Source organism: Mytilus trossulus, chromosome 1 (genome assembly GCF_036588685.1).
Source record: "Mytilus trossulus isolate FHL-02 chromosome 1, PNRI_Mtr1.1.1.hap1, whole genome shotgun sequence".
Classification (NCBI taxonomy): domain Eukaryota; kingdom Metazoa; phylum Mollusca; class Bivalvia; order Mytilida; family Mytilidae; genus Mytilus; species Mytilus trossulus.
Genome location: NC_086373.1, coordinates 40,344,465 through 40,488,643, shown reverse-complemented (window position 1 = coordinate 40,488,643; position 144,179 = coordinate 40,344,465). Strand labels below are relative to the sequence as shown.

General features: G+C 32.5%; 3 protein-coding genes across 8 annotated transcripts; 1 reads left to right on the top strand and 2 right to left on the bottom strand.

The window, feature by feature from the left end:
- The first annotated feature begins 41,789 nt into the window (after positions 1-41,789).
- LOC134724502 (SRSF protein kinase 3-like) lies at positions 41,790-84,629 on the top strand. 5 transcript variants are annotated; one of them, XM_063587576.1, is made up of 15 exons: positions 41,790-41,964; positions 42,054-42,126; positions 57,443-57,543; positions 63,530-63,638; positions 67,206-67,293; positions 70,487-70,574; positions 71,942-72,048; positions 72,679-72,841; positions 73,375-73,517; positions 76,448-76,778; positions 77,770-78,150; positions 79,271-79,362; positions 79,863-79,970; positions 80,936-81,098; positions 81,716-84,629. In XM_063587576.1, the coding sequence occupies exons 1-15, from the start codon at positions 41,940-41,942 to the stop codon at positions 81,901-81,903; spliced, it is 2,160 nt and encodes a 719-aa protein (XP_063443646.1). In that variant the 5' UTR covers positions 41,790-41,939; the 3' UTR covers positions 81,904-84,629. The 5 variants fall into 5 exon arrangements, with proteins under 5 accessions (XP_063443646.1, XP_063443661.1, XP_063443655.1 ...); XM_063587591.1 differs by lacking the exons at positions 41,790-41,964; positions 42,054-42,126 and adding an exon at positions 50,685-50,704; XM_063587585.1 differs by lacking the exons at positions 41,790-41,964; positions 42,054-42,126 and adding an exon at positions 54,709-54,905.
- Positions 84,630-89,376: 4,747 nt separating this feature from the next.
- LOC134707830 (uncharacterized) lies at positions 89,377-93,639 on the bottom strand. Its single transcript, XM_063567907.1, has 5 exons — positions 93,533-93,639; positions 92,238-92,534; positions 91,339-91,778; positions 90,358-90,443; positions 89,377-89,563 (listed from the first exon to the last, which is right to left on the bottom strand). The coding sequence occupies exons 2-5, from the start codon at positions 92,518-92,520 to the stop codon at positions 89,392-89,394; spliced, it is 981 nt and encodes a 326-aa protein (XP_063423977.1). The 5' UTR covers positions 92,521-92,534; positions 93,533-93,639; the 3' UTR covers positions 89,377-89,391.
- A 4,952-nt stretch (positions 93,640-98,591) lies between these two features.
- LOC134724490 (uncharacterized) lies at positions 98,592-127,718 on the bottom strand. 2 transcript variants are annotated; one of them, XM_063587547.1, is made up of 12 exons: positions 127,543-127,718; positions 120,356-120,630; positions 115,711-115,944; positions 114,798-115,131; positions 112,429-112,604; positions 110,840-111,319; positions 110,171-110,430; positions 109,250-109,475; positions 108,654-108,788; positions 107,293-107,428; positions 104,430-104,668; positions 98,592-101,373 (listed from the first exon to the last, which is right to left on the bottom strand). In XM_063587547.1, the coding sequence occupies exons 1-12, from the start codon at positions 127,607-127,609 to the stop codon at positions 101,161-101,163; spliced, it is 2,775 nt and encodes a 924-aa protein (XP_063443617.1). In that variant the 5' UTR covers positions 127,610-127,718; the 3' UTR covers positions 98,592-101,160. The 2 variants fall into 2 exon arrangements, with proteins under 2 accessions (XP_063443617.1, XP_063443611.1); XM_063587541.1 differs by having other exon boundaries at positions 98,593-101,373; positions 104,424-104,668; positions 127,543-127,710.
- Between the last annotated feature and the right edge of the window lie 16,461 nt (positions 127,719-144,179).

Genomic DNA, 144,179 nt, shown 5'->3' with positions numbered 1-144,179 from the left:
ATCTCAAAAAGTAAAATCACAAAAATACTTAACTCTGAGGAAAATTCAAAACGGAAAGTCCCTGATCCTACTAGTCGAATGACAAAATAAAAAGCATCAACAACTACAGCCGAATGGATAACAACTATCATATTTCTGGCTTGGTACAGGCATTTTCTTATGTAATATGGTGGATTAAACCTAGTTTTAAAACTAGCCATACCTCTTAATTGTATATGACAGTCGCATCAAATTCCATTATATTGACAACGATGTGTGAACAAAACAAACAGACATAAAAGGTACAAATGTCACAAATAGGGGTACAGCAGTCAAAATTGTTAAACAATCTTGATCCTATAAAAACAAACAAATATGAAACAAAGAAGCACAAAAAGGTATATAGAAAAGGCATATTGGCAAAATTGAAAGACAAGAGAGCCTGCACGTCAGCCTCACTAGTACAGGAGGCATCGGATTTATAAAAATTTTAACTGCCTCTGAAAAAGAAGTGACATAATATTTGCCTCACAGCCGGCTAGGTTCGGAGCTGTCGGTTGGTACAAGGCTTCGCTTTCTGAACTATATCTGAATTATATACAGTAAATGCTGCAGCATGTATACAAACCAACTGCATGATTACCTACATGACCAATCTGCACTTTACAAACATGCATGTAATACACATTACCTCTTATCAAATGTGTTTATTGTTATATCGTTTCTCCAACAGCAGCTGAGATATTTAAACTTAAAAACAGATGTATCAGACTTATTTATATTTTTCTTCCGCAGTTTTTGTTTTTGTGTCACAGGCACTCGTCTCAGAAAAAAATTTCCTATATACCTTTATATAACATGTTGTATAAAGGAATATAGGAAAAAATATCCTGAGACGAGTGCCTGTGCTTTGTATCAAGGTAACAATGATTAATGTTAAAACACCTAACGTCATCTACTTTAGTTAAGATTAATGACTGTTGGTTGCCTAACGTTCAGGGCAAGTATTTAATATATATACAGGAGGAGAAAAAAATAGCAATAAATGGGTAGGTTTTGTAATAGAGGCCAAACAAACGCCCCACGTCGGTGAGGGTTTTACAGCCGGTCGGAAAATCAAAGTTACCATATTCCTATTTACCAATCATACTATGAGCACTTCAGCTAAGAGATGATGAAAATAAAATGCAAAAATGGATACAAAGGTGAAAACCAAAATTCATGTTAGAATCTCTGGATTCAATGGATTGAATAAATAGAGACATGTAAACTCCTAGGTTCTATGTTTATTTCAAAATGTGTATTTATTCGTGTAAATATACTAGGTAAAAAGAAACATTTTAAAGTAGTTTTCTTGCTTACTATGAATATTTGAGCTTAATATTTGCATATCGTACTAGTACGTGAATGTTTGCCAATATTGGTAGTACATTTTAAAAATCTATTACTGAAAAAAAAAGAAAACAAGAATATTCCAAAAATATAGTAGTATGAGGCATTTAACTTTTCAGATATAAGACAATAAAAATATAAAGGAAAATCAGAGAAAATAAGTAAGGACAACAGCTTACTTAGACACAACATAAAAAAAACTCGATGCATCAGCAGCGTATTTTAGGCTTAGCTTGATCCGGAACGCTATAAAATAACAAAATGAAATAAAGTGGTGCATAAATACTTAAGTGCTCCTTGACCCCAAAAAAAACCAAACCATCTAAGGTAATCTTCGTCTGAAGAAATTGGAATCTAGGTTTTAAACAATTTACAATTTATCAACTAAAAGTTTTCATTATTTAGGTGGTACCCCAACACTTTCACTAACATTAATATGGGTCGTTTAATTTTCATAAAATTTTGACAAAGTATTTACTTTGACCCTCTAACAAAAATATAAAAAATTCAAATATTTTGAACCAACCATTTTATCAGAAAAAATTACACTGGTTATATAGCAGTTTGACAAACACCAATTGTGATCATTGAGAAGCTTAATAATCCCTTTACAACACAACGTAATTAAAACGTTTAGCTGATTTTACAGAGTTATATAAAGGTCATCGTACTGCCTTCAACAATGAGCAAAGCCCCTTAGTGCGTATATGTTTTCCATATTTACGAATGAAACTTTACAATTTAGTTAATAAGAAATATTCACGGAAAGTTGTCACTTAAACCAATCCAATTATTTGATTGGTTGATATCGAAGTTTGAGTAGTCGTGCTCTAGAGATTATTACGTAACGGTAAGGCAAGCAAAAGACCATTTATCAAAGTTCAATGGCAAATATTTAATTCACATTCAGAGAGAGCCTAAATTAATGTATCCACTAGCTATTGCAAAACTGGATGGAGGACGGGAATTTCGATTCCAAGTGGTATGAACATGGGCGAACGTGCCTTTCCAAATGGTCACTGGCCACATATGCAACTACAAACGAGTTTTTGACAGAGTTCTTTAACGTGTAAAGTGCCTGCATGTCAGCATGTCAGTCTCTCCCCACAGTACCGGGTTTAATGTCCATATTCTGATCGGACGTGGCTGTGTATTTCCGCATCCCACACAGTAAACGTACGCCCTTAATTGTATCATGGTTTTTACAGCCTGTAGAAATAGTAGAGGAATTATTACTATATTACTGTTGAATGACTATGGTGCATGTGACCGTTTAGATATGTAGTAAAACTGATTAAAAATGAAAAGAATCAAAGGGAGGATAACAGGATGATGTCGGATTGCTGTGTTATTGTCGAATTCCTACAAGTCTTATTTTCATTTTAACAACTATTGCCATTTGACCTTTTGTTTACACTATTCTGGCACACAGACAATCGTAACGACAGGTATTTGGCAGAAGTTGTGCAATTCACAAAACATACTTCAGCAAACATGCACTGACAGTTCAAGAGAGTGACCTCCAGCCTTTTCTATATGCCTCAAATATCATATTGGGTAAAGCTATGTTCTTATGCAACCCAAAAAATTGACTTGGGACAGAAATTGGGTCCTCTAGAATTTTCCATCCTCATGATTTAAAGGGAAATCAGTTCATTTGGCTGTTAAGGGTGCATATATACGCAGCCGCATCCTTTTGAAATATGAATGTTTGGCGATCTGTTGTAAGGAAAGTATATGCCATAAACGAACAGACCATTTTTTTTTTTTGACAATCCTCAATCATATGATCACGATCGACTCACTATATGCTTCGCAGCAGAACCTTTTTTCCTAATTGTTCAAAATGTTCTTTTCCTGTGTGTCATATTTGAAACTAGACTTTAAACAAACGTCTGTATCACTCAATCAGTCTGTATTATTTTTGAATACATTTGATGAGAAATTATTGTAATGATGAATTACATAACACCACGCAAAAAACCTAAAATGGAAGTAGTTTAAAAAGTAAACACCATTTACATTTTAAAATGTTCTGTATAATAGAAAGTCCCGTTGGTGAACTTTTAGCACTATATACAATATATAAGCACATGTTTACGTATCAACAACAGAATCGATTCTACGCAATCCCCCCAAATCAAATAGAGTAAATTTTGGCATCAAAACAAATGACTTGTTTTCATTGACCTGCTTTCTAACGGAACCTAGTCACACATGCATAAATGCATTATACGAGTGAAGGTTACTATATTAGTTGTTTATATAACATCCGAGTCTTAATTCATTAAGCTTAATATTACTAGGCTGACCTTTATATTTTGTCTGTCTCAATGGCAGATTTCTGGCATGAGGTTATACAAATTGTGTTACTGATGTTTTCAGTATAATAAAAAAATTGAAAGTTATTGAATTATACCTTCAGCATTCATATTTCATATAGTTAAAACAAGCAATCTGTGTCGATTTCAGTTTAATAGTTTGATGATAGTCGTATAATGTCCAGTTGCAAATATTTCATGCATTTTCAGGAAGAGAATAAAGGTAAATTAAATACAAAAGGAAGATCCTGTTAAAGAGGCAGTCTGGGTGAAGATCGGGGATATTTAGCCTTTCACTTGGAACATGAGACTATGGAAGATAAGTTTGTAATGTTTGCCTTGCAACATGCCATCATTCAAGGACATAAAGATTTGTTGCATTGGTTCTTAACGAACAGAAAGCGTGGCTGTCTATAATCGAGGCATCTGACGTGGCTGAGTACTTGTATATCCCACAACGCCGACCGGAATACCCACTTTTGGAAGGGGATTTTTTCAGCCGGCCAGAAGACAATGGAAGCAGACCTGTAGTGATCATATTTCGATTCACCGTTAACCTTGGGGATTATAATATTTTGAAATGCGTCTAATTCAACCAGAATTTGTTATTAGACTGAAATTTCAGCAAAATATTTGCTTAGTTCTAATATCATGTGAACATTTTTTTTATTTATATTAAGTTGTAGTATTTGACTATTTTTGTGGGACCTAAAAATGACCCTGAAATCTCCCGAAATGGTATATTATTTATATCATATTGATGACATCATAAGTCTGCTAAAAACTGGTTCAAAGGTTATTTAAATCTTTGGAAAAGAATACATTGACAATTTTCTTGCGACTACAAAATTTCATGCAAATAGAATTAAATGGGGAATGTGTCCATGCATACTTGCATATCGTATAAAGTTATAAAGGGACACTCTCACAGTGATATTATACAGATCTCGTTGTAATTAAAACATCTCCATGTTAGCTGCAAATTGTATCCGGCACTCATAATCAATGTTGAAATTAAAGTGCAATATACTTATTGTACAATTATTTCAACTTGAGAACAGGTCTTTTGTGATTAACCAAATAAAAGCCAAACCGTTTTAAAAATGAAGCAATCAGCGATATAGTGGAGAAGAACTACATGGATTTTAGTAAATGTGTCTCAACATAGGCACACTACTTATAGAAGCAAAAACTACCGAATGGATATTCAGACGCAAGTCGAAAACATACAGACAACGCCATGTTAAAAAAGACAAAGACAAAACAGCAGATCACAAAACACAACACAGAAAAAGACAGAGCAACAAGAACCAATACATGGTGATCTCAGGTGCTCTGGGAGGATATGCAGATCCCGCTTCAAATGTGGCACCCGTAAAATCAAAACCGTTGTTACAGATGCGGAATTAGGTCATTACATTATAAATGGATGATGGTGCCGAGAATACGTCAATGATACATTCAAAATAACTTAACAATTACAGACATGCATTTCGAGGTGATCACAAATCATTGAAAAAAGACATTAAGCACCATGCGTCAAATTCTTAATTATCCAACTTTATATGTATATATATCAATTTATGAAACCATTTTCTAGTAACTATTATACTAAAGATCATTAACGCAAAATTGTGCAAGAAACAAAAATAACTCTTTAGAAACATTAAATCAAAAAACTCATTAAAGACAGCGGGCTTATAATTTGGTACATTTTACTTCAAAAACGTGTTTTGTCGGAAAAGACTAATCAAGACAATAAAAAGGCCAAATCAGTTTTGACACTTTGCCTCCTTTGGTTCTTATCTTAAATTTTGAACCTTACCAAAATTGACCCATCATAAACCTTGAACTACGGATATTCCGAAAGGTGTTGCTCATAATGCAGGGTATGCTACTATTTCTAAACGAGCTCATACCACTGTCTACTTAAGAATGAACTCATTTTACCAAAATATCTATTTTGTCAGTTGCTCAAGCTGTTTGCTAATCAGATGCATAGTTACTTCAGCAATAGTACAAATCAAATAAACATTATGAGAATTACATGTGTAAGAAAAAATAATTACCATTGATATGCAAGGCATTATCTTTATTAATACAAATGTTTTAGTGCCCTCAGATATTTGATTGAAACCAGAATCATATGTCGATATCCTAAAAATAACAAACATCATATCTAATCATATACCTAAACGATAATCATCCACAAAACAGACAGGTACCAATTATCAAGGTTGTCTGTTGATTCTGTTTAATGAAAAGGAATGACCTTAAACTCTGAAACAAAACCTGCAGCTATTCTATTAGTTAAAACATCATTAAAACCACTTTTTTACTATTTTGAATCTTACAAGCAAACAATAGAAATATATTTTTTCAATTTGATTGAGTAATAGTTGTCAGTTTAAAAAATGGCCAGTGACAAATATTTCATGCATAGAAATGCTTCCTAACAGATTGAAGGATGATTGTGAAAAGTTTTGATTAGAAACGGAAATGTGCCGCAGAACAGACAACCTACGGACCTCTTAAAGAGTTTTGCAAGGATTTTAAACAAACAGATTGTGTCATCGAGTAAAAAATCTCAGTGTCGACCGGCCGACAATAATAAGCATGGGTCGATCAGCCGGATATGAGACGCCGTAATCAGTTACGAAGTTGAAAAGCATTTATACCTAAAAGTTCTAGCCATTTGTATCAAAACTAACTGAGCCTAGGCCACAATTGACATGGGGTTTAAAAACTTACATGATTAAAAATGTTTCTAAGACCACAATTTACAGAAAATAATTGCATCCATAATTGTTCATGTTAGCACGAAGTACTAACTGCTGTTTTTGGTGGTACCCATTGGAACATCGACCAAATTGTTGTTAAAAATCGTCAAAGGATTCGAAGCTTATAATTTATGACGCCAAAAATGAGACTATCGAAACAACCCGAATTGATGACGAAATTGTAGAGCATTGAAAATCGAAAGTTTACAAACACTATTAGACTAATGCAATCTTTGCCTGGAGTTGAAAAACTGTTGGGTAAAGAATGATTAATAATGGCTTTGCGTTAAAAGAAAGAAAAAAAGTGTCTTGTATATTATAGAATGTTTTCCAAATTAAGGTGCAATAAGAAAATACTGCTGAGATGATGCTTACTGATGATTGTTATATATCAGTTTGCACAACGTTTAAGAAAATAGAAATTGAATTTATTTTATAAGATGTAAATTTATGAATGGTAATTTGGAACAATTTGCAACAAATAAGTTAAACCCTGGGAAAGATAGTTAATTAGCTGTTGAATGAAGCTAATTACACGCCTCTTAGGAATGGGTTAAAATAATAATCTTCTTTATGAGTTGCAGACACACCTACACCTTGTATATAGGATTGCCAATCATTGTTGATGTTTACCATTGACCATGAAAATGCTTTCAACACTGTGAACAGTGCATGTAAGTGAGAATATAACGTTCTCCTTCGATGTATGTATACATGTAATTTCTTTGTTATTTACAGGACATAAACTAAATGTGCGCATTGAAACTTTCCAAAGTAAATATAAGTAGTTGTTGTACAAAATGTGCGCATTGATACTTTACAAAGTAAATACAAGTAGTTGTTGTACAAAATGTGCGCATTGATACTTTACAAAGTAAATACAAGTAGTTGTTGTACAAAATGTGCGCATTGATACTTTACAAAGTAAATACAAGTAGTTGTTGTTTGTCCCGAGTCAGGAGCCTGTTATTGAATGGTTGTCGTTTGTTGCTGTGTTACTTATTTGTTTCTCGTTTATTATTTTGTACACAAATTGCCCCAAAAGCACTGCACAGCATATATGCAAACAAACTACTCACAGAAACAATAGTTTTAAGAGATATTCGGAAGTAATTTGGATAGGACATGCACAAATAGTGCTAAATAAATTGTCCCTGGAATTGTGTGGGCTCAGCATATACACAATCATCCTGAACATACATAAAATGTTTGTCACTGGACGTTAAGCAATTAATGATTGCGAATGTAACAAATCTTCACAAAAGTTCAAGTGACACAGAAATTAACAACTACTAGTCACCGTTCGGCCTTCACCAATGAACAAAACCCATACCGCATAGTCAGCTATAAAAGCCCCAAAGTGACAACTGTAAAACAATACGAATTAACGAGAAAACTAACAGCCTAGTTAATGTACAAAAAAATGAAACAAAAACAAATATCTAACTCAACACTCTCTTGGTGAAAAAGATACCGCCCCAAAGTTGCTTTAGATTGTGCCAGATTGTTTGCTTAAGTATAGCATTATCACTGATAAAAATGGCAGGTTTCAGATGAAATGACTGACAGATATGATTTAAAATTGTTATATACACGATAAAGCTCCATTACTCAGATGTAATTACATGATATATCAAAGTATATATTAAAGATTACATATAAATTAAGTCAAGCAAGTCGTAAAGTTGCCAGATAAGTATATGAAAATAATTGTATTACAAAAATATAGAGAATGGTGTGAAAACTCTTCTATTTAAAGTTCGATAACATCTAATAACACAAGTATAGCTGCCGCAAAATGTTACAACATCTGTCAAACTGGGACGAAACAGACCGTTAAAAGCTTATAATTTTAAAACATTTTTTTGAAAGATTGTCTGACTTTGATATCATGCAGTCAAATACGTACAATGCAAGGGTATTGGATACAATACCGGTATCGTAGAATATATGTGGCTTTAAGTAACGGCTTAACCTCAGGACAACCACAAATTAAACATTGTAATTATAAAGTTGTGGGTTTAAGTCCAGAGGTTAATTCTTGTGTTTCGTGCCTAGAGAACATGCATAATTGAGACTCCTTTTGCACTCTTTAGGGGTCCATAGTTGAATTTGTAACACAATTTTCGTTTCAATTATGCATGAAACATTTGCCACTGGAAGTTATTAGACAAGCGTGAATTAATCCATTATATGTAGTAGTAGAAAAAATTGAGAATGGAAATGGGGAAGTGTCAAAGAGACAACAACCCGACCATAGAACAGACAACAGCAGAAGGTCACCAACAGGTCTTCAATGCAGCGAGAAACTCCTGCACCCGGAGGCCATTGTACACGAAACACATAAAACAAAATCAATTCGTTGCATTAACAGTGTCCATATTCTGCACTATTATTGCCCTAAAGAAATATATCAATGCCAAGAAATACTCAGTATATTTAACCATACGAGTCAAGACGTTTCTTATCTTGTCATTTAGTCATCTTTTTACTTGCATAACATCACCGAGTTTCATCTTGCATATCAAAGTTATATGGTTAAACATATATATGTTAAATTAAAAGGAATTCAGGAACAAACATATATCAAATCGAAGTTTTCTGTACAAAAATACTGGTATGTTAAATTGAAACGAATTTAGGGACGTGTGCTTTAAAACTTATTTAAAGAACTAATAACCTATTTCTATACAGGTCGAATAAAGGCTTTAACTGTCAGGACTGTAATCTTGCCACAGTGGCGGATCCAGAAATTTTCAAAAGTGGGGGCTCACAGACTGCATAAGAGGGGACCGCTCCGGTCATGCTTCAGTGATTCTCTATATATAATCAACAGAAAATTTCCCTGAAAAGCCCCCCCCCCCCTCTCCTTTAAATCCGCCTCTGCTTAGTAAAGGTTACGAAGGAGTAGCTTTGAGTTTCAACTTATCACCATTGAATATAAATGATAATTAGTCTTGAGTCAAAGGTTAAGGTCATAATAACATATCATATATATCGCCAAAAGCAATACTCGAAGGTAAAAATATCACAAGAATAATAAGCATTTTTGTTTTTGACCTTTCGACCTCCAATTGATATTTATATAATGGATATTGCATAATTAATATATCGAAAAGGAAACAAATCATATTTTAGAATACGAGTTTCCTAAATATACAACAACAGGCCCTTTGCTCCTTTTTTTCGCGGTATTTTTACAGTTTCGCGACCATGATTTTTCGGTCACAGAAACTCCAAAATATTTGACCTTGAAAAGGGTAACATATCTAAAAAGACACTTTCCAAAGAAAATGGTGATGTTAATATTTTAAACAGTTAACCTTCGATTTTTCTGACACGAAAGTGTTTCGTTTATTTGTTATTATTGCTAACGTCTGGCATATCTGGTATTTCAACCCATGCAAAAACCAATCTTGTTCTCTGATATTTTACATTTAAATTGACTTCACGTTTCATTTTTACGCAATCAGTAAAACAGATGAAACCTGTATACACTTCGAAAACCTACATTATAAATGAAATTCAAAATCAACCTGTTTACACTTCGAGTGCACGATTATATCACACACCCCTCCCCCTTTCCCAGTTTTGGTTGTGTTCATGTTGATCCGTCTTTAAAAAAGTGTATTTGTAGTTTTATATGTCTTTCCGTCGTTTTATCATGATTTCTCCATGTGTATTTCCCGTCCATTGTTTTCTTTTCAATTTGTATAATACTGTACACAACTCTTCCCTCAAATAACATAAAACAGCACACAACTAATCACTCAAATAATATAATACAGCACACAGCACGACGCCCAAATAACATAATACAGCACACAACTCATCGCTCAAATAACATAATACAGCACACAACTCTTCCCTCAAATAACATAATACAGCACACAACTCATCGCTCAAATGCCATAATTCAGCATACACTCGTCGCTCAAATAACATAATACAGCACACAACTCATCACTCAAATAACAGAATACAGCACACATTCAACTTATTGCGCAGATGACATAATACAGCACACAACTCATCGCTCAAATAACATAATACAGCACACAACTCATCGCTCAAATAACATAATACAGCACACAACTAATCTCTCAAATAACAGAAACAGCACACAATTCTACACTCAAATGACATAATAAAGCACACAGCTCGTCGCTCAAATAACATAATACAGCATACAACTCGTCGCTCAAATAACATAATACAGCACACAACTCATCACTCAAATAACAGAATACAGCACACATTCAACTTATCGCGCAAATGACATAATACAGCATACAACTCTTCGCTCAAATAACAGAATACAGCACACAATCAACTGATCGCTCAAATGACATAATACAGCACACAACTCATCGCTTAAATAACAGAATACAGCACACGTTCAACTAATCGCTCAAATGACATAATACAGTACACAACTCATCGCTCAAATATCAGAATACAGCACACATTCAACTAATCGCTCAAATGACATAAACCAGAACACAACTTATCCCTCAAATAACAGAATACATCACACACTCAACTAATCGCTTGAATGACATAATACAGCACACAACTCATCGCTCAATTTCAGAATACAGCACATAACTCATCGCTCAATTTCAGAATACAGCACACATTCAACTAATCGCTCAAATGACATAAACCAGAACACAACTCATCGCTCAAATAACAGAATACATCACACATTCAACTAATCGCTCAAATGACATAATACAGTACACAACTCGTTGCTCAAATAACAGAATTCAGCACACATTGAACTACTCGCTCAAACGACATGATATAGCACACAATCAATCTCTCAAATGACATAATACAGCTTACAACTGATCGCCCAAATGAAAAAATACAGCACACAACTCATCGCTCAAATAACAGAATACAGCACACATTCAACTCATCGCTAAAATGACATAATACTGCATACAATTCATCACTCAAATGACATAATACAGCACACAACTCATCACTCAAATAACAGAATACAGCACACAACTAATCGCTCAAATGACATAATACAGCACACAACTCATCGCTCAAATAGCACAATACAGCACACAATCAACTAATCGCTCAAATTATTAAATACAGCACACAACGCATCACTCAAATTACAGAATACAGCACACATTCAACTAATCGCTTAAATGACATAATACAGCATACAACTCTTCGCTCAAATAACAGAATACAGCACACAATCAACTAATCTCTCAAATGACATAATACAGCACACAACTCATCGCTCAAATAACAGAATACAGCACACATTCAACTAATCGCTCAAATGACATAATACAGTACACAACTCATCGCTAAAATAACAGAATACAGCACACATTCAACTAATCGCTCAAATGACATAATACAGTACACAACTCGTCGCTCAAATAACAGAATACAGCACACATATAACTAATCGCTCAAATGGCATAATATAGCACACAATCAATCTCTCAAATGACATAATACAGCACACAACTCATCTCTCAAATGACATAATACAGCACACAACTCATCGCTCAAATGATATAATACAGCAAACAACTCATCGCTCAAATGATATAATACAGCACACAACTCATCGCTCAAATGACATAATACAGCACACAACTCATCGTTCAAATGACATAATACAGCACACAACTCATTGCTCAAATGACATAATACAGCACACATTCAACTAATCACTCAAATTACATAATACCGCACACAATTTATCGCTCAAATAACAGAAAACAGCACACATTGAACTCCTTGCTCAAATGACATAATACCGCACACAACTCATCGCTCAAATAACAAAATACAGCACACAGTTCATCGTTTGAATGACTTAATACAGTACACAATTCTTCGCTCAAATAGCTGAATACAGCACACATTCAACTGATCGCTCACGTGACATAATACATCACACAACTCATCGCTCAAATGACTAAATACAGCAAGCACACAAATCGTCGCTCAAATAACAGAAATTTACATCACCGAAAAACATAATGATAAATTTTTATTTAAAAAACAATAAAAAAAATGTTTACTGTATCTTTAATATTGCATTGTTAGTCCAAAGATAAGTAGGTGGTAGATAGTAAATTTCCGCTAAAGTACCGTACAGTATACTGTATATATTTTTATGGGAAAGTCAAGTAGCTGCCAACTTTGACAGTTTGAAACAGCTTTTTCCCCAAATCTTTATTAAGATCTGAACTATAATTGGAACTTATTATCATTTAATTACTTTATTATGTTATGCATGTTCAGGAATATTGCTTTACAAACTAAATACAATGTACTAAGAAACGGAATTCACAAAAGAACACCTTATCAGTTAAATCAAAAGATTGAAAGTTTTATTTTTGGAAAATAACTAGCTGCTTTTATGTTCAAAGGGGAAATCATTTTTACAATGTTATCATGACGCAGTCTGATTATCGAAGAATCTATTATAGAATATTTATATAGATTTGCACACTAGTATATGATTGCACTAGATTGATCTTTTCGAGGAGTCATGTCAAAATATCAGATTGATTTTAATGTTTGATATATCAGACGATTCCACCTCCTCAGTAACTACAAGTTAAGTTTTAACATGTGTCATTTGCTAGCGAGGCGAAAGGGATGGTATACATATCGAAATAACCTTAAAACACGATCTCAATACTAATATTCTATAAACCAGGTTTAACCCACCATATTTCTTAAAAGGTCCTGTACCAAGTCAGGAATATGACAGTTGTTATCCGGGCAAATAGTTCGTTTCTATGTTTGTTGTGTCTGGTGTTCCGTTGTTATCTCCAATAGTTGATGTGTTTTGCTCGGTTTAAGTTTGTAACCCGAATGTGTTTTATCTCAATCGATATGTGACTTTTGAACAGCGCTATACTACCGTTGCCTTTATTCAAATTAAATAATTATTTTTTGCATAAATAATTGTTTTCCACGCTATGTTCTACTTATAAAAGGAACTTTGTTCACATCATTATAATATCGTTATTGCATATTTCTTTTGGTTATTCTTTGCTGCTAAATCTAAATGACATTAGGTATTTTTATATTCAGGAACAATATTGCATCTTCGCAATCCTAGTCAATTAATATCCATGCCAGTTGTAATAAATCTGTATAATTTATCCTATATTTAGAATTGAAGATGACGGAGCAGAAAAACTGTCGACAATAGAGTATAATGAGATTGTAAGGATAGATATAATGCATGTATCAAACTATTTTCGGGAATCATCTCGAAGAAACCAAGAGGTCGTAAAAACCATGGCAAAACAGATAGTGATGGAAACTGCTGCAATTAACGAAAACTTATGATTAATTGAGCAACACAAACCCAAACAAAAATTAAAATGGAACGCATGTGCTTAGGGAGGGCAAACAGTTCCTGTTTCAGTACTGACACCCGTCATGTTGCGCATGACAAAATTGCTGCACATGAAAAATAAAAAGTTGGTGACAGATCGTTTTCGATATTGTTATCAACCAGGAAAGGAGGACGTACTATGCAATAAATGGCAACCATATTTGGTTTTTACACTTATTTCTTATGTCGTGTTGTAATACAAATTGCCAATATTACAGTACTGTACGGTTAGGGTTTTGTTCATTGTTGGAGGCTGTATTGTGATATATAGTCACTTCTCGTTTTTTTAATATTAAGATTATACCGTTGGTTTTCCCGTTTGAATGGTTTTACACGAGTAATTTTGGGGCCCTTTATAGCTTGTTGTTCGGTGTGAGCAATGGCTCCGTGTAGAAGGCCGTACATTGACCTATAATGGTTTAAATTGTTATTTGGATGGAGAATTGTCTCATTGGCACTCACATCACATCTTCCTTTATCTACTTAGTACTTATATGCACTTATTTGGACTCTGGTGGATTATTGTCTTATTTGCAATCATACCACATCTCTTTTATCTAATACAAGTGTTATTGTCAACCGCCCAAAAAGCAGAAAACAGCTCAAGAAAACCAAAAGGTGAACTATTGTCACGCCACCTTCCTTCGTCTATGAAAGTTATTTTGCCAATTAGACTGTTAAAGGAAGCGTTCATCATTGATGATTGACCGAACGTCGGTTGCGTAACGTCCAGTGGCAAATATTTCATACATTTTTGAATGGTCAGGACGATATCTCATTTATGATTTTTTCATCAACTTACACTAATAACATTAAGTTTCTGTACAACTTTAAACCATATGGCATAATATGAGCTGGTATAAAAGTCGTGCTGCAGCACAATTAGACTTTTGTCTATACATCATAATTATATATAACTAGCAATTTGGTCCACAAATAGACGATATGTCTAATTACCGACAGTGAACGTTGCATTATTTGTAGATACAGAAATGATACATAGTCTAACAAAGAACTGCAAGACATTAATCATATGTTAATAATACAACCGTAAAATAATATCATTGTCATCTCTCCAGGTACGTCGTAGAGAAAACAATTAGATATCGATTATACATAAGCAATCAGTTTTCAAATCGTTTGATGTATTGACATTGACGAAAATCACCTTGCAGAAATTAATTATTTTGATCGTGATGATCAGGTTTTGATAGCATCTTGCTGCGAAATTCAGGGCGTTTTGCAATAAAGAAGATAATTTCACAGGTAGCAAATAAATAGATTTTCTACTACGCTGTCGCTATAAAGTTGCAGACAATAAGATTTATATCTATTTAATCATTATTCGAATTAAATGTAAGATATTCCTCTGAAAAGAGAAATTTTTCACAATGGCATTTGGAACATGAAGGAAAAGATCAATCTACAATATTCTAATGAAAACCTTCCATGTACATGATGTGATTTTAAATTTTTATTTCTAAAAGTTTATTACACTTTAATCATTGCATATATGTTTGTTGTTTAATAACTGTGTTCAATTGTGTAAACACATGTATGTATATGTTCATTTGATGAAAGTCCAATGTCTGGATTTTAATTCAATAAAATTACTTACTTACTTACTTACTTACTTACTTACTTACTTACTAATATATGTTATCAAGGTTACGTTGCGAAACAATTTCAGCAAATTTAGCTGATAACCCATATTACCATGAATAAAAAAAGTTTTCAGCTTTCTGAAAATTAACTTTTTATTATATTTTTTATACATTTTATAATTAAACATCTGTATACATATATCGTGAAAACTCACCCACTAGACATCTTAATTGTGATGAAATTAAGATGAAATATAGAGTTGTGAACATGTATATTAGCTTCAAAGGGGTATATCTTTTTGTCTGAGTCAGATTTGTTTTCTATCTTTTAAACGATATATGTAAATTATTTTTTTTTTCTTCAGAATTTAACACTACAAGGTATGTGGAAAAAAATTATTCAGAATATTTTTTGTGATCTACTTGACCACAATATTTATTTTTTATCATGAACATATTATCTTTTAGAAGAAGAAAAAACAATACCTCCCCCTCCCCCTTTCTGAAGTAAAAAAAGTGTTCAAAACAAACTTTAAAGTACTTACGTTACGTTGTTGATCAAGGGAATTGGCAAACTGATAGCTGTAGGAAGAGTTGACACAACAGAACACGGATAAAATAAATATAAATATCCATGCCATCATAAGTTCATTCCCTTGGATACTTAATAATTCCAAAAAGTTACATAATGTTTTAAACTTTTTTGTGATTTTTGTATTTGCAGCGATCACGTATAATCCAATCGCTTTGTGTGATGATGCATTTTCCAACACATGTTTTCAATAATTTTGTATTTTTGCACAGTCACAAGACTTGCTTACTTAATCCCATTACTATAAATTTAGATTTTTTTTTTAACAATTCCTTTGTAATTATATTCTAGAAAGCTGCAAATCACATTATATATTACTAGGCGTCAAGTTAAAAAATCAAGACTTTTCTGTCAGGTCCATATGTATAAAACATTTAGTATTTAAATCAACCAATCAAATACATGCTTTAAAATCCATCATTATCAAGATTTTACGGTTCCATTGAAGCTGTCTTTGCACAATCATCACGATATACTTCAAATGAACCTCTGTCAACACACGTGTCGATAACTAAATACAAATGCATAAACTTGGCCACTGATTACAATCAGTAGTTCCGACTCATACTATCACAGAGGAAGTTACGAAGCATACTTGTAACGTATTTAGTTACTCACAGTACTTCACAATTACAGGAAATGCTTGATGAGAAAACGAAAAGAAAGTTTTGATATATTTATTGTGTGTAGATGTTAATAAGAGGAAACAACATCTTCTCAAGTTTAAATTATGTAATTTTACGGACTGAGAATTTTTACATCTTGACAAAATTTCATTTGCTAGATTTTAATTATCATTATTTCTCATGAGAAAACGTTGCTTGTTTTATTACCCTAAATTAATAGTTATCAAAAGTACCAGTAGTCGATTTCACAAAATAACTTACGACTAAGATTGATCGTAAGTATACTAATTATAATTTAGTACGCCAGACGCGCGTTTCGTCTACATAAGACTCATCAGTGACGCTCATATCAAAATATTTATAAAGCCAAACAAGTAAAAAGTTGAAGCGCATTGAGGATCCAAATTTCCAAAAAGTTGTGCCAAATACGTCTAAGGTAATCTATGTAATCCTTAGTTTCTCGTAAAATTCAAAGTTTTGTAAACAGGAAAATTATAAAAATGACCACATTAGGGAGCTACCATTTGATTTTTATGGGGGGGGGGGGGAGGATAAACTAGTAAAAAAAAAGGCAGGACCGAATAGAGTAAAAAATAAAAAGGCAGGACAGAGATTACAACTAAAAAAAAAGCAGGACAAAATTTTTCATCTTAGCCCCCCCCCCTAAAAATCTAATGGTAGCTCCCTTGTTGATATTCCTTTCAACACGGCTGGTGATACCCTCGGGGACGAAAAACTTTCAGTAAAAATTTGTTCGTTACTGAAGCTATTGCTTTTGAAAATAATTGAAATTGAAATGGTTAAGCTTCTTGGTTTATGTGTACGATAAATTCGAACTCTTGATCGATAAATAGACACAAACGATTGAAAATTGTTATTAATGAGAAGCGAAAGATCACAAAGGGTTATTCAAACTTAATAAGTAAATCAAAACTAAACTGACAATGGCAAAACAGAAAAAGATCAAATTAAAGACAAACAACAGTACACAAAACGCAACATAGAAAACTAAAAACAGGGCAACACGAGCCCCTACTAAGACCGGGGTTATATAATATTATACTTTTAAGTAAAATGTATTATATCAAAAGCATTAACCACTACTGTCACATTCAATCCAATATGTAAATGTAGAGTAGCTTGCATATTTTGTTTTCTAATATTTTGTTTATATTCAAAATGGATTAAGGAGAAACTACCGATGCACAGTGTTTGGTTGTTTTTTTTTGTTGTTTTTTTTTAGTTCAAGTTTATAAGGAGGGGGTATGAATATGAACTGAACATTTTTTTCTAACAACTTCTTACTATATATAACGTCGATATCCAGTGGCTACTGTCCTGTTTCTTTGTCTATCTAATTGTGTATGCAACCAATTTTGACGATAATGTAATAACTGTTTATTTTACTTTGTTTTGTTTGTAACGTTGTTGTAGTGTTGTGATTTCTCAGTGAAACATACGGTACCACATGCTTCTTTTTCTTCGTATATATTCTATTTCAAAGTGTCAAGGAAGTGATTGTCAATGGACATTGATGCAAAGACCATATCAATTTTTACAGGGATTATTAGCACAGGCACTTGTCGCTGAAAACATTTCTAACTAACCTTAGTATATTTAAGAATTGAATGCTTCTTCAGTTTTGTAATTTCATTGGCGTGTAAAAACCTTGACTGAAGTATATTTTGTATGAGGCGCGGGAGCGCTTCATTTAAAAAATGTGTGCACGGTGAACGCTTTTACAACCCAAATGAAATAACAAAAAGGACCAGTCAATACTTAAAATTAAAAAAAAAATATCCTAGAATTATGAAAAGTTTTTCTTACATTTACCTGTGCACTTTATTGTGGGACCTCGTACATTTCATTGTGTAATGAATGTTAATTTCAGAAGGATGCGAGATTGCTGTTAACCAATCAAAATAACGTATCGTTTAATGAAACATGCATGCAATGTAATTATTGAGGTATAAAGGAATATTTTTGGGGTTAATTGGGAAAAAAAATCAGTGACAAGTGCTTTTGAGTCATAGTCTCTTCCGGTGCTACAAAAAGAGATGAATTTTAGAATGAAATGGGAATTGTGGCAAAGGTATAACAACCCAACCAACGAGCAGAAGGCAACCAATTGTTCACACAGTCTTCAACACAGCGAGAAAACACCCGCATCAGTTGCTTCCTTTAAAAATGTGTATATGTATAGTCATGTACGGTTGGGATTTGAACGTTAACTAGTGTTGCGGGAGTGACACGATCATAGTACCTTAAACTTTTCTTTCAACAATTCTTCTGTCAAGGCACATAAGTGACCGGCTTTTGAAATTTACTCTACCAAGCTGATGTTTGACGTTTTTGACTATACCGAGCTGAATACTGTAGTGTTCAAAAATTACTGTACCGGGCTGAATATGCTTGACGTGTTTAAAAATTACTATACCGAGCTCAATACTGTCGTGTTCAAAAATTACTCTACCGAGCTGAATATACTTGACGTGTTTACAAATTACTCTACTGAGCTGATGTTTGACGTGTGTGTAATTTACTCTACCAAGCTGATGTTAGGAGTGTTTAAAATGTACCTCTACCGAGCTTATCTTCGGAGTTATTAAAATTTACTCTACCGAGCTGATGTTCGGAGTGTTTAAAATTTACTCGATCGAGCTGATGTACTTATGACGTGTTTTAAATTAACTCGATCGAGCTGATGTTTGACGTGTTTAAAATTTACTCTATCGCGCTAATGTTAGGAGTGTTTAAAATTTACCTCTACCGAGCTTATCCTCGGAGTGATTAAAATTTACTCTACCGAGCTGATGTTCGGAGGCAGAGGCGGATTAAGGGGGGCCCAGGGGGCCCGGGCCCCCCGTTTTTGGGGGGAAATTTGGTTGCTTTTATAGGGAATCACTAAAGCGTGACCAGAACGGGCCCCCTCTTAGGTCAGTCAGTGGGCCCCCCACTTATGAAAATTTATGGGTCCGCCACTGGGAGTGTTTGAAATTTACTCGATCGAGCTGATGTTTGATATGTTTAAAATTTAATATTCGATTTTATTCAAAAAGGTAAATAGACGACCGTTTTTATCATTGCATATTTAAAGAGATCATTGAAATCGCTTCTCTTCTCATTGCAACCATACCTAACGGTCTATATAATTTCTGAGTTTAAGATCTATCATCTTAACTTCTGTTTAATCCTTTGAATCAGTAAATACCTCTAGAAATCATTTGTTTTATCTGAAAATACAAATTAACAAATTTCTTATCAATCTTGAACCAAATCTCATCTGGCAGAAAGCCGTAAATCAAACTGAATCAAAGAAAAGATACCGCGTTATTTTTATGAGATAAAAGTGAAGGCAATAATCCCATTTCATTTGAATTACACACATCATAAAGTACGCTGACCCTTTTGTTTATTTTATATGCAGAGCAATCCTTCTTTACTTATATTAAATATCAAACGAAAACAGAGTCCGTGTTTGTTTTAAATTCTTATCTGATGCTGTGTTTGTCGAAAAATATAAGGTTCTCAATTCAAGAAAAAAGTAGCATGCACTTAATACATGCGGTTTTCAAATTGTACTTTCTGTATCTTTGAGTACATGAAACTTTCTTATTTCAATATTTCATACCTGTTTGAACCATGCACGACATTCAATTATACAAATTTTATGAAATTTTTCCAAGATTTTGGATTTATATACTTAGACTTTTTAAGATTTTGTCTTGTCAACTTATTGCTTTTGTTTTTCAATAATTTTGGTTCGAATTGAATTTGGTTGGAACAGAATATATAATATACCAGAATGTATACTAGCCCCATCCATTACAGACAAGGAAAGAACCAAGAATGCATTGATAAGCTGGATGATGAGATTTTTCTTTAGGTTTACAAGATTCGTTTTCTAAAATATTTTCATATCATTTCAGTTTTAATGATTTATTTTACAACATTATGATAAAAACACTTCATATAATTTCTTATGAATATCTATCACAATAATGAGACATGTGAAAATGGATCAAGTCACGATATTTGCTTTTTTCTTTTTTTCAGATTCTTAAAGGTTTTTGAAGACAAAATATATTCTAATTGAAATCTAATCGAACGTAAAATATGGACAACTAAGATTCCTATGCTTAGATTTCAGAAAAAATATACGAGTTATAAGGTCTTAGATTTTTCTATAAAATGATTATACATATTAGAGTGTTGATGGAGTCGTATACTTTTCGTCTCAACCTGAAATTTATCGATGCTTTCAAGTTTATTTTTTGTTCATAATGAAAAATGTACATAATCCTCGACTTAAAATATAAATTGCAGTTGTTTTTTTACATTAATTTATCATTGGTCTACTAAGGGACCGTCTAAATCATTTTACATGCATAGCTCAGAGACATATGTTTATATATGTCTCTGCATGGCTTGAATAGGAAATTGTTGCAAATGTTAAGCTCTTAGTGGTGCACATGATATTTCAGCAAAGAATTGTTGATCTCCTTTTTTTTAGCTCACCTGTCCCAAAGGGCCAAGTGAGCTTTTCTCATCACTTGGCGTCCGTCGTCGTTAACTTTTACAAAAATATTCTGCTCTGAAACAACTGGACCAAATTAAACCAAACTTGGCCACAATCATCATTTGGGTATCTAGTTTTAAAAATGTGTCTGATGACCCAGCCATCCAACCAAGATGGCGGGCATGGCTAAAAATAGAACATAGGGGTAAAATGCAGTTTTTGGCTTAAAACTCAAAAACCGAAGCGTTTAGAGCAATCTGAATTGGGTTAAAATTGTTTATCAGGTCAAGATCTATCTGCCCCGAAATTTTCAGATGAATCGAACAACCCGTTGTTGGATTGCTGTCCCTGAATGGGTAATTTTAATTGTATTTATGTATGCCGACATACGACAAAATTATTTTTATGTCTACCTGTGCGAATTTCAAACGCGCTATTTTACACCAGTAATGAAAACCTTCTATCATTTATGGGTAGACTTTACATAGATAAATTCAGCCGTATTTGACGTGAAACTGTTCTTATGTATCCCGTCATACTTTGAACCACACCATTATTTTATTTATTATTATTACTTTTACTGTTAAGTCTGTTTTTGTTATATCAACTTTACGTAAGTCTTCATTTATGTATGCCGTCATACGACAAAATTATTTTTATGTCTACCTGTGCGAATTTCAAACGCGCATTTTTAAACCAGTAATGAAACCTTCTATCATTATGGGTAGACTTTACATAGATAAATTCAGCCGTATAAGAAAAGCAAAATGAGAATGTTAAATTAATGTATGCCTTTTTGTGCTTCTTTGTTACATTTGTTGTTTATGTAGAGATATTAAGATGATAACACAATATTGACTGTTGTACCCCTATTTTTGACATTTTTACTCTTTGAGTATGTTTGTTTTGTTCATGCATCGTTGACAATTTAATGGAATTTGATGCGACTGTCATATAAGTGAGAGGTTTAGCTAGCTATAAAACCAGGTTCAATCCACCATTTTCTACATTAGAAAATGCCTGTACCAAGTCAGGAATATGACAGTTGTTACCCATTCGTTTGATGTGTTTGGACTTTTGATTTTGCCTTTTGATTTTTTGATTTTCCTTTTTGAATTTTCCTCGGAGTTCGGTATTTTTGTGTTTTTACTTTTTTTTTAAGGAAATTTTGCTGTTTTTGGTTATTGTCTTGAATATTATTATAGATAGAGATAAACTGTAAACAGCAATAATGTTCAGCAAAGTAAGATTTACAAATAAGTCAACATGATCGAAATGGTCAATTGACCCCCTAAGCAGTTATTATCCTTTATAGTCAATTTTCAACAATTTTAATAAAATTTGTAAATTTTTACTAACATTTTCCACTGAAACTACTGGGCCAAGTTCATTATAGATAGAGATAATTGTAAGCAGCAAGAATGTTCAGTTAAGTAAGATGTACAAACACATCACCATCACCAAAAAACAATTTTGTCATGAATCCATCTGCTTCCTTTGTTTAATATTCACATAGACCAAGCTTTGCGACACAGGCTCTTTAGAGCCTCTAGTTTAAAAAAAAACATCATTGTTCTGGACAGTGGTTATCATGTTTTAGTGGATTCGGTGTTAAAACAATGCCGTAATTCACCAATCATAATTTCATGCACTACAGATATTGGAATGAATAATAAAAAGATTACAAAGAGTTCTTTGAATATCTGCAGGTGTGTAAGACTAGAATTCCAAACATTCTGAAGAGTAGGTTTGTCAGTTTTGATACTGTTGAATAGGAACAAATGATGCACGTAACGACAGTTTTATTGGTTAATTGGTGCACGTGATATTAATAGTTAATGTTGTAAGAGTGTAATAGCTTATAAGTGTCAAACATCGGATTTACGAGATATAAACAACATGCTTCACGAACGTATGATACACGTGTAAAGATGCTTCGGCCAATAAACAATGATCGTAAACAAATTCTTGGGACTTACCTATGTTCACCCCGTACACGTTAACATTCTTTTGATGTATTTCGTAACGGGGTATAAACTTAAGGGTATGACAAGGGCACATGTATGTTACTGCCCCTTGAAGGCATAAGGTATTGTCACACTCTTAGTGAACGTATTCGTATATGACAAAACATATATCGAGTCAATAATTGTGAATATATCAAACGATTCAATAATTATATTGTCTAACAGGGAACTTATAAAAAAGAAGATGTGGTATGATTGCCAATGAGACAATTATCCACAAAAGACCAAAACATTAACAACTATAGGTCAGCGTACGGTCTTCAACAATGAACAAAGCCCATACCGCATAGTCAGCTATAAAAGGCCCCGATAGGACAATGTAGAACAATTCAAACGAGAAAAACTTGTTTTACTAAGCTGTTTTTTTAGAGATTCGTTGTTTTATGTACAAAAAGTAAAATCACAAAAATACCAAACTCCGAGGAAAATACAAATCGGAAAGACCCCAATCAGACGCCAAAAACCAAAAGAAAGCTCAAACACAGCATCGAATTGATTCTTCTGTCAGATGCTTGAGTTCACTTGTCACAGGCATATTCTCAAGTAGAAAATTGCGGACCCAACCTGAAGCTACAGCCAGTCAAACCTCTCACTTATATGACATTGTTTTGAGAACGATGTGTGAACAAAACAAACATACATGGTTGTCTTGCTTTTGTATTTACATTCTCTCATAGATCAAAATCATTCATTCAGTGTATGGTCACTTGTTTGTGTTAATATATCTTTTTTTGAGTTAAGCCATTTCAATTGATATTTTATAGTCTATTTTTCTATTTGTTGTTGTTACGCTTTTGATTCAGGTAAGGGTGAAGGTTAGTATCTACATTAAAACTTTTCAACCCGCTGCCTTAGTTTGCACCTATCCCAATTCAGTAACCTGATGTTCAGAGATTTTCGTTTGTTGATATGATTTATTAATGTTTCTCGTTTCTCCTTTTTATATATACAGATAAGACTGTTGGTTTTCGTGTTTGAATTGTTTGACTAGTTTTTTGGGGGCCTTTTATAGCTTGCTGTTCAATGTGAGCTAATGCACAGTTCTAAAGACCGTACTTTGACCTATAATTGTTTACTTTTACAAATTGTGACTTGGATGGAGAGTTGTCTTATTGGCACTCATACCACATCTTCTTATATCTATATGATAGGAAAAATTTCCAAGATAGCAGTCAACACTGTGTTATAATCTAAATCACAATGAAAACAAACAAAGAAACACAAAAAGGCATATAGACAAAGCCAATTAGAAAAAATAAAGACAGGAATATAAAAATACAATAGCACAATGACGGGATGAATACAGAGCCACATCAAATGAACATAACCAAAAACATTATATTAAACTTTACAATATAAATAAATATCTTTAACCAATGAATTCAAATAGCAAAATCTATGCAATTAACAAATGTATACTTTTTAAGCTTCGTGTAAATTATTTAAGAATAGAATACATTCAATATGAAATTTGGAGTTTTACCAAGGGAGCTAATAATTGAATAATAACACTGTCTGCCACACAGCATTTCTGGGACTCTCCCTCTGGCACCTTTCCTCCCTCTTTTATAGCTGACTATGTGGGGGCTTTTATAATTATCGGGGAAATTATGATGACGTATAATTGTTAATTTCTTTGTCATTTAGTCTCTTGCCAATCATAATACATATTCTTTTAAATATAGCGATGTCGTTATTATGACATAGCTTTGTCGTCAAAAGTCGTTATTACGATATGATATGTCGAAATTACGACACAGCGATTTCGTTAAACGACATGTTATGTCGAAATTACGACATAGCGATGTCATAATAACGACATGTAATGTCGAAATTACGACATGCTATGTCGTTACAACGACATAAAAAAAAATTTTTGAATGGCCCTTATCGGCTTCCGTAGAATTGGTAAAGCATTCAGATGGTTAACTTAGAACTTATGTTACATTTAAATCAGTTTTTGGAAGATAAAACTTTCTTTCCATTATAACCGGAATTTTAAACAGACACAAAGCTTAACAAAGCTCAGAATTTCATCACACTACTTAAGAATTGAGTCCGCGGAAGGTACTCTACTTGTACTCGTTGTTACTCCGGAGATGTGGAGGATGAATAACGCAAGAGATAAACTGATATGGCTTATGAACACAGAAGATAAGTCAATTCTCACTGCTGCATGTGAATTTATTTCGAAAAATTGTTTATAATGTGGCTTTCTTGTCTGCTTGAGACACGATGAGCACTGAGTAAATAATAGAGTATCGCCCCTTGGTGTCTGTTGCAGTAGGGAAACAACACTATTCTCATTACCTGTTTACTGCGGTATATGTTATTTGCTGTGAATACACATGAACCTTTTTTTTTAATATTTATGGTTGTATTTCTGCATCAGATACGAGGAGGATTGTTAGAGCTTTTAATCTCACAATCCTAGAGCATCGTTCCTTGGTGTCTGTTGCAGCTAAACAATCATTTATATCTATACATTTCCAGCAAAATATTTTAAAATCAAGTGAGAAAAAAAAAAAATTTAAAAAAGTTTGCAATATCTCTGGAGTAGTAACTCTTAAATACTTTTTTTATTTAACATATAATAGCCTGTATGACTTTATTTCAATAGTTAAAGTTTATATGTTGAATATCTGGAAGTACCTATCAGCCACGTTTGTCTATTCTCCAAGACCCAACACATCGTGTTTCTGCAGTACAGAATAGGACAAACTCTATAACATTACGTGGCTCATATGAAGGGTGAGTGCTTCATCAGGGGTCCTGACCCAATCCTTCATATTGTACTAAGCTTTGACTACCGATCTTGTCAGTATTTCTTTTAAGTTCCGATGTCTACTATACGCCACCATTGGTGGTTTTGGAAATAGCTCCCTACATTTCGCATTAATGCGAACTAGTTTTTTATAATGTTTTCGTAAAGCTTCATTTATATTTCCCAACGAGAAGTGATATTTAGTTACAAATACTAGTGGTATCTGCTTGTCAGATTCTTGTTTAAAGCGGAGTAACTCTGTTCGTTTGATATTGAGAGCCGATTCACAGTTACGAAGTATTTCAAGGTCCTTATTATCGGCTTATATCCCCTTTGCTTAAGATGGCCTTTGAATTTACAAAGAGTATCTTTTAAATTTTGCTTGTTGCTGTTGTTACGGTGGTGGCGAATAGCTTCCCCTTTTATAAATCCGGAGAAGACTGTTGGGTTATGCATAGACGTCCTATCTAAATATTGAAACGTATTAGTAGGTTTGGTGTAGCTCTAAAATATCAAGGATACCGGTGTTCCTGAATCTCAACCCTTTATGTACGACTGTGTCGAGAAAGATAATTTCTTCGTTTGAAATCTCAAACGTAAACTTTAATAAAGGGTGATGATCATTTGCTATTTTAAAAAAGCTCCTCAACTTCTTCTCGTGATGAATGAGCTATTATAAACGCATCATCTCTATACCTTCCGTAAAATAAGATCTTATTTTTTTACTTATATTTTTCACTTATTTCATTGATAACTTCGAATGCTCTAATATCAATATCACAAATCTGGGCTGCATTTACTTCCCATACTAGCGCCTATTTTCTGTACAAAGTATCGGTCATTAAATTCAAAATAATTGTTTTTCAACACTGTGGCTACTAACGATTTAATTGTTGCACAGCTAGGTAATTTTATCGGATAATCTTCTTTTACTGCACTGTTATAAGCCCGTCCAACAGAATGAATGAGTTCATTGAACTCCATGTTTGTATACATGCTGGTGCAGTCAAAAGAAACTAAGAGGCAATCCCGATCAGGCCTTAAATTTTCTATTTTATTTATGAAATCCCCACTATCTCTAATGTAACTGTTCTGTCTTTTAACTATAGGTATCAAAAAGTAATCAATAAATTTGCTAACCCTTTCGGTGACAGAGTTACATTGAGAAATAATCGGTCTGCATGGGGGTAATTCACTAACTGTCATCGTTTGTCGTGTAAAATACTGTGTGTTGTATCAATTATATATGGTATGTGTATATGTTCCCCTGCATGGGGACCTAATTTGAAAAATAAAACTTATCTTATCTTATCTTATAATACTTTATAAGTATGTCTCCACTTTAAAATGCGATTTTTCCAAAACATTACCATAAAATTTGAATAAAATTTGAAACAATGTAAACGAAAAATACCATGGCTTGATTAATTAAAATGTAATCATTGAAAAAAAAACGTGATTCGCACACCGGGCTCATGGTTTGTTTTTGAACTGAGAATCAACGCTACAAGATATAATTATGACAGACAGCAACCATGCGGCGACAATAACTGAATATCAGGCTCCTGAATTGGGAAAGGTACATATATTCAATGGGAGGGGTTAATAAAATAGTATTATGACTTGACGGGCGTATGACATTTGCGCCGATTTTGAAAAATTTCATTCTTTCATTTGCGCCGATTTCATTTTTTCATTTGCGCCGATTGAATATTTTTTCTTAATTGGATTTACAGGTAAGTTCATACTTTTATATTAGCTGAGCACAGAGTATAAAGACAAATCAAGTGGCATTTCAATGGCTATCCCAATGTTTCGGGTTACCATTCCTTTCCCTAAATGAAATCGATGACTGCTTCGCAGTTGACATTGTCTGACGCTCCTTCTGATGACATTTGGAACTCTTGCTTTAATAGTTTCCTTGTGAGAAAATGCGAACTCGAGAAATGCCCCAACCAGTACGTATAGCCCAGAGGCGAATTTAGGGGGAGGGGAGCAGGGGAAAAAATGGTTGCTTATATAGGGAATCACTGAAGCGTGACTGGAGCGGGCCCTCTCTTAGGGCAGTCAGTGGACCCCCACTTATGAACATTTCTGGATCCGCAACTGTATGCCAGACAAAGTAAAGATGGCCTTCGTTATCGACAGTTTTGCCAAAAATAAAAGAGACGAAATCATAAGAAAGGAGTATATTAGATGTGTTGCCTATACATACTCGGCAAGAACAGATTTATGATTTTAATGTATTCAGTTTTTATGGATTTGAATGCTGCTACATATATTTTTAATTCGTCATTTTAGTATAAACAAAGTGCTTTTATCTTAGTCGTTTTACTTCTTGATTTTCAGCAGGAGACAACAGTTATATACATGTTATGGTTGACATTTCATAACACATGTACAACTAACTGGCTAACGGAAGAGGTCTTTAATGATAAATGAAAATAACATTACTGGGATGGAGAGGTGTCTCATTGGCACTCATACCACATCTTCTTATATCATTTCACCTGTAATTTACCTGTTATTTACCTGTAAAAAAATCGGCGCAAATGAAAAACAAAATCGGCGCAAATGAAATGCAGATCGGCGCAAATGCAAAACGCCGGACTTGACACAGTGGTTTAACAGCATATTATAAGAACAAACAATGAAATTACTTTTGAAAGTGAAGGACTAATCAGATCAGCACGACGCAGCCGGATAAAACATACAGAATAATTTTTGTTTTCTTTTATTCTTATAAACAAGGATAACTAACACAAAGAAGAAGACACATAGTTTCCATCTTGAAGAACTTACAATCAGTACATATCCAACAAATTTGGTGTAAAACTTAAACAGTCAGCAAAAAGCTCGTCGTGACTTTGTGCAATATCAAATATCGAAATATAAGTGCATAATATCGACAGAATGTAGGACCATGATTTTTTCATAAATGTAGCAATACAACAGTTATGATTAACTTTATAAAATTTATTAAAATTTCTTCACCAGAATGCATCATATCAATATGTAATGAAAAGTACTGGGAAAAGGGAGATAATCCAAAAGGTTTGATTTCAAGTCTTTTTGTCTTTTAATTTCGATAGAATCTCATAAGGCTTAATGGTTTACTTTTTTAAAATTGTTATTTGGATGGAGAGTTGTCTCGTTGGTACTCACACCACATCTTCCTATATAGATTAACGTAAATAATTGATGTGGTGTTTTCTTTTAATAGCGGTTTTCGGATTTTAAAAGTGCGATTTAAAAAGTAATCAAATTTTCATACTATTGATGCTCTAAAGAATTATCAAATTCATAATGATTGGGGCTAATTAGAAGTAAATATGAAACCATGAGGTACAATGAAGAATTTATTTACGTTGAATATATTTTTTTTTTATTTACAAATATTTTAAATATTTTTTTGTTAAAAGCCTTGTGCTCATACATTTCTTTGTGTTGTCCACGATTCCAATTAACTACAAGTTTGTTTAAAAGAAAATCTTTAATTTGTGCCTTTTTAAAATTGGTTTGAATTAATGTATAACTTGAATTAAAACAGTATTTTATTTTTAAAAGTGTAATGATGCAATTTTCATTGAGCGGTTTAAATTGTGAAGATAATTTTTCATGAAGGGGTATTCTCTAAAATTAATAGCATTAGAATACCTTAGTCCTGATAACTGATTAATATTTAAACAAAAGCATTCATTTCCAATTTCCAATTTTTCAACAAATATTTTTTTTTATATATCCTGTATATATACGCTCAATTTAGCAACAGAATAAAAACATGATATATATATAAGGAAGAAATTGTTTGAAATGAATAATATGTAAGATATGTCACGCAGTTTTAGCAGAGACATATATACACATAGACCTAACATGGGTATTTATAAATGTTTCTAGTTTTAGAAAAACGTCCTTTTACAATTACATTTATACATGTATATCATTTATACACTAAACTTGGGGGAAAAGCAAATATGGAAGAACATTTGAAAATAAATATTATGTCAGCAATGTGAACACCCAAATATTTACAGAATTAGTAACTGTACAGATATTGTATAATAATAAACAGTATTGAATTAATAGAAAGTATAACCATTATCAGTTTTTAGTCTTGCCAAACAGTACTGATATATATAAGAGGGTAGAAATGTGCCGTCAAAAGTATGTGAGTAAGTTCTTGATTTTGAATGTTGTCTCAAAATGGCAAAACAGTCTGAATACACAATAATATTAATTCCAATAAAACTTAGAAGATGTTGGCATTTTTTTTTATCATTCTGCTAGATGAAAGTAGTTAACCAAATCAGTCGCTTTACAAAACCTGGACATTTCTAAATCTGCTATAAAGATGGAGATCTTCTATAAAGATGGAGCTCTGCTATAAGGATGGAGCTCTGCTATATAAAGATGGAGCTCTACTATAAAGATGGAGCTCTGCTATAAAGCTCTGCTATAAGGATTGTTTTTTCTATGGTCGGGTTGTTGTCTCTTTGATACATTCCCCATTTCCATTCCCAATTTTTCAATCGTCTATACATTTCACTGTGCTTAAACGGCCGTGGGTAACTTAAGTTACCCACAGCCCAAGATGGAGCCGCCTGGCTTCGGTTAGGAAGTTTGCTCCTATATAATTACAATACCATGAATACAAAAGAAATGTTCAGTAATTAAAAAGTTATATAAATCTTTTAGGGAAACTCTGCAATGTAAAACTTGGTTAGTTACTACAAAATAAACGATTACAGCACGAGTTGCCAAAACACTTATGATGTCCGTAACTTCAAAGCAACTTGTCCGTAACTTTTTTCCTTATACCAATAGGGATGTCCGTAACTTTAACATGATGTCAGTAACTTTCAAAGAGGTCAATCCTTAGCAGAAATACAGATGAATCAGTCCAAACCTCTAAAGAAGATATGTATGATTTGATACCCGATCTTATTGAACCCCTGAGGTCAATGAAACTGTTAGAAGATTTTAAATCTACCTTTAATACTATAATAAACTGACACATGTTCAATAATATAGACTTCTATCTACTCCTAGATATTGGCATTTTTTTCTCACAATCAACAACACATCACACTAGATATAGTAGAGACCATATCTTTTTGGCTAACAATTCAGAATTATTTAAAGGAAAAAATATCATTTTTTTCCGCCAAGGACTCATCAGTGAACAATATATAAAGCTAGAAGAATGTTAGATAAACGCCGTACCGTCAGATACCGTTTTATCCCGGGAATATTTTTTTTCAAATTTAACGGAAAATCCGTGACCCTCTGGTTTACTTTTTCTCTTGTTTAGTTTGAAGCATATCGCTATTGTATAAATCTATGTAATAATTAAGGGGTTTGAAAGTGTTTATTGTCCTTTAACTGTTGAAATTGTTAATCTTACAATTTTGAAAAAAAGTTACCCACATCCGAAAATAAAGTTACGGACAGTCTGATTATTTTTAACTTGTAAGTTACGGACATCTTATACATTTTTTAAAAGTTGGCCTTGCGCTAAAGTGAAGTCAAAATTAACGGATTTGAAGTGATGGTAGGTGATTTCTTTATTCAAAAATCCTATCAATATTTACATAGATCATGCAAAACGTTGCAAAAAGTATATTTCGTATCAACTGTCATCTCAACGAGTTTAGAGTCCGCCATCTTGGGCTGTGGGTAACTTAAGTTACCCACGGCCGTTTAAGCACAGTGACATTTGTTTAGAAGCTCTACTATAAAGATGGAGCTCTACTATAAAGATGGAGCTCTGCTATAAGGATGGAGCTCTACTATAAAGATGGAGATCTACTATAAAGATGGAGCTCTGCTATAAAGCTCTGCTATAAAGATGGAGCTCTACTATAAAGATGGAGCTCTGCTATAAGGATGGAGCTCTACTATAAAGATGGAGCTCTGCTATAAAGATGGAGCCTGTTATAAAGATGGAGCTCTGCTATAAAGATGGAGCTCTGCTATAAAGATGGAGCTCTGCTATAAAGATGGAGCTCTGCTATAAAGGTGGAGCTCTGTTATAAAGATTGAGCTCTACTATAAAGAGGGAGCTTTGCTATAAAGATGGAGCTCTACCATAAAGCTCTGTTATAAAGATGGAGCTCTGTTATGAAGATGGAGCTCTGATATAAAGATGTAGCTCTGCTATCATGAAAGATGGAGCTCTGCTATAAAGATGGAGCTCTGCTATAAAGATAGAGCTCTGCTATAAATATACTAATTTGGAATAATGCATCTATCTCATTCTGGATTAAAAAAGAGGACTATGTATGACTTGTGTCTAATATATGGTTACTCTTCTAACTAAAAGAAATGTAAAATATTCAAAGGGAACAGACTGGTTTAAAATAGCTATTAAGCATTTTTATGTTGGATAATTAAATTACTTTCCATAAATAGCGTCATAATTGACCGGCGGAGGACATTTTAGCGCATTGATAGGACATTTGAGCGAAAAAAAATCGGACGTTTAAGCGCCTATACTGTTGACTTGTATTAGGAACTGTTCTTTCTATTTATCTTGTCTAGATATTGGTGCACTTTTGCGCCTGTCCCAAGTCAGGAGCCTCTGGTCTTTGTTAAGTCTTGTATTATTTTAATTTTAGTTTCTTGTGCACAATTTGGAAATTAGTATGGCGTTCATTATCACTGAACTGGTATATATTTGTTTAGGGGCCAGCTGAAGGACACCTCCAGGTGCGGGAATTTCTCGTTACATTGAAGACCTGTTGGTGACCTTCCGCTGTTGTTTTTTCTATGGTCGGGTTGTTGTCTCTTTGATACATTCCCCATTTCCGTTCGTCTATACTTCGTTTTTATATATATATGTTGTTGTTTGCAATTTGATAATACACTGAAAAAAATACCTAGTAATCTCTACTAGGTAAACTAGTAAACTTATTGCCATGAGATTACTAGGCCAGAAGTATATTTACTAGCCTACTTAATAACTTTACTAGGCCATTAAAGTAAATGTACTAGGCTACTTAGTAATTACACTAGGAGTCCCTAGTAATTTTGCTAGACTGCTTGGTGACTTTACTAGTCTGAATAAGTAATTTTACTACCTTTTAGTAACATAACTAGGTCCTCCTAGTAGCAAATACATAGTAAGCCTAGTGATTTTACTAGCTTAAAGTAACTCTACAAAGTACAAACATTTCCTAGTAGGAATACCTCCTTCAGCTAGTAAATTCACTAGCTATAAGAACTTGTACCAGGTCATCCGCGTGTGGTACTTTTTCGTACCTACATGTAGCAATGTTACTGGGTTAAGGATTCTTTTTTATCTTGATTTGTATGCATAGTTTCATAGCAGTGCAATTTCTTATAGCTATTTCTCTATTGTACTGGAACAAAGTTCAAAATGATAAATCCATTTTTTTTAAGAAGGGGGACTGCCATAAAAGGGGGCTCACTCAAGTCATGGTTCAACTTTTCACTGTATTACCAATGATTTTTTTACCATGAAAGAGGCCCTAAGGGCCCCTAAATCCATCACTCAGTAAAATCAACAGGAAGCTTCTAGGTAATTAAATGTGTTTGTGATCACTATAGTGTCAAGAAAGACGCAAATAGCTTGGTACAACTACAACATTGCTCATTTTAATGGGCATGGAACGACTCTGAACCATTATTTGTTCGCTTTGAATTACACTGAAATTCTGCCCAATTAAAGCTTAGTGGATATTATTCAACCAGGCAAGTTTTAGCTAAAATGGGCTATCGAAAAGACAGGTGAACGTATTATTCCGGCGCTAAAATGGGCTCTAATGTCGGCGCTCAAATGTCTCCTAGTAGATCAATAGTTTCCGCTAAAATTTCCTGCGTCCTAATTGAGTTACTGCTCATATCTTGTGCAATATATGTTTTAAAATATACGTTGGTGGATCCAGCCATTTTTAAAAGGGGATTTCCAACCTAGGATAGAGGAGGGTTTTAACCATATGTCCCCTTTCAAATGCATTAACCGTCCCCCTCTTGATCCGCCATTGATATACTGATTTTCCTAACTGGATTCATTTTTCTGTAACAGGAGCTAGAGATAGAGCGATGAAGATTCAAAATTATAAGTTGACAGGTTAATGTATTGTCGCAGTGTTGAAAGTAAGAATGTGTGTACGCAAGCTTGTTTGTCTCAACATTTTTTAATTGTATAATGTCTCTTAAACCTTTTGATTATAAATTGAAGGCTACATATTCTTTATTATTCTAAGCGTTTATTACATTAGTCCGTATATTATAATGTAAGATACTGTCAGTACTAATATATGGCATCACATGTGCACACTGATAAGCACTGACAGCACTTTGTCGTATAATGCTGATGGTGTCGAAGTTACTATTGTTCTTTTTCCATTTTTTTTTGGGGGGGGGGGGGGGGGTGAAAATCTTTTCTTGTACAAACATACAAGTTTAATGAACTCTTATATCCATTTTTCGGTTCTGTCTCAATAGATTTATTAATATTTGACTATTTAAAGAGCTAAACAGTTGTTAGCATGACACGGGTTATGTTCTTTTCATATATGTTATGACGGTATGACACTATTTAAACCCCTAACGGGAAGGATTGTGCCTGATATTCATATGATGAAATCATAATCTTTCAATCGATTTAATTGAAGTATGGAGCTGGCAGGTAGTTAACTGCTAGTAGTCTGTTGTTATTTATGTATTATTGTCATTTTGTTTATTTTCTTTGGTTACATCTTCTGACATCAGACTCGGACTTCTCTTGAACTTAATTTTAATGTGCGTTTTGTTATGCGTTTACTTTTCTTCATTCGCTAGAGGTATAGGGGGAGGGTTGAGATCTCATAAACATGTTTAACCCCGCTGCATTTTTGCGCCTGTCCCAAGTCAGGAGCCTCTGGCCTTTGTTAGTCTTGTATTATTTTAATTTTAGTTTCTTGTGTACAAATTGGAAATTAGTATGGCGTTCATTATCACTGAACTAGTATATATTGGTTTAGGAGCCATCTGAAGGCCGCCTTCGGGTGTGGGAATTTCTATATTGAAGACCTGTTGGTGATCTTCTGCTGTTGTTTTTTCTATTGTCGGGTTGTTGTCTCTTTGACACATTCCCCATTTATATTCTCAATTTTATGTGTAATAAGAGGTATGGGTGGGATGGGGTCATTCAACCCTGTTTGTTCTTTAATTTTGTTAACCTTTTTCTCTATTATTTAGACTTTGTGTCCAATTTTTTCTATTCATTATATCTATATTTACGTTTTGTTTGTCTGACTGTTCTCCCTATACATTCTTAATACTGTTTGCTCATCCACTGGCAGATTCAGAACTTCAGGTTGTAGGGGGCCCACTGAATAACCTTTTGATCCATTAAAACGTTTAATCCCGCTGCAAATGTTTGCACCTGTCCTAAGTCAGGAATCTGATGTACAGTAGTTGTCGTTTGTTTATGTAATATATACGTGTTTCTCGTTTCTCGTTTAGTTTATATAGATTAGACCGTATGTTTTCCCGTTTGAATGATTTTACACTAGTAATTTGGGGGCCCTTTATAGTTTGTTGTTCGGTGTGAGCCAAGGCTCCGTGTTGAAGGCCGTACTTTAACCTATAATGGTTTACTTTTTAAATTGTTATTTGGATGGAGAGTTGTCTCATTGGCACTCACACCACATCTTCCTATATCTATAAACGGTGTCGCTCCAGTCGTGCTTCAGTGATTCCCTATACATAAAAAAATGTTAAAAGCATGGGCGAATTCTGGATAATGGTACTTGGCTTCTTGTTGTTGAATCGGAGGTAGGATCAAAGATTCAATATGGATTCAAAGTCAAATATGTGTAACTACTAGTATATTGTAAACAAGTATAAGTCTACACAATGTGGAACTTTTGTCTGGATCATAAAAAAAGACGTAGGTGCAAAATTAAAAAGGACTAAAAATAGGTTATTACTCTCAATTCCAAGAATCACTCTCTATATGATGGTAAGACCGCTGTGGTCCGTGTAACACTTACCAATTCAAAGTTTTAAAATTTTTAAAATTTTCGATTTTTGAAAATTTGTTCAAAGTTTTAAAATATAAAAATTCCAAATTTTGTAAAATTTTAAATACCGTTTTTAACTTTGATAGTTTAGAAATTTGATTAAACTTTAAACACAGTAAACATAACGTGCAATTTTGATTATTATACTTTTTGAAAATGTTTTATTTTATTTTTCATTAAAATATCAAAAATTGAAAAAGGATAGAAAAAGCTAGAGGGGTACCTGTAAACACGGCTCTGATTATAATCGTTCTTAGTTGGGAATAAATAGCACGAAATATATCAAAATTTAATCATCAAATCATTTTTTATTACTAAATAAATAATTAAAAGAAGAAGTCATTTTTTATAAAACATATTAGCCATCACATGTGATAACAGTGTCCAGAAATTTTTAGGTTGTACATCTATTTAAAAAATTATTTGAACCTATTTAAACCGGCATTAAATAAGCTGATTTAAATCTCTAATATAAGGTGAGAGTTTGAGATAAATAATTCAAGGCTAATTGGTGTCCCCAGTGCCAAATATTTAGTAACAGTGAAAACTGACCAACTCGCAGAAGTCCAAATAGTATTATTCGGCTTTTTGACGTTTCTAATGAAGGTAGACCAGAAAAAGCGCTTCAGTCGCATGCAACTTTAAACGTTTTTTTTTTTTTTTTTATCAATTGCATTGCCTTTTATGATTGATTTCAGTTCCAAGTTATGATACGGAAGGTATACTAAATGTATGGTGTCGCAATCGTTGTGTACACGGGTGTCATTCGGTTTATCGAGAGAAATGATCGTGAAAGAATATATAACGGAGGTCAAGTATTGAGAGACGATCGTGAAAGTTCTGGTAACGGATCGTGAAAGACATTTAATCGAGAAGACATATGAAAGGTCACTAAATTTTCTAATTTAATTAATTACACAGACACATTTACGACAAAATAAAACTGTCTGTCAAAATGGTACAACATTATGATCAGTATGTCTTAATATCCAGTTTCAAAAGTACATAGTTATTACAAAACGACGAAAGGCAGATTGCCACTCGACATTTCAATGACATAAAAAATGTAAACAAACACGATTTTTTTTCACAAATTCGACTAGATAAACTATGTTTATCAGAATAAGGGCATTGGATTTGAATTTCTTAAACGGTTCTCATAGTTATTTTGTATAAATATAATCTAAAACTTTGTAAATAAAGAACTATTTACACAAAATTTATTTTTTGGATCGTGAAAGATCACGTACCGCATTTTTGAAGATCGTGAAAAGGATCGTGAAAGATCTGATGCTACGTAGACGTTCAAAGTATTCTTCCATTATATGGTAATTGATATTTGTCATTGGTATTGAGAAAAGCTAGATAGGTCAACATTCTCAATAGGTTTAAGCCAAACAAGCAAAATGTTGAAGAGCATGGAGGGAGGATCCAAAATTCCAAAAAGTTGTACCAAATACGACTATGCTAATCCTTAGCGAAAAGTTCAAAGCTTTGTTAACAAGAAATTTGTATCAAATGACCTCATTATTGATATTCATGTCAACATCGAAGTGTAGAATACTTGGCTGGTATACGAAACCTCCACCAGCAATGGCATCGACCCAGTGGTGAAATACTTATCAAAGGTACAAGGATTATAATTTAGTACGCTAGACGCGCAAATGCATTAAAATTATTATTTGGGCATTTGTGAAAATGTTCTTTGTAAAATAGTTGGATGATTGTAGGATGAAGTTTTTTATTGTCATGTGAAGTACTTATTTGACCTTTTGAATATATACTTGTATTTGTTTGTCTATCTGATGAGTTAAGCCTTTTTCAACTGTTTTTCTATAGTTCGTTCTTATGTTGTACTGTTATACCACTGTCCCAGGTTAGGGGGAGGGTTGGGATTCCACTAACATGTTGAGACCCCGCCACATTAATTATGTATGTGCCTGTCCCAAGTCAGGAGCCTGTAACTCAGTGGCTGTCTTTGTTTATGTGTTACATATTTGTTTTTCGTTAATTTTTTTTACATAAATAAGGCCGTTAGTTTTCTCGTTTGAATTGTTTTAGATTGTCTTATCGGGGTCTTTTATAGCTGACTATGCGGTATGGGCTTTGCTCATTGTTTAAGGCCGTACGGTGACCTATAGTTGTTAATGTTTGTGTCATTTTGGTCTTTTGTGGTTAGTTGTCTCATTGGCAATCATACCTCATCTTCTTATTTATACTGTATGCTATAGCGACAAGGTGTTTCGTGTATGGTGTACATGTCTGTCTGCATGTTTCTTATATGACCATGATGACTTCAATTGTGTTTGATTTATCATATGATAGTAAGATTTCTATGTCTGGCTATCGGTTAAGGATCATATACTTTTGACCTTATGTTCCGAATTAATTGGCCAAGTATAACTTTTACATTTGTCAGTTTCTAAGGCACTGTAAGGATCGGAACACATGTTTTTGATGTACGGGATATTTGGGGATATCTGTATGGCATGGTTCATCTGACCTTGACCTTTTTTATGAAAAATTGACAATCTTATGTGCATTTGACACTTCTAGTAAAACCCTTGATATTATAGACGTTCAACAAATATACTATCATAAGGAAAGAAAACAAGACATTACAGCATTTGCGCTTTGGTATTCTATAGAATGTACTATATCGTTAAAGCAATCCTTATAAGCGTTGTTTATAAAGAACGTAAAAAGTTATGTTGCATAAAATGTTGGTTATCGTTCAATCCAACATTACACATGAAATGTGCTGTTTTGCTATGATTTTGTGTTTGATGGATAACATTTTGGTTTAAACGTTGCATATCCATATTATTGGCTAACTAGTGTCGGTCTGTCTGAAGTGCAATAGGCCGATTCACAGAGCTGAATCTTTCACACTTATTTAAACACGTTATTAGTTTGGTAGTTTTTTAACTTTCGAGGTGACGTGTTGAATAGAAAAAAGATAATAGCTTTAATGTTCATCCTTATCAAAATAGTAACAGACTCCAAACACTTGCAGATTTATCAAATGGTAAAAGAAATACTGATTTCTGATAACAAGTATTAAGTCTGGTCACGCATTTTCTTTCACGATCGAAATAATACGTTGCCTGATCTTTCACGATCAAGTTTGATGGAAAATCAACAAATTCAAGGTTTTCATAAACAAATTAACGCTTTTAATGGAAGAACATACTTTAATTTTACTGTACTATCAGATACACCAAAGATTAAATTTAAAATACATCATAATATTCTGAGATATGACCATTATAGGTACAAAAAGCATGTTATTTGTAATTAATTTCATAGACACGCATTGCGCCTTTTGTTTTTTTTCAAAAAAGTACTTCATATTTTCTTTATCTTCTTTCACAGTTATGTTGAGGAAGTTAAACCATTTTGACAGACATAATTTTTTGTTCTGATTTGTTCCGCGTTTTGAAAATTAAGCGATTTTTTTCAAAGATTCTGAGCTAGAATGTACATTAAATGTCTTTCACGATCCGTTTCCAGAACTTTCACGATCGTCTCTCAATACTTGACCGCCGTTAGATATTCTTTCACGATCATTTCTCTCGATAAACCGAATGACACCCGTGGTGTAGGCTTGCTTTAGCTGGTCCCTAGACTAATACGTGTACTGGTTCAGTGATGGTTCAGTGATAAGAAACGTCCTACTAAACTCCGAAATATAACAATGAACTAAAATTAAAATCCTACAAAACTAAAAAGGCTACAGGCTCCTGAATTTGGACAGGCGCACAAATGCGGCGGGGTTAAACATGTTTGTCTATATTACAACCCTACCCCTCTATACCTCTAACTAATGTAGGATAAACAAACACATTTGTTCCTGAACATTCATGAAATATTTGTCACTGGCAACCAAAAATCGATAATTTAAAATAGGTTGTAAATTCAGCTCCCTCTGTCAAAGTAGCCCTTGTAGATGGATTTTGATATGTTTAACTTCACTTTGGCCGAACATCTTCAATTGTTTCGGTTCTTGTATTTACTTGACTTTTAAATATCCAGTTTTCAGCGCTCCATAGGTTGATGCTTCACTTAAAATGCAGCGTTTTACATTGTACAATTTTTCAAGAGCAACATTGGTGTATGGCCCTAAATGGAAAAATCTATCATGCAGCTGACAGCGTGGCACTCTTTTTACACGCCCCATTCTGCCTGGACGTACTTGTGTTCTTTTATTTTGCTCAAAATTGATTGCCGTACGATAACTTAAAAACGCACAAATAACAAATACTGAACAATGATATCCCTTAATACAAAAAAAAATCCTTTTCCTTTTTTTTTTTAATTTGCATATATATATTTAAAAACAATGGTTGATCTGGGGCCCTAATTGAGCTACGTATATGATAAATACATATACTTGTTACACACATCGGTCCAAACGTTGTCTAAGGGTGCAACCTTTCAATTTCAAAACTGATGGGGATATGGTTGTATTGTCGAAGTTAGAAAAAAAAACAATTTCGCGCTAGGCGCTAATAATTTTATTAAGTTTTTCATCGCTATTAATCAAGTGATGTAGTTCAAAATTTAACACTATAAGGCATGAGGAAAATCTGGATTCGAAATATTTATTTTTGTCCTCTGCTTGCACAGAATATAATTTTTTCCCTCATCAAATTGGGGATAAGAATATTTTATGTACTATTATTGAAGCCCCTCGTGGAAGTATCCGGCCAAGTAAAAAAAGTGTCACCTTAGTGACCAAATTTATATATCAGATTCCCCAAAAAAGATTACCACGCTGATATAAACTTTTGAAAATATTTTTTAAAATGCCGACTCCTACAAATGGATAGATGGGCGCTTAATGTACAGCGGCAACTATAACATAAGTCTTTTGAAGACGAAACGCGCGTCTGACGCAAATACAAAATTTACATCCTGTTATCTATCTATGATGAGTTTATGTAGATCCTAGCTCCAAGCTACTAATATTTGATCTTACTCTTAAAAAAAAGATATCAAAAACCTCCGACATTCCAGACTAGCATAACGTTCAGTGTTCCTAGTCGTACCGATACAAGGCAATATACACGATTGTCATGCAATCAATAAAAAATGAAAACAAACGAAGCGCTGTTCTCATCTTCCTTCTTCAGGAACGCTCAAAGCTGAATATTTAGGGTCAACAATTTATAAAGATGAGATCATATTGGTCACAATTGGAAGATAACAGCAAACAATGTCACTTATTCTTTGAAACTGTATTTACCAGATGAAAAAATCTGCCTAGGTAATGAAAAATTATAAAATACATTCCTTTCTGTATCTATCAGATTTGTGAAAATTGGAAGGCTGTTTACTTAATTTAGATATTCTCTGAATGATTTAATTTTCACTGAGAAAATAACAGGTTTTTTTTTTGGGAGGGGGGGGTGACCGGCATTTAAATTATAATATTTCATTAGATGAAATATTTAAAAGAATGTTTAATTGATTGCAGTTGGTGCATTATATACTCGAGTTAAATACTGAAACTTGAAATTTTCCAAAAAGATGTCCGAATAAAAAAAAATTGCTGGTGAAAAGCGGGACATGGAAATTATACTTTTTCAGCCATGATATTGTCTCACATGATATATATATATGATACAGGACTTCTCTAACTGAAAAAAAATAACATAGGACGTGTGAATTTGTATACAAATAAATAAGAAATCATTAAAAGGTTTATTTTCGCTTTAATTCTAGTATACGATTGATTATATGTCAGTGTGCGTTTACGAGGTTTGACATTATTTGCTACTGTATATTAGTAACGCGCACTTTGTAATGATGTACGATAACGGAAGTTTAGACTCGTCATTCAAACTTACGCATGCGTCATGAAGAATGAATTAACAAATGACAGAAAACAGCTAGGATGAGCTCAAAAATTCCCCGAAAAGGTACTATATTTAGGTTTATTGTCACTCAAAACTAAATTGACAAACATTCAATGGCCTATTTGACTTACTGGTTAATATTTTTATTGCAGCTTTAGTGCTTCAAGCGAAAAAGAAGCGGTCAAAAGCGAAGTCTCGGTTCAAAACTGACGAGAAGAAAAGATCGTGAGTACATCGAGTTTATCTTCTTTCTTCCTTTGAGGAAATTGTTTATTTCTTTTGTCTCTATTTAACTAAAGACATAAGTGCTTAACCAAATAGGTTACAGTATTGTTATAGCCGTAGCATCTGCACACGCCATGGATACCTGCCAAAGGCCTCCTTGGTGATTCATGCAATTTATTATGAACATTTGTTATGTTGATTAAAATAAAACGAAGACTGTGTCTATGATTATACACAATGAGTTGTAATTATCTTCTTTTTCTGTAAAAACCCTACTTCCGAAATTGGTATTATTGGGATGCAAAAGCAGTCACTCAACCATGGAATTGTCAATGTTTTGACAAACCACGTGTTTACAAAGCAACATGTGAAAACATGAGATCATTGTGTGATAAATAAAACAATTAACAATAAAATGTGTGCACAGTTGGAGTGAAATATAGCATTAAAATTAGATACACATCAGGAATTTGATATTGAATAATTTTTCAGTTTTTGTGAGTTTCATGATCAAGTGTGATCAATAAACAATGATTTGCCATAATGGGTCAATTGCTAAATAAAGAAATGTACATTCACTGACAAAGAAGACATTTTTATATTAAAACATAACAGAATGCATGCCATGTTAATCTTTCTCATACTTAATTTTTGCTATATGACAATTTAAGTTTTGGTCATTGTTGAAGGCAGTACAGTGACATATGGTTGGTTACTTTGTCATTTGGTCTCTGATGGAGAGTTATCTTTTTGACATAAACAATCATAAAGCACCTTTTTTAAAAAGGTTTAAGTGTCAATAATTCTCAGGTCATGTGATACAAATTCCCAAATAGAGATAAGGTTTATTAACTTTAAAGCACCAGCAATGTTAGATATGCAGTATGTTAAGGTGCTAATTTATGAACAATTTCTGTCTCCCCTCCAACAAAAGTCGGAATTACATGTTACATAAACAATCAAGCAGTGGTGACAGTATAATATATATGTACATGTACAATGCATTATATTTTCAGAAGGTAGAAGATCTAGATGCTTCATATATATCAAAGAAGATGTGGCATGACTGCCAATGAGACAACACTTCACCCAAGTCACAATTTGTAAAGTAAACCATTATAGGTAAAAGTACGGTCTTCAACAAAGATTCTTGGCTCACACTTAACTGTTAACAGCAACTATAAAGGAGCCCAAAAAAGACTAGTGTAAAAACATTCGAAAAAAAAACAAACAAGAAACACTTTTAGTGAACCATATATATCCATTAACAAAAACTACTGAACATCAGATTCCTGACTAAAGACAGGTGCAAGCAAATGTATATATTGTTAACAGATACCATATTGTATGAATTAATCATTGTTCAGATGACGGTTGTCCTTGACCTCATTCGATTGGTTCTGCGACTTCACAAAAGAAAATTAGTCTGTTAGTCAAGTGAAATACTCACTATGAGTAAAAAGTATTATACTTGGTATATGGATTGCAATGTCTTAGTTTTACTTTGTTACCCTGATTTTGTTTTTATGCACCACCTATGATAGTAGAGGGGCATTATGTTTTCTGGTCTGTGCGTCTGTTCGTTCGTCCGTCTGTCCCGCTTCAGGTTCAAGTTTTTGGTCAAGGTAGTTTTTGATGAAGTTGAAGTACAATCAACTTGAAACTTTGTATACATGTGCCCTATGATATGATCTTTCTAATTTTAATGCCAAATTAGAGTTTTGACCCCAATTTTATGGTTCACTGAACATAGAAAATGATAGTGCAAATTTCAGGTTAAAGTTTTTGGTAAAGGTAGTTTTTGATAAAGTAGAAGTCCAATCAACTTGAAACTTAGTATACATGTGCCCTTTGATAAGAGCATTCTAATTTTAATGCCAAATTAGAGAATATATTCCAATTTCACGGTCCACTAAACATAGAAAACGATAGTGTGAGTGGGGCATCTGTGTACTGTGGACACATTCTTGTTTGTCCATGGATTTATGAGTTTTGAACAGCAGTATGCTACTGTTGCCTTTATCTACTCTTAGGGGTCATCCCTAATTGTCAACCATTTTCCAAAGTGTACAAAATGTACACATTTTCAGATTTGAAGACAATAATCAATCATGCTTGATACATTGTACAAAGAAGATCAAGTCTATTATAGTTAAGTATAGTGAAGCAATTGAATTTGCATTGAAAATAAAATGAAACATACCTGACTGTTTTATTTAAAAAAAAAAAAGGGTACTGTAGTCTGTTAAAATGTTGATTTTTAACCTCTTCCCCCTAAGTGTATGTGTTGTTCACTTTGAAAATGGTTAACAGTTATGGATGACCCCCTTTGCACAATATGTACATTGTTCATTTCAGTCAGATAGGTTTATCATTACCTTTACCTTATTTCATGGATCAATGACCAAAGTTAAAGTTACATGGTCAAGTCTGTATCTCAGTTATAACATGTATAAGCATTAGGTTAACTAGTTCTTGCAGTTTTTTTCCCTGGTGGTCCTTCAGGAAAATATGGTGATCGTCACTGTTATTTCTTTTGCAAAATACTAAAATTGTGCCAGTCCTATAATAATTTTGGTGGTCAAAATCCTTTGACCTAGGACCACTACTTTTTGGGAACTTTTCTACATGTATGTATAATGTAAGAAACGATGGTAAGGTGAACATGTCTGACTTATTGGTTTAATGGACAACATCTAGCTTGTGTTGTCTGGTCTATTTGTTAATAGTCTAGAGCCACTATATTTGATGTATGGAATGATAGTAAGCTGCATATCATGTATACATGTATGTCCGTCTGCATTCATCTGACTTTGACCTCATTTTCATGATTCAGACAATGCTTGGCTTTTGTGGTTTGGTCTATTTCTCAGACATTTTAAGCAATAGGTAAAATATATTTTTGGTGTATAAAAAATTGTATTTAAAAAAAATATTCTAAAGGTTAACGTCTGGCTCAGCAATATCTCAGAAACTTTTGAAAATCAGTACTTGATATTGACAATTTTTAGTTTACAAATGTAAAAGAGTTATTACATGGAAATATGATTGTGGTCAGCATGTTCAGCCAGTATTGACAACTACATGTAGTTAATGCATATGATATTTATAAAAAAGTGATTTCAGATTGTTAACCGTAAAAAAGTCATTTGAAATAAGTGATGAAACAAAATTTGGAAAAGTGCATCTACTGACCTATAACAAACAGGCTTTAAAGGATATAGAAATCACATGTACAAAGTGTGTTCATTCTAAATATGTAAAGTAATCTGGAAAATGGTTTCTTTTACTTTTACTCCCTGAAAAAAACATTTTACTTTAGAGCAAACATACCGACATGTATACATATACATTGTAGTAATTGTTTGTCAGTCCCTGTGGCTCAAACAAACTGATTTTGGATGATAATTAGATTTGAGTATCCTTTGAGTAAAGTAAATGAATTTAAAATCATAGAGAAGATTTAGTGAAGAGAAAAAGAAGCCTTTCAATTTAGGGTCATTTGGTCATATTGTCACTGGTAAAAATAGGGGTGAACATTATTTTTGGATGTTGACTTGTTTCACTTACTTGATTGGAATTAAACTTGTACAGACCGAAAATGTAGAAAATGTGTTTAAAGTCTTGTTTTGTTTTTTTGGTCAACAGGTATATAAAGTTTAGGTTACTGTTACTAGTGTTTCTAAAATTGAAAATTAAAAAATTCAAAGTGGGTTTTGGAATGGATACTTACATATAAGTTTCTTGTTTTGTATACAATGAAAGTTGTTTAGATGAAAGAAATAATCCTATTGACTTGCAGGTCAAGCATAAAGGTAGCAGCTGCTTAAAATAAAGAAAAAATATATAATTGTAATTTTGCCAAGGTTAAGTGAATGTTGCCAACTTGGTTTTCCCTAACAAGTGAAATTATTAACTTGCAGTCTGCATCAAAATCTGTTCCAACTACCATGACTTCTAGTCTATACAAAGTGTTGCAAAAAATTACTTTTGAATAAGATTTTATTAGTTTGGGGCATTGGACTTGGTGCAGACTGAATAAGACCTGACAGACAGAAAGAACTTTTATTTTATCTTTTAATGAAAATCAGTTTTAGTCTACACAGAATGTTAACCTGACAATACATTTTATAAGCTATGTAAACTTTAAGGAATGATAATTATGCATCATTGACACTTTCAGAAAGGATACATGTAACAAGAATACTCAAAAATATTGCCGGTAGAATGGAACACAACATTAGCAACTACCAACATTCACATTCAACATTCACATTCCTCAAAAATTACACAACAAATGACTTACACTCAATTTATTTGCAATTCTAAATAAATTTAGTTTTTACAATATAAGTCCGAATAATTACATTAGATGTTTGTTTCATTATTATACATTATTCTGATTGGCTAACTGCACATCACATGTTGGTCCTACAATAAAGTGCACAGGTGAATTAAATAAAACTTGATAAAAATCGTGTTTTCATGATCCTAGCTAAAAAATGTAATTATAAGTATTGAATGCTTCTTTTTGTAACTTTATAGGGTTATAAAAGCGTTGACCGTGCATACATTTTTAGAATGAAGCGCAAGTGCTTCATACAAAACGTACTTCCGTTAACGCTTTTACACCCCAATAAATTTACAAAAAGAAGCATTCAATTCTTAAATGACCCGATTTCACCCGTATTTCTTAGCCTTGAGATTGATTTCATAAGTAATATTCAATTGAAATACCGGCAAATTCGTAATTCTTCCATGAACAAGAAGTTCATCTAGCTATGTAAACTGTCCAATTAAGTGACCATTAAGTGCATGACTTCATTTGACAGCTTTGGTGTCAAACACACAGTTCATTAACACCAATTACCTAAGCTTTAGGTAGTAAATAAATTGCACTATAAACATAAACAAACATATTTCAACTAGTTACTTACCCTTATTTGTCACCATTCAAAATTATTCCTTATATTTACGTTTTATGGGTGAAAAAGATTAAATCATAAGAAATATAAAACTCAAATACATATTGAAAAATAACTTTTCAATATTTTTATACGTTTATACAATATTTAAAAAAAAGTTGAAAATTATTTTTTACATTTATACTTCCTTTTACTGTATTACTATATTTTATCATAGTCTAATTTCCCTGTCAAAGAAGAAATGATATGCTTAGAGGCAACGTAACTAGATATCTTATACATTCTAAAATTACATTTAAAGATAATTGGTTGTGGTAATTACTAAAAGTAATGGATGTAAGACTGAGTTACACAAATTTAGAAAAATCTTTAACAGTGCAATGAAACAAAAATTAATAAGATTTAAATTGACTGAACCAAGTGAACATGCATTGATGTTTTGGTATCTTTGATATACATTGTAAGAAAATGTACCATAAATACTGAAATTCAGCTTGAAAAAGTTCGTATGCGTTATGACCTGAGATTTAATTTTTCAATATGACCTGCATTTTCATCGTCACAGGTTGACAGGTATGAAATGTGCATTTACATGTATAATAAATGGAAATTCCTGATAAGAAATGAATATTGAGAATTGATGAAATCTCAAATAAGGACATAGAAACTGCAGTTTTGTTCCTAAATCAGAATTTGATTATTTCCCATTTATTCACTATATATATCACTTGATGTTTTTGGCAATCCAACATGTCACATGTCATATGAAGGAACATTACTGCTTTTGGTTTTGTCACATACTTTTTGGGTTATTTCCCTTTGGCTGTTCTAGATCTTTCTCAGAAATGTTTTTGAATAGTGTGTGGTGCATGTAACATAATTCTGCTGTTGTAAATTAAACCTTTTCCATGTGTAGGATGAAATATTGGTTAATTGGTGATTGTGATTCATGCATTCTTTTGTTTTAAATCAATTGGTTTAATCATTTAAAATTGGTATTCTTGCTTCACTGTAATCATTTTATTTACAAAACATCAGTGATTTTAAAAGTCTGATTGAGAAAAAAAACAAAAAAATAAAAGTAGATTGCACAAAATATATATATTATAAAGATAGAATATAAAGGAAGTTATGTTGACATATATGAAATAGTGAATTAAAGTAATCAAATGATATGATTGACTTTTTTGAAAGCAAGACATTGAAATGACCATTTGGATTATGCTTGGTTTGTCTCCCTTTTTATAATGTAACTATAAATATTTATATAACATAATCATAACAAGATGAGATAAATGTAATTGTTAACCTAACTATTGACATTACATATTAAAACATAATCAATACTATAAATAGATATTAACCTACATCATTTTAGCTGAGGTCACATAACTAAAACTTATATTAAATCTGTTCTAAAAAATTGCCCATCAGAGACAAAGCATAAATTTGACAATGGTCATTTTATAACAATTGCACAATCTAAAAAAAAAAAGGTTCCGATGTAGTAGGTATTGATATATGTTTTGGCTTATATGTTGAGAATATACATAATCACTGGCTCAATTTAAACACTTTAGTCAAATATTAATTGTTTAATAAGGAACACCTTGAACATACATGAAGTATTTGCCACTAGACCTAAAACAAACCTATGCTTTATTTGACCTTTTTAACTTTTTTTTATTTGAGCTTCACTAATGAGTCTTTTGTAGACAAAACCCATGTCTGGTTCAAATACAAAACTTCAATCAAGGTATCTATGACGAGTTTATATACATGTATATACTTAGTATGCAACATGAAATATAAACTAAGTTTTGTCTAACTATAGTGAGAAAAAAATGTCAGTAAACATGGTATTACAGCGCTTCCAAAAATATTTAATAAAATTGAAAATGGAAATGGGGAATGTGTCAAAGAGACAAAAACCCCACCATAGAAAAAACAACAGCAGAAGGTCACCAACAGTTCTTCAATGTAGCGAGAAATTCCCACACCTGGAGGCGTCCTTCAGCTGGCCCCTTAACAAATATATACTAGTTCAGTGATAATGAACGCCATACTAATTTCCAAATTGTTCACAAGAAACTAAAATTAAAATAATACAAGGCTAACAAACACTGCCACATTTTTGATGCTCGTGTATCAAGTCAGGAGCATGTAACTCTGTGTCCATATTTAGGTTTGTGTTTCTCATACATGTATTGTCATTACATTGACATGAATTGCTTATATTCATGTCATTTGAAGTTGATTTGATACTTGTTTCTGGTGACCCGACCACATCACATTTGTATAAATTAATTAAAAAAAAGTTGAAACTGATGAAAAATGCATTCCCCATTTCCATTCTCAATTTTAATTTGAAAGTCCAACTCTGAAGTCACTGTTTGACTGTACTTTGCAGTTGTATATAGAAGAGTGATTTTTTTCCAGTGTTTTACTGCATTTATGTTTTTTTTTCTTGTTTATAACAAACATATATGCATGTACAATAGCTATTGTTTTATCATTTGGATTCACATTTAAGTTAATAACATTTTTTTGACCACTGTTCAGTCTTCTATCAAAATTACAATATGTTATGTCAGAATAACACTGGCATCGGATCCAAGAAAGTATTGTTCCATAAGGTTAATGGATAAGAACATTCGACTTTGCTTCTAGTTAATGGGTTACTGGAATGTTTATATCAATTGATTTGTTGTGGTTCTGATGGAGATTGATTTTAAGCCCAATTACTGGTTAAAATGAGACTCTTACAAATGTACACAAGTGATAATTTACTTGATTGGTTCATGGAATAATTGTTACTCGATATTACTTCCATGATTAGGTCTGGAAGATTACTACATTATTCTCAAATACAGTACTGCAGTTAATCTTCAAGTTTGCAATTTGAATCTTAAGTTAATGAGGAGATACATGTATGTAGAATCTAGATTTACTTTTAGATGAAATAAAATGATTTGCATGGCCCTGTCACAGAAAGTTTTGTGATAATTTTTGTTACCCCCCTCTGACTGCCTTAATATATATGCCTCAACATTTGTATGCTTATTTGCTAAATGGCAGCATGGCTTGAGAGCTCAACCTTTATGCTGGCAGTTATCAGCTGTAATTCATATGATGCTAAAAAAAATTAAAAATTTCATATTCAGACTTGGGAAATCTTTCAACATACTTCTGTATAAGATCAATCAATTTATAGCATATATTGCAGAACTTTAAAAGAAATCAATGTGGCTAACAGTCAAATATGTATCAAATAATGTCTGTTGTGTTAGACTATATAGATGGTCTGTACCAACAAAACGGATGAAAGTCTTAAATTGCAATATTCAGAATGACAGTGAGCCTCATGACGGAAATTATTGTATATTAGTATATTTCCGTCCTTTTGAATTTCATGTATATGTATATAATCTGTGTCTTTGAAGTTTTTGATTATTGATGATGGTATCTGATTTAGTTAATTAGCGCACAAGTTGCTTTGGGTGTAAGATCAATAGTCAGCGAAACAATGTTATTGAACGAGGAAATATACATCTTTTCTGGAAGACTTGTCTTCTTAACTCAGAAAATCACAATCGGAAGTTCCTAACAAATTTGATTGTCTGTGATGGAAAGAACAGGTAGATTAAAATGAGGTAAGAAGAATTGAACAAATAAATTCTGTTTTATTGACCAATAAACATTACATTTGTTTGCATAGCGCTCTATATACATGTATTTGAACATTGATTTTTTAGCATTTTTATCACTATTAAAAGGCATAAAGTAATAGTATTGATATATACAGATGCCCTTGTGTGATGTTTAGGGAACCAAATTAAATATTATAATTTATATGTGGACAGAGAGAGAGAGAGTAAATCAGACATTGAAAGTACATAAAATGATAAGTTTAGTATATGAACCGTAATTAAAACGACTAAAAGTGCAACTATTTGCAATGCATTTTCTATAGGTTATCAGACATGAAATGTCAGAGGTGTTTAGAATAATAAAAAAATAAGAATAAACAAACTAGGAAAAAATTGGTAGCAATTCAAGTTACTAAAATTTTTAGTGTCTTGGTACACCAGAAAAAAGTAAATGTTAATTGGGCAAAAGTTTACCTAGAATGTAGTTAGAAGACAGCTTTCAACAATTGGTCAATTTCTGTAAGAAAGAAGAAAGAAGTTTTGAATGACTCATAAAGTTCAACACTACATGTAGCTACATTTTTACATTATAATTGCTGTAATGCAATTAGGAATCCCCAAATATTTTATTCTGAGTATCCTTGGCATAACTGCTAAACATGTTGAAGTTGAAATGTAAAAAAATGATTGTGCTTTTGTAACCAGCAGGAATTTTAAATTGTTTTACCTGATGTGATCTTTGAACTAAGTGTAAAAACACATACATTGTATGAGAATTACAGAATTTGTTGTCAAATTTTTATGTACAGTTTAGAAACATGGGGAATATATTTATTAAGAAAAATGGAAACTTCAACTTTAATGCAAACACTCATCTAATTACAATATTTAGCTGTTTATTTGTAGATCAACTTAGTTCTCCAATACCCTGGTATATTACACATTCGGCATGTACTGTACAACTTTTTATGATGTACTTTTGAAAAATTAATAATAAAGATTTTTTGCCAGTTTTATAAGTACCGGTATGTGCCATGTAGGTTGGTTCTGCGGGGAAAACTATATACACTTGTTGATAGGCTGTCTGCAGTGAAAATTAAAAAATAAAAGTATATAAGTATATTCATTATTTATGTATCAGGTGCTGATTTTTGATGATCAGTATCTTACTGGATGTAATGATCTATTTATAGCAAATTCTGTGTGATTATTTGTAAAAGCACTGATCAGTTTTATAACTTTCAATCATCATAAAGGAGCAAGGATCAGCCACATATCAGAAATAATGTCTTCCTGCTTCCAAATAACTTCTTATTTAGTTTGGATGAACTGGTGTTGAGTAAATGTAATTATTTTGAGGGTTTTTTCTCTCATCTTTTTAGATTGAGCCTTGAGGCAAATATTCTTTAATCATGTTCCCAACAAACAATTTTTCATTAAACTTTGCAATAAAAAACTTGAGATGTGAAGTTATATGAATTTTGCCTGAGGTTGTGTGTATTGATCTGACACACATTCTTTTTATTAACTGGATCAGATCCAAGTATAACAAGAGAATTTAGCTGAATCAAGCAACTGTGATGCAATCGCCATAGCAGGAGTTCCTCCCCTTTACAAATGGAAAAAATGCCGAAACTTTGTGTTTCTGTTATCTAACATAAGTTTGCCCAAACCAACAGATGTAAAAACTTGTAAACAATACTTATTACCCCAAATTGTAGATCAAGTATAAATTTGGGTAGTGTCACTTTTACAATTCCTTATTATGTCCCTTTGAAGCACATTATATGCATGTTTGTGCATCATCATCTTTTTAGCTCACCTTGTCCGAAGGGCCAAGTGAGCTTTTCCCATCACTTGGCGTCCGTCATCGTCGTCGTTAACTTTTACAAAAATCTTCTCCTGAAACTACTGGGCCAAATTTAACCAAACTTGGCCCCAATCATCTTTGGGGTATCTAGTTTAAAAATTGTGTGGCGTGACCCGCCAAACCAAACAAGATGGCCGCCATGGCTAAAAATAGAACATAGGGGTAAAATGCAGTTTTTGGCTTATAACTCAAAAACCAAAGTATTTAGAGCAAATCTGACATGGGGTAAAATTGTTTATCAGGTCAAGATCTATCTGCCCTGAAATTTTCAGATGAATCGGACAACCCGTTGTTGGGTTGCTGCCCCTGAATTGGTAATTTTAGGGAAATTTTGCTGTTTTTGGTTATTATCTTGAATATTATAATAGATAGAGATAAACTGTAAACAGCCAAAATTTTCAGCAAAGTAAGATTTACAAATAAGTCAACATGAACAAAATGGTCAATTGACCCCCTAAGGAGTTATTGTCCTTTATAGTCAATTTTTAACAATTTTCATAAAATTTGTAAATTTTTACTACTGGTTACATTTTCCACAGAAACTACTGGGCCAAGTTCATTATAGATAGTGATAATTGTAAGCAGCAAGAATGTTCAGTAAAGTAAGATGTACAAACATATCACCATCACCAAAACACAATTTTGTCATGAATCCATCTGCTTTCTTTGTTTAATATTCACATAGACCAAGGTGAGCGACACAGGCTCTTTAGAGCCTCTAGTTCCCTATTATTTTCTGACCAAATGTAGCACTTGAAATCTCTAGTGTGTCGAGGTGAAAATATCGTAGCCTCTAGAGTTTACAAACTTGATAATGCAGGAAATGGAAACATACATTGACATTCAAACATTTGTGCAAGAAACATACACATAAATTGCTATTGGTTTATTAAGAATAAATTGTCACTAAATATTGTGGTATGTTTTGGTGGATAAAGACTTGTTGCTCAATCAGCAAGTGACAATGTTTTACCTACATTTTCTACACTTACCGGTACTTGTCTTAATTGGCCAAGGGTGGAGAGGAGGGGAGTGGACCGTTACTTTTGGCTAGCTAAGATGCTAGATTGATTCCAAAGATTTTTTTTTTAATTCAATGTTTTAGCATGAATCTTAGGGGAGCACATAAAAGTATGTTGAAGAAAAATGTAAGAGCTTTCCCAGATCTCTATATTGAATATAAAGATGACTTTTTAACTTGTTTTATGAGTATTGCAGAATTGGTTTCCCTTGAGACATACAATTGCAATGTATAAACATTTTGAAATTTCTATAACTGGGCAACTGTAGAATTTATTGGTGAAGTTTATTTAAAATAACATGCAAATACATGAACAAGTTTTAATTTAAAAAGCGATTCCAAGTGTGTATTTTATTGTCCATGAATCCATATATATTTTGAGAACAGTTACATGTCATTAGTTTAAAATACATTATGGACTGGGATTATTTTAGAAAATAATGGAAACATTGCATATGAAATATGTGAAAGAAGGAAAGGATTGGATTGTGATAGATCTATCTTTCTGATATTTTGCCTGAATCCATAAATTTTGTTTTATTTTTGAGTAGGAATGATTTCTGAAAAAGCATTAAGTTCTGAACAAGAACTGCCTAATGACAATTGGACATGAAATGTAGAATATGCAGAATAAATGTGTTGCTATGTTTAAATGACGTTTTCACAATAGTTTCTCAATGAAAACACTCAACTCTATTCAAAGATAATAGATTGAGCAATTACAAAAATAAATCTTTTTTGTCAGTGTAGTTCTGTTCTATTACATAAAATAGAAAAGCTTTTTTGAAACCCCGGAAACGAATACTAAAGTTGCATTAGCAAGAATACACATTTTGTCTAGGGAAAAGAATATGAAACAAGATAACTTGTTGTTGAGAGATATGTCAAAAAATTAGTCTTGCCGTCAACAATCTTGGCTGAACAATGGCCAAAATAAATCTGTTGAAAGGAAATTAACAGTGTTGTTTATATCAGATGAGTATTTATTGATCACAGAAGTTTAAGTAGTATCTGTTCTCCAGAGATATTCCACTCAGACCTATGTCAGAGTGTATAGGTTTCATAAGAAATAGACGTAATCCTTCAGACTCTGAGGAGTACCTATTGAAATTGACATACAGTGTGTTGTTAGTAAACTGTAGACATTAATTATGTTATACTTGGGAGATCTGGTGTAATTAGTATCATTATAGGACTTATGTTAATGGTGATTGGATAATTATTTGATGGGTTTTAATGTGGAATTATGGAATGAGCAAATTACTGGGCATACTTAAACAAAATTGGCAGCAGTTTTACACTGGAAGATCAAGGTCAGTAGAGACACCATTTTATGTCCTAATTTCCTTATATCATCTACAAGAATAGAACATAATGTATTATGCATCTGTCCTGTAGTCTATCAATTCCTCCTTCCAATATCAGGTTAACATTGGGATGAAATGTAGCTTTAATATCATGGAGATGTGACCACATCAACTTGTGTACTATTTATACTACTGTTAGTAGACACCAAAATAAGAGGTTTGACCTATATTTTTTTGTGTGAACTGGGCATGATGTCCTTTTGGATATGTTACATAGTCTTATAATATTTTTTTTGTCTGAATTATTTTGAATTCAGTATTACATAGCTATTGCAGTTTTCTATGCAGGTTTGTGAAACCTTGTATATTAAATGGGACAACTCAGTAGTGACATACTAATAAAGTAGACAAGTGCAGGGATTCATTATAAACTTGTCTCTAGTTCTTCTGCCCTGATTATCTGTAAGTGCAAATTGAGACCTTTCAGTATGACCTGATCTCTAAGTATATCAAACCTAATATAACTTTGACATTTTCATAGCTAAATTAAAAAATGTTTTAAAATCATAAGATTGTAACCATAATTAATTTTGTCTAATATACACAGTTAGGTACATATGTACTTCACATTTTAATTAATGTGCTTCAGTGCTTGTTTACAAGGCATCATGTGTGATCCTACTTCCGTTGATTACCTTGTAACTATCAACAAAATATAAATGTTATATAATTAGCTGTGGTAAATCACCTTATAGAAAGCTTATGATTGATAACATTACGAAAGTACCTGTAAGATAAGCATATTTCACTCAAAGTCAAATTAATATTGTCCTACATGTTTTTGAAAGTTTATTAATGTCACCATGTATAAATGAGTTTAAAGTTTTAAGTCTGATCAGTTGTAAAATTATTGAAGTGAAAAGTGTCTAAACTGAACCTAGGACTGAATATTTTGTTTATGGTTCAGGTAGATGTATTTTTGAAATATGCAAAACTAAATTGCACTGTATACACTGGCTGAAATAATTGTCAAATACTGGAACATGAAGGATTTCCACTTGGATATCTATAGGTTAATACATTTTTACTTACTATTTGATAATCAATTATTTACATAGTCATAAATCTCATAGATTTACATGTATTTTGCAGAAGGTCACTTTATATAAATTTTGTATCTTCTATCATTGCTTTGTTTGGGGCTCTTTTGGTTGGCTGTGTTAAATACATAAGTATATACTACATATACTCTTGCCTCTTATTATACAGCAATCAAACATTTGGGTGGTCTATATGGGAATCACCCTGTCAGTCTGTCTGTTCTCATGCCTTATTAGAACATCTCCTGGTTAGTGGTAATTACAGGCTGAATTTATTGATGAAGCTTTACTCAATCATGGAACATTTCTAGAGAATGTATATAAAGGAATATAATTCTGGTCCAACTTGTTAAATGGAACACTATCAAACTTTAAGGGTGGGATATCCTTTTTAAGTTCACTCAAAGTTCTTTTAACCTAAGATATTTGTCACATCAATATGAATTATACAAATGTTTATATAAAGTAGTATAGGGACAAATGAGGGATGTTATGAACTTTTGTATAAACATGTGATTACTGTACCAATGTTATGGTTTGTCTGAGCCTAGATTTACACAAATCTGTCTCTGAAATTGTCTTCATGTCTTCTTTTCTAATAAATTGAACATTATATGAGACAAATATATATAAGAAAAGTCTTAGGACTATCCCAGCAATTACACAATATTGGGAGAAAGTTGATTAATGAGAAAAGTTGAATAAATATTGACTTGTTTCTTCAGCTGTAATGAAAGTTTCTGGTTTGGTTTATGTGATGAAAATTAACTTTTCATTGCATGTTGTATTATCATGATTTTCCACATGAAAGTTTCTTAGAAATATATTGCCTTGAATTATTCCTTGAATTAATTATTGTTTTGTTAAGGTAATGTTTTGTACATATATTGTCTTTTTTGAAAAGTAGACATGTATTTATAGACCTGACTTCATTGGTGTCATTATTAATAAATACAGTAAAGTGTTAACAATTTCTGAATTAGTTAAACACAAGGTAGGAGGAAAGCATTTACTTTTCCAAAATACAGTACTGAAAAGCTTTTCACTGTAATTATATTATAACATCTATTCAGCTTAAGATCTGAAGTAGCTGAGTATGTCCAGATCAGAGCAGACTTGGTATTGTAATAATATTTTTTCACGGGCATGATTAAATTTTAGTTTGCTTGAATTATTCTCTCTAATGCTTGGTATAAAAATATTTCTTATTTAAATTTTAAGCAAATGGGCTGTATAAAGGCAATAACGAACCTACTTTTTTGTTGCATGGAAAGAATATAAATACAAGTTTGTACAGTGTTTCAAGCCTGAGTCAAGTAATCAAGTTTGTTTCATTTTTACCAGGTTTTTCTTTGACAGCTGGAATTCATAGTTTGGACAATTTGTTACATTATCTGTAATTCATGTACCTGTATTTAATTGATTTCTCTCTTTCTTTTTTAGGTCAGAAGCACCACAGAACAAAGAACCAGAATATGAAGAAGAAGAAGAAATCCTTGGATCAGATGACGATGAACAAGAAGATCCATCGGATTATGAAAAAGGTATCATACAAAATTTATCCCCAAATTATTTTTTGTAGTCTTTATATATCAGAATGCAGAAAGATTTTTTTATCTGCGACTAATTAGAATGGAATCTCCCCAACACTTCTTCGTCAGCAGGGAGCCAAACCACAATTGTTCTATAGTGGCAGGACCTCAAATGCCACTCCATGTATTTTGTTTTGGGGTAATCTGTTTTAGCAGAGATATCTTTATCACCAAATTCTACAAATGACAAAACCTTTAGACATTGAGAGAATATAAAGCAGGAAATTTTATGTAAAAAAGAATTTTTAGGAATTTTGAAAATGCATATGATAGTCATAGACTATGTGTTAAGTCATGAATCTGAATGTGTTATATATATTGGGACTTAAAACTTAACTGAAAACACTATGTGGCTGTTGTCATCCAATGTGTTATATATATTGGGACATAAAACTTAACTGAAAACACTATGTGGCTGTTGTCATCCAATGTGTTATATATATTGGGACATAAAACTTAACTGAAAACACTATGTGGCTGTTGTCATCAATTAACGTGTTATATATATTGGGACATAAAACTTAATTGAAAACACTATGTGGCTGTTGTCATCCAATGTGTTATATATATTGGGACATAAAACTTAATTGAAAACACTATGTGGCTGTTGTCATCCAATGTGTTATATATATTGGGACATAAAACTTAATTGAAAACACTATGTGGCTGTTGTCATCCAATGTGTTATATATATTGGGACATAAAACTTAACTGAAAACACTATGTGGCTGTTGTCATCAATTAACGTGTTATATATATTGGGACATAAAACTTAATTGAAAACACTATGTGGCTGTTGTCATCCAATGTGTTATATATATTGGGACATAAAACTTAATTGAAAACACTATGTGGCTGTTGTCATCCAATGTGTTATATATATTGGGACATAAAACTTAATTGAAAACACTATGTGGCTGTTGTCATCCAATGTGTTATATATATTGGGACATAAAACTTAATTGAAAACACTATGTGGCTGTTGTCATCCAATGTGTTATATATATTGGGACATAAAACTTAACTGAAAACACTATGTGGCTGTTGTCATCCAATGTGTTATATATATTGGGACATAAAACTTAACTGAAAACACTATGTGGCTGTTTTCATCCAATGTGTTATATATATTGGGACATAAAACTTAATTGAAAACACTAGGTGGCTGTTGTCTTCCAATGTGTTATATATATTGGGACATAAAACTTAACTGAAAACACTATGTGGCTGTTGTCATCAATTAACCTGTTATATATATTGGGACATAAAACTTAATTGAAAACACTATGTGGCTGTTGTCATCCAATGTGTTATATATATTGGGACATAAAACTTAACTGAAAACTATGTGACTGTTGTCATCCAATCAAATTATGGATTTCTTTATGAACCAGGTATTGAAAAAAATGAAACAACAAATAGATGATTATATTTAAGATTTAGTCAAATTTGAATTTGACCTGAATATTTGTTTTATATCCACTTGAAATGAAGGTTATCTACAAACCAATAAAGGATACATGTATAGTAAAATTAAGATTTTATGGTTTAAACAGTAAACATTGAGATGATAATTTATGAAAGTCATTCTGATATGGTTATTGAAAAACGGAGATATGATGATCATGCTTAGCTTTGAAAAGATACAAAATAAAATGTATTAGTCCATTAGTGTAACGCATGCTTAGTTTTTATTTTGCGAGCAGAGATAGTTCAGAAAGGTCATTGACAATGTCCACTCATGAATCAACCACATGATTTAGTGATTATTCTTCTAGTTTTAATGCAAGAAATGTAATCATTCCTTCAGATTCAAAATATACTATGTTGTCAATAAAAAGTAAAATTGACCATTGAACATGTGCTTGCATTGGTTTGTTCAACAGTACAAACATCATCCCAGGGCCTTTTATAGCTCACTATATGTAAAGTTTTGCTCAGTGTTGAGAGCCTTGCAATAAATATAATTGTTCCCATCTGTGCTACTGGTCTTTATTGGATAGCTGTTTCATTTACCATCACACAATATATCCTAATATGTAGTATGTACTTTTATATAGAGTTCTCATGCAAAAAATATTTTCTCTGCTAAAACTAATTTCAAATATCAAAGTTTCCAAAAGTACAAAACATATTGTTTTTGTTTTGTCTCAGAAGTATATTTTTAGAAACAATATACTTAAATTATAGATATGTGTTTTATTATAAGGATAATGACATGTTTATGGTCTCCCGTAATGGACATTTCATTAATTATTCATTATTAGGGCCCATTGATAGCTATATATAAGTTGATAGATTAGTTATTTTTTCAATTGATCAGATATATATGATCCTATTTCAGCATTGATTAAACATTTTATATGCACGGATGGTTTGGCTTTGTTCATACTTGTCTAAGGTTACAATTATAAACAAGGTCTAATTTCATAACAAATATCCTATTCCAAAACAATTAAAAATTTCATTGACCATTCGATATTGAACGATATTTTCCTTTAATATTTATTTAGTTATTATGGAAGTTTTAATTCTAAATATTACATCGTTAAAGTCCTATGTTAAAAACGTTAATTGTTCGTGTAAATGTGGGGGCTTTTAAAAAACTGCTGAATGCGGGTTTTATTGTCTAGGTCGCAAGCACAGTTTATTTACATGACATTAAATACCAGGGAAAGACAAAAGATGTACAGACTTGTCATAAAGTAGATAGATGGGCGACGATTTATGACAAAGTTTTTACAATGTAGATATGGAGATCACACCTGTATTTTCATTTAAATGGAATGAGGACACCATGAAAATAAATTATTGACGAAAACAGCCGGAAGAAGTTAAGTTTGACGACTGTTTGTTGACTCTGGCTTTAAATAGTACCTGTTTTTTATTTCGGTAACTAATGTCAAAAAAGATTTATTTGTATTATGTGAATCAGTGTTAACATTGAACAGGACTAATTATAGCCCGTGTCACTGGGAAAATAAATAAATCTAACAAACAACGGATCGATATTTAAAGACATAATGACCTATTGAAAAAAAGTTTTTCTTTCTTTGGAGAAAATCAGATTACAGTAATATTGCGACAGGTTGCAAAACTGAAATAGGATTATATTATTTGGACAATTGTTTTATATTCAATGGTTATGTAAGCTTTGAGCCTTTGTTATATCAGGAATTAGGATTAGACTGGTCATTCTGTTCGAAAGTGTCCAGGAATGAAGTGACTTGACATTCAGTGATGTGTATTGATAAACATTGAAGTTCATATATATATGTAAAAAATTAAAAGTGAATAAGTTCTGCATTTCACTGCCAAGATGAGTGAATATAGGGAACGTTATAACCACTACATGGAAATGTACAAAATTGTGCCACCATCAGAGGTGGGCCGCCATGAGTCATGGACGGGAGGTTATGACTATTATGATAATCAGAACCGTCGTCATCATCGTAGAAGTACAGGATCCTTGGAACTGTGTAATCAGGTGGACAACTTCATACACCAGGTTCATCACGCCAAACAAATGTTACGTCAATCTAGTCTCTTTAATATAGAAAATAATAATAGAATAAATGATGATTATTTGAGAAGATTTAACAGACAACATCATAGTCATTTTAGTGGAAAACCTCCTCGCATTCTAAAATCACTGCCTCAGAATCGTTTAGATGCCATACCAATACATTTGTCCAGTCAAAACAATCAGTCAGCAATGAGTTCAGAATTCAGAGAGACATTGGATAGATGGCGCAGTTCTAAACGTCGGGTTAAGCAATCTAGTCATGAGATAAAGGATGCGGAGAAATCGTTTCATCAACACATTGCATTAAACTGGGACAATCTTTATTCCTCCTCAGATATTGAGTCGGACTCTCAGTCTGACACGAAAACTAAACATAAATCACAGTCAGAGTATGGCAAAGGTATATATATACTGTCTGTAGTGATAGTGATGTTTAGAATTGATCTTACAAGCTCAAGTGTCCCTTCAAGAGGATTTGGTTTTATAGTAGAGATAAATCATCAAGGCTTAATTCAAGTGTTTTATGCTGCATAACTATTTTTCACTGGAGAATCTCTAGGATTATTCACGATTTCTTTGAATAAAATATCTCACTGGAAGAAATTCCAATCAATCTAACAACTGTTAAAAGCCTCAATGGCTCGCTGTATCGGTAAAATCTTACATAATCTCCTACAATTGCACAATCGTGTCACGTTGAACGTTGAGGAAACGTGTCTTTGTAATATCGGCAGGAGATGAATGGTTTTAATTGGTTTTAGTTGGCTTTTTGGTGTCATTCTTGAAATTTGAATTGTTCTATTTGGTTTTAGTTGGCTTTTTGGTGTCATTTTTGAAATTTACAGAAGTAATTAGGAAGATGCAAATCATATTGTAAGGAATTTTATATCTGTATCATGTTCTAGAACATCCACCAATTTAATTATCATGCGAAAAGAACAGTATTATGACATTAGAATTACTTTGGCATTCTTGAATGGTGTTATCTGTGAATGAACTTGACATACATGTCATGTGCATGTATAAATGTTAATGCTGATAAGAGAGTAGCACATGCATGAAATGCTGTAAATCTTTCCATACTGTAGTGCAGTATTGGAATGCACTGGCTATGCGTCTTTTTCAGAAGTAAGAGCATTTTAGATATTTGAAAGGTCCGTTTCAAGTTATTTGTTTTTTATGCCCACTTAGGGGCATTGTGTTTTTCATTCTATGTGTCATTTGGGCTGTCTTTCTTCTTCAGGTTTAAGTTTTGATCAAGGTAGTTTTTTTATGAAGTTAAAGTCTAGTACACTTCATACTTAGTACACATGTTCCTTATGATATGATCTTTCTAATTTTTATGTCAAATTAGAGTTGAGCCTTTTGACCCCAATTTTATATTCAACTGAACATAGAAAATAACAGTGCTAGTGGGGCATTGGTGTACTATGGACACATTCTTGTTTTAAGCAAACCTACAATAAGTCCTCTTTGTGAAGTTGTGGACTCTTTTAGACACAGAAATGAATTGCACACAGAAAGGCACATGATATTGAAAAATTACGGAATCAGTTATCAACCATAATTCAATTTACAACATGATGCTATTAATTGTAATTAGATATCCTGAATTTATCAATGTTTTATCCTAAATTATACCCTTTCTAAATTAAATTATTGCATGAAAGCTATAACTTTGAATTAACCATAACATCATTGTGTTCAATTAATGCTCTGAGGGAATATCTAATACTAGTTCATGTAGTTGGCATTTGCATTTTTGGTTTATAGCTAAACATGTATCTGTAGCATTGTTTTTCAATATCTTATTTCACAGTGAGTTATTTTTCAATCAATATACTAATACAGTTGATATAAAAATAAGTTAGAAATGATATAAGCTATTGACATAAATTGTTTAAGACAGAAGAGTTTGAAATCACCAAGAAAATTTGTGGTGAGATAATTGTATAGACCATGCAAGGTCAAAATGAAAGAAATTCAAAATCATGCAGAATTCTCAAAAGAACAACTTCCTTTCTAATATGATGCCTTCGTTGCTAATTGGCCTAAGTAGTTCTTAGTATCACTGCCTGTCAACTTTGATGGTGTGAGTTCAAAACCCACATATTGGTGGGTGACCATGTACATTATTGACTCTGATCTTATTTGAATATGAATGACAGTTATTGGTAGTTCTCTCCAAGCATTATAGTTCCTGGCCTCCTCTTCCAATAAAAACAGGCCACTACAATATAGAATCCAAATATAAAATACATTAATTAACTTGCATGCACATGAACATTTGTCATGCTTATATCTAGCAGCAAAATTTCAGGAATGTAACTCTTCCTCAAAACTGGTTATATCCTTCCAAGTTAACAACTTTGTACTTCAATATTTGCATCAAATGTATTTATTTTATTTCAGGGGGATATCATCCTGTAAAGATTGGAGACTTGTTCAACAATAAATACCATGTGATAAGGAAACTAGGATGGGGCCATTTCTCTACTGTCTGGTTATGTTGGGATATGTCGTAAGTATATTATTGAAGTAAATGCATATGTATAAATATAAAAAAAGAAGATGTGGTATAGCTGTCGATGAGACAACACTCCACAAGAGACCAAATTGACACAGAAATTAATAACTTTAGGTCATGGTACGGCCATTAAGTACATGGAATAACAAATGAATTTCAAGAGAATAATATTTTCAACATCATCTTCTTATCAATTACACTATAAATATTTTTCAACTTAAAAAATGGTGAACCAACACCTGAAGTGGTTATCGTGCGGTTGGGTAATAGCGGGTGGATACCACGCGGTATTCACAGTTGTCTTTCACTATAAAAGCAAATAAACGATATTAAAGACAACAACACCCATCAATTACCGCATGGTGATTATTTATTGTGGTCGACATGTTTCGCCAACAAGCGTGGCGTCTTCAGGACAATATTATACATGAAATCAAACAGTGAAGTACAGATTTTGCGGTTGTGCGGTTTGCCTGAACAATAGAGGTTGTTATGACGACGTTATAGATATAAATAGAAAGTGAAAGTGAAAGTAAAATAAGAATCTAGTATAGTTAAAAGAGAAAGTTAGTCAATAAAGTTATTTACAATGTGGTTATCTGCTATTCTTGCACGTCTGTGTGGTGGTCCTCATAGAAGTTTCTAGTGGTAATAATGTAGAAATGATGGAAGTAGCTCATAAAATGTCAGTTCATTTCCAAATTGGACAACACCCCATTGGCCATCCCGTACCAATTCAACTGGCTTCGCTCCGAGGGAGGTACTGCTTCCATTGAGTTAGTAAAAGGTGAAGTGTATGATTGCCGCAATTTTGGGAATTGTAAATCTTGGTAGATGTGTTCATAGAAATTAACTTTGCTAATAAAATGTCCGTGGATGAAGCTTTTCTTTATAAATATGGTTTGTGGTTTATGTGGTTCATCTTGATTCTGGTTCCTCCCTTTTTTCTCTAAGTAAAATGCCTGGTATTCCGAATAACTTTGACTTTGTGTACTTATGTATGGTATGTAAATCTTCAGTGATGGACTGCTTCTTCTTTGTATGTTTCTGTGGTTGCTTCTGTTTCCAAATCTCTCCTTATTTTTTCTCCGTATCTGGCAATTTTCAGGAACGGATCGAGAACTTTTTAAATGGTCCGGTATTTCGTTCATGCTGTGTGGTTGTTAGGTACAACGCTAGTTTGGCAAAGGTGGATCCTCTCGGATGCAGGGTGTTGGTTCACCATTGAGAGATTTGGAAACAGAAGCAACCACAGAAACATACAAAGAAGAAGCAGTCCATCACTGAAGATTTACATACCATACATAAGTACACAAAGTCAAAGCAATTCGGAATACCAGGCATTTTACTTAGAGAAAAAAGGAAGGAACCAGAATCAAGATGAACCACACAAACCACAAACCATATTTATAAAGAAAAGCTTCATCCACGGACATTTTATTAGCAAAGTTAATTTCTATGAACACATCTACCAAGATTTACAATTCCCAAAATTGCGGCAATCATACACTTCACCTTTTACTAACTCAATGGAAGCAGTACCTCCTTGGAGCGAAGCCAGTTGAATTGGTACGGGATGGCCAATGGGGTGTTGTCCAATTTGGAAATGAACTGACATTTTATGAGCTACTTCCATCATTTCTACATTATTACCACTAGAAACTTCTATGAGGACCACCACACAGACGTGCAAGAATAGCAGATAACCACATTGTAAATAACTTTATTGACTAACTTTCTCTTTTAACTATACTAGATTCTTATTTTACTTTCACTTTCACTTTCTATTTATATCTATAACGTCGTCATAACAACCTCTATTGTTCAGGCAAACCGCACAACAGCAAAATCTGTACTTCACTGTTTGATTTCATGTATAATATTGTCCTGAAGACGCCACGCTTGTTGGCGAAACATGTCGACCACAATAAATAATCACCATGCGGTAATTGATGGGTGTTGTTGTCTTTAATATCGTTTATAAATATTTTTGTTAGTTTTATAGATTTTAACCACATCACCATTATTTGATCGGTCAGGATTGTCAATTTCAATTTGAAATTAAGAATTTAAAAATTCCATCAGTCATGTCAGTGAATATATTTGATAAACATAAGATTTAAATTTAGGCTTAAAGCTCTCATATCTGGTTTCTTTGGAGATGTGCCACAAAGTCATTACTTAAGTTCATATACTGTTTTCCAAATTTTCTTAGACAGAAGTTTTCTCCCTTGTTCGACTAGCCAAAAGAATGGACATAAGAAAAATGCAATTCCTTTCTGAAAGATTGACCTGAATATATAATACATGTGTTTTTCTTGACTATCAACCAACTATTATCTGATAAAAATTGCTTTCTCCAATATAGATATACAAATCTAATATCTTACACCCTGGCAGTGGATAAGGTACACTGATGTTATTATGATAAATGAAAGTTATCCTTGGAAATAGTACAAGAATTAGGAGAAGTGACATGATGTATAAAGTGTTAATTATGCATTCAGTCATATGACATTAATTAACATAAAGTTATATATATATATATATTATTATTACCATTCATTAATAGAATAAACAGTTATATAAACTCAGTTTTAGCCCACATGATGAATTACAAATCTATTGTTTCATTCCCAATGGACAATTATATGCAACTGAATTTTAACATGCCTCTGACTTTTATTTGAATATTTTCTTGATTGATACATAACATGCAATGCATGCAGTTGTATTGATTTGTCTACATAATTTATTTAATTTGTTGTGTAAACAGTTTTGATGCATTTGTGAGCTGCAATTTAACTGTCTTTCAATGCCATACAAATTTGCATAAAATTTTCACTTCTAACTGGGATCACAGCTATTATTCTTTTTCAAACTTATTATTCCTTATATTCCAAAAGAGATTTTTCTGCTCTATGGTTGGGTTGTTGTGGCTTTGACACATTCCTGTTTTCCATTCTCAATTTTATTACATATTTACCCATTTGTTTGTCATCTGTTAGAAGTTAAGAAAATAAGTCTAAAAATACATGTACATGTAGCTTAATCATTTTTATGGGCTTGAGTGCAACTACAAGATAACATGAATTATGACAAATTATGTTTGTATGTTGAAAGAATGCTTCAATAAGCTTAATAAATTAACGCATTTTTTTTAGGTTTGCTTCAAAGAATTTAAGATTAGGCCAAAACAAAATTTATGTCTGTTTATGGTTACCTGACTGACTCTATTTTGAGGGCCAACCCTAAGCCATTTTGTTCATGTCTAAAGTGAAAAATAAACTGAACTCATGTTCAAAGTGAAGATAGTGTTGCCTGATACATCCCATCACCCAATGTTCATAATCATGAATATGATAGCTGTTTTAAGGAAATTTGCGACTTGTGTGATGAAGTAATCATTTTGCAGCCATTTTTTTCCAATCAATAACAAAGGGAAATAATCCAATTATTAAAAATATGGGTAAAATCGTCCCATGGACAACTCAGACCATGGCAAGACGGACTGCACAACTCAAAATAATAGTTAAAGTTTTATTATGTTTATATTTACAGATGCAAAAGATTTGTAGCTTTGAAGGTTGTGAAGAGTGCCCAACATTACACAGAAACAGCTCTGGATGAAATTAAATTATTGAAATGTGTAAGTTTAGAAAAAGATAGATAGTTTATGAGCTGCTAGTGCATATTGGTCGATTCTTTGAACTCAAACAATAAATTAGACATCAAAAATAGTAAATTTTCTTCCTACATGTTTCTATTTTGTGAATGTAATTTGAATTAGGTTCAGTTTACAAAGTCAACTTTTCCTACATGCGTCATTTCATTCATGAAATAATGTATTACTCTGTGCGAAAATTCCCAGTTTACTAATGAAACAAGTCATGCAAACGTTGGAAAACTTAATAGTTTCATCTTTAGTGGTGTTAGTAGTGTTAGGCAATGTTTTTACTAGTGTGTTTCATCTAAAACAACACAATTTGTTTATCAGGTGTTTGATTTATCTAAACGCAGATGCATTGTATTATTGCTTCATTGATGAGTTTCCATTCTATGGTATTGAGACAATGAATTTTGTCTTATTTCATTGTAACGTCAAAATGAAATTAGACATCGTAAATTTCCTCCTCCTACACACACAAAATGTATTTATGGCTAGTGATCTTGTAAAACTAGTTGACAGAGAGATATATGTAAATATTATATAAAAGGATAATGTAGAATGATTGATTAGAAGTTATTGATAGATTTGAACAAAAACAAATAATTATTGGTTAATTTGATATAGGAAGATTAGCACATGTTGTGTGATTTTTTATTTTTTTTAATGTTTTTAATATTATATTTTGATGACATCCCATGCCAGGATGACAGGTGTTACTAATTGAAAAAGCATGACACAAACAAAATTGAAATGTTAGAAGAAAATCATAGAGCATTTTAAAACTGAACGACTTTACTGTAGTGTTCTGTTGACATGTTCCACAAGAATAAGAGGGACCACTTGTAAGATCCTTTACAGGGGAGGTGTCTTTCTATAAATGATTCTCCTGTAAACTGAATTTTAATGCCCCACCTACGATAGTAGAGGGGCATTATCTTTTCTGGTCTGTGCGTCCTATAGTTCGTATGTGCTGCTTAAGGTTAAAGTTTTTGGTCAAGGTAGTTTTTGAGGAAGTTGAAGTCCAACTCATCTGAAACTTAGTATACATGTCCCCTATGATATGATCTTTCTAATTTTAATACCATATTGAGTTCTGACCCCAATTTCACGGTCCACTCAACATAGAAAATGAAAGTGTGAGTGGGGCATTCTTACGTGTACTGGGGACACATTCTTGTTTTTAATTCTAGAACAGGCTGTTCATTTCACTTCCTTGATGGCTGAAAGCTGTCTGCTTAATTAACACATCTCCATGATTTATTACATGTCATTGGAACTGTCAGTTTACTCATGAATATGAAACCACAGTCTATCTTTTGTTTGTATTCATTATTTCAAGTGTGCTCAGTTGAACAAATCAAAACACAATGCAGATTCAATATTAAAGTTTTATTAGTAATTTAAGTTGATGGACATTCATTTATCACGGAATTAATTGTCAATCAATCATAAATTGACAATTCAGATTTATTTAGATAATGGTGATAATTTTTATTTTTTGTGGACACAGTATGTTAAGATTGGCAAGGGAACATACTGTTGAATGTTGTTCTTGTCCATTGTTAGTAATGTCTTTGTGGGCATTCAAAATGAAAAGGTTGAACCATTTTCTATATGCTTCTTGCCTTAAATATTATATCTAGTAGTTTTACTGATTTCCCCACCTGCCGAAAGTTTATCCCTGACTGCATGAAACATGAACTTTAAAGAAACATCAATTGATCATCAAGTTTCTGCTGTGAAAGGAGTCTTATCAACCATACAGTGAATTTGGGCTCAACTACAGGCCTAAATTGTCCTACATGTACCGGTAACTCAGTTTGGGCATTTCAATTTAAAAGTCTTTTGTGAAGACTGACATAGTCATGATACATGTAGTATAGTTTTGTTACAGAAGTGTTTTCTATAAAATTAAATGTACACCCTGAAAAAGAAGCTTTGATCTGAAAATGATATTTCAATCTAAAATGACTCTTTTATAAGAATTAAGTTTGCAAAAAAAAAAAAAGAAAAAAAAATTATTTTCTATGGATAAAGATAGTCATTGTAATTCCAGCACATTTTTTTAAACGCTTCCTAATAGGTTCTGAAAACATCCAGAATGAGGTTTTAAACAAACGCCTACAAGTTTTAAATTATGTTCTTCATTGAGTTGGTAAAGGGCTATAAAAATAATAGAATTTCAATTATTGAACTTTGATAACTGTCAAAGAACTAAAAAAATCTCATTTGGAAATGTTAAAGAATGATTTAAGTAATAAAACTTAACTCATTGATTCCCACGCTTCACTTATAACTGATTTGTACTCCTGGAAATTGTGTAAACGTCATTTGGGACCTATCAGGTTATATCCTACAAAACTCAATTTATTTCTCTTCAGAGAATAACAGAATGTCAAGTGTCTTGAAAATGGAGTAATGGCTTTCATCCCACAACAGCCAACTGTATTGAAATTGACATATTTAAATTTGGCATGTTATACAATTGTGCCAGACTGAACTGTCAGAAAATGATTAAAAATAACATTGTGAATCTATTGGAAAGAATTTCTGTAAATTTAAACTATAGTTTGCGACGTAAACTTTACATTAAAAGTCTTGTTTACCAAATTTTTTGAAATTTTAATCTTTAATTTTTTTTTTTTTTTTTTTTTCCAGCCGGAACCTAAACATTGTCTCTAAAAATTAGTTTAAACAAAAAATGGTCAGGACTTAAAACTGACTTTTATTGACCTTTTTGGGGCTATTGGTAGTAAAATTGTTGGTACACATTATCAATATTATTTCTATTGTTACTCACTAAATTGTATTGATTAGGATGAAAGTGATATTTGTATGAAACTTAGCATTACCATTTTAGTATGTATGTAACTGTCAAGATCTAAGTATGTTCTATGAACAGAATTCATGTACAAATCAATAAATACTTGTTTCAATGAATACTTGCGTGAAGAAATAGATATGGTACAGGAATTGATCATGTCTTGAATAGATTTTTACCATTCTAAAGGAAGTTCTAAATTTTTTTTCAATTAAATAGGAAAATAGCACTTAAAAAGTTATAAAAACTTTCAGATTTGCAGTTAGACACATAGCATAATATTTTTTTAGATCCATTTAAGTGCTGGTTTATAGGTGTTTTTTAATGGTATCTGTATTCTTTTTTTTTCAGGTCAGAGAAAGTGACGAAAGTGATGATTACAGAGAGAGAACAGTCCAGCTGTTAGATGATTTTAAAATTTCTGGTATAAACGGAACACGTATCCTTCTGAATTGTCAACACTCAATGTGTTTATTTTCATTTATTATTCATACTTATATGTATTAGATTAAGAAGATGTGGTATGATATTGCCAATGAGACACCTCTCCAAATGATGTAAAAGGAAGCAACTATAGGCCACTGTATGACTTTCTACAGTGAGGAAAACAGATACGACAACGCAAGCTATAAAAGATCTTAAATGTCTAATTTAAAATGATTTGAACAAGAAATGTAATGGTCTGATTTTAATATGTACAAAAGAACAAACAAAACAAAAAATATAGAAGAAAAAAAGAATATACTGCTACAAAAGACAACCACTGAATTTCCTGCTCCACACTGAGACAGGCACATACAGAATGTGACCGAGTTAAACATGTAGCAGCCCATCAACCCTCTATCCTCAACTCTTAAATGAGTACTGGACCAGGTTAGCAATTGACATTGAATTTATATTTTACATTGACTTTCACTTTTAAAAAATCTAAACGATAGGCATGCTAAAATTATCATTAATAAAACTTTGAATCCTTTCATACTTGTTTTTAATAAATATCTACAATCAATATAATTTGATATTAGACTAAGAGTTACAAATGGCCTGTGAAATTGTGTTCATTAGACTGTCAGTTTGTATTGATATTTAGATTCCCAGGGAGATAGATATTATCACATTTAGCTCGATGTGTAACAGATTTTGTGTCTAATGTTTGCTATCATTATTGTGGTATGGGATGTTTAATGATATTTTGATTAGCATATTTTATTTGTTTTCCTGAAGTATCAGTTTGACATTGAACTAAGAGTAGTGGTAATGGAACGTCCTATCGGACAGCAGGGGTTCCTATAAGATAGGGCTTGGGAGAACAAAATCCATATAGGTATTACAACCTGTCCTAGATTTAGCTTTAATTCCTAGGACCCAAGTTGAAACATCCAGGAAGGGGGAGGGGGAATTTGCTATTCTATTACCTTGAAAGTAAGAATGAGATACTGAGTATAAGGTGGAAATATAATGACCAAAAGAAAAACATAAAAACAAAATAACATTCCACAAATATTACACTGAAAATTAACATATAATATCTAGAATAAGAAGCACATTAAAAGAGGGAAAAAGTATATATGGTTTTGTAATTTATGTTGAAACATCTCAAGATTACTGCAAAATGGATTAACAAAAATTAGGGTACATCAATTTTTTTATTACATGTACATGTATAAATTGCAATAAAAAATGCTTGTATAGATTTAGATATTTTTTTTATACATGTATATGTATATTTTATATATCTTTGTTTACTTTTGTCTTGAAACTTATCTAGAATACAGCTTTTTACATACAATCCTTAACCTGACACAGATGTCTGTATGGTATTTGAAGTTTTAGGAAATAATTTATTGAAGTTGATAATTCGATCAAATTACCAAGGAATTCCTGTGCGAAATGTCAAGTCTATAATAAAACAGGTGAGAATATTAAAAGAAAGAAGGTAGGATATAAAGAGCAAAACAGAAAAATATTTTTTGATTTTATTTGTGAAGTGCAGTTTATAGTTATTAGAGATCCTTTTGAGGTTTTAATTAGAATTTCTGATTCCTAAAATGAATACAAATGGCATTAAAGAAAACAATGGTGTACATCCTCAATGTTATATTCAAATGAGTTGTGAAATAGACTGTAGGCATGTCCAAGAATGACAAAAGATCATTTTATATGTGTTAGAATAACTATGTTTATGGCAATATTAAGGTGGTACCCGACACTTTCACTAAAATTAATTTGGCTCGTTTAATTTTCATAAAAGTATTTACTTTGACTCTTTAACAAAAATTTTGAACCAACTGTTATGTCAGAAAAAATACACTGCCAGGTTATATAGCAGTTTGACAAACATCAGTTTGGATCGTTGAGAAGCTTAATAGTCCTTTTACAACACAACATAATTAAAACGTTTAGCTGACATTACAGAGTTATCTCCCTGTAGTGTTAGGTACCACATTGAGTGTATAAATTCATTTTCAACACAATTGGCTTTGATATTTAATTAATTATACCAGAGTACTTCTATTTCATACATTTTATTTGATTTTTTTCAGGTTTTACAAGGGTTACATTATTTGCATGTGAAATGTAAAATAATTCATACAGATATAAAACCAGAAAACGTCCTGATGTGTGTGGATGATACGCACATTCGTAAATTAGCAGCTGATGCTTTTGAATGGCAAAAGATTGGTTGTCCTATCCCAGGGTCAGCAGGTAGGGAAAGTTTTATGTGTTTTTGTGGAATTAACAGTTATATCAAATAGTTCATTTAAAAAAGTTTTTATCTTTTATGTGAGTTTTCTGTCAGTTTGGAGTTTGCATTGCTGATTGCCTGTTTTATCCACCTGTTGTCCTAATATCCTTTATAAGAAAGATAGCACAGAACATGTTTTAGCCAGACGTAATTTCATGGAATATTTGTTTAATATTGCCACACCAAAAAATCAGGATTTTACTTATAAATCAAATTGCTTTTGCGGCAAATTAGAAGGATAATTGTCAAGTTATTCACGAATTAAAAATTATTAGTTTTTCCATAATTCATGTAAAGGAAACATGAGCTCAAAACTGTTCAATAAGAAGGAAATAAATAAAATGATCCCAAAAATTAAACACGTAGGTACCTTTGAGGCACTTTTAAGACCCTTAGTTAGCACATTCATGTGATGAAAAGAAGAATGTTATCTCCATCAAATGTAGGAACATAAAATGTGAAGTTAAAAAATAATCATTCTTTTACTTTGTAGTGAGTACAGCACCAAAAGAGAAACCAGACACGTCCAAAATGTCCAAAAATAAGAAGAAAAAGATGAAGAAGAAATTAAAGAAACAGCAGCAGTTATTAGAGGTGCAAATGCTACAAATAGAGGAAAGTCAAATTGATTCAACGGTTTGTAGTCATTGCATCCTTTGTTGCAATTGTAATCAAACCTAGTTGATGTGGTGGTGTAATATATCTCTTTGTCATCTGACCAAATGTCATGTCACTTCAGGAGCTTCAATTTATCATTCATTGCTTTGGGAAAAAAAATTTGGTAGAATTTTCTTTGAACATGGTCAGAAAATTTTATGCTTGCTGCTACTAAATTTGGTTTGAAAGAAAAAGAAACACTTTAATTTGAGCTTTTGAGAATAAACATTTTTTCAGGTTATTTTATGTTTTTAGAAATTTAAATTTCAAAAATATAGTAAGAGGTACGTTGAAGTGACTTAAAAATGCCATTTTTGTTAAAAATTTGCACTTTCTCATTGGATTTTAACATGGCGTGTCTTTAATGAAAATTAACATAATTCATGTGTAACAATTTTTTTTCAACTTATTTAGATAGCTATTTTTCAAAATTAATTACTATTTCACATTCTAACTTGGTGTGCAATACTCTAAAATTAATGGCATAATTTAGTGCTAGCTATTTTTAACACTCCTGGCATTAAGATTTCAAGAGAAACACATTCATTTGACTTTCTGTTTCCTCATGTATTTATATGTATATTTAGAATGTTTTACTACAGGGCTGTCCCTTTAAAGCATACATGGAACACAGTGAAGGCACTTTCACTTTGTCTGTGTGTCAAGTACAGCAAAACTCATAATACAATTACAGCAGAATGCATTGAGTGTGTAGGGAATTCATTTTAAAAGTGTCTTCACTGAGTATCATGTATGTTGACATGGAACAGTTATCACTATCATTTTTAGTTTTTCTCTAGTTTATATCTATATTTATTATTGTAAACATTTTACTTGGTTTATTTATAAAACAGAAATGAGAGGTTCTTTAAATTAAATATCAAAAAGTTCCATATATCACTTTTTCATAGGACATCTACATTCTACCATTTGATAAAATAATCTAGAACCCTTTGGGTTGGTTTATTATTTTATTGTTCATTTTTAAAGGAATTAAACCAATAGTTGATTGATCTATAAATTGATTAAATAAAATTATTCCCCCCCCCCCCCCCCCCCCCATAAAAGCACTAAAATAATGATTATTTACGGAATGATGACACATTTTTTTTTATCAATTTGTACTTTCCTTTTAGTAAATTATTATTGCAAATTATAAGGCTTCCCTTTGCTTATATCCTTCTGGCCAGCTCCTCATAAAAGATGCTTATTTATTTGGTTTTCTGGAAACAACACATCCCTTTTGCAAATCTACCATAAATAATCTACAGCAGTTGGTCAGTATGTTAATTTTCATTTTTCATCATTTTGGATACTACTACTGCTGATAGCAAAATGAGAGCAAAATGTATTTTTTGAAAGTATTTAATTGGTATAATTTAATACGATGAAAAATAAAAATACTATAAAAGTTTATTTTGTATCTATTAAGATTTGTATTAAAATCAATTTTAAAGTCATAAGAAACCTCAAATAAAAAAAAAATAATGCATATATTTTTTATAACTCAATGGATAGTTTTCATTGTAAAACTTATGAATATATAGTTATCAAAAGTAATAGGATTATAACATATACTTATGAACATATACTTTTTTCTTGGGAAAATTCTTTAATTTATTCATATTTAGAAGATGTTTACTTTATTTGAATTGCTTCCTTCCAGCAAGCAATTCCCCCGACATATTTTCCGTATGCAAGGTGACCTCAGTGTGACCCATCTCGTAAAAATCCGGTGACCACAATATGCATGGATGTCCTTAAAATAAACTATTATCTGAATTTACATGTTAAACACATGCTCTATTTCCATGCTTTTTTGTTTATTTTTCGTCAATTGTTGACAAACAGGTGACAATCGTTAAACTTCGGCTTCAAAACACAAACTTTAATTACCTGCCATATTTTCACAACAACACTGACCAATTGAAAAAAAAATTGACGATTATATGATATTTACACGAAAAAAATGATAAATTCGAGCACAGAAGACTAAGTTTATGATGTTTGTATGCATTGGTTTAAGAATTGGAAGAACATTATTTTTCACCGGTCACTTGTTTCTTATGACTTTAAAAAGTAAAATTATTCATCTTTTTGGGGTTAATTTATAATTTTTTACAGGTTTTTTAATGAAAATATACTGTACTACCATAGAACTTTTGATTGTATAGAACTTGAATTGTTTTATGTTGTTGTTATTATATCACTTCTGACTAAAGATTGTATGTAGTATGTATGTAGTCATTGTAAAAAAATTTGTGTTTATGATTCTGCACCTCTGTCACAGAAATATGATGTATTTAGACTGATTTTTTTGGCAGGGAATACTGAATCTATCCCTGGAGACTGTTATTTGATAAAGATGAAGACTAGCATAAAAAATCTGAAATAATTTACCTTTCATTTAAAAATTTGAATCATAAATGATAGTTATTTTATATTTGATAGGTTAATATAAAGTTATACAATTGATAGAATCTTCATAAAGCTCATAAACAGTTGCGTTTCCTGAATTTGATATATAGCATTTATTATTGTGTTAGTGTTGTACTCTCTTTTGTAGATGTTGTTTGCCATGCAACATTAAAATAATCAATTTCATGTACCAAAAAATACCAGTTGTGTACTTCCAGCTGGGAGATAGATGCATGCAAGTTTATGATGCATAGAAAACAATTTTCTTTCAAAATTGTTTTCAAATTACAGACTTAAATAAGACTAGAAAAACTCTATAATTTTTTTAATAAAACAAGACTGCCAAAGCAGGTACCTTATAAGATAGGTAATAAGAAAATGAATAGAGTGTAATTTGGTCATCTTTATCGAGATTTTTAAATGCAGAAACAGTGAAACAGTGAAACTGAGTTGTATGCATGAGAAATTATTGATGTATTTGAACATTACAGATGACACAGAGTGCCAGTATCAACTCTTTTCCTGAAGGGAACCCAACAGGGGAAGGCATGGACCAAACTGATCAAGACAACACAGAAACCAGCGATCTGCCAAATTCTGAAACTTCCAGTCTCAATATGCCTAGCTCTGAAAGTTCTAACCTGATTTCACCCATTTCGGACAGCTCTAATCTTATATCACCAACTTCTGAAAGTTCTAATCCATTGCCCAATAGTGAAAGTACTGTCCCTAGCTCTGACGCATCACCTGTGATTGAACAAGCAAATATAACCAAAAATGATAGTGAAATAACTATTACCGAATCAGATAATAATAATAAAGGTAAATATTTTAGTGATGTATCATTGCAAGTCAAGTTGTTGGTTGATGATGGAAGTTTTTCACGACCTTGACTGGCTATACAATTTGTTGGTTGGCATGATTGACATATATAAACCTTATCTTAAAACGCATTAAGTCCATTTTCATCAAGAAATTTAGACTTGCAATATTTTGTAAAGATAACTTCCTTGATAGATGTTATACATAGTTTGATAACTGAATTATTCATCACCTTTAACACTTCTGTATTGATTTATTATATTTAACATGTTCTTCTTTTCAGCATTTGGATTCATATAAAACATGACACTGAAAGAAATGATTTGCACAGTTTCCTTGTTATATATCTGGTCTATAAGAGTTAGTTATACATAATTCCCACGCTTGTTTGTCTTTACAATTTAATAGCATTTTGTGGAATTTTTTGAAAATTTGATGAAATTAGGTATTGTTGTGTGAAAGGATTAGAGGTCATCTTCTGGTTCATGGATAGCAACATGCATTCTTCATATATCATGGGAGATCATAAAAATAATATCTACAATTTTTTCTACTTCTCTATGCCATATTAATTTGAAATTTGGACTTGAGTGTTATCTTAATTGTTTGTAAGGTGTTGTGCTTTTTCATGGTTTTGGTTGACCTTGTTCCTAGATAGCAATTTTGGCTGCTATTATTACCAATTTAAGTTGTATTGAAATTCTTGTTACTTGCTTACTAGCACAAAACATTTGTTTGACATCTTGAATTTGCTGGATGTTAGTTAGATCAAAGGTGTATTAAATGTGTTTTTAATAACTTTCACATCTTTGCAGAAAAATGCAAGGAACAGAATTATGTTTCATCATTATAAATATGTAATGGGAAAAATCCTGGAATTTTGTCCATGCTTATTTTCCCTTTATTTGAAATGTGTTAAGTGCAAAACTAAAGAATTGAAATAAAGATAAAAAAAACCAATAAAATAATGTTGTTTTCTTTTGTTTTTCAGTGAAAGAGAAAAATATTGTGAATGAAACAAAAACTGAAAATGCAAACGAAAATAATGTTGAAAACAAATCCACAGAAATGTGTCAACCGGACATTATAGACTTAAATATCAAAGAGGTTGAATCCAAATTAAATGTGGAAAATGAAAAGAAATCGGTGGAGGAAGGACAACAAAATTCAGAGGTTGTACACGATGCAGGGGATGTTCCCATGTGTAATGGATTTGAATCTCAGAACGGTGATGTGAATACAAACTTTTCTAGTAAATGTGAGACAGCAATGGACCAAGAAGTGCCACAAGAGGAAGCACAAGACCATCGGGGAAATAGACGCTCACATAGTCCAAGTAGTCAGACTCCCAGTGATAAAACAGATTCTTCAAGTAAGTATCTGTCACATTGGTCATTTCACTTCAAAAGTTTTATGAAAAGGTGAATCATCAAGTCCATTCATATCTGAAAACATTATCTTTTATATGACCACGAAAGATTCTGCGGTTATATATTGGTATCATGTCATCTTCATCATAGTATAAGTAAATAGAAATCTATCAATTTTAATTATATTGTCATGTAAAATTATTTATGTTGCAACGATCCTTTCATACTTAAAGTCATAAGAAACCTCAAATCAAAAAAAATAATGCATATGTTATTTATAACTCAATGGATAGTTTTCATTATAAAACTTATGTACATATACTTTTTTCTGAAGAAAATTCTTTAATTTATTCATATTTAGAAGAAGTTTACTTTATTTTAATTGCTTGCTTCCAGCAACCAATTCCCCCGACATATTTTCTGTATGCAAAGTGACCTCAGTGTGACACATCTCGTAAAAATCCGGTGATCACAATACGCATGGATGTCCTTAAAATAAACTATTATCTGAATTAAGATGTTAAAAACACGTGCTCTCTTTTCATGCTTTTTTGTTTATTTTTTGTCGATTGTTGACAAACAGGTGACCATTGTTAAACTTTGGCTTCAAAACACGAACTTTAATTACCTGCCATATTTACACAACTACACTGACCGATTGAAAAAAAATTGACGATTACACGAAATTTACACGAAAAAAATGATAAATTCGTGCACAGAAGACCAAGTTTATGATGTGTGTATGCATTGGTTCAAGAATTGGAAGAACATAATTTTTCACCGGTCACTCGTTTCTTATGACTTTAAATGTAATACTTTGATGAGAAACAAAGAAGATACAAATATTTTTTCTAATAAATGATTTTTTCCATTCACATGTCAATAAAGTTCTTGCCAGGCAAACTGTGTGTGGAAATTTTAACAGGCCACACAGTGACGGAAAAAACCAGTTCAGTAAGGAAAGTGTTAATAAGATTTCATCAAATATCTACTTTCTAGAGCTTTAGTTTAGTTGACAAAACCAACATTGATAATACGTTACCTATTTTTCTTAAGACAATTTTACAATATAAGCAGGAAGGCTAAATATTTCAGATTGAGTGTTTTTTTATGTATTTTAAGGTGGGAAAGCAAATGCTGCCAGACCAGATCCTGTGAGAGAAGAATGTGACATTCCTGTTAAAATTGCTGATTTAGGAAATGCCTGTTGGACAGTAAGTTAATTTTGTATAATATAAAAAAAGAAGATGTGGTATTATTGCCAATGAGACAACTATCCACAAAAGACCAAAGTGACACAAACATTAACAACTATAGGTAACCATACAGCCTTCAACAACCTTTAATTTTTAAAGAGTATAATATTACTATTTTTAGCCTTATCACTTTTGTTCTTAATTTTGTCATTGAAATCTTGTTTTTCTTCTGAAAATGCATATTCTGAAAATGCTTATTCAAATTAAAAACAGAGGGAATGAATGAAAGTCTTTTTCTTAATGGAGAAGCAGCAACCTATCAATTTTACAGCAGTGGATCAAACCAACAACCTCTTGTACTCCAGACGAATAAGCTATCTATAATAGAGACTATATACACTTGAAGGTAAACTGATATGGAAAACAACTTCAATATTAATAAGTAAGGCAAACCTTTTTGTTTCTTTTGATTAAGGACAATAAAGATCAATGTTTTATTTATTTTATTTTTGTTTCAGTATCACAGGTTTACAGAAGATATCCAGACCAGACAGTATAGATGTCTGGAAGTGTTAATAGGGGCAGGGTATGGTCCTCCTGCAGATATCTGGAGTACTGCATGTATGGTACGTTCTATTGTAATATACCTATATAAGTTATATTTTGTATGAGAGGTGAAATATACCAAAGTGATATTCAAACTGATAATCAAATAAAATAACAATATCATGGTAAAACATGGAAAATGATTAAAAAAAACCAGCAGTATTCAGAACACAACATAGAAAACTAAAGACTGAGCAATACGAAGCCCACTTGGACCTGGGGTGATCTTAGTTCTCTAGATGCTCACATCACTGCTCTACATGTGGCCATCTTTTGTACTGCTCATTTGGTGATAAGTCTAATTCAGTAGACTACTAACACAAAGGTTCCTGGTTCGATTCCCGTTTGGGATGAAAATTTCAGGAACTCAATTTTCGGCTCTCCCTTAACACCATTTGCGAGTATGGTCTTGAGGAAACGATGATAGTCTGTCGGACGGGGACGATAAATGGCTGACCCGTGTTAAGAGAGAGCCATATCTCTTGCACGTTAAAGACACACTTGTAGATTTCGAAAAAGAGTAGGCTAATGCCGCTACAAGGCAGCACTTGCACCTGCAAAGTGGAAAGGGATTAATATAAGTTGCAAAACTTGTTTCCCAATCCACTATGAATAAATATGTTTAAACTAAACTAGTAGGTCACATTCAAGGTAAAGAGGACAATTTTCTGGTTACAGCAATTTGAACATTTATGTTGTCTTCTATAATATGACTGAAGTTGCTCATTGAATGAAAAAGAGTAGTTGTACAGATGTTATCATCAGAGACAACAAATATTCTGATTGTATAAGAAAACAGATGTGGTAGGATTGTCAATGAGACAACACTCTGCAAGAGACCAAATTACACAGAAATTTACAACTATAGGTCACCGCAGTAACCGCACAGCCTTGTGACTGTCTTGTCCTTATGGACTTTGTTGACATCAAATTTTGTTCTTCCTGACATATAAATTTTTATTATATCTTTTTAATATATTTGTAGGCATTTGAGTTGATTGTTGGTGATTATTTATTTGAGCCTCATTCAGGAGAAGACTACTCTAGAGATGAAGACCACATTGCCCATATTATAGAACTTCTAGGGCCAATACCTCGCCATATAGCACTGGCCGGCAAATATTCCAGGGAATTCTTTAATAGAAGGGGTAAGAATTATTTTAAAACAGATATATGCTTGAGATCTCATAAACATGTTTAACACCGCCACATGTTTTCACCTGTCCCAAGTCAGGAGCCTCTGGCCTTTGTTAGTCTTGTATTATTATAATTTTAGTTTCTTGTGTACAATTTGGAGTTAAGCATGGCGTTCTTTATCACTGGACTAGTGTATATTTGTTTAGGGGACAGCTGAAGGACGCCTCAGGGTGTGGGCATTTCTCGCTACATTGAAGACCTGTTGGTGACTCTGCTAGAATTTTGTTCCAATACAATGAGTTTTTAAGCTGTTGGGACTATTACTCACAGAATGTTAGTTATAATCACATTATATACTTTTTAGCAGAGTTGGGTCAAGTAAAACTCAGCTTATAAATGGATGTATGCCTCTCAAATGTCCCAAAAAATAACTCAATTTAACAACTGAAGCACAAAAAATACTTTTGTCTAATCTTGTATTAGATATCTATGAAAATTATTTTAGGTATTATTCCAACAAACACTTAGCATTATGGTATTTAATAGATATAAGTAAGGAAACAAGCATTGTAATCTTCATTGTTTTAATTTAAATTACAAATTGTTAATAAGTTTTGTTTTGTTTCAGGTGAGCTTAAACACATTTTAAAACTAAAACCATGGGCTCTAACTGAGGTGTTACAAGAAAAGTATGAATGGACGCCAGAGGAAGCGGGAGCATTTGGAGATTTTATTGTCCCCATGTTAGAATTCGATCCAGAGAAACGTGCAACTGCAGAGGAATGTCTTCAGCATCCTTGGTTAAATGAAGTTTGAACTTCAGTGACACAATTCATGCTAAGCTGACTACATGCACATTAACGAGATTTGACATTGTGTACATCACTTCCTACAAAAACTATAGTGAAAAATACATGTATGCTGCTTGGATTTCTTCTCATGTTATCAAAGTTTCACTGGCTGTTTATATGTATTTATAAGTTGGTTTCATTTGTCATTACTTAAGATTAATATATACAAGAGACTTCAATTTTTATTCACACAGTATTCAGTTATATACACTATGTGTATGAATTCAGTACTTAACAGAGCATACTAGAACTAGGTTAGGGTTTAGGTATCAGTGTGTTTTGCACAAACAGTTTGATTTTTGTGTTTGAAATTGTTAGGGTAAACTATGTTTCTTTAGAAGTTTGTATTTACTATTGTAAATCTTAGATGATGGTATTTTTTTACTAGACTAAACGAGTGACATTTTTGTATGGAAAAAAGTAAAGTAAGAGTTCTAAATATTGCTACAGCTATATTGTTCAATTTTTCTTTTCATTTATTAAAAGTATTTTGATGATTTCAAAAATGATAGTACAATGTTTAAACTTTCTGTATTCAAGAAAAAGATGTTTTTTATAATCCTTCATTACCAAGCCAGCTCTCAATTGCTTCATTAAATTGCATGTATATCACTTATACACTGGGATTGTTCATATATACTGTGGATTCATTCATTTTCTTGGGTAACAATATTCGTGGATAAAGGAAAACTTATATGTTCATGGATATATAATTTGGTGTTTTGCCAAGTTCTGCATACAATCCTATAGAAAATTTGTCCTTCGTTGTACATTTAGTTTCGTTGTTTACCTTTACCCATAAAATCCTTGAAAAATGGTACCCAACGAATAATGATAAATCAACAGTATCTCTCTTGACTATATTTAACATGAAATGGAACATACTGTAAACCAACTTTCATGACTGTAAAACTTGTTTAACGTTTGAAGAAATATAACACCAGCAGATTCATCATCCATTCAGCCATTAGCAGTTGTCTTTTTTATGACAACAGAAATACTTATATATAATTTCATGTAATTAAATATGCTCGTGGTATGCTTGAATGTGTGAAATTTTTAATGCAGATTGAATATTTGAGTTTAAGTTGAAAGGTCTTATGTTAGATATATATATATTTTTCTTTGCTTTACAAAAAATTCGGAAGTTTTCAACTTGAAATACATATCAGCAAATAGGTCTAACAAACAGTGGGACCATATTGGATAGTAGAAGTATTTAAATGTAATAGTATTTAAAGTTAAAGTGCTCTTTTCTACCAAGTATTCTACTGTAGTATGGCTACCTGTTGTAAACAATATAGAGCCGATCATATACATATTTAGATAGATCATAAAGTCATAAAACTTTTGAGTAGCCTTTTAGCACATGATAAATATAATGTAAAGACCGGTTATAGTTTTGCTATAGTAGATTTTTTCTCTGCAGTGAAAAAGTACACGTCATATTCCAAAAGCATTTTGTACTAGCATGATCATACTAGAATGAATTCTTCTGTTTAAGAATTCCTTTTACATTACAGAAAATATTAAATGAGTTATGTTTTCTTATCAGTGCTATTTAAACATTCCTTTTTTAGTAAGTTAATATTAGGTTAATTTGTGAAGGATTAGGACAGTGGCAAGTCTACACAATACATTTGTAATAGCATTACCTAGTAAAAGTAATTACTTGTGAAATAGAATGATTTTCATTGCTTGTGTAAAATGAAACCTAACTAATCCAAAGCCTGATAATGATCATTAAAAAGCATCTTTTAAAAAAATGATCAACTCAAATTGGACAGAATTTTCAATCAAAAGGGGGTTGATAAGAATAAAAGTGATGATTTGCACTTGTGTTAAAGAAGACAAGTCTTTAAATCAGTAATGTGTTTGTAATAGGCAATTTCTTCAATTTTTTTTAAGCACTAATGTGAAACAGAAGTAAAATAATGTGTATCTTTAGAAGCTTAGAAATGATTTATGGAAACCTTTGCCACAAACGTTTCAATGAATTTGAAGACTTGTGTTCTTTAACCTTTGTCTTCTTCCATTAAAAAATATTTCAGAAAATTTATAAAAACTAATACCTAACTGCTACCAAGTCACAAATAGTGCTGATGTTCTGTTGAACAAGACATTTTTAATTGTTTATACTTATTTTCTATTTATTACCATGTTATTTGTTCTAGAAATCCCTTTATTTTTACAGTCAAGATTCTATGTGCTACAAAAGGTTGTTTTAGTTTTCACATTTAATAACATGATTGTCTATTTAAAAAAATGAAAATGGCTTAATTTGATTATCAACCTTATACAATTGGTACTAAAAAGTTCTGTAGTGAACTTAAAAAAAACCTTCAAAATCTGCAAGTTCGATGGGAATAACTTTTTAACTTAAATGAAAATTTCTTGACAAATTTATTCACTAGGTGATCATTACAAGTCTCAAGCCTATGCAAAAAAGCAAGATGTTTGAAAATCGTTTAAAAAGACACATGAACTGAATAAATGCCATCAAGATGAATGCTTGATGTCACAATGTCTTAGAATATACTGCTACAGTTAGGTTTATACAGTGTCAGAATTGTTTATTAGCAGATCTTTTGTATAAAACAGCAAATATGTTCTTCTTGAATGTTTGTTTGTATGACTGTTGGAGAATGATACATGTTTGAATACAATTTGTGAATAGATTATTGTATTTCAGTTGTCTGTTTTTCTTTTATTGAATAAAAATAGAAATAACACACCTGTGATCACATCTTTGGCATATAAAGTGAATACACATTTGAAATGATGAAGCTTTTGAATTGAGTGTTATCACACAGTTTAACTTTAACTCAAACTTAAAATAAATCAAGGTATATGCATATTATTTAAGAAAATATGACCATAGAAAGTAAAGAAAACAGATAAAGGTCATCCTACATTATTGAAGACAAGCTGTATAACTTTTATAAAATGAGATGAAATACTGTGAAAGTACTTTTATTCGTGGGGTATCAATTTTCGTGGTTTTCGTGGATGACTTTATCCACGAATTTAAGTGTCCAACGAAATAAAACAATCATTGTCTAAATCAAGACATCGAAAGATCCCCATCCGTAGGTTTGACCGCTGATGATATGATCAGAATATATTGAATTTAACGCCAAATCTGAGAATACTTTAAGAGCAGTCACAGAACTATAACTGCATGCAGGATTATACCCATTTAATCTTTAATAACCTAAACTGTACAACTTTTGATCCTTAAATTCTCATAAAAAAATATTTTTGATCGATGAAAGTCAGATTTCCGGTATTGATATGCTAGTAGCTATATAGTATGATAAAGTGTTCATTTTATATCCTTATAGTTTACATATGGAAAATAATAATTTCATGCTGGGCTTAATTTTGATAAGAATTATTTGACAATTCAAGATACGTTTATAGCAATTGTTTATGTTACTATTTGCAATAGGTGACATGTTTATGGCCTAATTAACACCTTTGATGGTCTTAAATCTGTTGATCACTTTATCATGGGTCACTACGATTTACATGGGCTAATGTTTACTTTGCAATTTCCTTCAATCAGACTATTTGTAACCTCCGTTTCTAAAGCTTTAATTATCTTTTTTTTTATTCTCAAATCCACGAATTCAAAAACCCACGAACATGTAAATATTGCTCCATCCACGAAAATTGGTACCCACGAATTAAAGTACTTTCACAGTAGCCAAATTAAACATTTCAAATTTAAAATATGGGTATAAAAAAGGAGATGTGGAATGATTGTAAATGAGACAACTATCCAACAAAGTTCAAATGAAATGGATGTAAACTAGTATAGGCAAATGTACAACCTTCAACAATGAGCAAAAACCATACCATATAGCCCACTATAAAAGCTCTAACATGAAATCATGAATCAATTCAATTTAGAAAACATTGGGTGAAATTAAAAATATATAAAATTTTAAACAACAAGTTTGACACGCCTAGTTATATTTGAAGTTGTTTAACATAAGAAGAAAAAAATGTTTGAAGACCTACAAAACAAGTTTCAAGGTGACAAGCAAGAACAAAGGAACTGTCCATTATTTTATATACTTTCTTTCCATTCTTGGAACAAGATTGTTTTACATGCATCCCATATTCACTTTTATTGTAAAGTAATGAAGAAATCATTATTAAACAACCAAAAGGTGATTAAAATATTCTGGTATTGCATTTATAGTGGAATATCCCTTGGTGAGAGATTTTTTCAAACCTCTTAGTCGCAGAAAGCTCAACACAGGGATAGTGATCCAGCAACAGCATAAGCTAACTTATGAAAAGCTTTCAATTGCACAGTATTGCGCAATAGCAAGAAATATCTAATTGCACAATATTGTGCAATAGCAAGAAATTTCAATTGGAGTTATCTTTCTTTGTCCAGAATAGTAGTTGAATCAACTTAAATCATTGTTTTATACAATATACAATGTACATTCACTTTTACTACCAACTGATAAATTAAAACAATCTTTACCATTCAGTGATAACAAGCACTTTTTTTACATTTTAATATTTTATGATGTATTTACATGAGTAATTATTGTTGCAAACTCCATTAGAAATTTGAATTGAGATCGGTTTTGAAATAAAGGTAAGGGGAATGTGAAAAAATTGGAAAGGGGGGGGGGTTCAATTTTTTCAATTTTTCTCATTTGAAGTTTCATAAATAAAAAGAAAATTTCTTCAAACATTTTTTTGACAGGATTAATATTCAACAGCATAGTGAATTGCTCAAAGGCAAAACAAAAATTTTAAGTTCATTAGACCACATTCATTCTGTGTCAGAAACCTATGCTGTGTCAACTATTTAATCACAATCCAAATTTAGGGCTGAATCCAGCTTGATTGTTGTGTCCAGACTTGCCCCAACCGTTCAGCGTTCAACCTCTGCGTTCGTATAAAGCTGCGCCCTGCGGAACATCTGGTTGAGTTTTGTTTTGTTTTTCTTAAACTGTGCAATAGTTTTATTATATTTGGTGTATGGAATGATTGTTATACATGTCTAGCTGGTGGTATTCATTGACCTTGACCTCATTTTCATGTTTCAGTGATGAAAGTTAGGTTGTTTTTTTGGTACTTTATGCAAAAGGTCAACTTTATTTGGTGTATGGAAATATTTTATGATCAATCTTGCAGGTTTAATTTGACATTGACATCATTTTTACGGTTCATTGCTTAGTATTTTATTATAATTTGGTTTGGTTTTCTTAAACTATAAGCAAAAGGTCAACTATGTTGTATGGAAGAATTGTAAGCTGTACATGTCTGCCTGGCATTGTTCATCTGAACTTGACCTCATTTTCATGGTTGATTGGTCAATGTTTAGTTTTCTTGTAATCAATAGGTCAACTGTATTTAGTATATCTAATGATTGTTAGGTGTACAATGTATTTCTGGTTTAGTTTATGTGACCTTGACCTAACTTTCTTGGATCATGTTAAGTTTATGTGATAGTTGTAGAAAAGCTTTATATTAGAACTATTAACATAACATCAAGTATTAGTAAAGATGTCGATACATTTCAACGTGTGCACTATTGTAGTCTCACCTGTAATAAGAGTCAAAATATCCTGGTATTGCATTAGTGGAATATCACTAAGGAAGTGATGTGTTGTCTCTCCTGAAACAAAATTCACACTTTGGGAGGGTTGGTACTTGTATAACTATCTGGCGGTGTAAACTATTTGTGTTAAGTTTTATATTTCAAAGGTAGAAGACTTGTATGCATATACCTATTGCTACGTAGTTTCTATCTGTCATTAATCTCAGTTTCATTAATTAGTCATCAACTGCTTGAATAAAAATGATGTTTGTCATGTGAATTTCCGATTTAAATATAAGTAGAAGTATGACTATGTTTGGTATGCCGGTTCCTTGCTACGGCTACATGTCAGTCTGGGGTTCACCTGAACTTGACCTTATTTGATTGACCAGTTATCAAGGTTAGTCGCATGATTAGGACTGTTTCTCAGAAACTATGAGCAGCAGATTACATGTAACTATATGTGGTGTATGGAATGGTTGTAAGGGGTAAATGTCAGTCTGGCAGGTTCCGTCTGACCTTGACCTCATTTTCATGGTTCGTTGGTCATTGTTAAGGCCTTGTGTTTGTTTTGTTTTCCCCATGTACTCGGTATAGGCAGTAGGTCAACTCTTTTTGGTGTATGGAATGAATGCAAGGTATACATATCTGACATTGACCTCATTTTCATGGTTCATTGGTCAATAACAGGGTTTTTGTGGTTTGGTTGGTTTTCCAAATACTAAAAGCAAAAGGTCAAGTTACTATTTTTGGTATACTGGATATTTGTAAAGTATACATGCCCGAGTGACCTTGACTGCATTTTCATTGTACATTGGTAAATGTAACCATACTTTTGCGCCTGTCTCTAGTCAGGAGCCTCTGGCCTTTGTTGGTCTTGTATGTTTTTTAATTTGATTTTAGTTTCTTGTGTATAATTCGGAGCTTAGCATGACGTCCATTATCACTGTACTAGTATACATATTTTTTAAGGGGCCAGCTGAAGGACGATCCCGGTTTCGGAAGTTTCTCGCTAAATTGAAGACCCATTGGTGGTCTTCGGCAGTTATCTACTCTATGGTCGGGTTGTTGTCGTTTTGACACATTCCCCATTTCCTTTCTCAATTTTACGTTTACTTATATTTTTCAGTCTATCAGATACTGTCTAGCCAGTCAAGGTAGTTAAAAACTTCTATTTGTTGTTGGATGAACACAGACACGTGTCAGTAATAGTTCTCCAGCCTCTTATTTCTTGTTTGAAAATGGAAGCTAAAACTGGAAAAGTTCATATAAATAAATGCATCAGTAGAATACGGTGTTCGAAAGTCATAAATCGATTGAGAAAAAAACAAATCCGGGTTAAAAACTAACAGAGAGAGAGAGAAACACTTCAACTATAAGAGGAAAACAACGAAACAACAGAAACACTGAAATGCAACAAAAACAAACGACAATGCAACACACAAAGAAACGAACTATAAGGTAACAATTGCCATTTTCCTGACTTGGTACAGGACATTTAAAAAAAATGGTGGGTTGAACCTGGTTTTGTGGCTATCCAAACCTGGCATTATTAAATATAACACTAAATGACAACATCATATGACAGGAGTACAGTATAAACAAAAGCAAGAACATTCAGGACACACACATGAACAATACAAAACAATACCTTAACCTTTTCATGGTTTAGTTATCAAAAGTGATTTTTTCATGGTTATTTAATACTTAGAAACTTTGAATGTATTTTGTGCAATATCCAGTGGTAAATATTCCATGCATATTTAGGTTGAGAACAAATTTATAAATCGAAGTTCTGCAGCGTGGACCGACCAAGACAAATGTTGGAAATGTCGGTTAATTCAGACGAATAGCAACACAGCAACACACAACTTTATTTTTTTATTTTCTAATAAATTTTGTTGGTAAACCATTATGAATGTAATGTTTAAACAATTCTAAAAGTGATTTAAATTCGTTTTCCTTTGATATTCTGAATAAATTATCAGTTCCATCCGTTCTTGTTTTCACTTTGACATAAATACAACCGTTTTGGTGCAATTTGGTACTGCAACTGAAAAAGAAGAAACCATTCACTGTTAATTCATATAGTTTTATAGAGTTCATGTACCACAACCTCAAAAACAAAATAAAACCATACAGAACAAAATAGTATAATAGTTAAACTAGAAGTGGACAGATAGAGCCATGTTTTCTATTTTCTAATTTCAAAAGCCTAGATTTTTTTATTCATTATAGCTGATATTAGTTTGCCTAAAATCCAGTGACAAATATTTCATCCATATTCAGGACGAGAACTAATGATGAATTCAATTGGTAGGTTCTGCACTATTAAATGTTCTTCTGCCAATAATGAAGTGTTGAATTAGGCAGATATATTCTTTTGTAACCAGCGAACGTAGTAACCCTTACAACAGATATACATTTCACTCTTTCTACGTGGTCATCGGATGCAACGTCCTCCTTGTGACCGGACCATTTGCGGACGTGGCTGCGTATTATACATTTCGCAAACTGAAAATCACGTCCCTCTTAACCATTGGTTTTGCTGCAATAAGGGAAAAGACAATTTGATCAGTCCTTCAAAAAAACTGACTAAAATTTTAACCCTCCACAACAGCCAAATATATGCTGCTATCGACCGCAAATATTTCCTGCATTTTCTGAAGACAAGCACCACCTTTTGACTACTAAATTGTCATACACAATATGTAAAAAAGATGTGCTAACACATGCAGACGACAACCGTCACCCAAAGAAAAGAAAAAAATATTAACAAAAGAGTTTTTTAACGGCCTCGACGCTATGGATAAAAAATGCACACAAGATCATTCACTAGTACTGTACCTTAGAGTTATGATGAAAGCTTCTTTCTGTTTGCTATACCATATAAAGAATTCCCCATTCCTCAGATATTTCACTACTTTGTTGTGCTATAATAAATAAATCAATATGTAATTTATTCTTTTAGCTTTCTTTATATTACATCTATATTTATCACAAATAATTTTAATGTTCTACTCATTATTTTCTTAATTGTTTCTCATCTGACAATAAAATGCTGACTGCAGTTTCTAATAATTTTTTTTAGAGAAGACTATACTTAAAACTAAGTATAAAACATACACAGATAAGAAGATGCTACATGGGTGTACTATTTTTAAAACATGTATTTGAAAATTCAAAAAGATATGCATGTAGCTATGGAAACTAATAACAATGTTCAGGGGAGAATTTCTTCCACAAGATTGATCTTGTCATCAAAACAAAATTTCTCATTGACCAGCTTAATTTCCTGTTTTTCTACGTTAGAAATGATCAAAGAAAAAAAGACGATATTTTGCATATTTGGTTCTATCTGGTGTGTTTGATAGACAACACAATTGTCTACAAAACGGTAACTTCAAGACAAGCAACTTTAATGAATATATTATACTTTTTCTTGCTAAATGTCAAATCACCAATTGAAAATGAATATGTTTTTGTCAGATCTATAAATAGATTATAAAGTATAAATATATATATTAAGTCGCCATAAGTAACGTCACTATGATGGTCTGGGTGCACTTTACAGAATAGAAAATAATTGGCAAAAGTCCAGTAAAGGCCAAAATCATAATGAACAGAGCAGACCAAACAGTAACTGAATAGAGACAAACAGGCAAAAAAAAAAAAAGAAAAAAAAGGAAAGAGAACAATGGAGTGCTAATATTTAATAAATGGAGAAAACTAGATTGAATTTATAAAAAAAAATAGAGAAAAACAGCTTAAATTTTAAAGAGTACATAATTGAAAGACCCAAAATTTACACTCTCTATTGGAACTTACATTTGTGTCATTTATTCTTGGGCACCATCCCGGGAGAGACAAGAGCTCCGTGTATGTTTTGTAGTAATTAAAATGTGACGATTCTTCTAACTTGTCGTCTTTAAATGGAATTCGAAGACAGAGTTCAGTTGTGTCTGCAAATTGGGGAGTATCGTATCCTGCTTCTGTATCATCCTCTGGTGGAATTTCATCATAACCTGTTTCTTCCGAAGTACCTGCTGCCGCTGCTTCAGGAGATGTGCGTCCGACATTTTGTTCTGGTTTTATGGGACCGTCTGCAACATTCGAATCAGCAGAGATTGGCTGTAGTTTTTGTAACTTGTTGGTGTTGCTGTACTCTGATCCCTCTTTGATTAAATTTTCCTCGTTTTCAGTAGCATATCTTCCGGTATCTCCTGAACTTGTTCTTAATTCAGGCGTCAAATCCTTTGCTGTAGTATCTTTCAAAGTAAAATGAAGAAACAGTTACATCAATGCATAGGTAGATTACAAAATTGATACTCGATATTTCCTACACCTATACATCACGTTCATTTTCCCGTTTACTACAATGGTATGACCAAGCCGGATAGTCAGATGGGGAAAATAAAAATCAAACGCAATTGCTGTCTGCTGTCCATGTAAATAGAGGTCTATATATGCGGTTGTATTGACTGAAATACACAAAAGCCAAAGACCCATTTATGAGTGTGCCCTTTAATTCACTCTCAGTTGTAAATTAGTCGGTAGCGGCTTCCCGATTATCATTGTTCATAGTTTTCTGCCCTTTTAATATTGACATTCCATTTGTTTTGTTTGTCATTTCAAAGAGTCTTGTCTTTGAATTACGTGCTTTATACCTTTCATTTGAAGTGTAAATACAAATATAACAAACGTGACTATTAAAATTACTTGCAAACCTGGCAAGAGTTGTTTGGCTACATGCGAATATCCACTTTTCTTTAAACAGTTCACAAATTTCCTGTACGAGTTTGTTCCCGCAAATCTCAAAATCTTAATCAATTCATCCATTTTGTCAGAGCCTGTCTTTTCATTTTTCAAATCACCATGGTGATCAAAAGTGATCACACGATCTTGTAATAGATGATCTATTACATCGTCAGGATTTATGTTAGCTTTCAGATAAAGTATATTCGATTGAAGTCTGTCTTCGTCTTCTTTGTTCATTCTTCCCTTTTCCATGGTAGTTCAAAAGCCTACAAAATGAGAAAAAAAATAGTCGAAATATTTTCTAATATCAAATATACCTTCAGTTTTCTATAGCTTTGAAATTCTTTAAATAATTAAAATGATAAAAATGTTAATACTTTTATTATTCTTTATGGTTAAAATAACTTCTTTAAACGATACCATATTCTAATGTAATACTACAGGAAACATTAGTTCACGAATAACTTGACAGCCTTCTGAATAGAAGGAATAAGAGGTATTTCTCACATACTAGTATTACATAGTTTAAATTCTAAAATGTCCTTATCAAAGTCGGGTTCATATCCATAACTGCATAACTGAAGATCTGAATTAATGGTACACACATGCAAAATAAGATGTACTTAAGTGTCTGTTATTTTCGTTTGTTAACGTCCAGTGACGATTATTTCGCGCATATTCAAAACGACACCAAATTTACAATCAATAAAATATTAGGAACGCTTTGCTTGTCTCGCGATGCAAGGAGATATTTGGCCTGCCAATGGGAAATATAGGTATACATGCTGTACAGAGGCAACACCTTTGTCTTGCAACTCTATCTTTTCTTAATGAGGAGAGAGAGGGAGCGGATTTAATGATCCCATTATGCCTGGACGAAGCTGTCGGAATGTATTAATCACGAGCAGCCAAAACGGACACCTTATTGAAGCAAATTCGACGTCACGTGCACATTTTATGCCGTTCATGAAGAACGTATTGAAGTAGCTTAGTTGTAATTGGTGAAGCCAGTACAAGTTGTTTTGAAGCTTTAGCACGACCAATGAGGCCCATAGACGAATCCGACATTCCATATAAAGCTTCGTCCCGTTTGTGTAGAGCTCCTCATATCGTTTATTGAACCCGGAAGTGGTGAATCAGACTTTTTGCTCTTGTTCGAAGTTATGCAATAGCGAAAGGTCTGAAATTCTTAATAGATTTTCAGATATAAAATTTTGAAAGATTACATATTTTTAAAGACTTTACAGTTAGTATAAGTACTTACACACCTTGGTTGTTTATAACATGACCTTATTATAAAATCTCGGATTTTAAGAAATCTATATTTAGTCTTATTTAAGATTATCAAATTTAAATACCCGTATGTTTACACCCCTAAACCATATATATTTTCAATATATTTTATTATGTGTGTTCACATAATGTAGAGTTTTAATTTGCCGACACATTTTCCAACCCCTTGAAAAAGGCCAAAACAGGTTAACATAAAAAGGTATTGCCCCCAACCCCTCACAATACTTCTTTCTTTTCACTCTCAATTTCATGAATAAACTATGGACTAATGAAAAGGAGTAGGTCCAGAAAGACGACTTTTTGGCCCCAAAATATAGCAGATTTACAAAATTGTTAAAATGTAAATTTTTAGTTATTTATTGGACAGTAGAATGCTTCTGCTACATAAATATGAACTGTTTTTGATAGTACAATGCACATATATCGCGTATTAGCACCATTAAGTCATGTCAAATTACCGAAATCTTCACAATTCCCGCATTTTAGTTAAATTTTAGACGGTTTTCGTGTAAAACGAAAGTGGCCGCATTCGTGTTTATCCTTTATATTGAAATATTAGTTGTATTTGATGATAATACATAACATATATAAAGGTTGAGGATGAACTCGGATGCGGTCACTTTCATTTTGGACAGAAACCATCTGAAAAGTGACATTTTTCGGCATTTTTGGTAGATTTTTCATATTTGAGCTTGAATTGGAGCGTTTTTAATGACTAAATCAGCGAAAATCTTTTACATATACTAATTGATTCAAATGAAGTAGACACTTTTTAAAGGGTTGAAAAAGTGGTCAAAATCTTTCGTCAGATGAACCTGAAATTTGAGGTCAAAATCGGTCCTGTTCTTTATATTTTTCAATGGATATGTTCTAATTTCAAAGCTATAACAAATTATCCTTACTATAATATGCATGGCAAATTATACTAGTATATATAAAAATATAAAAATCTGGATATTAGTTTAATATCAAAACCTTAATGTGAAATCTCTTAGAAAAGTAAAGTAAGATACATTTTTATTACCTTCCTCAACTATGATAGATAGATAATTTTTATTAACCAATCATGGTGCCCAAAATTTGAGCTATATGAAGTTATATAGGAAAATATTTGTCTTCAGTTTTACTTCTTAAAAAACGAAAACAAAAACTAGATGTTTCGGAACGACACGAATGGCCCGTCTTAAAAAACTTAAAAACTTAAAAAAGTTGCAATTTTCAACAACACATGTGAACACAAACATGATGGTAGTCTAACATATCAAAAATCAGCTCAAATCTGAATGCGTACATATAAAGTGTGATTTTCAACAATTTTCAGTCACAAACCCTTTGATTTCGGCAGATATCAGCGAAGTGGAACTAAACTAAACTTATATGTAACTCATCATGGTTAACTCGCATACCAAACATCAGCCCAATATCTGAAGGCATTTAGAAAAAAAGTCTGTATAATTGTGATTTTCAACATTTTAAAACTTGATCTGTAACTTATCATGGTTAACTCACACATCAAAAATCAGCACAATATCGGAAGGCGTTTAGATAAAAAAAAAAAAAAAAAAAAAAAAAAAACCAAATGTATAATGGTTTGTTGCGGAATGACGGACAAGGGTAAAATTATATGACACCGACAACTTTGTTGGGGGGCCATAAAAATCATTTAATCAGAAAATAAAGCCTGTAATATATGTCTTCGTGTAATTACCTACAATTTGTTAACAGTGTTTGCAGTCCTAATATACTCATCATAGACACCAGTATCAAATTATTTGTACACCAAACAAGCACTTCGTCTAAATTAGACTCATAACACTTCAAACAAATTAAAAAATCAAATAACGTACGAAGTCGAAGAGCATCAAAGACTCAAAATTCCGAAAAGTTTAGCCAAATACAGCAACAATAGTCTATTCCTTGGATGGAACACTCAATAGTAATTCAATAAATTAAAATTTTTGAAAATCAGTACTTTCTAATTATTACCATATCAATGAAAATTCATGTTAATACAGAAGTACTACTGACTACTGGGCTGGTGATACACTGTGGAGGAAACATTTACCAGTAGTGGTATCCATGGGCATTTCGATTAGACCAATTGTGAACCACCCGTAAAATGTTTTTTTTAGTTATTTGCAAAAGTTTTCATGTAGTTAAATTGCTTTTAGTTTTTTTGTGTGGTCATTAATGCATTTAATACACTAGAACACATTCTAAACCCAATCCCTGAACTTGTTTGTCATATTGAAGTCTTCATTAAGCAGTCTTTAGAACTGAGGGGTCAGACCCATGTCAGACAAGCTCATGATTGTGTTTTATACATTAATTTATAATTTGAACTCTTAAAATATGTTCTGTTATATTGTATTGTATTTCATTGTATTGTATTGCATTGTATAGTTGTTAGTTTGTATTGCTTGACCCTTTTGGGTGTAATTTTGCAATAAAGATTATATTAATATATACACTTACCTCTGTTTGTCTCTTTATATGGTCTAACCTTGAATGAACATTGTCTCTCAGAGATCGGATAACATGCTATATCTACCGTTTTACTTCTATGTATGTCGGTTGTACCTTTTCTATATAATCATATTCTAAATAGAATTTACTTTAATCATATGACAATGGTACATCTTTACATGTTAATGTAAATTATATTGTTGAAATGCTTTTTTGTTAAAACATCCTTCAATATATATAAATATTGAAATGTTCAACCACACAAAATCAATAGGACATCCAAAAATTGTCCTGAGTCCGATTCATATTCTGAGCAAATATTTTCAGGCACAATTAAGTTTTAAAATATAAGCAGCCAAACCCATTCAAGCCATTCTGAATTGAAAGACGTATTCTAATAAGCTTCTTTTTGTCGTCGATGAATCTCTCTACGGGAAGTAATTTTGAATACAGACGACAAAGTTTGTGTTCCATTTGTTGAAACAATATTCTCCTTCCTCCTTGACATGCGAATTTTCAGCCACTTTTGCCACGACGGAGTTACCGTTTTTTAGAGGTAAGGCATTTTATTGAGTTTGGATTACCCATTCCTTAGTTTCTGTTAAGTGTTTTTCGGTAGGTTGTTTGTTTTTCGTCTTTTGTATTTTTTTTTTTATCATTTTGTTGATATTGAAATAGAACCTTTCTTCAATAAACAATGAAAATGAGATGTTATATGCTAACAATTTGTTAGTCTAAAGAACGATTATAGTCGATCAAGTCCATCTCCCAAACAGACAGAGTTATCGTCCTTTCCTCCTCAATCTTTGATAACTCTGTCTGTATGGGAGATTGCGATCAAGTAGAACTAATAACATTTCACGGTATCAAGTTCACTAGACCAGATGCACAGTTCGATATTAATGTCACTTCAGTGTTTTTTGAGGCCAAAATATATATTTAAATCTAAAACCTAGTACGAATTAAGAGATAACATCACCATAAAAGAATCAAAAGTACAGAGAAATAGTAACATAAAACTAGCTGCGTTCGATGCGACTTAACTTTCGTTGAGAAGGCTTACAAAAACAAAACTGCTGTATTACCATCAGCCATACAAGAGAATGGTAACAATTTTCAGTAATAAAGAATTGAAAAAGGAATAAACTTTTAAGGTGTACTTCAAAAGTAATGGCCACATGCAGGTACACTGCCCCGGTTTAAGACAATATCTTTAAACGACTTCGAGGGAAAAATTGACCATGTGAAGACAAAGAGTACAGAACTTTTGAATAGTAATAGATTATTCCAAACGGTTTCCGCAGCTCCAAAGCTCCAACTTATAGGACCAACTAAATAAAGGCAACTGTTACAGTAGTATACCGCTGTTCGAAACTCATAAATCGATATGAAAAAACAAATCCGGGTAACAAACTAAAACTGAGGAAAATGCATTAAATTGTTTTAATTTCTGTTATGTATATATATTTTTTAATGATTTATTGTACTTGTATCTTGAAATAGAGGAGCAAAAGATACCAAAGGGAAACTTAAACTAAAAAGTTGAGAAAAAAAATAATTACGCCGTAGCTAAAAAACTAAAAAAGACGAACATACAAACATCAGTACATAAAACTATAGACTGAGTAATGCAAACCCACCCAAAACTGATGATGATCTCATGTGCGCTGGAGGGGTAAGCATATCTTACTAAACATGTGATAACTTTCATGTTGCTCTTATTAGTACCAACCCAGTGATATGTCAAATTTGTCAGGTCACATTCGAATTGTTGTTAGGACAATTGTAACATATTCGTAGTCATCACAGAAACAGATATTCTATAACAGCCAACCAACTCGTAGCGTGCACTTCATCTACGTTAGACAAACGCCAGCATACTAGTACATATTTGTGAACGCTTTTCGTACGTTCAAGACACGCTTTAAGCTCGTTGTGCACACGATACAGGTATGATTGACAAATTGAATACGTCCAAAATTGGCGTATTGGTAGCGTACATGGTTTTTGACTACGCCCGGTGTACGTCGGTGCTACATGCATGTTGATGTGTGACGCCGGTATTATGTAATAATTACAATTCATTTCCCTTTTCACGAATGTAACATACCAAATTAAACTAATTACTGGGTTTGTAATAACATAAGCAACACAACGGGTGCCACATGTAGAGGATCTTTACAGAGCACCTGAGCTCACCCACAGTTTTGATGGGGTTCTTGTTGCTAAGTCTTTAGTTTTCTATGTTGTGTCATGTGTACTAATATTTGTCTGTTTGTTTTTTTTTGGAATGGCGTTGTCAGTTTATCTTCGATCTACGATTTGACTGTCCCTCTTGTATCTTTCGCCCTCTCTGTGAAAATGTGACTGCCAATGAGACAATTATTCGCAAGAGACAAACGAACGAGCATTTAAACAACTATAGGGCAACATGCGACCAATGTTTGTTATGTGGTCTTATTTTTACACGTCTGCTTTTCGTTATCTGATTTTTCCATGCAGTAATCAATAAACTAAAGTTTCATCAGTTATCAGCAAATAAAAAAATACGTAATTTTAAGAATATATTTATTGTAAAACCGAACTAGAAAATATGAAAACAGATACAGCAGTAAATTTTAACATATACATAGAAAAATATAATCACAGATATCATCACAGATACAAAAAAAATATCATTGTAAAAAAATAATATTATTTTTCTTGATATTGCACACTTCGTGAAACGGATCAATTAAATACTAGTATGTATCTATTTAAAGATAATAACTTAATTGTTTGTTCATAATATTAATCGCCTGCAAAATTTGTTTTGTTTGATAAACGATCAGTTAAAAGTTAAAATATTCAAATATGCAAATATATGGGCAAATGTTTGTTGTCTGCTGTTGCAGTTATTGAAATTAAAGAAAAACAATCTCCCTCACATTATTCAAAAATGCGATTTGAAAAATAAAATGTAAGAAAGATCGCTCCAATTGATTATACAATAAACTAATCATAGATACCAGGACCTAATTTTGTATATACGCCAGACGCGCGTTTCGTCTACAAAAAACTCATCAGTGACGCTTGTATCCAAAAAAGTTCAAAAGGCCAAATAAAGTACGAAGTTGAAGAGCATTAAGGACCAAAAATCCATCTGTATCAGGCATCGAGCAAATCTAACGTTAACCATTATATATCGGTACTATATTAATTGGCTCACGAAAATTAAGTGTTTAATATGTTAGTTTCAAAAAGAAATATAAGTTATGTTTGTGCATTTTAATAGGAAAGTCAATTCGTCATTTTCTAACTGTATCTTATTCATCCAAATTCGAATATAATAAAACATATTTTTTTTTTTATATATATTACCATGATCATCAATAGTACATATATGAAATAAATACCTACTATAAAAAAAGTTATATAGATCTGTTCATATTTAGAGTGCATTAGTCTAAACAAATAAATCAAATCCATCTTAAAACTATGAAATTCTTGAAATTTGTGGAATTTAGAGTTTTCCAAATGCTTTCAACCAAATTTGCATTGTAAAGTTAAGAACTCTGTTACATTTTTACGAGTGAAAAGTTAAGTTTACTTTTCTTTTTTCTCTAGCAGCACGATTATAAAATGATAATATTAATATAAAACAAGTAAAACAACATTTACAACTAATAGTATAATGATCAATATTTTATTGCAAAATCTCAAAAGAAATGTGATGAAAATAATGAAATTAAAAGCTAAGTTTTTTAACCTTTGTATCTAAAAATAAATGCCGTTTACGTTGGAAAATCAATTTAGTGGTTAAATGTAAACCCATTGTCCTACATAATTTTAAAAAAGTCGCCAATTTTTTTAAAAGATTCTTTGTTTTCAAAATTCAGAACGTATTGATTTTTCATGTTACAACAATTAAAATGGTTTTAATAGAAGAAGATACAAATGACCAGCAATTAGTTCAAATTTTTACAGAACCATATTTTTTACAAAAAAAAATACGGATAAATTACCCTTGGATTTTCTAACGTTCACAGGATAAAAATAAGAGAAGTTGTTTAAATATTACTGATGTGAATATTTTTCAACAATTTGATATTTATCCATATTATCAAGTTATTAAGCGTTTTAATATTGCGTTTGAAGGAAAGGCAATTTTGAAGAAAAAAAATCTTGTTTTAAAAAAACCACTTTTTGATTGAAAATGACTTAATTTGATTGAAGACATTTCCTTTGGTACATTTTTGGTTTTAGTGACGACAATCCTCCTATATGTTTTAACAAGTACAAGCACTGAATTTGAATTATATTCCAACATTTGATCAACCTCGCAGTTTTAAGATATCTATGAACATTTATGGTGTGTCATATGTCCGGAATACGCCATTTGCCAAAGTATAAGAAAATCCGAATTTAAGTAAAGGTGGGCGCAAATGCAAATGACCATAATTTGAAAAAAAAATCGGGAAAAATATTTGGTACCGGACCTTTTTCGTTTCATAGGGGCTCAGGTACCAACATAGTTTGCTAAGCGACTGCATATCAACCGTCTTCAAGATTTCTAGACAATGGCAAAGCTTGGCGGAATGAATAATGGTTATGAACATACTACACAATAATCAATTAAACATTAAATATCAAATATTATAAATAAAATAACTATCACAGATATTCACTTGGTGTAGAATTACAAAGCAATTATTGAATAAAGTGTTTTCTTCTCTTTGGTAAATGTACGTTAAATTTATTTAGTAAACTAAGATCGAATATATGTTTTACATAAAGGAAACTGTATGTACCTTAAACATAAAATCTATATACTAGTACTGAACATAGTTAATAAAGTCTAATTTTGAAATATTTATTTATTGTTTTAGTACTAGCATAAATATGACCCAAATCATTCTTTTAAATATTTCTAAATAAACATTTTCTTTTTAAAATGAACTATTAGAAACAGTTGCTTTCACTACCATTTGCCCTCTAAAATGTCTTTACTCTTACAAAAGCAACATTAAAACAGAGAATACAATATCTAAAATAAATTTAAAAAAAAAAATCTTCAAATTTCCATGAATTTTTTTCCATCATTCTTGAGAAAACGAACTTGCATCCTTTCTTGCTTTCTGTCTTTCTCGATCATTATATGTTTTCTGCAGTCAGTCCACACAGCCTCCAGGACGGTGCACCGACAGTACTTGCCAGAAATATGATGATCTCGGAGCACTCTGCCGGATTTGGACACATACACGTGTATGTACACGTGTTTGGTGATCCTGTGGTGCTCATTGTATTCTTGCAGAACTTAACATCACCATGGAAACGGCCGACAGAAGATGTCACTGGGTAAGAAATCTGAATATAAACAATCGGGTTAAGTAGTAGGAATTACTAATTGTGTATTAAAACAATAATGTGTCCCCAGTACACGAATGCCCCACTCGCACTATCATATTCTATTTTCAATGGACCGTGAAATTGGGATAAACACTCTAATTTGGCATTAAAATTTGAAATATCATATCATAGGGAACATGTGTACAAAGTTTGAAGTCGATTGGAATCCAACTTCATCAAAAACTACCTTGATCAAAAACTTTAACTTGAAGCGGGACAGACGGACGAACGAACAGACGAACGGACGCACAGACCAGAAAACATAATGCCCCTCTACTATCGTAGGTGGGGCATTAAAATATATATAACACATGTCAAATTGAGCTTTGGACAATGGTTATGGGTTTAGCTATGTAATTTTGTAAAAGTGGTGAAAACTGGTTCATATGGGCGAGTTTACTGCCATCTTTAAATTAAAATTTCATTATTGTTAGTTCTCGATGGTATCACCAGCCCCGTAGCCAGTGATTCGATACTTACATAAAAAAATACGGATATTGTGTTTACATTTTGTGAAATTATAAATTTCGGAATATATTTCTCACATGAAAAGCTCTGATTTCTTGTGTTGGTTTCAACTATATGTTCGTTTCCTTTTAGATTGAAGCTCTTCTTTTAAAATAAAATTTTGATTTTTTTTGCCTCGATCACTGAAGATACTTTTTTGTCGATATGCGCATCAGATGTAGAACAAATGGTACCGTAAATGTTATTAGGATAAACCAGTAACATTGGAATCAAATACATTTTAGTACTGAATAATGGCAGAATTATTTGATTAACGACCCTTATTATTTTTATTCACAAAATACGGTCACTATTCTTCATTTGTCTCAATAATAACCAACTTTTAACCCATAATATTCCTATACTTCTAAATCCGTTTACAAAAAGTACAGGGGATATAAAGGAAACGTAACCTTTCCTTGCAGATGCTATTTGTTTATATATTCTTCTATATCTTTGCAGATGCTATTTGTTTATATATTCTTCTATATCTTGGATAAGTTTATTTCCAATTTTCTTAACATTCTATTTATGCATAACAAATGCATTGATTCAGATGCCAAACAATTTATAATCATAGACTTTTGTAAATGTTTATTTCAAAGACAAAAAAGAAAGATCCCTAATCAGTAAAATATTGAAAAGAAAAATATAGTTTCAAAATTTTGTAATCATTAAAATGCGAAAAAAAATGTGAAGAAAATAAATTGGACCAGGATGACCATTCTGCGTGTCTTATTTTCAATTGGTTGTGGGTATACGAAATAGTGACGTTTTCCATACTTTAGGAGGCCTGCTTTGAATGGTTCTATCATAGGAAGGCGTGTTACACACCATTATGTAGATACATACATTTTAATTTACGGCATAATAAGTTTTAGTGGGGTTGTCTGGCTCCCAAACAATAATCTATAGTAGTTCAGCATAAATGGACGTCACATTAGACTCCGAGACATATGGATGAACCACCATTATTAAAAATATCCATACATAAAAGGAAGGAAGAGAACATGTACACTGAGCTAGATTTTAAAAACGTGATATTTCACTAGGGAACATGTCTGCAGAAGACACCATTGTCACCCTTTCCATACAGTACATTCTGACCCCGATTTTACTAGTCTTTACCATTACTGATAAGTGCAGGAAGCAACTGGAACAATTTGAATATGACTTCATGACAATGCCATGGATGACACATTCTTGTATGCTTGTATGATTCAAAATATTTGTATTTGTTACTGTTTGAAGGGTATCACATGTTGAGCATAATCTGCTTACCGTTCAGAAACAACTGAGATCACCCACAGAATTTGATGAGGTTCGTGGTACTCAGTCTTTAGCTTTCTATATTGTGTTTGGTGTACTATTGTTTGTCTGTTTGTCATTTCTTTCTTAGCCTTGGCGTTGTGAATTTATATTCGACTTACTAGTATGAATATCAATCATATATCTTTTGCCTCTCTTTTACTTTATGTAACTCTTCGTACATATGTTCTAACTGATGATATATATTCTGTTGTTTTTGAATAACATATTACACTTGAATGCCTCAGACAATGTGTATTATCATAGATTTTTGAAGGAAGTGATATGAACGTACAGAGGTTGTGCAGTAGTGTTATTTTATAAGGTCAGATTTATGGTTTATTTGATCTGCGAACCAATGAACATGTTAGTAAAATATAAATTTGTATTCAAATGTGTACATTGAGAAGAAATATGGGTGTATATTAGAAGGATGGGTGTTTTATGAGAAGGAATATGGGTGTACATCAGAATTGTTCATAGAATATCAATACTAAAAACTAATATATCTACACTAAAAATGAGTAATTACTAATTTGCAGCAACTAATACAAAATGTTTAATCAAACTGAACTATAAATCGTTTTAAAACTCCAATTTATCTTGATTGTATTCTAATGTTCTTTTAAACTAACTTTCTTATAGCAACCATGTACTGACTTAAAAGCCTCTGGTTATTGGGACACTTTAAAAAGGGAAATTAATTCGTATATCATGCTACCATTGATGAAATATACAAGTATTTTTTTTTTTGCAACGCTTTTTTGAATTGTTAAATTTCTATCCGATTAATAAGAACTATTTCTAGTCATATTTATTTTGTAACGTCTAAATCTATTTAACAAGCACATCAATTATGAAATGCTCATCTGCAGTGCCATCACTTGCAATATTTCTTAGTTACTGTAGCTAATTTGGAAATACAGAGACAAAACATTTTCCTGTGCATGATCTACGAACGACAAATGCAAAGTGAAATATAAAACTTATACTAGAATTTCCATACTAAAAGGGTTTGAAGTACATTGTTTGAAAAGATGTTTTGTGTATATCTAATTATAACTAGTACCTTGAATATCTATATATGGTATATAATCAGTCGTGAAATGAAACTATTGGTATAAGAGTACTAAACTGATGAGCTATAAATAGTCTATAAAAAGGAAGTACAGAAGTGCATTAAAGAAACTTACGGATACCTGCAGGACCTTGTCTGCTCCATGACGAACACATGATATTCCCTCGCCCTCAACAGTTATTGTAAAACTCTGTAGATTGATGTTTAGGATGGTGGTATTGATTCTTGCCCAAAAGACTGGAGGAGTATTCCCCTGGACAGGAAGATTCATGCATGTACTAGAGGAGTTGTCAAAAACGTTTATCATGTCGTTTATCAATAGCTCGCTGTCGTCTCCGAATATATCAATATAGTCTTTGACTGGTGTCATAAAAAATAAGATACAGAATTTTAAAGTTTTTTCATATGCAAGACTTGACAACAGTAACATAATATTTTTACAGGGTCATTCATTGTTTTGAGCATGTGACAGTCGCCTTTATTTGCGGACCGACAAACGGAAATGAATTAATATAGAAGATAGAAAATTAACAAGTGTAGACAAAAAATTGTATTATTCGATAGTCTTCATCTTGGCCTGTCCTGACACCATGAAAAATCGATTGTACCAGTGAAATCTGAAATTAGTTAACAAAGGTACCAGGATTTTAATTTAGTACGCCATCTACACAAGACTCATCAGTGACGCTCATATCAAAATATTTATAAAGCCAAACAAGTAAAAAATTGAAGAGCATTGCACACTGAAAACAAGAGTAATCGAATACGAATTTATTCAGTATTGCATAAAGCTTCTGAATTTGTGTTGAAAATGTAAAAAAACTTCCTGCGGCATTTTATTTCAGTATAACAATGCATAATGTAGATTAAAAGCTATAATGATTAAAAGGGGAATTATTCAAGACTTTTATCCTCTATTGCATACATTCGTGTTTCCCTATGAATTTTAAATGCCTTCCTTGTATATCTAATCTCTGGATGCAAATCATGTGATCCTTTGACGTATCATATAGCAATCTGTCGGCCAAAAATTGCAAAAATCTTGCCATTGTCGATGTTGAATTGAAATAATTTCCATAGCATTCTAGGTAAAAATCACTTATTTCCGGCTAGTAATGCTTATCAAATCAGGAATAATTATTTCTGTGAACACTAAAACGGAAAGTCTATGGGTGTCACAAACTAATACAGTATTTTTAGCTGCCAAAACACAATGAAAAGGTTAAAAAACAAACCATTGTAGGCAGTTCAGATGCAATTCTGAATTTTACTTAAGGTGAAGTAATCTTTTCATCCAATTATGAAATGCTGCCTGATATCATATATTGTACCTAATTTTGAAAGATCAACATTTAATAAAATAAAACTGTGATCTTGAGGAATCTTATGTCCAAGCTTCAACACTAGCTGTAACTTTTCTCAAGATATAATCAAATGCCAATAGTTATAAAATATATAGTGTCCTCTAAATATCTAATCGAATATGTAGTGTCCTTCAAATATCTAGTTAAACTCATAGAAACGAAAATGTCTTAATTGTGAATTATTTCGACTTTTACAAGCTGTTCAGATCAAAATTTCAGTTTCAGAACAAAATTAATTTACTAGCAAACACCAATATCTCAGTTACAATACAAATAAGCAGAATGAAGCACGAACAACTATCCAGCATATTATGGTCCAACCCCCGCATGTTTTACAACCATTTCCAAATTTCATTGCATTGCTTGCGGTAGACTATTCCAGATTGCAAATGAGATGTTCCCGTTCTTTCTCTCTATGTATTCGACATCAACGTTGTTGTGATATTACTTTTTTCAGAGTTCCCAAAACAACTATCAATCAGACGTTCTTATTATCATATAGAAACCATCGATACATATCACGTTGTAATGACATATAATGTATATCTTAAGGGCATACGATACAGTTACAGGGAAGGTAATGACGTTGCTAACGTAATTTGTTATTTTCGCGACGTCAAACTGTGAGATATCGGGAAAAAGATGCATTTTTGACTAATTTTTATCATTCAAACTGATTTAATTTGAAAACGAGTTCATGGACCCCCATTTTTCAAAACGGCATTTTGTTTCATTTTACAGGGAAATTATGTGACCCAAATTTTATAAAACTGTAAATAGAGGATTTTTTTTTAAATTAGATAAACATGCAGTAAAAAATTACGTTTTTTCCTCAATTCATGAACAATTGATAAATATGAGTTATTTATGAATAAAAATTTGCATTTTTTTGTATGATATTTATAAAATACCGAAATTATCGATTATTTAACAAAAAACAAATTGTGTTTATCTTTTATAACAAAAAAAGTTATGTCTTTCTTACGAAAAAGAAATTACGGTCACAAATCTGAATTTTGAGCAAATATACAAAATGTCGACCTCATTTTACTCAAAAAGTAGCACATGAAGGTATATTTTTTATTACATATTTGATTTAATCAGGTAAAAAATAGCCTATATGCAAATTTTCATGAACTTGTAAATACAGGATCAAAACTGTATCGTATGCCCTTAATCTGTTACAGTTATGTTGTCGAGTAGATGTCATAGTTATGTAGCAGGATCATACGTAAACTATTAATAATCATTAATAAAATCAAATTCTGTTGAAAAAGGAGTGTCCGTAGAAAAAACCCAGAATATAGATGACATGTTTTATTGTAAAAGAAACCCTATTAAGAATCTATTGATTTATATAAACTATTTTTCTTTGCTATTATTTGTAGCCTAAGGGAGCAACCACTTGTTTTGTCTAAGTCATCAAAGCGCAAACATTTTTTATTTTTTTCAGCGCTATTAATCAAAGTTTTTAGTATTTTTAAACCCTTTACGGTATTGGAAAAATCTGGATTCAGAATATGGTTTTTCATTCGCTAGAAATTGGGGATAAAAAAATAAAAAAAATAAACAGACCCCAACTTTGAAGTTGAATGGTCTTTCTTGTAACAGTTAACTCACGTGAGACATAGGTAAAGTCGTAATCAACACCACACATGGAATTACAGTTTTCTGTCATTAGACCTGCCTTTTTGGCAATCAGTGGACTTGTCAATTGATATATGGAATGAGTTCCATTATCCGATGGTGCACCAACCTAAAAATAGGGCGAAACGATATATTACTTAATATTTTAAAAAGGGTACTGTACGTTTATATTTTTATGTGTCATGCACCATTATTATTTAGATGTAGTTATTAAGTCTTGTTTTACTTATTCTGTATTATTACCAATATATGTGATGTATCATTGTTCTGGATTTGACTATGCATTCAGTAATTGCCAATGTACATGAGGCTAACAACCAATCTCCAATAGTAAATACTTAAAAATACTTTAAAATTCTCAATTTTATTTAAAAGCAGTTATCTATTGCAATAGAAAAGTACCTCTTTGGCTCAGTGTGTACATCGTGTCTCATCGTACAGCGGATATAGGTACTAACCAAGCGGGCATGATCGATTTTGAACTGACACGGTAACGAAAATCTTTGTATCGAAATTGAAAGTGAATGTTGACATTCACAACTATTTGCGCATTTACAAGTTAAATGTTTTTATTAGAATATAAAAGTTGTCTTATAAATAGGAAAAATTCGATGCGAAAAATTATTTTGGAGCAGGAATTTCAGATGTTGAGAAATATACACTGAATGTTGATAAAACAAAACAAAGCTTTTCGTTACCGTGTCAGTTCAAAATCGATCATGCCCGCTTGGTTAGTACCTATATCCGCTGTACGATCAAAATCGATCACACCCGCTTGGTAAGTACCTATATTCGCTGTACTGGTGATACACGGTGGTGTAATAGCGTTGACTACGATCACTAAGAACCCGGATTCGAGTCCAAGCAGATACAATGTAATTTTGATGAAAAAAACATGCTCTCTGGTTACACCTTGATAAGAAAGCTCTTCCTATTAGTAAAATTCAAAAGCGGAATCTAAATGATTACATTTTGGTTGAAAGTAAATTTCGTCTTCACATGCTTTAACGTGAGTTTACTTATATAGAGAAGAAGATGAGATAGGATTGCCAAAGAGAAAACTACCAAAGTTCAAATGAGGTGGATGCAAGTAATTGTGTCAATAATATGCAATGGCTTTGATCATTTCACTTCCTCAAAACAAAGACACGATACACGAATATTTCAAACTATGTAGTGCACTTTCTGGGTTCAGAGTTTGTCATTTTGTTATCTACCGTTGCTGGTTTTTTCCGAGCACCACGGATTTCTAATCCCCCACTAAGAAGGTGTAGATAATATCAGCAATAAAAACAGTTAATATTTCTTCGAGAAAAATCGGCTATTCTACTTACTTCAACTGGAAGTGTATCGAAGCTAGTACCATCAAAACTTCTTGTCATAGAGTAGTTTCCTGGAAATGTGGAGTTGTCGTTGATATTGTTAAGAATGTTCACATGCGTGATGATAGCTGGACCTTCAAAGTCGTACTGTATGAAAATAGAATAGATTAGAATATTTTTCTTTCCCAAATTACAGGCCCCATGAAGGTCATGAAATCAGATACAATTGATTTACATAATTGGTAACAACAAAAATAATAGTCACATGTAAATATATATTGAGTATATTAGCATTGGTCAAAAGCAGAGCCAAACACCACAAATATTTTGAGGATTAAAGAAAAAAAAATACATTATACGGGTCTCATGTGCATTCATGCTCAAATAATTTTATATGATATTTAAAGTTAAGTTTTGATTTTAAGAGTTTGTGTGTGGTGCAAACTTAATTAAACATTGTTATAAACTCATTTGCCAAAGTTAAAACAAAGTTAAACAAAAAATATGATCTATATTAAGAATTAAGAACTATTTTCACCCAATTCTCAATTTAAAAACGAATTCAAAATATAGCAGCATATTACATGTTATTAAGAATATTAACATACTATAGGCTGTCCAGAAAGCGGATACTGAGCTACCCATATTTGCGTGGATGTGTATTTAGAACCAATTCCGAACCAATAGTCCTCTGATCTTGTTAGATTTATTCCCTCATTAAATTTTGACTTGATTCGAAGTACCAATTTATCTTCTTCCTCATCATCAAAAAGGGGCATATTACATGCAGGCTTCATGTCCATTGCAACGTACTCATAAGTACCATCACTAAGGCTGAAATTAAAACTCGAACTAAACACAAATATCATAAGTTCACTCACACATGATAAGTTTATATTTAATCTATGTTCTCGAATTTACTTTAATATCAGGTTTTAAATTGAATGTGCATAGCGCTGGTGTCTGCTTTATTCATGTACAATGCCGCAAGTTTCCCAAGAGAACAAAGTTACGAAAAGAAGAATCTCAGTCAGGAATATACTGAAGGGAGCAACTATTTAACTTCAAGTTCTTTAATTTTTCGATGGTATCAATATCAAAATTTAACACTTTTTTTTAAGGAATGAGAAAAATCTGGATACAGATTTTTTCTGTTGTCATCTGCTTGACGACAATATATTTTTCATCAAATTAGGGGTCAGAATTTCATTTTTTGGTAATAACCCTCCCCCTTAAAGCTAAATAGTCGATCCCTAGCATAAAATTATACTGTCAGCTTATCAAAAGTTAATCTATCCTATTCATGTGACTGATAGTTTATTTAAATTTAGTATTAACCTCTTAGTTCCAATATGGGTTCTAACTATTTATTAACATTGTATATGGTATGATAGTTTACCTTTAATTTCAATTTTACAATCACTGTAATCAAAAAGAACTATGAAATCAGTTATTAAAATAAACGATTTAATTTTAATTAAACACGCAATTTCTACAATATTCTTAAGCTAAGAGCACTAGAAACATACGTTGTTTTATTGGCATTATCAACAAGCTGGACAGGATTGAAGCATACCAAGTTCTTTCCCATTTTTACTACTTCAATTCCACAGACAACAAACGTTCCGTCAGTAACATTAGAAGGAATAGGAAACTCAATTTGTAGACTTTCCGGATTCGAGCCTCTTTGTGTGGTGATTGTCAAAAGTAGGTCAAAAGTTGAACCTTCTGTGATGACCTGGTTGTCGCCACAATCGCTCGTCAATTCAAAAGTGTGGTTACAGTTGGTCTGAAAATAACACAAAGATAAAAATACTACCATTTGATAAATAAAGTGCAAGATATATATTTTTAGTTTGTTTTCATTTCAAAAAAGACAAATTAGGAACCAACCATTTCATTAATGTAAGGTGTAACAAAGGCGTTTAAATAAATCTTACAGAATAAATGCCTTACTTTAATAAATGCTTTCCTTATGAATTTTAGAACAGCCATTAGCACAAGCTGCAGTCTAGAAGAATAAAGTATATCCAAACAATATAAAAGCTCGCACACTTTCCAGATTGAAAATGATAAATGGTTCGTTATAGAAGATACCAAGCGGACTAAGATTTCAAATTTCTCGAATATCATTCATGTCTACATTAACAAATTAATTATTTAATTTAATTACAAAAGATAGATTTGATATTACTTACGTCATATGTAACAGTTCCGCTCATAGTGAAAGTAAGAGTTTGTGTATGTGTCCCAGGCACTGGATCGTGCATAGTCATTACGACGTCGTATTGCTGGCCGTCTACTGCGTAGCCAACACTGCCCACCATAGCGACATTGATATGTATCTTGTCGGCGTCCGTGTTTACTGCTGAATTATTAGTACCATGATTAGCGGCTGTAATGTTAATATATGCAATGTCCACAATTCCATCTGCTACAGATGCTTCGTATGTCGTTGTGACAGACGCACATTCAATGTTTGCCCCAGAACTCTCAACATAAGCCTGTGATATCATAATACCGGATATTCCTCCTCCATTTTTAGACGACTGCACTTTATAAATAACTGAAGCAAGTCCTCTCTTTTCAAAGGTTATGACAGCAGTAGCAAGAAACCCCTCTCCAACCTCCTTTGATAGGCCGTTAACAGCCGTAAAGCTGTCTAGAGGGAAATCAATCTGTAGATAGGTATACAATATAACATTAGTTTTAAAGAGAGAAAAGTAGAGAGGTATAAAATATAACTTTAGTTTTAAAGAGAAAACAGTAGAGAGGTATAAAATATGACATTAGTTTTAAAGAGAGAAAAGTAAAGAGGTATACAATATATCATTATTTTTAAAGATAGAAAAAAACAATGCTGTGCTGTTACAGAATTTTCCTAAGTGAAGGGATGAATTGAGCGCAGAAAAACACGTTTAACCTCGACCCATTCTGTTTTTTCATGTTCCAAATCTGGATGCATTTATTATAAATTTAAAAGATTTCAATAATTGATGTCTGCCATATTTGTTGGGGTTTTTTTTTCGTTTTATTTTTTGTTATGTCAGCAATCAGGGCGGCTTTAGTTTAAGCTGAATTTACTGTATAGTTTTTTCTCATTGTTGAAGGTCATACGGTGATCTATAATTGCTTACAGTCACATCATTTCTTGGATAGTTGTCTTATTGGCAATTATACAATATCTCCTTATCTTTATATAAGATCTTAAACTGTAAATTGTGTTGTGTAACATATTTATTATTCGTTTCTTTCTGTACATTAATTAGGCCCTTAGTTTTCCAATTGAGTTGTTTAACCTTTGTAATTGCAGGGCCTTGTTTAGCTGACTTTTCGGTTTGAGCTTTGTTAATTGTTAAAGGCCGAACGATAACCTATAGTTGTTAATATCTGTCATTTGGTCTCTTGTGGAGAGTTGTCTCCCTGACGATCATACCACATCTTCTTTTTTTATATCAGCAAAAGTTCTGTTTCATGTAAAATCAAGTATTAATGACTGAGAGGTCTATAGAAGTTTATGAACATTTAAAAGAACACTCTCATGTACATAGAATAGAGAATGGAAACGTATAACCTATTAAGTTAATTCTAATTATGTGCACACACATTAACGTATGATTCATTGGTTAACATTGAGAATGAAAATGGAGAATGTGTCAAAGAGACAACAACCCGACCAAAAAAAAAAAAAAAAAAAGAAAAAACAACAGCAGAAGGTCATCAACAGTTTGTTGACTCCTAAGCTTAACTTAAAAGTTATAACATGTATTGTATCTGTAATACAAACCGGGTCTGCTGCAGCAGCAGTGACGTTCATTGTTGCTACCCAGACCTCCGATCCGTCTATCTCTACTCCAACGCCAAATGGGTATTCATCTGACAGGATAGCAGTTGATTTCATGTGTACCATGGCTTCAAATTTTATTTTATCTATTACACCAGCTGCCGCAGGTAATCGTGATCCTAAACGATTCATAAAATAAAAACTTTAAAAATCAAAGATGCGTTTTGTTCTGCTTCAACGTTGAAATGTCTGAACTGTACATTTTCTGATTTTGATTGTGTGTATATATGTTGTGATCAAATGATTATGTTGTACATAATGTTTGAAATATTATTTGTAAACAAATAAAGATGTGTTTTGTTCTGCATCAACGCTGTGCATTTTCTGATTTTGATTTTGTGTATATATGTTGTGTACAAATTGTAATGTTGTACAGAGTTTTTTGAACCGCTAAGCACAAAAAGATGATACAAGCACATAGTCTAATGTTTCGCATAAGTTCTGTCATATTTTCATGACTACATCATAGTCTAATATTGAGCATTGATACAAAAACAAAACAAATTTTTATAAAATTATAAGAACACGAAATCACTCCTTTTTATGGATATGATGTTGGAAAGGAGAAACATAAAAATAGAAATTAAAACCATTCAGGTGTCCTTATTTCCAGTTTAAGGACAAGGATAATAGAACGTAATGTTTGGTTGAGGTATATAAATTCAAATTAAAGATATTAGGCTGATAGATTTTAGAAGATACACTTTTATCATCTGGTGTAAAAAGTTATTTGTCAAAAGACTTATAACTTATACAAAAACCCTATGCAAATTATAATTTGAACAAACTTGCATCTTGTACTCAACATATATAACAAATTAATCATACGAAAGATTCTTGCAAAATGATTTCTCTATCTTGTTATATATAACGAATGAAACATCCGAAAGATTCTTGCAAAATGATTTCTCTATTTTGTAATTTTATATTTGTACATTTATTTTCCATCATTGGGAGATCCAGAGATCATGATTTACGTGACCAGAGTTGTCACAATTTATTTATATTAAACCGATCAGTACACATTCTCATCCCACATTGCTTTTTATTTTATTTACGTATTGTTAAGACAATCTTTATGTTCGTAAATAGTATAGCGAAGAAGAACGTGAATTACATACATGTATGCCCATTAGTTTCCATAATTGGCGACAACGAACCCGAGCTTTTGGTAAAATTTAATTTCATTCCCCTATAGAATGCAACATTCATGACTTCTAGTAGTTTTCTTGAAAAAACAAATGATAAGTTTGATATAAATCGAAATTACATGGTTAAACAAATGACTGCTTTCAACTCTTGAATATCAAAATTATGCAAACGGCAGGTTTTTTTTCTTTCTTTATTGTCTCTATATTTTCATGATTAATTAATATCTAACAGCAAAAATATGAAAATTGTCAATATCGAATCGTATCTTTAAAATAAAAAATGTTTAAAACTTTTCTTCTGAGAAATCAAATAGGTTTCGATCCAATGAAATTAAAATGCTCCGCACCTTTTTTAAACTTGGTTATAGTAGAATTGTCTAGAAATTACTCATCAATGGTATGATGCTTACAATTTAAAATAAAAGATGCGCGTTTTGTCCGCTAAAGACTCGCAAAGGCATTCGATACAAATTTAGTTGGATTGCCACAGAGATTACGAATTCGAGCAGCATTGCAAACTTATATTTCCTTATGTTATGCCGGACTGTGATTGTACAAATCTGTGGTAACAATGGTTTTTATAAAAATAATCATAAAATGTAATGGTTAGTTTTAATATTCAAGTATCTGTATGGCTTAAACAAGCAAGAACAACAATGGATACGTTTTACTTGTTCACTTATCTATTCATCAGAGCTACCTTTGAAATCGAAACTATTCTGTAGTTGTGTAACTATATACTTGTCATTTAGTCTTTGATTCATACAGATGTCTCGACATTCTAAACGGCATTCATCTTCTTATTTTGTTTATATACGTCCGGTATGTGAATGCTATTACATGTACGTTTGCGGACATAACCATCACATTTGCACGCAAAAAATATTACGTTTGAGCGCATCTTTTGACTACATTAAATGATTTGCGAGCATTCATTTATATTTAAACCTAGGTATTAAAATATATGGAGATTATACGTATTGAGCTATGATTTTCGGGCTGGTCAAGTCTGTTCTATTGTACAGAAGCACTTAGTACCTTAAAAATATATACAAATAAGTATACTCGTTTTACCTATGTAACGAAGGGATAAAAACTACGGTTATCTCCAATTTCAATTTCTTAATAATTATTTTACAAAACTACATATTATAGGTTTACCCCTGTTCGGTATATTTCCAAGTTGTACTCTAAGTCTTCGTGCTCCACCTGGATCTGTTGCGCAGTCTGCTCCATACGCCTGAAGTAATGGATAGTTCAAGAATGTCTCGGCGCTAGTAGTGTCATAGAATTCGTAATTGGTTGTTCCGCCGCTTGCAATACATTTCAATGACACAACACGGAGATGATCGTTCGTAGTTGACAGTGATATAGCTTCGACAGCTATGAATGAGTTTGGGTATGGTACCCAGGCTTCAAATGCAACTGGGGTTAAAGACATCATCTTTATTTCTGTCACATTTTCCATGGAAAAAGCTGGTGTCTTCCCATTGGCCTGAAAAGGAAAGGTTTCTAAGCTTTTGAATTTTTAAATACTAAGGCTTTTCTACCTTAGGAATATATTACCTTAGCTTTATTTGTCAAAACGTTTATGAAGTTTTATCGTAATGCTGTTAAACTTCGTAATTTATTTTGCCTTTTTAACTTTTTGGGATTCGGGCGTCACTGGCGTCTGGCGTAAATATAAAATTTAATCCTGGTATCTATGATGAGTTCATTTTCAATACATAGTTAATTTCTTTAATATTCTTGATGTCTGGTTCAGCAGATTCAAAGTCAGTTGAATGTATATGTTCAACTGTATTAAAATCAAATTTAAGAGTATAAAATAAAGTGTATTTTATCATTTATGAAGACACAGTGAAGATAACATTTATTCTCAAACTTTGATCAAATAAATTATTTCGATAAAATAGTCATTCACTGCAGCAGTAACTCTCAATGACAGAAAAAAATCATCATTTTTCAAGCAAATAGTCATATACAGGTAGCAACACAATTCGTTCTACGCATACATATTAACGTAGATTAATTATAAATATTTTTCAGTTGACAACGAAGTATTTCAACAAACCTGTGTTGCAGTTCTGATGTAGTGGGCAATCTGTCCTACCCAGATACTATTACTGTTGTCATATTCAACACCTGCACTGACCCAGTGTGTCTCGTTGTCTGTCAGTCCGGTTGTGGACACAACGAACGATTCAAATGTGATAAGATAAGCATAGTCGGCCTCATCTCCAACGTTGTTACTGACAGTAACGTCTCCTAAATCAATCACAGCACGAGTCGACAGTTGTACATTTTTCTAAGAAAAAAAAAAGCATGATTAATTTTAGCGTCTTAAAGAAATTCTGTTTTACAGTGAGAATATTAAATACACTCCCAAGGACAGATTTTTTTTTCAAATTATACTTAAACAAACAAAGTATTCATCTTTCTTTTTAAAATGAGAGATGTATGTTGCATGGGATTTATTTTATTTTATATGATATCGATATTATTAAAGGAACAAATGTTCAATACTTTTATAGGAGATACGTCATCGGTTTTGGAACATGGACCCCCACTTTATTTGTTTTATTTTTTGTTGAATAAGATTTTTGTAAATTTTCTGGCTTATAAGTTTGTTTTTTTTTTCTATTAAAGGATGTGTACATTTGTATGATTTTTAATCTTAAAGTTCAATTATAAGTATATGTTTTGGAGTTTAGAATACCGTCAATTTTCACTGAATTAGTACACCTTTTTGTTTAGGGGTCAGCAGAAGTACGCCTCGGTCGGATGCGAGAGTTTTTCGATGTGTTGAAGACCAATTGGTGGCCTTTTGTTGATTTCGGTTCTTTGGTCGGGTAACTGTCTCTTTGATACATTCCTCATTTACATTCTCGTTTTTATGCCCCACCTACGATAGTAGAGGGGCAATATGTTTTCTGGTCTGTGGCTCCGTTCGTTCGTTCGTCTTTCCGTCCGTTCGTCCGTTCGTCCGTTCGTTTGTTCGTTCGTTCGTCCGCAGGTTAAAGTTTTTGGTCAAGGTAGTTTTTGATGAAGCTGAAGTCCAATCAACTAGAAATTTGGTACACCTGTTGCTTATGATATAATCTTTCTAATTTTAAAGCCAAATTAGACTTTTGACCCCAATATCACGGTCAACTGAACATAGAAAATGAAAATGGGAGTTTCACGTTAAAGTTTTTGGTCAAGGTAGTTTTTGATGAAGCTGAAGTCCAATCAACTTGAAACTTAGTACATTTGCTGCTTATGATATGATCTTTCTAATTTTAAATCCAAATTAGACTTTTGACCCAATTTCACGGTCCATGGAACATGGAAAATGATAGTGCCAGTGGGGCATCCGTGTACTTTGGACACATTCTTGTTTTAATATAGATTAGACCGTTATATTTCCCGTTTGAACGGTTTTACACTAGTCATTTGTGGGACCCTTTATAGCTTGCTGTTCGGTGTGAGCCAATGCTCCGTGTTGAAGACCGTACGTACGTTGACCTATACCGGTTTACTTTTACAAATTTTGACTTGGACGCATGGAGAGTTGTCTAATTGGCATTCTAATATGACGTGCTTCTTTCGCTTTGTAAACAACACTGTGTGAAAAATCTCGATATATCTATACTTAGCGCAGACTCAAGAGATATACAGAAAATGGATGTTACAATATACCTCCCACGTAAATCCACATGTATTTTAATCTACTTTACAAAACGCTTTGCCAATTTTATTGTATTAAAAATTGTAAAAAAACAAAAGAACTTTTATTCATATTCGAATGCATACTAAAAAGAATTAATATATTGCAACAAGTTTTGTATATTTCCTAAATATATTAACACAACTGTATTTTGTGCAATGTCAATTTCATCATGGAAAACTTTCTCTACAATCAGGGGTTCATTAATAAGGGATGAAAATAAGCTTGATATTTATGTTACGATTATAAAAGCTATCAATATACTAATTTAAGTTGCAGTTTGAAAACAATATTTAGTCAATGTCAAACAAATATAAACTTTTTTGTAACCATCGAAGTTCGTATAATATTATATTAAAACGGAATTCTGAGGTAGGTTTTGTTTCGTTTTCTATTGCATTTGATTTCAGCGAGTCAACATGGCAACTCCTTCGTTACGAAATGTCAATTTTGGATTTGACGGTAGCTTAAGAGAAAACATGTAAATTAAAAATCGGAAATAATGGGTTTCAGAATTAAACATATTTTTTCTAGCGGTTATTAACGAAACAATCAATGCAATCTAAAGATTAATGAGAATATTTGAGCATTATCTAACAAGGAGTAAAAAAGAACAGCTACACACACGGCACACCCAACCTCACTTCAGTATTTGAATGAACTTATTTGTCCTATTAGAATCGAAATAAATTCATGGAAGCCATAGATTTGTTGTAAATTTACACATGGCCTGGGCCGTGATATTCGTTAATTTTATCCCTCGCTAACGCTCAGGATAAAATTCGAATATCACGGCCCAGGCCATGTGTAAATTCCCAACAAATCTATGGCTTCCATGAATTATTTCTTAAATCATATCACATCTTCTTTATATCTTAAACGTTCTGACACTCTATTCGTATGTGGAAAATAAGAATAGAGGAACAGCACGTAAAATTTATGTTGAATAATATATGTATGGATAAAATACGGATAAAATAAATAAGGGAAAATAAGTTGAAAAAAGGAGAAAAGAAATAAGGGTCTATTGTGCTTGTTTTCGAGATACTAGTACATGGTGTCATAGCCATTGAAAATTTGGCTGGAAATAATTATATCTAGATTTTTCATGAATATAAAATAGGCATCTTTTTCCTTTCGAAAACGATAAAAAAATTTAACAAAGATTGTATAAGATATTCAAAGATGACATTTCAAACTACATGTATATGTACTAAAATTATGGAAAGATAAGTAGGGTTAATTCGGCAAAATTTTTAATGGCACTACATGGATAAAACCAGAGGATTTCGGATATCTCAAAAATATACGCAAAAACAAGAGGAGCAACCAAGATACTGTACTGTACGATAGTTTTGATCCCCATATTGAAATTTTGCTAACAATCTGCATATCGGCTATTTTTTGCCTGATTAAATCAAATATACATGTAATAAAAAATATACCTTCATCTGCTACTTTTTGAGAAAATTGAGGTCCGCATTTTATATATTTGCTCAAAATTCGGATTTGTGAACGTATTTTCCTTTCGACATAAATACATAACTTTTTTGTTTTGAAAGATAAACACAAGCTGTTTTTTTGTTAAATTATTTGTAAATTCCGTTTTATATAAATGTCCTTTAAATTTGTGCAATTTTTTTTCTTCAAATAACTCATATTTTATCAAATGTTCACGAATGTAGTAACAAAAAACGTGTTTTCTTTGCTGCATATTGATCAAATTAAAAAAAAAACTGCAGTGGCAGCACTATATACGTTTTCAGATTCAGATTCAATATTTTATTAGAGTCTCACCACTTACAATACATATAATACAATCATCATAATATATACATTCAATAAAACAGAAAATTGGCACAAGTAATCTTCTTACGTAATCAAACCAAATGGCATTTTGAAACAAAGGGGTCCATGAATTTGTCTTCAAGTTAGATAAGTTTGAAAGATTAAAATCAGCAACGCCTTTAACTCCCCCTGTAACTCTATCGTATGCCCTACAGAAGGACAACCGGAAGCGCCGGAGAAAGGATTTCGGTGCTCTGTGATACGGTGCATTTTTTTTTTTGAATTGATCAATTTACAGCAAAAAAATACGTTTTTTCCCTACATTCATGATCATTTGATAAATTTTAGTTATTTGTAAAAATAAGATGAACAAATTTATGCACAATTTATATAACACATAAATTACAAATAATTTATCAAACAAACAGCTCGTGTTTTTCTTTTTAAACAAAAAAGTTATGTATTTCTATCGAAAGGAAAAACACGTCCACAAATCCGTATTTTGAGGAAATATCTGAAATTTGAACCTCAATTTACTCAAAAAGTAACACTTGAAGGTATATTTTATTACATATTTGATTTAATCAGGTAAAAAATAGCCTACATGCCTCATAAAAATTTAAATATGGGATCAAAACTGTATCGTATGCTCTTAAGGTGGTACCCAACACCTTAACTAAAATTAATTTGTTTATTTTTCTTTAAATTTGGACAAAATATTTACTTTATCCTTTGACAAAATTATGAAATTTACAAAACAAAACCAAAAAATATCCACCCCACTTTAAAAAGAAGAAAAGGCTACAAATCAAACTTATAGAAGTTATCTAATGCTGAGTTCACACGTAATTCGAATTTGAGTCGCATTAACTAATTCGAATTAGTTTAATTCGCATTCAAAATGTTTTACGTCCTAACGTCAATTCTAATTCGAATAACAATGCGCGTCAAATTCGCTTTACTGTCCAAACGACATTAACTTTTGATTCGTATCAACAAAAACGTATTTCAAATTCGAATTGGGTAATTCGAATTAGCCAATTCAAATCAGTTCGAATTAAAAAAAAGAATGTGTGAACGCAGTTAACGAATTCGAGTATTTCAGTAGTTTAATCCACTCCAGTGATTCAGTTTCAAATGAAAATCTTGTTCGATCAAAAACCGAAACGACAAATGTTCGATTTTTACGGAAGAGAATTTGGAAAATATTATTAAAACTTACTCCTAATGTTTCATCAGTAATGTGCCGGACTATTGCACTGGAACCAGTCTTCGTGACATATGTTGTAGAGGCATCAGTAACTATTATTTCGCCTAACGCCATAATTGTCACATTTGTAGACGGCAAAAGCTCTATACTAACGGCGCTCGTCGTTCCTACCGGAAATGCTACTTTGACCTCCATTTTAGTCATACCACCAATGTATACTTCAACCTCATCAAATCCAGTTTTAAGATTGACATCAAGTGTAAGTTCTGCCGGAGCGGCGCAATCAACTGAAATACCAAAAAAAAATAACATGAAACGAAATAAGCAGCAAGCTTCTTACGTAAAATTTGACATCTTTTATCCAAAAAGTAATAACTAGCTGATGTCTGTGAAAACATAATTATCCTCATTGCGACATTGTTATTTTTTTTTTTAGATTTGGATTTTTAGTATAACAACGTACTTAACATGATAACTAAGCGATAAAGAACCAAAAAGTCGTGCCCATCCACAAATAAAAGAACAACTCATGAGTTTTGCTTGCATAACGTCCAGTGCCATATACTTTGGAGTCAGGTTTTTTGTATTCATACTTCAAAAGCAACAAATCAAAATGTTGGATTTCATGTTTCGAGATTGATTTTTGTGTTTCAAGCACTGAGCAAAGTTTTATGACTTTAACCCCAGGGCGAAGTTATGTAACGGAGATATGCAAATAAACTCACAATATTCCTTGCATCGTATAGGCTCTCTTTTAGCAAGAAGACATACAACCTTACTCTGTCACATTTGTTTCCCAAATGGGGTCGATCATTCATTGCTATTATTGCTCCTTAATCCCGCATTGTTTAGCAGACGAGAAGCCACAACTACCGCGGGAACTACATCCCACATTCGATTCAAGAACCCTACCGTGATACAATGGGGCGGTTAATATTTAGGGGTAAATGCCTATATTCGATGGCAACCATAATATACAATATAACATGTAGGGGTAAAGTTGTTTTTTTCATTTTGAACTAGATATATTATTCCTTTCAACAAAAATAAATAAAACAATGTATGCTAGTATAGCTTTCAAAACGTACATCTTATTTTATTTGTAAACAGTTTTGCGATTATTGATCAAACATGTTACATAAAAATCACACGCACTAATGGAAATTGAAATAAGCATTCATGTTCAAATGCTTTCATTTAAACACTAAATTTTTAATGGAGCAAGCCGATCAGATAAAACCTGTGAACAATTCAACACAACAATGTACATCGATTTGAGTGCTTTGTATCGTGAATATTGAATGATTGTGTTTTTGCGTCGCTGAACAAATATTTGTATATTTCCATTAATGTTTACTCTCAGGTATTGAAAAAACAAAAAGGTAACTTGCTAATCAATTAAGGCTTTAAGATACTCAAAGCTCTGCACCTTGTTGTATGTAGATACAACTGGTTTTGTTTATTCATAACATGCTCATACCCTTCCAAATGGTTGTGCTTACAGAATATAGAAAATAATTGATGACACGATCGACTTTATATTTTTATACTGTTAATGTATTTCGTTGTTAATCCTTTTGGGTTTTTCAGTTTCTGTTTACTTAAACTAGCTATTCAATTTTAGAATGTTTGCATGCGATGGTACAATGAGTTATCAGATTTGATGAGAGTCGTCGACCTTTGCACTTACACACTGCAGTCATACGTAAACGTAAATAATGTTAATGCCATGCACTGTTTTTGCTTCTGGAAACGATTTTAATGCCCCACCTACAATAGTAGAGGGGCTTTATGTTTTCTAATCTGTGCGTCCGTTTGTCCGTCTGTTCCGCTTAAGGTTTTTGGTCAATGTAGTTTAGAAAATGATGGTGCGAGTGAGGTATCTGTGTACTGGGGACACATTCTTGTTCATAAGTAAAACTAGTTTAAAACAATTTATTATTAGTTGATTGTATAAGGTCATTTTTTTTATAGATTTGTTAAAAGATTTTTTTTATTACATTGTCTAACTTTGAAGAAAAAAAAATATAAAGAATTTAGAAAATATTCAAAAGGATGACCATTTATGTAGTAAGAATGATCCTTGTCCAATTCTGAAATTTTAAACATGGATCTACTGAAGAATTTATAAATAAAATTACTAATTTAAAAATATTGATAAAGATATAAGAATAGGGAATCAGGGAAGGGATAAAATTGGAAAAAAAGTTTACCAAAAGACAATGTTGAGAAATAATTTTAATTTTCCAACGATGGAGGCACGCTTCGGACGCATGAAAAGTAGAAGGTGTTGCTTTCATTTACTATGAGCAGAACAGTGATTTGGAGTTTATACACATCGGTTCACTTGCAAATTTTCTTAAATATTAATATTTATAGCAATTTTGAAAGTTACATGTTTATTGAAATGCTTATGAAGACAGGAAAGTTTGCAGACAATATGAATTTCTAGGTTTTTGTTGTCTATTACCAACCTAAAAAATGCAGATATCGAAATGAAGAAGTTACCCTTTTCCCTTGAATCAATTTTCTCCCAAATACCTTTTAATGATGTTCTCAATATTAAAAGTGGATGCATGATTTCTTTATTCATGATTCAGACTAACTAAAATTATACAGCAACAAAAGCCAACAAAACGTGTCATGCATGCGCAACATCGCATGCTGCATCATTAATAGTCGCTCATCAAAGCTTGACAGAAACCGTTCATCTAGTTCCAATAATATTCAAATAAATACTTAATTCACCCGTTAATGATGAGAATACAGAAAATATTTAGTATAACCGACGTCCCGCTATACTGCGTATGTCTCACATTGAAACGTTAATATAAGGTGTGTAGCCTGCACAGAAAAATAGCACCAGCATTAGAGAAACAAGTGAGCAATACAAAGAAAACATTCAAGTGAAACTGCGAGCTACTGCTCACTGATGATAGCCCCGCCGCAAGTGGATAATATTAATAGTGTAAAAAGATGCAAGTGTTCGATAAACAGGAAGTTGTCAATTGATCAATCTGAAAACACATCACACGGTATAGCTGACTTAGATAAACCCTGAAACCAAATTTCAGAAACCTTGTATTGTAGTTCCTGAGAAAAATGCGACGAAAAATTGTCATGGGACAGAAGGACTGACTGACGGAAGGACAGACAGAGGTAAAACAGTATACCCCCCCCTTTTTTTTTAAAGCGGGGGTATAATTAGTGATAGTCTACCACATGGGATTTATAATTCAAACTCTATAGAGTCGACAAAATGTGTTGTTAGAGTCTCACGTGAACGCACTGGGATTGCTTCTCGGAACAACTCTAATAACAGATGGGTAAGGCCATGACCAAGCAACAACAATTATGATTGGTTTGACGTCATTCACGGGTTGCTCGAGTTCAACCCTGGCTCATAGAGAGTTGGACTCCGATATGAGGCGTTTACTTGAGAGGTTCTAGCCCGAGGAAGTAATGTTAATTCGAGAACTTCAAGTGAACTCGGCAACATTGATTTCGTTTAATTTGAAACACCTTGAATATCATGAAAACTAGCTACACTGTCTTCATCACCTTCTGTAAAGGTTAATTTGTCCAATAATCGGTAATTGTGACCAATCTGAGAGATTATACTGTTTATATGCTTCCAGTTTTTCATTATTTTTCGTTTTTTTTTAAATAAATGTTCGGTCTCTTTGTTCAAAAGTAAGGTTCATCAAATAGTTCTTATTGCCAATAACCTATTATATCGCTCATGCATGATGTTATATATCCGTAATTACAAATACTTCAGTACACTGTGAGAGAAATGACGTCTTGACAGACTGTCACCAATCACAACACGACACCGCATCCAGCTTATCATATTTTAAAATCAATTTTACGCTATTATAATATGCACAGACAGAAGAAAAATCAATTATTGAGGTGTTTTATGTGTATTGTCTTTTTGCATTTTAACTTGCTCTTGATTTTTCATGATAGGAAATTAAAAGACTAGTGGGAACTGTTATTTTACTTCAATTTAAATTTCTTAATGTTCATATGATTCAAAAAGACACGTAGAAATTCTAATATATGATTATAAGCCAAAATATAAAGTTACAAAAGCGCATTTATTCGTTTATACTTTTACAGTGCCCTAAGATGATACCTGAAATAAAATTCTGTTCGAATCCTGAATGGGTGATATAGGTGTGGAATGATTTTTAATTGATATATTATGAAAGTTGAAAAATAAAATAAAAATGTCCTAAAAATCTGAGACAACTAAAAGTAAATACTCGAAATAATAATAATAAAAAAATTACATCAATGAAACTGCCTCAATTAATTTATAAAATATCAGTTTCATTTATGAAATAACTTAATATTTTGATTCAATCTGGTTCGTTTCAAATTTCCAAATTAATAATAATAAAAAAACCACCCAACATAAATGCCGTATTTTTTACTAACTAGGCTCTTGTTTCTTAAAAAAATACCCATAATATGACACTAAAACACATCTCCCTCACCAAAGGTGCTTCATGAACGTTCTAACCAGCAAAATGAAAAGAGGAAGGGGCTTCTTCGCCCATTTCCTATATCTATATATATATAAGGTATAAACATATTTTTCAGAAACAAATACCTATAAATTGTAGCACCACAATGACGATTGAATATTATTGACAAAAAGTAACCCAAAACACCTTTCATTTCTAAAATTATCTGTACCCCACCTACACTTTTCATTTTAATCATTTTATCTATACCCGCCTATAATAATTCTTAGAAAAAAGTACCGGTGAAATATAACACTAGAATGACGATGGAATATTTACTGACAAAAAGTAACCAAAAAACACCTTTCAATTCTAAAATTATCTGTACCCCGCCTTTAACAAAAGAAAGATTTGTTGAGATTGATATACGGTTTGTTTGGTTCTCAGCAGTTTTCCAAATAAAACATTACTAGTGTATATGGATTTCAATGAAACTTTAACATCAATAAAAACCTGACTTCGTAAGATGTTGCATCTCGGCTGAAAATTTTAAAATATTACGTAGAACATAACAGAAACGCAGAGTGGAAATTCGAAGATCTAGCAGGGAATTTCGTTATTTGCAGAAATTCTGTCTTGATTAAAATCACTTTCAAACATTTTAGACTGGATATAGTTGTGTTACTCTCAGAAAACAACGCGTTGAATTGAACCTTTTGAACAGACGTGGCTGGTTGCAAAGCTAACTCAGCGACTTCCTTACATATAGTCTAGCTTCCAAAAAAAAGTACCGGGCAACTAAATGTATTACCTTTGTGGGTGAGTGCGGTGCATATACCTATCCCCGTGTAAAACAAAAACCAACAGGGATTCATATTTTGTTCCAATGTCACATGAAAACAGCAAAATAAATCCCTAAATATAAAAGATCCCGATCATTCAGAACTTTCTGATAGCGATTTGTTTTAAATTTCATAAAATTGAATTATGAGTGACTTTCATGTTATTTGAATATCTAGTACTATGGAACAAACCATTAACTACTGTCATATCATTTACCTTGCGAAATCATGGCGAAAAATAACAAAAGGGTTTTTATAAGCATAAGTCGAAACAAACTGTATACAAAACACAAGATGGAAAACTAAAGACTGAGCAACACGAAACCCATACAAACTGGGATGATCTCAGGTGCCTCTGAAGGATAATGTAGATTCCGCTCCACACATGGTACCTCTCGTGTCATTCATGTCAGAACAAACCCAGTGATTAATTTGGTAGGACACAGTCGACAAAAAAGGATTGGATTGTGGTAACGGCAGTTGGAAAATACCTGTGGTCATCTATGAAACAAATTCGATAACGTTCCGCCCGATCGTGACAGCGTCCGATTTTTATTCGATGGGGTGATTTTTTTAACTTCACTGCTTTGAACTTTTCTTTGGTTCACATGTCGTTGTCAATATATTGGAATTTAAAGCTAGGAATATGACAGTTGTCCACTCGTTTGATGTGTTTGAGCTTTTGATTTTGACAATTGATTGGGGACTTTCCGTTTTTGAAATTTCCTCAAAGTTCAGTTTTTTAGTTATTTTACTTTTCCTTGTAATCAGTTACTATCAGGGAGGTCATTACAGGAAATGCAATCTCTGGAGTGTAGTATAAACTTGATAATATACTCTTCATATACTGGTGAATGATGGAAATTTTGCGACATAGAAAGTTTTACAATTTGGAAGCTGAAGTCGTAAAGTTTTGTTCTAATCCAACACTCGTTTTCAACTAGATGTAAATAAAGATGGGAAGCAGACTTAACTGTCTGTTGTGTAAAACTATGAAAATAAATGTTTTTTTCTTGTCGATCTCACGTAAAAATTTCCTGCGTTTCTATCTGTACTCCATAGTAATATTGTTGCTTCTCTATGCTTGACTACCGGTAAGGTAAATTTGGTCATCCCTATAGTACTCCAATCTTTCCAGTAAAACCAAATATGTTGGTTAGAGAATCTGATTTTTTGGGGGGATGCATTAATACACAGCCACGTCAAATCGAAACGGGTTTTTGTAGGCGGAGTACCAGCCTCCCTTCTCATTAAATACACTTTCGACAATTATTGAGGGGTATACAGATAACCTGTTGAATTCATATTTATGCTCCCATCCAAAATACAATTATGATCCTAGGAGAGATTGAATTTTCACCTTTTATTCTGATCTATGTACTTCTACTTGGTAGATTTACCTTTTATGTTTAATATAAATTTATTCTAATATCCAATATACATGAGCTATTTGCCACTGGACGTTATCAATGACAATCAATCATTCAATTTTGAATTTTGCTACTTTTTTTTTAATCACTGCTTATGAAATCATTTTGCCGTTCATCGACCCTAACCCCATCTTTATAATGAATTAAACATGAACCCTTTCGATTAAAATCTAAATATCTTTTCAAGCCATGCATTTGTAATCAAAATTCTATAAGAGCAAGATTCCATTTTAAAAAGCATGACTCTGGGCTTTGTTTTATCATTGAATTGGTATATTGATCCCCCTATATTTGTTGCCTTTTAACAGCAGACTTGAAATAATTTTAAAACTTTAACACTCCTGACAAAAGGTGGATAATCAATAAGCAATGACCGTGATCAATTATTTCTAATAGAGAATTACAATGGTCAGCATAGAAACAATAATTTTAATAATTAATAATTTACTCACCAAGATATGTCCATGAAACTATCATCAGTAGACAAAGCGGGGTATACAGACCCGCCATTTTCTTCATCGCTCACAACTATGTCGCACCGAGGTTGCTGATCCTGGATGAAACTGTCAGCTAACCTGTACAGGTATATCGCGTTGTTTAGCAACCGAAACACAGATAGTCAAAGACATATGACATTACATATTGAAATTTTCAAACATGAATAATACATGAAATAAATGAAAAGATGGAATTTAAAATCAATAGTGCTGAGGTGTGAAACAATTCTTTAAGGATGTTATTGATTTCTACATTCTATTTTGATGTGTTTTGAAGAATTAATATTTTAATCTGTTCGGTTAGCTGTAGCGCTTTAAAAGAGAATATTAGAATCCATTTTTCCGTTTCTGTTTGTTTAATTAGAAAATATTGATTCGGCTATAGCTAATAGTTAAATTTTCATTAAATATATAGAATGCTACTGATATAAAAAGTCCTCGATAAAGTTACTTTCTATTTGGCAGTGCGAGTGTGTGTATGTCTTTGTTTCTCAATAGACTGTCAGCATCGGGATGTATACACACATATCTTACTAACGACTTCTTTAACTAGGAATAGTTTAGATGGGCTTACACCATAAATATGTACTACAAGTATTTATAGTATCGGACACTTTTCGCTGGACTTTAACCTTTAGTATTGCGCAGCATGACCAAGGATCTTTTTTGACTACAAGCAAGTGCACAATAATCTTATTTGATTCATATTGACAAAGACAACGAACTGAAATATACATAAAATGTAACTTACAATGCTTATAGTAACGAAAATTCTAAATTTCTAAGATTTAGCCTATATGGGGTATCCATACCTCCTCTTACATGGTTTGTTGGAAATTGTAAGATACTTTGGTTACAATCAGATTGTTTGATTGACTGTACTTTAACTCCTGTGAAATATACATATTATGCATAATTTAGGAAAAAAGTAAATATTATGCATTATCAAATTGATAATGGAAATGGGGAATTCGTCAAAGATACAACCCGCCCATATAGAACAGACAACAGCAGAAGGTCACCAATAGGTGTTTAATGCAGCGATAAACTCCCGCACCGGGGGCATCCTTCAGCTGGCCCCTTAACAAATATATATACTAGTTCAGTGATAATGAACGTCATAGTAAGTAAAGTCCGAATTGTACACAAAAACTAAAATTAACAAGAATGTGTTCAAAGTACACGAATGCCCCACTCGCACTACCATTTTCCATGTTCAATGGACCATGAAATTGGATAAAAAATATAATTAGGTATTAAAATTAGAAAGATAATATTATAAGGAACATATGTACTAAGTTTCAAGTTGATTGGAAATCAACTTCATCAAAAACTACCTTGACCAAAAACTTTAACCTGAAACATGCACTTTCATTTTCTAGGTTCAGTGGACCGTGAAATTGGGGTCAAAAGTCTTATTTGGTTTAATAAAGGGCTGCGCTTTAGCGCATGATACGCCCGTTTCTCTTTTAACTTGTCTTTTATGCTTTAAATGAATTTATATGATCAACTAGAAATAGTGTGAGCCCTGTCAAATACCCCCCCCTAAATAATAAATAAAATTGCACAAAAAAATTGGCACTATTAAGGTCAATAGATATAAATAATTTATCAAAGTTGCATAAAATTTTGTGAAAGTGTTAGTTATTGTCCCAAAATTGGAAAATCCCCCCTTTTTTAAGCATAAAAATTTATAACACGGAAATGTAAAATCTGAAATTTATAAAAATTAAAAGGCAGCTTATATCAATAGATATAAACAATTCACCAAAGTTTCATGGACATTGGTGAAAGCCTTTTTGAGTTATTGTCCAAAGTGTTAAAAATCCCCCCTTTTTTTATGAATCAAGTCCCATAAACCAAAACTTGAAATCTGAAATTAAAAAAAAACCAAAGGGAGCTTACATCAATAGATATTAACAATTCACCAAAGTTTCATGGACATTGGTGAAAGCCTTTTTGAGTTATTGTCCGAAGTGTTGAAAATCCCCCCTTTTTTATGAATAAAGCCCCATAAATCCAAAACTTAAAATCTGAAATTAAAAAAAAACGAAAGGGAGCTTACGTCAATATATATGAACAATTCACTTAAGTTTCATGGAAATTGGTGAAAGTGTTTTTGAGTTATTGTCCGAAATGTGTCGACGGACAACGGTATACCATAATACGTCTCGTCCCGGGCGTATAAAAATTAGGAAGATAATATAATAAGGAACATATGTACTAAGTCCAATGTTCAAGTTGATTGGACTTAAACTTCATCAAACACTACCTTGACCAAAAACTTTAACCTGAAGCGGGACAGACGGACGAACGGACGCACAGACCAGAAAACATAATCCCCCTCTACTATCGAAGTTGGGGCATAAAAATCATACAAGACTAACAAAGGCCAGAGGCTCCTGGCTTGGGACAGGCGCAATAATGTGGGGGGGGGGGGGGGGGTTAAACATTTTTTTAAGATCTCAACCCTTCCCCTATAAATCTAGCCAATGCAGAAAAGTAAACGCATAACAATACGCACAGTAAAATTCAGTTCAAGAGAAGTCCGAGTCCGATGTCAAAAGAGGTAACAAAAGAAAATAAACAATATGACAATAGAATATATCTGTTTTACGGATAAACTGAAAAATTGGCAGATTGGGAAAAAGCTATTACCTCAAATATGTATTGTGACATGCGCTTATAAAAATATATATTATTTTCTAATTGTTGTGTCCCGATGAGATTCCAATTAAAGGCAAAAGTAGTATACCGCTGTTCAAAACTCATAAATCCATGGACAAAAAACAAAATCGGGGTAAAAACTAAAACCGAGGGAAACGCATTAAATATAAGAGAAGAACAACGACATAACACTAAAAAAATAACACACAAACACACTTAATTGCATCATGGTGATTTAGTAGCAAAATTCAATAATTTAATAAATTAGAAAAAAGAAAGACAAAAACAACGGGAGTCATGTCATTAAAATTGATAATAGTCTTGCAAGTACAGTTGAACCTTAAAGTGTGCTAAAATTTGCAATATTTTATTTCTATCACACTTATTTCAAATCTAAATTAACATTTCAAACTTAAACATAATTCATTGATTGATTGTTTGTTGGTTGCTTAACGTCCAGTGGCAAATATTTCATTCATATTCAGGACGAGAACAAGTTCACAATAAATACAATAGAGGCCATCTGGGATGATGGTGGTGGAAATTTGGACTGCCACTGGAAAATTAGGGTATATTGGATAGGGACAGAAGTTTTTCCTTGCAACAGGCCACCTACGGACCCCTCAAAGAGTTGTTGCAGAGGTTCTTAACGTGCAAAGAGCGTGGCATTCTCTTTACACGAGGCATCGGATTTAACGTCCCCATTAGATAATTCAGATTTACTGCCTCTCATATATGTTATTTTAATATCAACTTCACTTTTTAAAAACATTTATCATGTATTATGTTTCTTGTCACTTGTGTATACAATGTACTATGATTGCATTTTAACCCGTTAGGGTTTCATTTTTTTTGCAATACAGTTATATTTGTAATTAAAACAAACGCTTGTCCTACTTTAAATATAGGGTGTTACAATGAATCAGACAAACTTCGTAGAAATATATATTTGAAGCACTTAAAACAATACTTAGTCTTTATAATCTAATAGGAACAATTCCTAACTGATGTTTTCATTCCAAAAAATGCGAAGTTCATTGCATATTTAAATCCCTTCGGATACACTAACTACTGAAGTTTTATTTCTGCATTGGATAAAATGGGCCCTTATTTTTCAAAAACTTACTGATATTTATCAGACTATTTTTTGTAAGAAATAAAAGTTGATGGGGAGTTAATAAAATTCAAAGTATTAAAGTGCAAAATGATGTCCTGCTGTTAAAGTTCGTGCGATATCTATGTCAAAACTTGGAAAATGGAGGAATGTTGTCAATGCCAGAGGACAAGCAACTTGCAATAATTGGCAACATTGGCAAATATGCGACATATATACTTATAAAAAGATAGTTAATATTAACATAAATAACATAAAAAAAAGTTAAATGCGTAAAAAAAACCCCAACCCTATCAGCCATCAGGACAGTGTCCAATTCAAAATAAAGAGTTGGAATGTGTGTAAAAAAAAGTTCTGACATTTTTGCCATTCGTCTGGTCAGTAGATTAGAAAGAAGAGCTGATTTGAAGCTTAAGATACTAGTTTACCTGTCGACTCGTTTGTTTCCGCCTGAGTGAAGAATCACGTCAGTGGCTTTCTTTATAGTTTTTGTTATGCAGCATATTTTTCTATTATTTTCCATCAGTTAGGAACGTACAATGGTATTAATAATCTGGTAAAGTTATTCAAACTTTTAACATTTTTCGATTTAGACTTTGGCATTCTGTATCGGTACTTGTAAAACATTCTATAAAGGTATTGATTAAACTTTGGCATTTTGAGTTGTTAGTTGTGTATTGTTGACTGAGAGTATTCTTTTTATTGTTTGGTGTAGTTAGTATTGTGTTATTAGCTTATTCATACACATACTAGTATATAGTAAAAGTAACAATATACCCAACTGACGTTAACATGGTCTATGTTCTTATTTTCCCTTTGATATTTCATTGTCTTCTTTGAACCACTAATTCAATACCTTTATGATTTCCAATCGGTGTGTTACATTAAATATAAATAACAAATAACATTACTGCGACTTAAAACAGAATAAGTAGTACCATAAAAAGTAGTCTAAGAAAAACAGAATTTTGTAATTTACATAAAAAGACGTGGATCCTATGTTCTGTGACTGCAGAATGCAATATTCCATTGATCAAGTGTGAACAGTCTTAAGTCTGAATAATTTATCAAGGTTTCTATAACAACACATGGATCTTGCCATCTTATATAATCTTTACCAGTTACTTGATCTCTATTGTATAAATAAACCGTGTTTTCTTCTTTAATCATTCGAAAACATTCACTAGATCTGCAATGAATTTGAGACTTTTTCTTCTAAGATCTATTCACAGCTAATTCTGGCATAGATACCTTTTTATTTTGTTGTCTTATTTCAAATACAATTAGATTATTATTTCGGTGCAATTCCTTATTGAATGTTTTCTTGCGCGCATACTTTGAAAATACTGAGAGAAAGGTTTCTAGTTTATAAACCACGTCCAACGAAGAATTGTGTGCAGGATATATAGAATTAGAGAAATACGAAAACAACTTGAAAATGGGATGATGTTAAATGCATCAAGAGCCTGTGTATTATCCCAAGACTGAAGATATAGTGTCCGGCCAGGATCGCGGTTTTTCGAATGATCGGTCCAGTTTTTCGAGTATATGACGATTTTTTTCGAGCTATAAAATATGCGATAAGCTCAATAAACTGCTATTTCGTGATTACAATAGTTTTTTTTTACATTCCTACCCATCTTTAATTGAAACTATGACGTTACGCGCGATGTTCGTACCTCATTGGAAAACCGGTGTAGTTGGCAAGATGCAAGTCTAAAATATACAATTTTGTGATATCATATTCATTGCTATTGTACGTATTTTAAGAAAATAATGTATTTTAAAATAAAAACGAAAAAAATAATTGTTGAAACAATGTTTTATGCTGCATGCGACAAGCTTCATTTTTAAGCAAACGGCTAATTTAAGGCTGTCCCACGTAACATATTTCATTTATTGTTACCACCAAACTATGATTTTCGTCTAAACTATTTATTTTGAAAAACGTTTTTTTTCCTTTATCCTTCAGTCTTTTGTGCATTTTCTTATGATGTTATGATGACGTCATAGAAAAAAAGCGTTCCATACTTAAAGGGCAAATCTTTCCCACGGGAAAAAAAGTTGAATTACAGATTTGAGAATCAAAAAACATTTATGTAACATGGAAAACAGTTAGTATTTGTATTTACTACATCAATGTTTATTTGCTTCTATGCATTTAAAGACAAATATCATGAAAAATGATATATGGTAACTTATGAACGATTGGTGTTACGCTACCATGTACGAAAAAAGTAACCGTGAACGGTTGAGGTTTTTCAACAAATGGTCCGGGTTTTCATAAAAGAAAAGACATATTCTTGACATTAAAAAATACTTTTTCTAGTTTATTATAACTGTTATGAATTGAAGGCCAATATCGTATATGCCTACTAAATCACTGAAACATATAATTACGTTTAAAAAACGTGCGGAAAAGTTCTACTACAAGAGATGGACGAAAGATACTAGAGGGATTGTCAAACTCATAGATTGAAAACAAATTGATAAAGCCATTGCGAAAAATTAAAAGACAAACAGACAAATACTAGTACAGAAGACACAACATAGACAACTAAAGACAAAGCAACACGAACTCCACCAAAACTGGGGGTATCTCAGGTTATCTTGAATGGTAAGCGGGGTTAAACATGTTAGCGGGATCCCAACCCTCCCCTCACCTGGGACAGTGGTATAACAGTACAAAATAAGAACGAACTATAAAAATCAGTTGAAAAAGGCTTAACTCATCAGATAGACAAAAATACAAGTGAACGTGGCCGGGTACTTATACATCCCGACACAGAAAGACACAACGAACAGATCTGAGAGTACTCGCAGTTATCTGACAGCTAGTTCAAATCCACTTAAACTAATAACATGCATCTAAAACTAAACTATCAATCCGTACACATCTAACATACAATGGATTTTGTGTGAAGACGTCATAAACAGCCAGAGAAAAACATGACCTTATGCAATGCCAAGTTACAGGTATCGACAGATTGTAGATCCATGAATATGTATATGTATATAACATACTAGTAATATTTAGTTAGCTTAAACTAACCGATAACGAAATCAATATTTATACCAATAAACCCAATATTCAATGATCTTATTAGTGTTGAATAGGTAACCTTTTAGAATAGGGTTATTTTAATAAAGGAGCGACAAGTTTACATGGATCATTTCCGTAAAAATGAGGATGTGCTATCCCGTTTGAAATAAGTTTTCTACAGGTAAAACCATACTTCAAAACCAAATCTTTATATCTATGGAAAAATTAAGTAAAGGTTTCAAGTAACTGATATAACAACTGTATTTGCTATTTAGTGACATACTCATATGAACTAGGAAAAAGGATGGATGTATTTCTCAAAAGGTGGCCTGAATTGAACGTACTTCCTTGAAGAAGCTAGAGCCAAGAATGCATCATATTTCACAAGAGTTGAAATAAATAAAACACAAGCTTGAAGATGCTCCCGATCACATTTATAATGAAGACGAGAAAGTTTTTTCTCCCACACCACACTACTCCTTCAGTAGTTGGTATACATAGGTATCGACCTCCGGACGTAACAGGCAGGAAGTCTGAAACTACTACCATCATATGCTGTTGTTTTGATGCTGGAGAGGCTGTTCATTCAAGCTTGGTATTTGCTAGTACGAGATGGTTTGAAAGCTTACTAGATAGGACACGAGTTGGAGCAATTCTATACCTCAGGCATAGATTATTTTTTTTTGGATTCGAGCGTCGCTGATGGGTCTTTTTTAGACGAAACGCGCGTCTGGCGTATATACTAAATTTAATCCTGGTATCTATGATCAGTTTATTTCATATCTAACCACAAGTGGTCTTTGACTAATATAAATGACATTTATATTCCTAACAGACTTCACCACAAACTTTTTAATCAACATGCCCCAAAAAAAATCCCTAATAGACAAAACAGCAATGATTATATGTATGTTTTTGTTCAAGTTAGTCCATGAGGGTCATTCGTATGTTTCAGACACATTCTTTATTTATCTGAAGTTTATGACATCCTCAAGTTTAAATAAACATTTGGTCTTTTGTTACCATGGTTACCTCAGTATTTGGTTAAACCTAACACAACCTCATATTTTCTTCTGTAAAAAGCCAGAATAATCTCATTGTTATAACAATACTTTTGATGCAACACTTCTTCTGTATTCATAAATTTTAAGAAAGAGACATTTTATTTTCCTTTTTAAGTAGAGAAGGCTGTAAATGATGTCAAATAAAGGCAACAGTAGTATACCGCTGTTCAAAACTCATAAATCCATGAACAAAAAACAAAATCGGGGTAACAAACCAAAACCGGGGGAAACGCATTAAATATAAGAGGAGAACAACGACACAACACCGAAACGGACCAAGCAACAGACAAAACACCACGAGAATAACAAATATAACATCAAAACCAAATACATGAATTTGGGATTGACAAGTACCGTGCCCCGTCTTATCTCAAAAATAAGAGAAAACACAAACCACTCAACGTTAAAATGCAACACACACAGAAACGAACAATATTATAACATATTATAAAAACCTGCAAAAACACATTGTTAGGTGATCAAAGAACTAAAAATTTGCCAGGAAGGATATAGCTGATAACATGGAAGTAAATGATGTCCTTATCACATCCGACTTGGCAATGAAGTTTTTGCCAAGACGCTGTCTAGAGGGTACAGTTAGACTGGTTTAACAGACTGGGTGTCTGTCTCCTTGATCAAACTATAACATAGAATGCAAACTTTAACCCACCTTCACAACTTCAGCTCCCAAATCCTACACAATGTCCACATACTAAGTGATAACGCAGGTTGTTACACGAGTTCATTAACATTATCAACTCTAAGACATGACATTGGCATCGTATAATTTTAGTGAAGCGTATAATAGGAAAGGTAACATAATGTAATCTTGATAATACAATCTGACACCCTTGCTATCAGTTTGGGTAATTGCTTCTAAGGTGTTCAATGGTAGATGAGAATCATATCAGATTATTACACGGCATTTTTAATATGTATTATCAGGCCTAGGTTCAATATCAGCCCAAGAGCCGCATGGCTCGACGGCTGGTATTGATCGAGGGCCAATAATACATGCGATATGAAAAATGACATGTTATGATCTTTTTATCATATGCTTCAACAATGGAGAAACATAACTGATTCGTATCTTAGTTTTACATGTAAAAGGTTCTCAAATAGAAGTTCAAAGAGTGAAAAGTTCACGGACGTCGGACCCCAAATTAAGTACATTCGATATGAAATTTTTCTATCATTTTTCTCAGCAGAGAAGAAACGCATTTAATATGGACGAGTCGACAAAAAAATAACAATTCAACAATATACATAATGAAGACTGTTTGGAAAAGTAACTATCTAAATTATGTTTTAAACAATGCATTTATTTAATAATTTGTCGGGTTTTTTTTATTTTATTTTTTTAAATTATTTAACAAAATAATGGGCGTCAATTTGGTTACCTATTCCCTATTCCCTATTCGTTACCTATTCCCTATTCGTTGCCTATTCGTTACCTATTCCCTATTCGTTACCTATTCCCTATTCGTTGCCTATTCGTTACCTATTCCCTATTCGTTACCTATTCCCGATTCCCTATTCGTTACTTATTTTATTTTTAATATCCTTCCCCCTTTTTAATTATGGCATGGAAAAGTTTAATATGGCTGCCATGGAAATGGCACAATTGTGAAAAAAAATCAGTTTTTGGTTTTTGGTGAACTGTTTGGTTATGCTTCAACTCAGAATTATCATATTTGAAAACAATGTAGGTGCCCACTATACACAGGTGTTGGATGATTTTGGCGATCATTGGAACTACTATGTTGCCATGGAAACTACACCAAAATTTTCAAAATTCTCAAAATGCTCAAAACTTCATGAAACTTCACAGTAATGATGAGCAACATTGGTAGATGTGGCATTTGGAGTTGGAATTTCCATAATAGGTCTTATTACCATGGAAACAATGCAAAAAGGTCAAAAATTTCAAAAATAAGAATTTTGAGTAAACTGGATGAAACTTTACAGGAATGGTAACTGGCATAGGCAGAGTTGGATTTTGAAGTTAGAATTTTCAAAATGGCCGCCGTAACCATGGAAACAGCAAAAATTTCAAGATGTTCAAACTTACTGAAACTTTGCAAAAATGTTAACACATCTGTAGATGCTCTCTTTGACTTTGGAATTGTCAAAATAGCTGCCGCTCACCTGGTAATAGGGGGAAGGGTGCCATCCGTTATTGCTAGCAATTACAAATCTAGTTGTTAATACTCTTACATATCGTAATAGTTCTAAATTTGTTGAGGTAAAATGATCTTTTTATGACCTATTTATATGTGTTTGTGCTCAAACGATCCTTTTACTTCAGTTCGATACGCATTTGTTCCTTACTTGTTTTTTATACGTTCTACCTGTTTACTGCTTTATGTCCGTATGTTTGAAGATGGATATTGGTTCGACGGGATGAAATCAGCGTGTTAGCGCTTGCATAAAAAAGAAGATGTGGTATGCTTGCCAATGAGACAACACTCCACATTAAACCAAAATGACACAGAAATTATCAACTATAGTTTACTGTACGGCCTTCAACAATGAGCATAGCCCAAACCGTGTAGTCACCTATAAAAAGGCCAAGGCATGACAACCTCATACAATTCAAACAACAAAACTGACGGCCGTATTTCATATACAAATAAATAAACGGAAATATGTAACACAAAAACAAACAGTAACTACTTAATTTCAGGCTCAGGAAATAATGTGTTCTTATAGATGAAATACCCCTATTAGCGCATATGTTCTCGTTCCAGCGCTCGGATAATACCCAGTTACTTATTCGTTCCTTATTTGCTTTTAATGCACGAGGTATACGTTGCACCTTGAAATAAATCGTTTTTTAATTGTGTTCATGTCTCTGGTGGTAACAATGTGTTCTTAGAGATGAAATGACCCTATAAGAGTGCATTAACCCGTCCGAGCGCTCGGTTAATACCCTGTTACCTATTCACTTATAATACGGTTGTTGTACGTTGCACCTTTTAGAAAAGGAATTTTAATTGTCTCCATGTCTCTTGTGGTAACAATGTGTTCTTAGAGATGAAATTACCCTATTAGCGTGTATGTACCCGTTCCAGCGCTCAGTTAATACCCTGCTACTTATTTGTTCCCTATTCGCTTTTAATGCGCGGGTTACACGCTGCACTTGTAATAAATCGTTTTTCAATTGTGCCCATGTCTCTGGTGGTAACAATTTGTTCTTAGAGATGAAATAACCCTATGAGCGCGCATGTACCCGTTCCAGCGCTTGGTTAATACCCTGTTACCTATTCGTTACCTGTTCACTTATAATACGTTTGTTGTACATTGCGCCTTTTAGAAAAGGATTTTTAATTAAGTTCATATCTCTGGTGGTAATAATGTGTTCTTTTAGATGAAATACCCCTATTAGCGCGTTTGTACTCGTTCCAGCGCTCGGATAATACCCTGTTACTTATTCGTTCCCTATTCGCTTTTAATGCGCGGGTTACACACTGCACTTGAAATAAATCTTTTTTTCAATTGTGCCCATGTCTCTGGTGGTAACAATATTTTCTTAGAGATGAAATGACCCTATAAGCGCGCATGTACCCGTTCCAGCGCTCGGTTAATACCCTGTTACCTATTCGTTACCTATTCACTTATAATATGTTTGTTGTACGTTGCACCTTTTAGAAAAGGATTTTCAATTGTGTCCATGTCTCTGGTGGTAATAATGTGTTCTTATAGATGAAATACCCCTATTACCGCGTATGTACTCGTTCCAGCGCTCGGATAATACCCTGTTACCTATTCGTTACCTATTCACTTATAATACGTTTGTTGTACGTTGCACCTTTTAGAAAAGGATTTTCAATTGTGTCCATGTCTCTGGTGGTAATAATGTATTCTTAGAGATGAAATACGACTATAAGTGCGCATGTATCCGTTCCAGCGGTCGGATAATACCCTGTTACCTATTCACTTATAATACGTTTGTTGTACATTGCACCTTTTAGAAAAGGATTTTCAATTGTGTCCGTGTCTCTGGTGGTAACAATGTGTTCTTAGAGATGAAATGACCCTATTAGCGCGCATGTACCCGTTCAAGCGCTCGGTTAATACCCTGTTACCTATTCGTTACTTATTCGCTTTTAATACGTTTGTAGTACGTTGCACCTTTTAAAAAAGGATTTTCAATTGTGCCCATGTCTCTGGTGGTAACAATGTGTTCTTAGAGATGAAATGACCCTATTAGAGCGCATGTACCCGTTCCACCGCTTGGCAAATAACCTGTTACCTATTCGTTACAAATTTGCTTTTAATGCGCGGGGTATACGGTGCACCTTGAAATAAATCCTTTTGTAATTGTGTTCATGTCTCTGGTGGTAACAATGTGTTCTTAGAGAGCATCTCTAAGAACACATTATTACCACAAGAGACATGAACACAATTAAAAAACCTTTTCTAAAAGGCGCAACGTACAACAAACGTATTATAAGTGAATAGGTAACGAATAGGTAACAGGGTATTAACCGAGCACTGGAACGGGTACATGCGCGCTAATAAGGTCATTTCATCTCTAAGAAAATATTGTTACCACCAGAGACATGGGCACAATTGAAAAACGATTTATTTCAAGTGCAGCGTGTAACCCGCGCTTTAAAAGCGAATAGGGAACGATTAAGTAACAGGGTATTATACGAGCGCTGGAACGAGTACATACGCGCTAATAGGGGTATTTCATCTAAAAAGACACATTATTACCACCAGAGATATGAACTTAATTAAAAATCCTTTTCTAAAAGGCGCAACGTACAACAAACGTATTATAAGTGAATAAGTAACGAATAGGTAACAGGGTATTAACCGAGCGCTGGAACGGGTTCATGCGCTCTTATCTTTTCATCTCTAAGTACACATTGTTACCACCAGAGACATCAACACAATTAAAAAACGATTTATTTCAAGTTGCAACGTATACCTCGTGCATTAAAAGCAAACAAGGAACGAATAAGTAACAGGGTATTATCCGAGCGGTGGAACGAGTACATATGCGCTAATAGGGGTATTTCATCTATAAGAACATATTATTACCACCAGATATATGAACTTAATTGAAAATTCTTTTCTAAAAGGTGCAACGTACAATAAAATTTTTAAAAGCGAATAAGTAACGAATATTTAACAGGGTATTATCCGAGCGCTGGAACGGATACAAATGCACTTATAGAGTTATATCACCTCTAAGAGCCCAAATCTTCCACCAGAGACAACAAAACAATTGAAAATGATGTTTTAAAAGGTTCAACGTAAGATACTCATATTATAAGCGAATTATAAGCGAGTGATGGAACGAATTAAACAAGGTAATAGCATGCTCCGAAACGATGTACACCATGCTTACATGTTTAACTCCACCACATTATGTTAGTATGTGCCTGTCCCTAGATAAAAGCCTGCAATTAAGTAGTTACTGTTTGTTTTTGTGTTACATATTTCCGTTTATTTTTTTGTATATGAAATACGGCCGTCAGTTTTGTTGTTTGAATTGTATGAGGTTGTCATGCCTGGGCCTTTTTATAGGTGACTACACGGTTTGGGCTATGCTCATTGTTGAAGGCCGTACAGTAAACTATAGTTGATAATTTCTGTGTCATTTTGGTTTAATGTGGAGTGTTGTCTCATTGGCAATCATACCACATCTTCTTTTTTTGTGCAAGCGCTAACACGGTGATTTCATCCCGTCGAACCAATATCCATCTTCAAACATACGGACATAAAGCAGTTAAAAGGTAGAACGTATAAAAAACAAGTAAGGAACAAATGCGTATCGAAATGAAGTAAAATGATCGTTTGAGCACAAACACATATAAATAGGTCATAAAAAGATCATTTTACCTCAACAAATTTAGAACTATTACGATATATAAGAGTATTAACAACTAGATTTGTAATTGCTAGCAATAACGGATGGCACCCCTCCCCCTATTACCAGGTGAGCGGCAGCCATTTTGACAATTCCAAAGTCAAAGAGAGCATCTACAGATGTATTAACATTTTTGCAAAGTTTCAGTAAGTTTGAACATTTTGAAATTTTTGATATTTTTGCTGTTTCCATGGTTACGGCGGCCATTTTGAAAATTCTAACTTCAAAATCCAACTCTGCCTATGCCAGTTACCATTCCTGTAAAGTTTCATCCAGTTTACTCAAAATTCTTATTTTTGAAATTTTTGACCTTTTTGTATTGTTTCCATGGTAATAAGACCTATTTTGGAAATTCCAACTCCAAATGCCACATCTACCAATGTTACTCATCATTACTGTGAAGTTTCATGAAGTTTTGAGCATTTTGAGAATTTTGAAAATTTTGGTGTAGTTTCCATGGCAACATAGTAGTTCCAATGATCGCCAAAATCATCCAACACCTGTGTATAGTGGGCACCTACATTGTTTTAAAATATGATGATTCTGAGTTGAAGCATATCCAAACACTTCACCAAAAACCAAAAACTGATTTTTTTTCACAATTGTGCCATTTCCATGGCAGCCATATTAAACTTTTCCATGCCATAATTAAAAAGGGGGAAGGATATTAAAAATCAAATAAGTAACGAATAGGTAACGAATAGGGAATAGGTAACGAATAGGTAACGAATAGGCAACGAATAGGGAATAGGTAACGAATAGGCAACGAATAGGGAATAGGGAATAGGTAACGAATAGGAAATAGGGAATAGGTAACGAATAGGGAATAGGGAATAGGTAACGAATAGTTAACGAATAGGGAATAGGGAATAGGTAACGAATAGGGAATAGGGAATAGGGAACAGGTAACCAACTTGACGCCCATAACAAAATATACTTTCCAGTATCCAAATAATTGTTTTGTACACTACTTTGTAATGTTTTCCACTGAAAACGTAGCATTGGGGTGTATTTTCCGGAATTTGCCGAGTATCACCAGAATGCCATGTGATAACGTTACGGAAAGGCATGTGATACACTTTTTATATCAGACCGCTTAGAACCATTTCGAAAAATATGGAATTTACGTTAATTCAGTTGTATTATCATACAGTAAAATCATGTTATTTAGTCTAAGTATATGATAAAGAAATTTTATTATTACCTAAATTTGCTAGGGATATATATAGGGAGGTGAAAAACATGAAATTTATATGTAAACAAGTGGTGTATTGATAAAACTGTGCACAGTTGAAGAACGCTACAAGGGTGAGCATGAACCAAACATAATAAAAGGAGAAGATTAACATGCAATATTTTTTACATTATGTTTTACATTGTATTATCGGGGCCTTTTATAGCTGACTATGCGGTATGGACATTTCGTCCCCGAGGGTATCACCAGCCCAGTAGTCAACATTTCGGTGTTGACATGAATATCAATAATGTGGTCATTTTTGTAAATTTCCTGTTTACAAAACTTTGTAATTTTCAAAAAACTAAGGATTTTTTTATCCCAGGCAAAGATTACCTTAGCCGTATTTGGCACATTTTTTTTGGGCATTTTTGATCCTCATTGCTCTTCAACTTTGTAGTTGTTTGGCTTTATGAATATTTTGATATGAGCGTCACTGATGAGTCTTATATAGACGAAACGCTCGTCTGGCGTACTAAATTATAATCCTGGTACCTTTGATAACTATCCACGCCTGTTGGAAGGTAAAATTTCGGTCCCTATCCAATATTCCCCTACCATCATTACAGATGATCTCTAATCCTACATATTGAATTTATTAATAACTTGTTCTCGTCTTGAACATGCATGCAATATTTTCTACTGGAAGTTAAGCAACCAACAACCGATCAATCGTCTTATTCTTATACATAATTATTATAAAAGTAACAATGTACTGACATTTAAATTTACTACATTCTTGTTTCCACTTGAGATTTCCTTGTTTTTTTCAGTCAATACCCCGAATATGGTTTTCAATCCGTGTGTTACATGGAATAGGAATATTGTTACTGCAACTTAAGCCATAGTTATTATCACCATATAAAGGAGTGTAAGAAAAACAGAATTATGTAATTCAAATAAAAAGACGCGGATTCCTTGTTCTATGACTGCAGAATGCAATTTTCCATTGAAAAGTCTGAATTATTTATCAACGTTTCTATAGACAATAATAATCAAAACCAAGGAGCAAGTTAATGCTATATGTGTAATACCAACATTGGTTTTCCCCTATCAGACTTATATATGCGCTTTTAAAAAAAATTGTGTAGGATTTATCTTTGTTTCGAATAAAGAAATATCTGGCATAAGTAAAGTATAAGAACATAACCATCACTGGAAGGTAGCCATTCAAAATTTCCCCTTTATCGGCCTTGGGATATACAAGTACCCAGCCACGTCCTCTCCATGTTTTTCCTCCGTTGTATTTCTATTTGTAACCATCTGATGAGTTGATCTTTTTTTCAATTGAAATTGATATAGTTTGTTTTTATTTTGCACTTTTACACCACTGTCCCAGGTTAGAATCCCGCTAACATGTTTAACCATGCCTCTCTCTTTGTGTATGTGCCTGTCCCAAGCCTGTAATTCAGTGGTTGTCGTTTGTCGAAGTGTTAAATGTTTTGTTTTTCGTTATTTTTTTTGTAAATAAATAAGGTATTAAGTTTTCTCGTTTAAATTGTTTTACATTTGAAATTTCGTTGCCTTTAATAGCTGATTATACGGCATTGACTTTGGTCATTGTTGAAAGTCGTGTAGTTAGTTGT

What these genes read in the sequence shown, in the direction of transcription:
- LOC134707830 (XM_063567907.1), bottom strand. Translation starts at nt 92,520, where the DNA reads ATGGAAAAGGGAAGAATGAACAAAGAAGACGAAGACAGACTTCAATCG. An exon ending in AGCCAAACAACTCTTGCCAG is followed by an intron (nt 91,779 to 92,237) that starts GTTTGCAAGTAA and finishes TTACTTTGAAAG; the next exon opens with ATACTACAGCAAAGGATTTG. An exon ending in CAAGAATAAATGACACAAAT is followed by an intron (nt 90,444 to 91,338) that starts GTAAGTTCCAAT and finishes TATTTATTATAG; the next exon opens with CACAACAAAGTAGTGAAATA.
- LOC134724502 (XM_063587558.1), top strand. Translation starts at nt 60,911, where the DNA reads ATGAGTGAATATAGGGAACGTTATAACCACTACATGGAAATGTACAAA. An exon ending in TCAAGTCTATAATAAAACAG is followed by an intron (nt 72,049 to 72,678) that starts GTGAGAATATTA and finishes GATTTTTTTCAG; the next exon opens with GTTTTACAAGGGTTACATTA. An exon ending in TCTGGAGTACTGCATGTATG is followed by an intron (nt 79,971 to 80,935) that starts GTACGTTCTATT and finishes ATATATTTGTAG; the next exon opens with GCATTTGAGTTGATTGTTGG.
- LOC134724490 (XM_063587541.1), bottom strand. Translation starts at nt 127,609, where the DNA reads ATGAAGAAAATGGCGGGTCTGTATACCCCGCTTTGTCTACTGATGATA. An exon ending in ACATCAGAACTGCAACACAG is followed by an intron (nt 115,132 to 115,710) that starts GTTTGTTGAAAT and finishes TTTCCTTTTCAG; the next exon opens with GCCAATGGGAAGACACCAGC. An exon ending in ACAAGGTCCTGCAGGTATCC is followed by an intron (nt 101,374 to 104,423) that starts GTAAGTTTCTTT and finishes GTTTATATTCAG; the next exon opens with ATTTCTTACCCAGTGACATC.